Raw genomic sequence first — 144,179 nt, forward strand, 5'->3', positions numbered from 1 at the left:
CTATTGTCATCTGGTTTCCATATAACAACAGTGAAATAAGAATTGTAAAACTCAATGTCATCCTGAATATTATTTTTGAAAAGTTACTTAAAATCACTTCTACCTTTTACAGGACTGCACCAGATGAGATTTGGTTGAGATTTTCAAATCTCATTTGGTGCAGCCCCAACAATCAGTCTTTCCTTCTCTTCCTGTCCAGCAAGTATCCCCTGACCCAGGGTTATGGGTGAATTTTCTGAACTCTGAAAGAAGTAACCTGCACAAACTTTCTAGGAACTATAATAGACAAACATTTAGCATGGGAGAGCACATAGATGCACTGTAAAAAGATGAACAAACAGATCTTCATCATGCATAAAACAGCTAAGACTGTGAATGATAGAGTCCTCAGATTAATGTATTATGGACCTGTCTTCCCACATTTGTCTTATTCAGTTCATATATGGGGAAGTGCACAAGCTGGCTACTTAAAAAGAATATTCACAATTCAGAAAAGGGCAGTGAGATGCACTGCAAAAATACCAACACAGACCTGTAGGCAAGCTTTTGTACATTCTAATATTATGACAGTTTATTCACTGTACATATACCAAAGTATAATGGCACTAAGGTCAAGCGATAAACACCTCCTAAATAAAGATGTGCACAAACACGGTACAAGAGGAAATGAAAATTACTACATGATAAACAGAAATCTAAAACTGTCTATGACTGTCCCTGAAGAAGCAGGCAAAAGGTTTTTTAATAAACTCCCCAAAATCATTAAAAAAGAAACAGACCTAAAATGTTTTAAAAATCGTTTGAAACTATATCTCACAGAGAAATGTAGATACAGTTTGAGTGAATACTAAGATGGTGTTTAAATATGTTATGTCATTATTGAAATGTACCTTTAAAAATATCGTTTCTGTATGTTGTTTGGATTTGTGTGTATATATAATGTGAAACATGTAATACCTTTGTATGCTTATAGACTATTTCTGTTTAATTGTTTGTTTCATTTATATGTAATGAAATCAATGTTAATAGCTTATTGTACTACACACCCAATACTCTCAGCTGGATTTTCAGCTGGAGTCCATGGGCAAAGAATAAATAAATAAATGATTTGTTTAGTCACCCAGCAAGTAGGCAGTGATATGTCAATCCCAACCCACCTTAAGTGCACTCAATTTGCAAGTAAGCTATCCCAGGCACCCCTTGATATATTTTTAAAAACAAAATTTTCCATACACTTTATGGTTTTAAAAATATGTTTTTGCTCTAGAAACATTAGAAACATTTGAAAACAAAGATTCATATACATAAAAAATCACAATGGATGTGCTTGAAATATCTTATTTGTGAGATTTTGTTGAAATTTCAATGTGAAACTTCTCAGATCAACCAGCTGAGGTTTTCAATTTAATTTTTATTGATAGGAACAGGTGTTGAGTGACATGACCATGACCACTTTGATGTTGGCTGCATGGGTGGGAGTATTCCATAAAATTATTCCCAAATGTCAAAAGAGAAAAAAGTGACTGTAGACCAAAGAATCTATTACGATGATGATTTACAAATGCTTTCTGAAATTAATTTTTAATAAATCCTTAAAACTTTTGGGAGTATTTGCTCAAGTCATACTTTTGGACAGTAACCAAAATTTACACTGTTGCAGCCGGCCACGGTGGCCGAGTTGTTCTAGGCGCTTCAGTCCAGAACCGTGCGACTGCTACGGTCACAGATTCGAATCCTGCCTCGGGCTTGGATGTGTGTGATGTCCTTAGGTTAGTTAGGTTTAAGTAGTTCTACGTTCTAGAGGACTGATGACCTCAGATCAAGTCCCATAGTGCTCAGAGCCATTTTTCACACTGTTGCACCTATAAAGTATGTTGATTCGGATTAAGGACAGTCCAGTGGCCCTTTGATATAGTTTTTCCTCTATAGGTGTTTTACACTTATTAGTAAGCGTATTTCTGGAGAAAAAGGAAAAAAACAGAAAAGATATCAATGACAAATAAATATGAAATTGAACTTATCTGCTTCACAAATAAACATGAATATGTACTTAGTCTGTTTTAATTGCTATCTTGTGGTCTAACATTCCAACAACATAAAGTGTGAAAGTAGACATACAAATTCACACTTCTTTATGAGATGACTTACTTGGGGTTTGAAGCCACTCTTCTTTACTGGATAGCCGGCTGCTGGAAACTCTGTTGACTTCTTCTCCATAGAATAATGTTAGGTACAGGAACTTCCAAGCCTCTTCCTACTCATGAAATAAGTAGCCATACAAATTTTACATCTTGTCAATCAATGATGTATTTGACTTTCAAGCACATTAACAAATTCTCACTTTCAACAAATTATGTAAGTTCCAGCAAGTCTCTCATACAGTCATATGTGAGAAGCAACTTGTTTTACATTCAAAAGAAAGTCTGCTTAGACACCATGACTTTCAGGAAAAGAGTCTTAAAATACGTCTTGCCTCTAATAAGGCTGAGTCAAAAGTCCACACTAGTACTTTTTTTTCAACTGTTCTTCTTACAATTAACAATAGTCAATAACACAATAAGCACAGAGTGGCATGTAAACTCCATGGTTCTTCATTTCACACTCACTAACACATCTATGGATTGCCCAACAGGTACTTGTCGGTGCCGTTCAACCGCCGCATCTACTTTCTTCCCATGACTGATTTTAAACCTGCAAACACAAACATGTGATGTGCAGTAGGTAGGATTTTACCATCCCACACTCATACCTAGAATATCATGTGTTTGAGATTGTAGAAGGCTGAGGGGTTCTAGAATTTACACAGAAATTCTTGAATCCCTACATAACTCCCCCACCCCCACCCCCCTCACATCGAACATGCAATATTTTACACATAATCATTATGCAAGTAATATCACTCATAATAGTATTTCACATCTTCATAGCACACATCTCGTACATAAATTTATATACATATCTCTTCTTTCAGTAACAATTCTTTGTTCTTTCTTGAACAATTTTTCATTTATGGTTTCTTTATTCTTTCCTTATTTTACATTATTATTAAGACATGAGCATTTACTTGTGGTTTTAGTCAGCTTTACTAATATTTAGGAATTATGGAGACACTTTTTCTTTTCTTTTCACATCATATTACATTTTCCACAAATACAGTACTCTATTTAGTTTATTTCGTATAGATATCACTTTTTTCTGTGACCCTCTTAAGAGGGTGTAGGACGTCAAATGGGCTGACTTGGAGCAGGAGAGGCACCACAGGACTTTTTAATTTCCACTGTCCATACTTTTACAAGTAAATTCATAAAACTTTGTCAGCATGACCAGGAAGGATTCAGGATTCACACTCATAGGAGCGGAAGTTCAAAAACATAACAAAATAATTTTTTTTACATGTGGAATTTCATCATTTTTTCACTTACTATTGGCTGCATTTGTTGCTATAGGTACACTTTCCTTCATAAGTAAGAGAGACTGTTCAGTGAATTTTGCTCAGCATACAAACCATACTTACAGGTGTCTGAAACTCTAGAATCTATTTAATTTATGAAAAAATGAATTAGCTGTTACGTTTTAAACTTTATGTATAGGAAAAAGTCAAATTTTGTAGTTAATTATCTCAATTTTTACCACAGTTTTTAATAGATTTGGAAAATTCTAGAGTTTCATACACCTATAAGTATGGTTTGTATGCTGTGCAAAATTCATCAAAGAATCTCTCTTACTCGTGAAAAAAAAAAATGTAGCTATAGCAACAAATGCAGCCAACAGTAAGTGAAAAAATGATGAAATTTCATATCTAAAAAAAATTTATTTTGTTGTTTTTGCACTTCCACTGCTATGAGTGTGAATCCTGAATTCTTCCTGGTCATGCTGACAATGTTTTATGAATTTATTTGTAAAAGTATAGACAGTAGAAAATAAAATGTCCTGTGGTGCCTCTCCTGCTCCAAGTCGGCCTGTTTGACGTCCTACTCCCCATAAGTTGTTCTCTATTTTACAGTCATATCCAGTTTTTTAAGCAATAAGATTATAGGATAGTTTTGGATTTTAAAGGAATTCGGTGCAAGAAAACTATTTTGGGAAACACCGAAAACAACTCAGGATCCAACAGTCATCACTCCGCCCGTTAACTCAGAATGTTAACATCCCTGGGAGATAGATGACTCCGCCCGGGTCCTAGGGAACTGATATTAGCTTTTCTTGACCACTGGCAGACCTGTATTTCTCTTTAAATTTCTTTTGAAAGTCTCCCCACTGCAAATCAGTCACCACTTCACTAGTTAACACCACAGTAGGTGAAGCTACCGTTTTTTCTGATTTGTCTTTGATAAGCTTAAATTCTCTCCACAGGTCCTCAATACCCTTCCTGGTATCATTAAGTTTGGAAGAAGGAATAGGTGACACGTTCCTGAATGTTATCCTCTTGGTAACCTTTCGATCTATAATTTCCCCAAATGTTTCCACCAAACTAATCACATTTATAATATCAGAGTTGGCTATTCTCTCTTTAAAATTCCATTCTACATTATATTCTGATTCTACATTATTACATTTGTTAGGATTTTACCATCCCACACTCATACCTAGAATATCATGTGCTTGAGATGGTAGAAGGCTGAATGGTTCTAGAATTTACACAGAAATTCTTGAATCACTACGGTAGTTTGTTGGAAAATGTCTTCTTCTTTATCCCAGAAACAAATGAAGAAAATAAAATTCAAGGAAGTGGGTTGTCATAATGAAAATAAAACTTCAGATCATTTGTCACAATTCTCACTAAGCTGTCCATCATATACATAAAATTGATTATAACATTTGGTGTTTTAAGACTTACATATTTTAAGTTCAAAAAATTCTCAGCCAAACAACAGTTGCTCACCATCAGTTTGCACTGTGGGTTCACAACCTTTACAAGTATATGCCTGGGCAGTTGGCACCAAAACAAAGAAAACAGATTCATGTGAGAGACTCAATGTTTCTGAATATGTAAATAGCATTCTCAGCTGAGTAACTGCTCTGATTTGCAAACTACGATTTGCTGAAAATATATTATTGAAAATCTACAAAAAAATAATTGAAGAGAAGAAAAAGTATACATAGAAAGAGAGGCAAAAACAGAAGTGGATGAAGCAGTGAAAGACCTGTACATAGCAGTAAGACCAAGAAGACAGACTCATACACCAAACACAGATGCGAAGGAATGGGAAGAGCACTTCAGTAAGATACTGAACAAACAAGAAATCCAGACACCCCCAAAGAAAGAGAAACAACATCAAACAAAGGAAGAAGACAATGTATGGGAACCTCTAAATGAAAAGATGTAAAAGAAGTAATAAAAACACTGAAGAACAAGAAAGCAGGACCCAGTAATATATATAATGACCATATACAAGATGTGAAAGAGGCTCTCCAACACATATGGATTGAACTATTCAACAAATGCCTGGAACTTGGAAGAATTCCGACCCAATGGAGACACTCGATAATAAAAGTTTTCTGCAAATGTAGAGGAGACCCAATGGACACAAATAAGTACAGAAGCATAGCCCTAGAAAAAACTCAGTTTAAGATGTTTTCAAAGATAATTACACAAAAAATCAATAAAAGCCTGAGGGGACAGTCACCTCCCATAAACACAAATGGGCTTAAGGTCTGAAATATCAACACTAACAGCAGTCAGGCTTCTTCTAAACAACATCGACCAAGTGCTACAAAAGAAATATATGTTCTACAGTGTCCATAGGCTTTACCAAAGCCTTTGACCTACTGGAAAGAGATCTCATAGTCCGAAAACTGGAAAACACGATGGCAGAAGATAGTGTATGAGTAAGAATAATCAAGTCAACTTAATCACAATATCAGACAACCTCTCTTTTCCAAACCTCATTTTGCAATCGAATGGAGTCTTACAGGGTTACCCAATGAGCCCTTTGCTGTCCATTCTTGCCACTGAAGAAGTACTGTGAAGTGGAGAAAATGAAGAAGATGTATAATATATGCATACTCTGACAACATAGCTGTAGGATCAACAAATGACATATACAAAAATGAAAGCCAACTAGCAACAAGGGCAACTCTAAAAAAGCTGTCAGATCTAAATTTAAAGGTTCTCATTGAATGTGTGCCTCATAGACATGATCTAATCGACGAATCATGTGTAAACAAAGAAATAAAGTCAACAAATAATAAATTTAGGAAGATCTGCTGTGCTTTTAGTTGTGCAACTTTTGTGGATGCAAACAGCTCAGTGAGAAGTCATTTCACAAGGCATGGACAGCGCAGGAACTATTATGGAAAAAAGATTATGGGTGAAAAGATACTAGAAGAAATAAGCTGTATATCAGTAGAAAAGTTCCCTAAAATCCCACTCTAAATGAGAGCAGAAGCAGAAGAAATGAAAACCTTAACAAGAGCAACATTTGCTGAAGCACTAAAAACATCAACATCTGCTATAGTGAATATTAAAATGTCATCAGCTGCCACAGCTAGTATAAACAATCAATCAGCATCATCCACTTCAAGTAGGAAAAGCAGCAGAAACAAGAAACCTGTGGTACAACAGAATTTTTGGTATCCGGCCATAATGAAAACTCCAAGTTAACAGTGTTAAACGAAAGGAGAAATACCATTGGTGCTCACTGCCCTGTTCTAAACATTATAACCCTAAATGTGCAGTGCCTAAAGAACAAATATTGTGAACTTGAAATAGCAGTAACACCCAACCTGATGTCTTGTGTATTACTGAACATTGGTGTAAGGACCATGAAATTAGTAGTATTCATATTAATCCATTTAAAATGGCAAATCATTATAGTAGGAAAATTGCAAAAGGTGGTGGAGTTGGTATTTAGAATTTAAACAGAGATGTGAAGCAGAGAACTTAAGTATTGAAAAGGTGCTGTCTAGCTATATGGCCTGAGGGAAAAAGTCATAGTTATAACAGTGTATAGGTCACCATATGGAAACATAGAAGTCTTTTTTGATAAATTAGAATTGTTGCTAAATACTTTTTACAAAAAAGAAACTGTGATTATTCTTTGTGGTGATTTCAGTATTAATCTTCTAGTTGAAAGTCAACAAAAAAGGCAATTGTTGGACATATTAAATAGTTTCAACATGTCATCACACATAAACAATTCAACTAGAATAACAAACACCTCCAATAGCCTCATAGATAACATTTTCTCATATATGTCAGCAACTGACATAGTGGTAACAAGCATAGATTTAGGATTGTCTGACCACAATGCTCTCACCATTGAAATTCCTTTAAGGTCAAATGAAGATAAAGGTGTAAATAATATTTACAAATAAACTTCTCTGTGGACAGCTTTCATCAGTTCATAAGTATCTTAGAAAATGAAAATTGGTTAGATGTTATGAAACAAACAAGTACAGATGAGGCATATAGTGTATTTGCATCGATTTATATGATGAACTTTGAGATGTGTTTTCCAAAGAAACTGACCAGAATCAAGTCTACTGGACACATAAAGCAAGTTCTTGGATGACTCTTGGCATTAAGAAATCATGTGAAAACATGAAACAACTGAATTCAGAGATGAGGGAGTGTACAGATACTGATTTTATAGAATATGTAAAAAGGTATAGGAAAATATACCGCAGAGTAATTGCAAATGCAAAGTTACTAAGTAATGATATGGAAATAAAACAGTCAAGAAATAAAACTGAAATAGCATGGGAAATTGTGAGAAAATAAACTGGGGTACCTATCAAAGACAAGGAAATTATTCTAAAAGATGAGGAGAATAAAATGATAGATAAATATGCCATGCCTAATTATATAAATTATTACTTTTTAAATGTACCCCAGACAGGAGTTTTGGGGAGCAGATTAAGATGGAAGCAACAAAGGCAGCCAGCAGTATGATGGCAGTTCCAACAAACAAAAAGAAAGTTTTAAAAGTGATTAAAAGTCTCAAGTCCAAGATGTCAGTTGGAGAAGATGAAGTGCCAATAATACTAGTAAAGAAAACAGCTAATCAAATAGTGAAACCATTGGTGCACATAGCAAACTTGTCAATGGCTGAGGGCGTGTTTCCATAGAAACTGAAAATTTCTAAAGTCGTTCCCCTGTGAAAAAGGGTGATAAGCTTAAAATAGAAAACTACATACCTGTCTCACTTCTCCCAACTTTCTTTAAGGTTTTAGAGATACTAATGAAATGTAGAGTCACACATTATCTTAATATTCACAATCTGATAAACAGTAATCAGCATGGATTTCAAGCTGGGAGAAGTACCAAAACAGCTGTACTGGAATACACAAAAGAAATAATCACTAAATTTGAAGAGGGAAAAAGTGTAGTTGAGACAAATGTAGATTTGTCAAAAGCCTTAGACACTGTTGACCACAGCATACTTTTGGGAAAGCTTGAAGCTATAGGTATCAGAGGACTGGTAAAAAAGTGGTTTGAGTCTTATCTGGAAAAGAGGATGCAGGTGGTTCAAATTACAGCACCAAATATTAATCAAAAAATTAAACTAAGATCAGATCCAAGGGAGGTCACAGTAGGAGTACCCCAAGGAAGTGTATTAGGCCTCTTGCTGTTCCTCATTTACATTAATGATATTCAGGTGTCAAAGAGAAAAGCTAGAATTTGCTGATGATACTAGTTTAATAGTTAGTGATATGAAGCAGCCATTGCACAGTACTGTGAACCATGTTCTACAAGATATACAAAAATGGTTTTAGCGCTAACAAGCTAACACTGGGGGGGGGGGGGGGATCACCTAATTATTTGCAATATGGAAAAATAAGTGAATGTGACAACCTAAATGCCACCATGGAGGGCAAACAACTTGAAAGAGTACAGTGTACAAAATTCTTGGGTATGCACATTGATGAGAAGATTAACTGGAAGGACCATGTGGTGAGCTAAGCACTAAAACTAAATTCAGCATGTTTTGTACTTAGAATAATTTCAAGAGTTTGTAGTAATGACTGTACCAGATTAGTATATTTTGGATATTTTCAGTCCATTGCATCCTATGGGATAGTATTCTGGGGAAAAACAAATTGTTGTCTAAATGAGATTTTCAAATTACAAAAACGCACTATTCAGATAATGACCCAGAGCCCACCTCAAACACACTGTAGGCCAGTTTTTAAAGCATTGAAAATTTTAACAATTCCATCATCATACATTCTGCAATGTCTGTTGGTGATCAAAAGAAATCAGGACAAAATGAAAACCAATACAGACTACCATAATTACGATACACGGCAATGTAAAGATCTCCACATACAAGCTGTAACAAGACCCAAAGTCAGAAACATGTATGTAATCAAGGCATCAAACTTTTTAATGCACTACCAAAACATATCAAAGAGCTGGAAAATGAAGATAAATTAAAAACTTTTATAAAGAATCACATGCTTGACAAATGTTATTACAGTGTAAGTGAATTTCTCTGTTCAACTGTCTTAGAATATAAAGAACCACATGCTTGACAAATGTTATTACAGCATAAGTGAATATCTGTGTGCAACTGTATAAGATTATATGTTTAAGTTAATGTGGCAAATGAAATTACATCAGTGAATATGTCTGTCAAGCACATAAGAAATTATATTATAAAAACACTTATTAGTTGTATATTGTATTAAACATAAGATAGATTCATATGAATTCAACACATATAAAAAATTTGTAAAGATACTGTATAGTTGTTAAAATGTACCCTGATAAATCCTATATCACAAATTTGATCATCGGGATGATAATAAATAAATAAATAAATAAATAAATATACAGAAGCTGCCCCATTGAGTAAATAGATAAATGGTGCAGTGAACACAAACTTCACATAGACATAACAAAGACCGAAATGGTGATTTTCAGAAAAGGAGGCAAAACAGCCAATAATGCAGAAATCAACATCAGAGGACAAAAAATAAAAATCTCATCAGACGTTAAACACCTAGCGGTGACATTGCAACCAACAGCCAAATGCTTCACAAAACATACAACAGAACGTGCAGCCCAAGCAATAATAGCAATACAGGACATCAAAAACATCCCCCTACTCAGTCTAGAGCCATGAAATTATTAAAGGTAAAAATCTTTCCAATCCTAGGATATGGGATGGACATTATTGGGACCACCTGACAGAAAAAAAATCTAGAAACACTAGAAAAGGTAAAATTGACTTACCTAAAAAGAGCACTAGGTCTCTCAAAGACAACAAGATCTATGCTAGTGTACCTGCTAGTGAGAGAGACGTTCCTTATTGAATACATCAAAGTTCGATATATGATGCCACACACCAAGGCTTCCAGAAATCAACTGAAGATGATGGAGGATAAATAAGTGAAAGTATGGCAGGAGTTCTATGGCACTGAAGCAATGATGAACCGCTCACGGAAAGCGACAAACTTCGAATTGTGACATGTCGTAACTAGATTATCTATTCATGGCTTTCATCATTTAATTTGCAAAAACAAAAATTATCATGACCCAAACACAACGTGTGTGTGAACTGTGTAACGAAGCCTGTGAACGACATCACATAGAACTGTGCAGTAAAAGAGTATAATATATAAATGAATATGCAAAAATGTAACATGTAAAATGTCAAGCAAAGTAAGTGTTTGTGGCTATTTGGCAGCAGTTTTATTAAATAAATAAATTATGTTTGATCAGTTGAGATCTATCCCAGAACACTTGGATTATATGGAAAATGATGTCAGCAGTGAAACAGGTTGACAGTTATTGACATCTCTCATATCACCTTTCTTAAGAAGAGGTTTGACAAAGGCATATTCAGTCTCTCTGGGAAAATGTTCTAGGTTAGTGATGCATTACATATTTTAGGCTTATTGTATGGGAACAAATCTTTAGGACTCTATTGGAAACAGCATCAAAACCAGAAGAGCCCTTATTTTTGAGAGAATGTACAATTTTCTTAATTTCAGAAGGAGAAGTTAGTGATACATTTTTTAAAGTAGGATTTTATGACAGCTGATTTTTCATTCTACCGCTGTGATTTTTCTTTTCAACTGTTCATCCCTATACTTAACTACTACATTTAAGAAATGATCATTAAATATCTTTTTGAAATACAAATACAAATGTTTTATTCCACCAGTGAGCTGATGACTGATGACCATAGATGTTAAGTCCCATAGTGCTCAGAGCCATTTGAACCATTTGAACCATTAAGCCTGTTTACATGCAATTGCTGTCATCAGTGTTGTAGTTGTTGTTGTGGTCTTCATTCCTGTGACTGGTTTGATGCAGCACTCCATGCTACCCTATCCTGATGACCTCAGATGTTAAGCCCCATAGTGCTTAGAGCCATTTGAACCATTTACAATGATTTAGATCAAGACAAATGTAGCATTAAGTAACAGATCAGAAATACAACAACTAATCTGTACTACTGAGAAATATTTTATTAAAATATGACAAGTTTCTCAAATGAAAAAGTTAAGGTGGGCTTTCTCTTTAAGAAATAGCAGACACTGATGCAACTGTGAGACCTTAGTTTCTCCTGAAAATTTGGACAAGTGAAACTATTGCTTATGTTCTCTATTTTACTGAACATCACCTAGAAGCTACAGAAATTAATCAGATACTTTTAAACACTTACAGATTTGGTTCTCATTAGTGAGGGACAATCATAAGACAAAGTGGGGTGGAAATCTAGGTGCTCTATACTTTCAGGCCATAAGTCATAGATATAATTCAGTACTGTATTGAACAACATTTCAAGTGCTCTGTTGTCAAATGAGCACTGGAAACATGCTCCCTCAGAATAATAACAGCTTACAGAGCACCAGTGGGAAATATTCAGAAGTTCCTTGGGCAACGGCCTTGCTGTAGTGGATACACCGGTTCCAGTGAGATCACCGAAGTTAAGTGCTGTCGGGCGTGGTCAGCACTTGGATGGGTGACCAACCAGGCCGCCATGCACTGTTGCCATTTTTCGGGGTGCACTCAGGCTCGTGATGCCAATTGAGGAGCCACTCGACCGAATAGTAGTGGCTTCGGTCAAGAATACCATCATTACGACCGGGAGAGCGGTGTGCTGACCCCACGCCCCTCCTATCCACATCCTCCACTGAGGATGACACGGCGGTTGGATGGTCCCAGTAGGCCACTCACTCATGGCATGAAGACAGAGTGCCTTTCTCAGTTAGTATCAGACTCTATAGAAATAATAGTAAGATTGTAGAATGTGGTGATTTAATATTAATTTTCTTTCAAATAATAACAACCAAAAACAGAAAACAGCTCAAATCATTATTGTGCACTTTCAACCCACTTCCTAGAATCCCATACCCAACTAGAGTACATGGTCACAGCAAGACTATGACTGACAATCTGTTTCTGGACCCCACAGATTACAGTGACATGAAAACACAGGCTGTAATGATTGGTTTGTCTGATCACAATGGTCAAATGAGATCCAAAAAACTTGTCAGGGGGAAAATAGTAGATGGTTAAACATTTTAGATCAATAAAAGCTGAATCTTTTGGTCTGAAATATTGTACATCAGGAACTATGGGATAAAGTATACCATGCAGACACAGTGAATGATAAATTCAACCCATGTTTGTACTTATTTCTTAATGAGACTGAAACTTTCTCTCCTCAAAGACAGGCATTAGAACAACATGTGCCAAAATGCTGTGTTCTATATATATCTCAAAGGACAATACTATGAAAAGGGTAGATTGCAACTCACAACATACCATTGTACTCATGTGTAAGGGGGAATTTAAAGTAGACTGGGACAGAATTTGGATTGAGAAGGGAAGGATGCTCTCTCTCTCTCTCTCTCTCTCTCTCTCTCTCTCTCTCTCTCTCTCTCTCTCTCTCTCACTCTCTCACACACACACACACACACACACACACAGAATCAGTAAAGCACAGTTCATACACACATGACCATTGTCTCTGGATGCCAGGCCCAGACTGCGACCAACCAGTAAACCAAAAAGTGGCTTAATGGTGGCAAATGTGATAATAAACTCATACTTCAAACTTTCCATTATTAAGCTGCCAGTCGATAATTTCATAATTATTAACATATATAGAGCACCAAGTAGAAATATGTCAGTCTTCTTGAACAAACTAGAGGTTCTGCTGAACAGAATCTGTGCATTAAATATGAAGATAGTTCTTTGTGGTGATTTCAATATTGATTTTTCAAATGACAGTAGTACCAGAGATGTTTTGGCAAATATGGACCAACACATTCTATATGATGTCACAATACACTGCCCAACAACATTAACAGAATGCACCAACTCCACCATTGACACAAGTAACAAATTCACAAGTAGAGTACTGAACATGAGTTAAAGTGCTAATGAGTCATGAGTCATGAGGCACAGTTGCTTTGTATAGAAATACCAACAGCTAGTAGTAGCCGCAAAAAGGTAGTCAAGGGAGGGGGGGGGGGGGACATTTAGGAAGATAATATTAGAATTTATAATTTCTTGCTGTCTACAGAAAATTGGGAAAGAATGTGCATTGAGAACAGTGCCAATAGTGTGTACATGAGTTTTCAGGATATCTTTCATCATTATTTTAATGTAGCACTTCGAAAAGAAGTAAAAGCAGTAAAACCTAACAACAATAAGCAATGAATAACTAAAGGCATATGATTTTCCAGTTAGAGAAACAGATTTCTCTAGTATTGTTGCAATAAATGTAGAGTTACCCAAGAATTTGCAGATTATTCTAAAGCTTATAAAACAATCTATGGTAGAATAGTCAGAGATGCAAAAATTATGTGGAATGACAATTTGATCAGAAACTCATCTAAAAAAATGGGATCCTTGTGGATAATTATAAAGGAAGAAACTTGTAGCTCAGTACAAAGAATGTATCATTAACACAACTGGGCTCAAAACTCACTGATCCAAAGTCAGTTATGAGAAAACTGAATGAATACTTCACTTCACTAGCTGAAGACCCCTGTCAAGTAAACTGAAAAATACCAGTCCCAAGTTCCTCCAGAAAACTGGTGGCCTTGGATGTCTCAATTTGTATTTAAGAAACAAAGACTGATGAAATTATAAGTAAAATTAAATCATTAAGCAATAAAATGAGAAATGGCTTTGTTGAAGTACCTGATTTCATATTAATAGCATGTGCTCACCACATAGCAAAATGTTTGGCAAAAATTTTCAGTCTCTCTCTAGAAACTGTTGTCTTCCCAGATGTTCTCAAAATAGCAAAAGTTTCACCTCTGCTAAAAGAAGGTTCTTGTGATGAAATATTGAACTACCAATCTGTGTCACAGTTAAGTTCCTTCTTAAAAATTCTATAAAAGCTTGTGGCGAATATCAATTGCCAATGGCACTAGAAAACCCTTAAACTCTATTAAGTTAGGCTTTTAAGTTTCACAAGTAAATATTTTCCTGTCACTGTATGACAACATGGATTTGTAAAGTCTAAATCTGCACAGACAGCAATTTTTGAATTCTTAGACTGTGCGTTAAAACACCTTAATTAACATAAATTAGCTGCAGGTATCACAAAAGTTTTGCATCAGTGTGTTCAGCAAAACTTAAAGTGGGATACATATATAAATAACTTGTGTAAGAAACTCTCATTGTGTGTTTTAGGCTAAGAATATTAATGTCTACAAAGAGCAGACAACAGTACTGCAGGCATACCATATGTAGTTTCACACACTGCTTCGATATAGGATCGTATTCTGGGGACACTCAACACACACCATAAAAGTTTTTAGAATGCAAAAAAGAGCTCTGTGAATAATTTGTGGCCTTAAAAAGATGGAGTCTGAATATCTCATTTTACTGAGAGTAATGTTTTGAATTTTCCAAGCGTATTCATTTATGAAACTACCTTATTCACTAGAGACTACCTGTTGAAAACAGGCAAACTACTGCAGAACAAAAATGTATTTAACTATTGTACTGGAGCAAATCCAGTATACACCAAATATATCATGGAACAACAGCCTATCAGAGGAGTATAATTAACATCAGTGTAATACTACATAATAAGATACTACAGTATATAAAAACTGCTACATCCAATATTTAACATTAAAATAAAGGCATTTCAAATAAATCACCATTCCTATTCTGTGACAGAATAAATTACATTTATGCATAAAGAAGGTGTTCTGAAACTAAATTCTATCACTAACCGAAGTGTGGCCTCCCAATTGAATGAACAGTTAGATAGTGATATGAAGAAAGGCCGTTTACCTCTTGAGACAATTTTTACTAACGTGCAATTTCTATGCCAACAAGGACTAGCAATCAGAGGGCATGAAGATGTAAACTGAAATGGGACAGGATATATGGGGCAGGTCTTGCATCTAAGTCTATTACAGGGGTATTAGCCATGAGGTAAGGAATTGGGAGCAGAGGTTGTGTAAGGATGGACGAGTATGTTGTGTAGGTTTTGTGGATGGCAGATACCACTGTGGGAGGGGTGGGATGGAGAATGGGTAGGACATTTCTCATTTCAGGGAATGACGAAAGGTAATCAAAACCCTGTCAGAGAATGTAATTCAGTTGCTCCAGTCCTGGGTGGTACTGAGTTACGAGGGGAATGCTCCTCTGTGGCTGGACGGTGGGGCTTTGGGAGGTGGTGGGAGACTGGATAGATAAGGCACTGGAGATTTGTCTTTGCACAATGTTGGGAGGATAATTACAGTCAGTGAAGGCTTCAGTGAGACCCTCAGTATATTTTGAGAGGGACTGGTTGTGATGTGTCGACCATGGGTGGTTAGGCTGTATGGAAGGGACTTCATGATATGGAACAGATGGCAGCTGTCAAAGTGGATGTATTGCTGGTGGCTAGTAGGTTTTATATGGATGGAGATACTGATGTAGCCATCTTCGAGGTGGCGGTCAACTTCTAGGAAGGTGGCTTGTTGAGTTGAGTACAAGCAGGTGAAGTAGATGGGGGAGAAGCTATTGAGGTTCTGGAGGCATGTGGATAGGGTGTCCTCACCTTTGATTCAGATAGCAAAGATGTCATCAATGAATCTGAACCAGGTGAGGGGTTTAGGATTCTGGGTGTTTAGGAAGGATTCCTCTAGAATCCTTATTTATTCTCCTTATTTATCCTCTAGAATCCTTTATTTATTTCTCTCATTTACTTCTCTCTGTTTCTCTCCTTTTCTACTATTTCACCCTCCCCCCCCCACCCCTCCCCTTCCCACCATTCCCCTGCCCGCTGCCCAACCTGCAGCACTTCACTGTCCGCCATCCTCACCATACTATCCCTCCCCCTCCCTGCCCCAGCCTCCTCCTTTCCCCCACCCAGTTGCCACTCCCATCATGCAGTGGTGCTGCTGCTGGCAGTGTGGTGTCAGTTATCTGAAACTTCAGTTGTGTGTGTGAGTTGCATTTTCATGAGTGTGTGTGTGTGTGTGTGCATGTATGTGTGTCTATTGTTGACAAAGGCCATTGGCCAAAAGCTTTAAGTGTGAAAATAATTTTGTTGTGCCTATCGGTGACTCAAGCATCTCTGCTATATGGTCAGTAACAACTTCCTTCTCAGAATATTGTTACATTCCATCCTGGATTTTCCACTGTTTGAACTATAAATTAATTGCAAACTGTACATATGCCACACTATGCGACTATTTTATTACTGTTTCATATACTTATTGTTAATTATCTGTTTGATTATTTATTTGTCATTCACAGAACTATGTAGTTAATTTATCTTGTAATTGATCTGTTAGGACACTTCTTGTTGTTATTGACATTTGCAATAAATATGTATTGTATTCATCTTGGATTATTATATTGTAGTTAATAACATTTGTCATGCCGAAGTTAATATTATTATTATTATTGTGTCAACACTGACGACTGCAGATGATGAAGAAATTGAAGAAATGTATGATGAGATAAAAGAAATTATTCAGGTACTGAAGGGAGACGAAAATTTAATAGTCATGGGTGACTGGAATTCGAGAGTAGGAAAAGGGAGAGAAGGAAACATAGTAGGTGAATATGGATTGGGGCTAAGAAATGAAAGAGGAAGTCGCCTGGTAGAGTTTTGCACAGAGCATAACTTAATCATAGCTAACACTTGGTTCAAGAATCATGAAAGAAGGTTGTATACATGGAAAAACCCTGGAGATACTAGAAGGTATCAGATAGATTATATAATGATAAGACAGAGATTTAGGAACCAGGTTTTAAATTGTAAGACATTTCCAGGGGCAGATGTGGACTCTGACCACAATCTATTAGTTATGAACTGTAGATTAAAACTGAAGAAACTGCAAAAAGGTGGGAATTTAAGGAGATGGGACCTGGATAAACTGAAAGAACCAGAGGTTGTACAGAGTTTCAGGGACAGCATAATGGAACAATTGACAGGAATGGGGGACAGAAATACAGTAGAAGACGAATGGGTAGCTCTGAGGGATGAAGTAGTGAAGGCAGCAGAGGATCAAGTAGGTAAAAAGACGAGAGCTAGTAGAAAACCTTGGGTAACAGAAGAAATATTGAATTTAATTGATGAAAGGAGGAAATATAAAAATGCAGTAAATGAAGCAGTCAAAAAGGAATACAAACGTCTCAAAAATGAGATCGACAGGAAGTACAAAATGGCTAAGCAGGCATGGCTAGAGGACAAATGTAAGGATGTAGAGGCTTATCTCACTATGGGTAAGATAAATACTGCCTACAGGAAAATTAAAGAGACCTTTGGAGAAAAGAGAAACACTTGTATAAATATCAAGAGCTCAGATGGAAACCCAGTTCTAAGCAAAGAAGGGAAAGCAGAAAGGTGGAAGGAGTATATAGAGGGTCTATACAAGGGTGATGTACTTGAGGACAATATTATGGAAAATCTCCAGTGCCTTATCTATCCAGTCTCCCACCACCTCCCAAAGCCCCACCGTCCAGCCACAGAGGAGCATTCCCCTCGTAACTCAGTACCACCCAGGACTGGAGCAACTGAATTACATTCTCTGACAGGGTTTTGATTACCTTTCGTCATTCCCTGAAATGAGAAATGTCCTACCCATTCTCCATCCCACCCCTCCCACAGTGGTATCTGCCATCCACAAAACCTACACAACATACTCGTCCATCCTTACACAACCTCTGCTCCCAATTCCTTACCTCATGGCTAATACCCCTGTAATAGACTTAGATGTAAGACCTGCCCCATATATCCTGTCCCATTTCAGTTTACATCTTCATGCCCTCTGATTGCTAGTCCTTGTTGGCATAGAAATTGCACGTTAGTAAAAATTGTCTCAAGAGGTAAACGGCCTTTCTTCATATCACTATCTAACTGTTCATTCAATTGGGAGGCCACACTTCGGTTAGTGATAGAATTTAGTTTCAGAACACCTTCTTTATGCATAAATGTAATTTCAAGGAGATGGAATTTTTCCAAAGCCTTTTTCCAGTTACAAAACCCAATGGAAGTAAATGCATCTTTTTTTTTTTTTTTTTTTTTTTTTTTTTTTTTTTTTTTTTTTTTTTTGAAGAAAATTGTAATAGACTTTTAGCATCTGCCTCTTTGCAGGTTTTGGAAAAAACTTTTCTGGTAGATGTTTCATATTCTAGCCATGTATATTTGATCAAACAAGACTTCTGAAATGTTCTTCACTTACCTGATTGTCCAGGTTTCAGCTGTGAATGGTTCTCACATAAAGACGACGAAGCAATTGATGACACAGTAGTTCATGGAGGTTGACTTGCAGTATCATCAACTTCCAAGTGCAACTTTTGGTAACAAATTTATCCATTGCAAACTTTATTCACAATACACTAAGACACTAGAGAAACAAATAAAATATAGTCATATAAAATTGTCCACTAAACACTGAAGTCAGAACACTAAACACATCTGCAGCATGCACTGAACGAAACTATCCACACTGAATGTCTGCAACTGCTGTGGGCTTTATATAGCTGTGGCATTGTAATGTCTCAAAGTGTCAAGGTGACACAAAGCGGAGGGTTCCAGGTGGTTCTGCTACAGTCCTTTTGATGTCACCGCGGCCGCAGCACTGACCCACCAGCGCCAGACTTCACACGAACGTTCGCATAGCACGACACATTCTAAGTGTGCCCACAGCACTGTAACACCATCATCATTCACACTGCTCATTTTCACGTAACCTGCTTACTACCATAATAATTATTTGTTTTAACTCATTACTGAATGTATTTTAAAAGGTTATTATCGTCAAAAAAGGAAAATAAAAAATTCCAACCTAATTTTGTGATTTTATAAAGCATAATATAACTAAACCAGTTCTAAGCAAAAAGGGGAAAGCAGAAAGGTGGAAGGAGTATATAGAGGGTCTATACAAGGATGGAAATGGAAGAGGATGTAGATGAAGATGAAATGGGAGATATGATACTGCGTGAAGAGTTTGACAGAGCACTGAAAGACCTGAGTCGAAACAAGGCCTCAGGAGTAGACAACATTCCATTAGAACTACTGACGGCCTTTGGAGAGCCAGTCATGACAAAACTCTACCACCTGGTGAACAAGATGTATGAGACAGCCAAAATACCCTCAGACTTCAAGAAGACTATAATAATTCCAATCCCAAAGTATGCAGGTGTTGACAGATGTGAAAATTACTGAACTATCAGTTTAATAAGTCACAGCTGCAAAATACTAACGCGAATTCTTTATAGACAAATGGAAAAACTGGTAGAAGCCGACCTCGGGGAAGATCAGTTTGGATTCCGCAGAAATGTTGGAACACGTGAGGCAATACTGACCTTACGACTTATCTTAAAAGGAAGATTAAGGAAAGGCAAACCTATGTTTCTAGCATTTGTAGACTTAGAGAAAGCTTTTGTCAATGTTGACTGGAATACTCTCTTTCAAATTCTAAAGGTGGCAGGGATAAAATACAGGGAGCGAAAGGCTATTTAGAATTTGTACAGAAACCAGATGGCAGTTAGAAGAGTCGAGGGGCATGAAAGGGAAGCAGTGGTTGGGAAGGGAGTGAGACAGGGTTGTAGCCTCTCCCCGATGTTATTCAATCTGTATATTGAGCAAGCAGTAAAGGAAACAAAAGAAAAATTCGGAGTAGGTATTAAAATCCATGGAGAAGAAATAAAAATGTTGAGGTTCGCTGATGACATTGTAATTCTGTCAGGGACAGCAAAGAACTTGGAAGAGCAGCTGAACAGAATGGACAGTGTCTTGAAAGGAGGATATAAGATGAACATCAACAAAAGCAAAACGAGGATAATGGAATGTAGTAGAATTAAGTCGGGTGATGCTGAGGGAATTAGATTAGGAAATGAGACACTTAAAGTAGTAAAGGAGTTTTGCTATTTGGGGAGCAAAATAACTGATGATGGTCGAAGTAAAGAAGATATAAAATGTAGACTGGCAATGGCAAGGAAAGCGTTTCTGAAGAAGAGAAATTTGTTAACATCGAATATAGATTTAAGTGTCAGGAAGTCGTTTCTGAAAGTATTTGTACGGAGTGTAGCCATGTATGGAAGTGAAACATGGACGATAAATAGTTTGGACAAGAAGAGAATAGAAGCTTTTTAAATGTGGTGCTACAGAAGAATGCTGAAGATTAGATGGGTAGATCACATAACTAATGGTGAAGTATTGAATAGAAGAGTAGTATGTGGCACAACTTGACAAAAAGAAGGGACCAGTTAGTAGGACATGTTCTGAGGCATCAAGTGATCCCAAATTTGGCATCGGAGGGCAGCGTGGAGGGTAAAAATCGTAGAGGGAGACCAAGAGATCAATACACTAAGCAGATTCAGAAGGAAGTAGGTTGCAGTAGGTACTGGGAGATGAAGGAGCTTGCACGGGATAGGTTGGCATGGAGAGCTTCATCAAACCAGTCTCAGGACTGAAAACCACAACAACAACAATATAACGAATAATTTTCTTAAATTATTGGTGGGGTCCCAAACCCCAGGCCCCATGGAGTCAGCGCCTGTGAGATCAAAAGTTGCTAAATCAAACAACTTAAGATTTATGCTATTTTCCAGAAGTGTAAACTTAGTAATGTGTGGATGAACTCTACCTGAATCGCTGTAAAGAAAAACGAAACTATTAAATGGGATTCTCCAAGTTAATTGCGCCAAAAGTATCCAAAAATATAACTGCAACACAGCCATACAGTTTTTCCATGTTTTCTGGAATAATATATAGATGAAAGTGATGCTTTTAATAGTAAGCTTAAAAACACAGTAATAAATGTGTTTAATTAATAATTTGCACTAAAATAACTGCAATTAGAATCGTGGTGGTAAGTAATTTTTTTTTACTAAGTATTTATGGCGAGCAAAAACTTTATTTAAAGACAACCACTGAATGCCGAGTGCAAAAGTTAATAGCAGTTTATTGACTATGTTACTCTCGCAAATGATTTCAGAATTGGAGAGGAAAAGTTCTGGCTGTTTGAGTATGAAGAGGGCTGTGAACAGGAACTTTAATGATTTGAACACATGTGGGCTGATGATCATGCTTAATAGCAATAATAAAATCCTAATGCAAGTTTAAAAGGACCCTTGAAATTAGAAATTTGAACAGCAACCCATTTCTGATTTATTCTTTAGAGTTCACAAGACTATTTTCAGCTTTTTGTACTTATAACAGCCTCCGACGTGTAGTTATGAAATCTCAGTTTCTTCAACATTGCTTTTCTGAGATCTCTTAAGTAGCTCCAGTCAGGAGTTACATGTACAGATCTGCAGCAGTATCAAGGTAGGTGGACAATTTATGTTGCAGCACCGCCGTCGCAATCTGGCTAGTTGAAACGCTTGTTTTTTCTGTCTTCTTTTATGGTTGTGAAGCATGGACACTCAAGGCCAGAGACAAACAGCACATTGATGCATTTGTGCTTTGGTTCTAGAGTAGGATGTTATGCATAAAATGGACTGAAAGAAGAACAAATGTGTCCATTATTGAACAACTCAGTATCCCCAGATACCTTTCTTTTCGAGTCACCGAAAAAATTCTCCTGTTCTTTGGCCATATTGTGAGAAAAGGTGGAGAATATCTAGAGAAAATAATCTTGCAAGGTGCTTCATGGAGTCCCAACACTCATCAATGAGCACAATGACTTACGAGAGAGAGATTCTTAGAGTTTAATTTTTAAATAACTTTTTTTGTTACATATTCAGAAATTCTGTCACAGAATAGGAATGGTGATTTATTTGAAATGCCTTTATTTTAATGTTAAATATTAGATGTAGCAGCTTTTATATCCTGTAGTATCTTATTGTGTAGTATTACACTGATGTTAATTATACTCCTCCGATAGGCTGTTGTTCCATGATATATTTGGTGTATACTGGATTTGCACCAGTACAATAGTTAAATACATTTTTGTTCTGCAGTAGTTTGCCTGTTTTCAACAGGTAGTCTCTAGTGAATAAGATAATTTCATAAATGAATACGCTTGGAAAATTCAAAACATTACTCTCAGTAAAATGAGATATTCAGACTCCATCTTTTTAAGGCCACAAATTATTCATAGAGCTCTTTTTTGCATTCTAAAAACCTTTATGGTGTGTGTTGAGTGTCCCCAGAATACGATCCTATATCGAAGCAGTGTGTGAAACTACATATGGTATGCCTGCAGTACTGTTGTCTGCTCTTTGTAGACATTAATATTCTTAGCCTAAAACACACAATGAGAGTTTCTTACACAAGTTATTTATATATGTATCCCACTTTAAGTTTTGCTGAACACACTGATGCAAAACTTTTGTGATACCTGCAGCTAATTTATGTTAATTAAGGTGTTTTAACGCACAGTCTAAGAATTCAAAAATTGCTGTCTGTGCAGATTTAGACTTTACAAATCCATGTTGTCATACAGTGACAGGAAAATATTTACTTGTGAAACTTAAAAGCCTAACTTAATAGAGTTTAAGGGTTTTCTAGTGCCATTGGCAATTGATATTCGCCACAAGCTTTTATAGAATTTTTAAGAAGGAACTTAACTGTGACACAGATTGGTAGTTCAATATTTCATCACAAGAACCTTCTTTTAGCAGAGGTGAAACTTTTGCTATTTTGAGAACATCTGGGAAGACAACAGTTTCTAGAGAGAGACTGAAAATTTTTGCCAAACATTTTGCTATTTGGTGAGCACATGCTATTAATATGAAATCAGGTACTTCAACAAAGCCATTTCTCATTTTATTGCTTAATGATTTAATTTTACTTATAATTTCATCAGTCTTTGTTTCTTAAACATAAATTGAGACATCCAAGGCCACCAGTTTTCTGGAGGAACTTGGGACTGGTATTTTTCAGTTTACTTGACAGGGGTCTTCAGCTAGTGAAGTGAAGTATTCATTCAGTTTTCTCATAACTGACTTTGGATCAGTGAGTTTTGAGCCCAGTTGTGTTAATGATACATTCTTTGTACTGAGCTACAAGTTTCTTCCTTTATAATTATCCACAAGGATCCCATTTTTTTAGATGAGTTTCTGATCAAATTGTCATTCCACATAATTTTTGCATCTCTGACTATTCTACCATAGATTGTTTTATAAGCTTTAGAATAATCTGCAAATTCTTGGGTAACTCTACATTTATTGCAACAATACTAGAGAAATCTGTTTCTCTAACTGGAAAATCATATGCCTTTAGTTATTCATTGCTTATTGTTGTTAGGTTTTACTGCTTTTACTTCTTTTCGAAGTGCTACATTAAAATAATGATGAAAGATATCCTGAAAACTCATGTACACACTATTGGCACTGTTCTCAATGCACATTCTTTCCCAATTTTCTGTAGACAGCAAGAAATTATAAATTCTAATATTATCTTCCTAAATGTCCCCCCCCCCTCCCTTGACTACCTTTTTGCGGCTACTACTAGCTGTTGGTATTTCTATACAAAGCAACTGTGCCTCATGACTCATGACTCATTAGCACTTTAACTCATGTTCAGTACTCTACTTGTGAATTTGTTACTTGTGTCAATGGTGGAGTTGGTGCATTCTGTTAATGTTGTTGGGCAGTGTATTGTGACATCATATAGAATGTGTTGGTCCATATTTGCCAAAACATCTCTGGTACTACTGTCATTTGAAAAATCAATATTGAAATCACCACAAAGAACTATCTTCATATTTAATGCACAGATTCTGTTCAGCAGAACCTCTAGTTTGTTCAAGAAGACTGACATATTTCTACTTGGTGCTCTATATATGTTAATAATTATGAAATTATCGACTGGCAGCTTAATAATGGAAAGTTTGAAGTATGAGTTTATTATCACATTTGCCACCATTAAGCCACTTTTTGGTTTACTGGTTGGTCGCAGTCTGGGCCTGGCATCCAGAGACAATGGTCATGTGTGTATGAACTGTGCTTTACTGATTCTGTGTGTGTGTGTGTGTGTGTGTGTGTGTGAGAGAGAGAGAGAGAGAGAGAGAGAGAGAGAGAGAGAGAGAGCATCCTTCCCTTCTCAATCCAAATTCTGTCCCAGTCTACTTTAAATTCCCCCTTACACATGAGTACAATGGTATGTTGTGAGTTGCAATCTACCCTTTTCATAGTATTGTCCTTTGAGATATATATAGAACACAGCATTTTGGCACATGTTGTTCTAATGCCTGTCTTTGAGGAGAGAAAGTTTCAGTCTCATTAAGAAATAAGTACAAACATGGGTTGAATTTATCATTCACTGTGTCTGCATGGTATACTTTATCCCATAGTTCCTGATGTACAATATTTCAGACCAAAAGATTCAGCTTTTATTGATCTAAAATGTTTAACCATCTACTATTTTCCCCCTGACAAGTTTTTTGGATCTCATTTGACCATTGTGATCAGACAAACCAATCATTACAGCCTGTGTTTTCATGTCACTGTAATCTGTGGGGTCCAGAAACAGATTGTCAGTCATAGTCTTGCTGTGACCATGTACTCTAGTTGGGTATGGGATTCTAGGAAGTGGGTTGAAAGTGCACAATAATGATTTGAGCTGTTTTCTGTTTTTGGTTGTTATTATTTGAAAGAAAATTAATATTAAATCACCACATTCTACAATCTTACTATTATTTCTATAGAGTCTGATACTAACTGAGAAAGGCACTCTGTCTTCATGCCATGAGTGAGTGGCCTACTGGGACCATCCAACCGCCGTGTCATCCTCAGTGGAGGATGTGGATAGGAGGGGCGTGGGGTCAGCACACCGCTCTCCCGGTCGTAATGATGGTATTCTTGACCGAAGCCACTACTATTCGGTCGAGTGGCTCCTCAATTGGCATCACGAGCCTGAGTGCACCCCGAAAAATGGCAACAGTGCATGGCGGCCTGGTTGGTCACCCATCCAAGTGCTGACCACGCCCGACAGCACTTAACTTCGGTGATCTCACTGGAACCGGTGTATCCACTACAGCAAGGCCGTTGCCCAAGGAACTTCTGAATATTTCCCACTGGTGCTCTGTAAGCTGTTATTATTCTGAGGGAGCATGTTTCCAGTGCTCATTTGACAACAGAGCACTTGAAATGTTGTTCAATACAGTACTGAATTATATCTATGACTTATGGCCTGAAAGTATAGAGCACCTAGATTTCCACCCCACTTTGTCTTATGATTGTCCCTCACTAATGAGAACCAAATCTGTAAGTGTTTAAAAGTATCTGATTAATTTCTGTAGCTTCTAGGTGATGTTCAGTAAAATAGAGAACATAAGCAATAGTTTCACTTGTCCAAATTTTCAGGAGAAACTAAGGTCTCACAGTTGCATCAGTGTCTGCTATTTCTTAAAGAGAAAGCCCACCTTAACTTTTTCATTTGAGAAACTTGTCATATTTTAATAAAATATTTCTCAGTAGTACAGATTAGTTGTTGTATTTCTGATCTGTTACTTAATGCTACATTTGTCTTGATCTAAATCATTGTAAATGGTTCAAATGGCTCTAAGCACTATGGGGCTTAACATCTGAGGTCATCAGTACCCTAGACTTAGAACTACTTAAACCTAACTAACCTAAAGGCATCACACACATCCATGCCCGAGACAGGATTCGAACCTGCGACCGTAGCAGCGGCGCTGTTCCGAACTGAAGTGCCTAGAACCGCTCAGTCACAGCAGCCAGCTAAATCATTGTGAAAAGGTATACCATTTCTTTGTTCTTTACCTGATGTGCCTCTTTCCATAACTTTCTTTGTTCTCTAGGCTAAAGAAGATCTTCAAATGTTAAGTATTTCAAAGATTGGACAGGTGCTGTCCTGCCTGCATGTAGTGTTTTTGGGAATGAGCTTCTCAAGCAATCTATTACCTGTTGAATTTCTATGCAAGCCACAACAAGTGGAATGTTGCCAATTTAGTGGCAGTTCATCAGCAAGTTAAATGTGAAAATCATCTGCTTGCTGCAGTGATCTTTGAAGCTCAGTATTCACATGCTGCACTTAGCAGTTCAGCTGGGGCTGATAAAAGCATTGCAAGAGCAACACAATGTTTATATTGGAGCGTGATGCCGTTTTGGCAGTATTTACAGTGTAATTGATTAATTGACTTTTATTTGGTCCCAGTTGGCTACAGTGGATACAGAGTAAATACTTATAATATAGACAGGCCAACTTAGCCTAAATCTTACAATAATTAGCCTACATATTTACAATATAAAACAACATCCTACATACATCAGACTACAGTATCTTCAACTGTTTACAGTAATGCTTACAAGTAATAACAGCATTACTCATTCTTTACATACATACTCCTCTACACCATAGAACTCTGCTTTATTAAGTAATCCTTTAGAAGTTTCTTGAATGTCCTTAGACTCTTAGGAAGAAGCCTAACCAATTAATACCTGAATATCAAGAACCTGTGGTTATTAATACAGTTACAGTAATGTACATCACTAATAATGCACATTTTGATGGAAATACATTTATTTAATACTGAATAACTAGACACAATAGAGCTGAGAACAAAACACATTTTTCACTTATCAATAGTTGCCACAGAGCCCCCTCTTCCTCATCCCCCACTCCCCACCCCACCCCTCACCACAGAGTGCAGAGCACAGTGGAGAGGTTGTCCAGAGGCTCTGTGGCAATCTGTAGGAGACCGACTGCAGCAAGACATAGTAGTCTTTCTGCCAGCAGGATGGCTGAACACAGCATCTCGCTCTAGAGACAAGAGGCACATCAGCTTGCATGGATTCAACAGGAGCATTGTCATCATCTTTATCCACTGAGGGGAGACCCAGAGGGACATCATCTTGGGGCAAAGGGGGAGCCAGTGTCTTGAGGGAGTGTTCCAGAGTCCAAGTGGATTTTAAGCACTGCACCAATACTGTTTGAGTTTTGCCGTTGAGCATGATGTGCATAGTATTGGTGTCACACATGAGCACTTGATGTGACTCCAAGTACGGGGTTGAAGAATCATCCTATATAATGATGAAGTGGCATATTTCCAAGTTCTTACAGAGAGAGAACACGTCTGGAGGGGTGTGAGGGTTAGGTGGGGGTGTCCGAAGGATACAGATGTGTGCGCAGACATGCTCAACCAGGGCAGGTAGTGAGTCTTGATATGGAGGTGGCAGTCCATAGGAGAGTGACTGCAGCAAGACATAGTAGTCCACTAACTCAGGAGGCAGGATTAGTGGCTCACCATACTGGATTTATGCACCCAGATCCTCCTTGTGTGCTGCACATATGCCTAGAATTATCCAGGTATGTGCCTCAGACCAGAGCCCTCCCTGGCACATGAGGGCAGCCTTGAGTGTCCTGTCCCAGCATTCAACTAAGGTATTGCTCTGCAGCTGGTAGGGCATGGTGTGGAACTTCGACACACCACACAGAGCACACAGCCAGTCAAATAGGTTAGACTCAAACTGGTGGCCCTGGTCCATTGTCAGGGATGAAGGGCGGCCAAATTTGGAGATCCACATGTTGATGAACATAAAGGAAATGATATCAAATTAACTTCTCATGATTGGGATTCACAGTCATATAATATTTCTTAAAAGACATCACAGTCACCCTTGACTGTATAAAATATTTATTGTTACTATTGCAATTTCGGCCTTATGGCCATTTTCAAGTAATACTGCAAAGTTACCTAAACACAAAAATACATAAGTGAAGCACAGGGTGTATATACATAATTAAGCAAACATTTCATTAAGAAAGTAGCTCAATTATAAAAATTAGAGATAAATGTACATTACTTACATTCTGTCAGAATATAAAACTATCTGACATGAGTACATGTCGTCGTCAAAATGCAGCCTTTTGACTGTGAGAGTCCCACAAGATCCAATGAGTACAAGACTTATTACATCGTAATATGTTGTTAAATATATACTGAACTGTTGATGTTACCATCGTTCTAATAATTTTGAAAAAAGAAAATATACATATATATACGTAGATGCTTCAAAATTATATTAGTAACCGTGTAATGTCATATCTGCTACCACTCACAATGTATCTATCCTCTTATTTCACGTATTTTAAGATCACCAGTTTTTATGTGATGTATCTGACCAGTTTTGTCTTAAATCATAAGTAACAAATTTTATCAGTAATCTGGTGTATTTTACTGTAAAGAAAAGTTTATGGACTATAACGAGGGAAGAAAAGCATACTCCAATGTATTTTATTTTTGTATGTTTTATAAATGAAATGTAGCCTCGACATTTCACTGTATTCGAAGCTTGTGATTTATTGTATCAGTCTACTTCAACAGTAATTCAGAGAATTGTACAGTTATTTTAGACACTTACGGAAAACATTTTAAACAGTTTTGATGGAATAGTATATATATTTACTTAGTCCTGTTTGCTATAATAGAGCCTTGTTGAAGGATGCATCAAGTATTTGTGCAGAGGCATTGTGATGTTTTGTCAGAATTTGTGGTGCTGCACAGTGAATTGAATTGCTGGTGAGCATTTTAAGCCATTTATATTCATAAAATTGATACGCATACAAAGTATTATACATCAGAGCTCTGTCTTCATCTCATTTACGAGCACTTAAGTCAATGTGAGAGCTTATTAACAGATAACACATGTATTGTCCCCTATTATGTTATAAATAAATATCCCCATCCTATCCTATAGCCCATTACAATCATAGCACTATTTAGTAAGCTGTATGATGTCAACAGATGAAAAGACTTAAAGCTTATAAGTTGTATCCTTGGTGTGTACTATCTTTGCTACGTGCACAGGCAGTATCTTTAGTAAATGTATTTTCACACCAACTGACTTAGCTCCACATGTTGTCAGTGCACCTGAACTTGTATATATTATTAGAATGATGGTAACATCAACAGTTCAGTATATATTTAACAACATATTACAATGTAATAAGTGTCATACTCATCGGATCTTGTGGGACTCTCACAGTCGAAAGGCTGCATTTTGACAACGACATGTACTCATGTTAGATAGTTTTATATTCTGACAGAATGTAATTAATGTACATTTATCTCTAATTTTTTATAATTCAGCTACTTTCTTAATGGAATGTTTGCTTAATTATGTATATACGCCCTGTGCTTCACTTTTGTATTTTTGTGTTTAGGTAACTTTGCAGTGTTACTTGAAAATGGCCATAAGGCTGAAATTGCAAAAGTAACAATAAATATTTTATACATTCAACAGCGACTATCATGTCTTTTAAGAAAGAAATGATATCAGCCATGATATCCTTCAGGGGAACTGCCTCCTGATGCCCCGGTCAGTCACAGACAGTATGTATTTGAAACATTGGACAGAGGGATCAGACGCAACTGCCTCAGCCTGCCAGGGAGGGGGGTATGGTGAAGGTGCCAATGGGGGCAAGGTGTGCCTGCCAACCTTGCTATATCAGCAGGGGGTGTGAATGCCCTCCCCCACATGCAGCAATCATGCTTGACTCCCAGCCATATATAACGTTTGATTACCAGTGTGGTGGTTGCTCTTACACCCGGTGGGCCAAGTTGTGTAAGGCATTGAAGATATCATGTCACAGTTCAGTCAGGATGACTGGTTGGACCACCCCTGTTGATGTGTTGCAGAGCACTGGTGTCATCACTCCAGGAACGTGGTGCTTTTCAAGTGTGAGTGAACTTGATCAGTCAGTGTGTAGCTATTGGTTTGATGTGTTGGCAGCCTGCCGGCTTTGGGGGTCAATAGGCAGGGCAATGATATCGACCCAAGAGAGGTAGTCTGCCACCATATTCTCTCCCCTGTATGTGTCTCACGTCTTTGGAATATTGGCAGAAGAGGTCGAGGTGAAAAACCTGTGGGGAGGGAGATTCTGAGACAGGTTGCAAATGGCATCAGAAAGAGGTTTATGGTCCATGTATATAATGAAAGGATGCCCTTTTATATCTTATGGGAGTATCTGATCACCTCATAAACCACTAAAAGTTCTCAGTCGAAAGCCAACTAATCAAGACTGAGACACTGTCAGCTTCATTGAGAAGAAGCGGAGTGGTTTTGTAGTTCATCCATGTGCTGTTGTAGCATGAAGCTGATGGCCGTGTTGCTAGCATCTGCTTTGAGGGACACATGTACTTCCAGGATAGGGTGTACAAGAGTAACAGCCTTGGAAAGCATGGTCCTCAGATTGTTAAATGCATCAATCACATCATTTGTCCAAGGGAGACCCCATTTGTCTGATGTGTTCTTCCCGGCCAATTCATCAGTCAAGGATATTTGTATAGAAGCTCTGTGGGGTTAGTGTTGGTGATAAAAATTGACCATGCCTACATGTGTCTTAGCTCAGAATAATCTTCCGGACAGGCAGACTGAAACTGAGTTTGACCCAGACCAAAATGGTCGAACGTCGTCAGACAAAGTGGTATGACCCAGAAAAGTGATAGTGGTGCCACTAAGCTGTGACTTTTCATGATTCATTTAGACACTGTTTGATTCTATGGCCACATGAACTTGTTTAAGGTGCTGCTGATGCTCAATGACAGATGATGAGAACAAGAGAATATAGTCGAGGTACACATAGCAGAGGGAAAGTTAGGCAACACAGAGTCGAAAAAGATTGCCATGTTTGGGCGGCATTTTTAAGGCTGTAAGGCATGAATCACTACTCAAAGGGTCCAAACGACGTAATGATAGGAGTATTTGGTATGTCGGTTGGGTGCATCGGAATTTGATGGTACGTCTTATGACAGTTGAGTACTGTAAACACTTGGGCACAACGTAACAGCTGTGTGACGTCCTGGATGTGGGGAATAGGTTGGTACCAATGATCATGCAAGAATTTAGGGAGCTGTAATCACCACACCTACAGAATATACATCTTTCTTTAGCACAAGATGTACTGGTGAGGACCAGTTGCTGTCTGAGGGCCATAGGATACCCGGATTGAATGAGTCTTTGACAATGTCTTTAGCACAGCATAGCTTGAATGCTTTAAGGCATCGAGCCTTGTGTCAAACCGGAGCCCCTCCATGGTATTTATTTCATGACAGGTACCACTAGTGATGGCACCTAAGCAGCAGGTGAGGTGGGAGGGTGGTGGTGGGGTCAGGTGGGGTGAGCTGTGTGTCACTGGTAGCTGATGAAACATAACATTGACAGGAGACAGATTGTTGGTGTGTGGGAAGTGTAGTTGGTTCCACCTGCAGTATGAGTGATGCAACAGTTGACATCAGGAGGTCCCAGGCGAGGCGCACTGCAATGGCAGGCTGGGTAGTGTAGCAAGCGAGCTAACAGCAAGGACAATGTTGCAATCACTATGCACATCACACAGAAGTGGGTGAGGTTGCTAGGCATTGTGTAGTGGTGTCCATGTAGTAGCAGTGGATGGAAGGAGTGACTTTGCAGCCCAGGTCATAACCGTTAGGTCGAGATCACCCTCAGAAGCCCAGACATTGGTAGAGAGGCAACGGAAATGAGCCAGTACACATGACAGTTTGTGAGACATCACCCTGATGCATGATAGCAGATCTGAATTTTGTGCATGAGGAGCTGCTGTCTGAGAGCCCTTGAGCAAGAACTCAGACATTGTGATCACAGTCTGAGGGGCCAGTGATGCGCATTCCATGAGGATTACCAATTGCAGGGCATAGAGTGTGGCACATGGCTGTCATTACAGGAGATCAAAGCGCCTGAAGAGTGACGAAGTGTTGCAGCATGAATGTCAGGTGAGAGGTCATAGTGGTTGAGGAAGTCCAACCCTATAACAGTTTCATGGATTTCTGCCACATAAAAAGTCCTTAGAAAAAGCATATTGTGTGAAAGATGGAGTGATAACCTGATAGAGCCCTGAACAGCAATATGTGACCTGTTTGCAGTGAAGAGAGCTAATGAAGATGGAGAGGGTTGTACAGGCATCACAGCAGCATGGATGACATTGACATCTGTTCCTGTGTCCATGAGGAAGTGGAGACAGGATACAATGTCATGCTTGTAGGGGCAGTGGGACTGTGCTGGAAGCAGATGCTGCATGACCTGGGCTGGTAAGCACCATGTAGAATCGAGGCAGGATGTGGCACCTAAACGTGCCCGCCACTGGCATTTGGGTGACTGCACAAAGGCCTGCAGTTCCGAGTAGTGGTGCCAAATATTGTGTAATACCAACAGTGTGGATAGGTAGGGATGGGGGGAGGGGGGGGGGGGGGGGAGGCAGTGTCGGCAGATGGGCCAGTTCATTGCTGAGTGCTCGAGGGCAGGTCGGGCATGGCTTCAGCTGAAGTTGGTGTGCATCAGGCTATTGATACAGGCAGTGTAGGCTGGTGGCCACCAGGCGGTAACAATGTAGCAATGGCAGACTGTCCCGGGCAGATGTGGCTGTGGTCACACATGGGAGTGAGTAGCAGGAAGGGTGCTGCCCCCACCACCATGGTCAGTGACGGTGCTCGAGGCATTCACTGGTGGTGGTAAACAATAGTAAATGCTTGACCAGCAAAATGGAGGCATGACTCCAGAGGGGCCATGACATGTGAAACCAATTGCAGCTATAGCTCATAAGGAAGTCTGACAAGGGAAAGGGTCCAGAGAGCAATTTCAGGCATGACTTCACTGTCAGTTTGGGGGGTGAAGGTGCCACCAGAGCTGGGATACCATGCACTCTCCTAACAGTTCATCATGAAGAATTTGGTGTATGGCCTTAGCAGGAGTGAGGTGGCAAAGGCAGTAGTTCACTGAGGGGGTCGATGTGGTCATGCAGATGACTGATTAAGCTAATAAACCTCACGCTATTGTCTAAGATACTATTGAAATCAAGGATATTGTCCACTAGGGCAAACCAAGTCTTAGGACTGTCTTTTTGCAGGGCTTGTGGCTTGAGAAGTCTTGGAGGAGTAATATTATGAGTGGGCAAGGAAGCAGGTGAAGTGCACTGAGGCTGGAAGCCATACCAGCCTGTGGTGTGGAGACATGATTGAGTGATGCATGGGTCATTACCAGAAGCCTGGCCTGGCTTGTAGTGAGTTGCTTGTTAAAGTCTGCTATTGTCCAGAATTGGCATGGATCTAAACAGATGTGCCAGCAACAGGAGCAACGGAGGATGGCAGAGCAGGAGTAGGTGCAGGCAGAGGAGTGAAGGGGGGGGCGGGGTAGAATAGTCAATAACAGCATGAATGACACAGGTGAGAATAAGGAAGGGATGCTGCGGCCCATAGCAGCAGGAGTGGGCATGAGTGAGATGGGCATGAAGCATGCTGCGGTGCCATGGGCCAGTGCTTTTGAAGTGGGTGCAAGTAGAGTATGTGCATTGTAGGTCTCTGCAACAGGAACTGGCGGGGAAAGTGCAAAAATGAAGGCTCCGTCATGACAGAAGCAACTGGCTTCACCAAAGATCTGTGCAGTTGGGAGGGGAGATGCACTAAGGTGTGGGAGCGAAGGTGTCTGGTGTGGCAGAAGGAACCATCGTCACTGAAAATCTGTGTAGATGGAAGGTAAGATGTACAGAGGTGTGCCCATTTGATGTGGTGGAGGCGAATGATGTCACTTCTGAAGCAGGCAGTGGAGCTGACTCAGAAGAGGTGAAATGGGATACCTGGTGGGTATGAAGGCAAACCAATGCAGCAGAGGTGACTGGCATCGCAGAGTAAGTGTGCAAAAACAAAACCATGCGAGTGGGGTCTGTTATGGCAGAGGGTGTTGGTGTTGCTGATGCAAATTATGAGAACACTGCAGAAAGAGGTAGCATGCTGCAGACTCATTGAATGAGCCACATAGCTCCGAGCTTGTCTATAGGCCAGTGATGTGGTGTTGAATGTTGTGGTGACATTCTTTACAGGGATGAGGTCAGCAAACATGCCGCTCAGCATGTTGCGCTTGGCATGCAGAGCAACAGGCAAGGTCAGCCATATTGTGCCTGGTGAGGCTGGCTCAGTGGCATCAGAAACCCGTGAAACAGTCACATAGTTCCATCTTAGCCATGAATGCTGAGGTAGATACAACAGCAAATTCACAGTCAAACTTCACTATAGGCCTGGAGAAGTCTGAATGCAAAGTCCATGTAGGTGGTGAACAATAGGAACTGAAACACATGAAACAAAGGTGATAACCACTCACAGTTTTTTAATGTTACTAACAGTTATTGGGGTCACCAATGTGGTTATTAACCCTGTGGCAGGTGCTTGGCAGCATACAGTACCACCAATTCAGTTTTCTTTCCATAGATAAGTTACTGCACCAAGCACTCAGCAGTGGTGCTAGACATGCTTCGATGACATTGTCAGGTGAGAAGTTTCACTATTGTCACACAATGACATTGTCAGGCAACAAGTTTCAATGTTGTCACACTATAAGATCCTTCATAATAACTGTGACTGCCCTGTGAGGTAGACAATGACACTTGGTGGTACTGTATACTTCACGTGCCCAGTGATGTAAGTAAATGTAGCATAATCGCTGCTGAATGATTTGAAGATCAGAAGCTATATTCTACAGAAACACTTCAAGTAAATGATTATTTAGCTACTGAAGATAAGTATTATACTTCTCCTACTATCTTGAAGGTTCACCCAAAGAAAAGGATTGACATTAGATGAAATTGAATGGCTTCGTTTGGAATCATCTGACAAAGAGGCTTATGCTGTTATCTTTGACAGTGATGATTAAGCAGAAATAATCAAGGCTGCAGGCTATTCCAGAGAATCTGAACAATCATACAATGGCAGCAATGAAGGGAATGAATTATCAAATATGAATGCCTTTTCTATATTGGTAAGGACCAGGAAACTTTATGGATAAATAATCCATTAGTGGTGCCATATAAAACAAAACATAAAAATATAATAAAGTCTTACCTGGCCTAAAACACAATGCAACAGGGGCCAAAACTGAAATTGAAAGACTTTTCAAATCTTTTGATCCTGAGATAATTGATTGTGTTTTTATGAATACCAATAGCAATATATAAATAACAAGAGATCATCTGTGTATTATGTGAGGGATAGAGACTGCAGAAATGCTTCTGCTTCTGAAATAATAGCTCTGGTTCTCAGTGGTGTATAAAAATGAGGATGCACAAAGATGTTACAGCTGTGGACATTAAGTGGCACAGGAATGATTATTCTGAGGTCAGCATTTAGCTACAAGTGCTTTCTGTTCTTACTCCGATCACTGTGGTATGATGATACTTCAACAAGAAAAGAGCAACTTGCAATTGACAAAATTGCCATATGTGATCTCCATGCTCTCCATTTTGCATTTTTGAACAACTGCAGAAATAACTGCAGCCCAGGGGAGTTCACAACAATAGACAAAATGCTTGTTCATTTTCATGGACATTTCGGTTTTGTACAGTACGTGCCCAATAAGACTGACAAGTATGGTTTGAAGTTGTATGCAGTGTGCGATAGCAAGACGTTTTACACTTGTAACTCTGGAGAATACTGCAGCAGAAAGAATCCTGGACCATATCTTGCATCTAACCAGCCTATGGATATTGTGAAGAGATTAGTTGAACCAATTAAGGGCACTTACAGAAATGTAGCTACAGACAACTATTATAGAAGTTATTCTTTATGACAGTATATCCTAGAAAATGGGATAACCTTCATAGGGGCACTGAAAAAGAACAAGAAGGAAATTCCTCTGGAATTCTTACCAAACAGGTTTCAAGAAACTGGAAACTGTCTTTTCTGATCACATGATGACTTCTGTCTTGTTTCGTGCCTACTGAAAAGAAACAAGGCTGTGCTTTCTCTGACATGCATGAAACTGATGAAACAGACACTTCTATAGTAAAGTCTGTTGTAAATCTGGACTACAGTGCAACCAAAGGTGGCGTAGATACTGTTGATTACACGTGTACATCATACTCCACCCAGAGGACAACAAGAATATGGCCCTTGGTCTTGTTCTTCTGATATCTGGGTATTACTGGAATTAACTCCCAAGTGCTGTTCTTTGCAAATAATCCAGATAAAAGGTTCATAAGAAGAACATACCTCACAAATCTGGCCTTGGCTGTAATGGAGAGCCAGTTGAAAGAAAGGACTCAACTCTTTACTTTACCAAGGGACATCAAAGGATTTCTGTCACCCTACTGATCAATCCCCATAAATAACAAACAGGTTTTTAGAAGGTGTCAAAGGTGCTATCTTTGTGGTGGTAAAAAAATAACAAAACTACTGTGACTTGCAACAGTTACAAAAGATTTGTTTGCAAGCAACACAGCCACAACACTGTTATGACCACAGAGTTTCTCCAGAGGAACAAGTGTGTGATTCTTGATATATTTTCACAATTTTTTTTCTTAATGGGATGTCTCTTTCTTTATTATGAATATACAGTATTTCTGTTGCTTCCACTATACATTTTTGTAAGACTTGCTTTAACAAAGGCCTGTAATAGCACTGAAATCTGTGGTTATAACAATCTTACATGAGCTCAAAACCCCTTCTATAAATTCAACCAGAAAATTAAATAAAGTTAAATGGTATTTGATGTTAGGCAGCACTGAGTGCCACGTTAGCCCACTAGCATAATCATCTTCAGTGTGCCTGCCATAGAGTTAATGCAGTTAAGGTAATGTACATCACTAGTAGTGCATGTTCCAATGGAAATACCTTTATTAAACAATGAATAACTAGACACCATACAGCAGAAAACATGAGTATTACAGCATGTGAGAAAGATGGCACTGAACTCCTCCAAAGAAAGTAGCAAGTAAAGAAAGAATAAAGGAGAATAATATTAGGCCTAATGAAGAGTTAGAGTTTGAGAGTGGCAATGAGGAAAAGAATCATGCTATCTGCCATTTGTCAATGTCTGATAATTTTTTTGGTAAGCAGGATGATAGTTTTTCCAGCAAAACGATTAATGAGGATTTGTTGTATGAAGAAGATCACATGGTAAGTTAAAATTGAAGTGTGGTACCCTGTAATAACAGCAAGTGTACAAGGTACACATGTTAAGTGCTTACTGGACAGTGGTAGTGATTTGAATGGCACTTCACAGGCATTTTTTGAATCTATTAAGAACACAGAGGGTATAGCAGTGATGCATGTTTTCATAATAAAAATTATTGGTGCTACTGGTAAGCTATCAAAGAGTGTGAAACAAGAGGCACTATTTACTGTGGAATTGGCAGGTGATTCAAAACCTCAGCATTGATGTAATATTTGGGACTAATTTCTTGTGCAAATAGCAAGTAGGGGATTCAACTTTCTGTGCTGGATTCATTATGTGGCGATAATGCTTACCCCAGCTGTCTGTCTCATTTTTCATGTTTCCTGAGACAGTCAGACTCTTCTCCTATCCTATCTGTAGTTGTAAGTGAATCAGAAACAGTCTATCTTTGACTTTCATGTGATTTTGTACAGCAGGATACTGTGGTATAATGATATTTTAGAAAAGGTTTCTCCAGTACTATTTATATATATTATTTTATGTTAGTGATAAGTAATGGAATCATAAAAGGATGGAAGAATGAAATGAAGAAAGTATTTTGGTGTCATAGTTAAAGAATTTCTATCAAACAAAGAGATAAGATAAATAGAAAATGAAAGGTGTCAGTGTTATGTGGAGAATAAGGTGCAGATTATTTGTAAACTATAATTAACATCTGAAGTAATCAGATCATTGGTGCAGTAGCAGAGGCAATGTACAGTAAAAACCATCTTGAATACTAGGACTTAATATTAACTGTGGTATAACAGAAGTGTTTGTGTTCAGTGCAGTCAGTATACGGAGATAACTATCTACCCGTGGAAGTGTCATGATACAGTCTCTTCTAACATTGAGGACATAAAACTTTAACCATAGTTGCCTGGAGTAATGTGTGTGGAAAGAATAAGCAAGATTTGTATGTATCTCACCCTTCTGGCTAGAATCTCAAGCAATTTGGTGGAATACAGTGAAATAATAGTTTTTCTAAGTGATAATTTTGTCTTATTGGTAATGAGAGTTAAGTTTGCTGTAGCAGATGGATCTGTTACTGTGGAGTGTTTTTCAGTAGAATCAGTTTTGCATTGGACAAGCAGAGCAGGTGTTTATTTATTAGATAATGAAACAATAATGAAATAATAAAATAATGAATAATGTTAGGGTCTTAATTGTTAGGGAGCCTGTCTCTGCAGTAGGGATGTTTTTTGAGAATGCACTCCACTAGTTAACGAGGTAAGAAAGGTAAGTAAAATAATGGAGCTGAGAGACATGATTGAGTAATGAAAAAGATAACTGTGTACAAGCAAATGTGGTGTAACTGTATTGAGGATCTAAATTTTGAACTAGGCAACATTGGATACTGTGTATATTGTGAAATTCATGACACTGCAGCTGGAAATGACAGCTTACCTCAGTTTACTGAGGTACAAGTCACATAATGCTGCATTATCAGATCTGTAGGTTATCTGTAAACTTCTGTTTGTGTTCTGAGGAATTATGAGCTTAAAGTGGTAAAACTGGAACCATGAAAAGTAATTTTGCTGATTAACCGGTAACTGTGGTGGTAGAATGATGTGAGTATTTCTGACAGGTAAACAAATTGGTAACTTTTTTTTTAATTTTGTGAGGATTTAATTTTCTGATTGAATGAGAGTAGTGCTCAGAGTTGAGTGGGAGAAGTGGGGCAATGATTTGGTACAACTTCCATCCCCTTAAGTTTGAGCTGAATAGTAATTAAGTTATGTGGTGGTGACTATCCTCTTTTCATAATGTAATGATTAGTAAAGCTATCTTACTGAACATCTTGAGTTTTTGCTATTTTGCAACTGGAAAAGAGACCCAAATCTTTCAAGTTTAATCAGTTTCAGACAGTTATTACTTAGAGTAATGTTTTGTAGTGTAATAAGCACTTGATTTTAAAATTTTTACTAATCCCCACCTTTCATACTGTAGTCAATTTTAGTGTTAATTATTGTGATGTTATGAGAACTGTGTAATGTATCTATTTATGAAGTAATGACTTCCATTTTTGGTGTGAAACACTTTTCTTTATACTTAAGTTAGAAGTAAAAGTAAATGTGCTAAAGTAGAGTATTTTGTCTAATTTTTTCATGTACCATGCTAGAGGAGAACCACCTCCTAGGGAACTAACAGCAGTGCATTTCCTTGCTAACTGCCACTTGGACCTGCTGAAGGTGTGGCCAACTTAATGAGAAAGTGTGTAAAAGCTCATTAAAAGTGTGAAAGGGCTTGTGAAAAATACTAAACATTGAGCAAGTGAAATTTTCTCTTTAAAAAGTGAACTGCAATGTGCACTGTAATTTTAAAGACAGGACTTGCATAAAGTAATATGTATCTTTGAATGTAATCCTTGTTTACCCAAAAAAGGGCATCACTTACAATGAAGATGCCTAATGTATGGTGATTTTCATTTGGCCAGTTCATATAAGTATAAATTTGAAAAAGCAAACATACTTTAGTTTTGACAAGCTTTCGTATGTAATAGTTTTTTGTGTGTAGATTGTTGAACCCAATTTCTGGTATCACTTATGGTCACTGAATTGCCCAGTTAGCTATTTCAATATCTATCTGGTCAATCCAATGAGGGGGTAATGTGATGAAGAGAGCTGGGATCTTTTCATTTCCTATCTTGTTTTGCCATCTGCCTTCTTAAATTTGTTTGTTTCATTTTTGACTCATTATCATTAACATGTGTGAGTATAATCTGCATTTTCATAAAAGAGAAAGGTTGATCCACAGTTTTAAATAATGTAGCATGAGATCTAATTTTTGTTTAGTTTTGTGTATGTCATCAACTTCCTAATTTATTTTGACTATTCCAAGTTAATATCTTTCATTACAGGGTGAAATCAGTAACTGTTCCATGACTTAAATTCTATTGTTGACTTACAAACAAATATAAATTCTGTTATAATGATAAACATTTGGAAAAAGAATCACTAGGATTCTTAAAGTATTTATTTGGCTCTATTCGAAAACATGTTAGCAAAGCCAGCTCTTAATTAATTCCAAAGTAATTACCAGTTTACTTCAAAGTATTGATTTCATAACTATATCTGTAAATTTTATCATTTAAATAAATAAATCAGCTTAATCCTCATGGTAGAAGAAACTGTTAAAAAGAACCAAGTTTTGATGTATTCACTTAATTTAATAAGTTATGTTTTAATTGTAAATTCTGTAAATTAAACATCAAACCATATATAGTTTCAGTACCTATTATTGTGATGATATGTAAAGGTCTGAGTTTTGGTCCCAAGACAGTCAGTCCACAGCTGATTTTCAGACGAGAAACCCACATTGGTTAGGTCAACAACAATGCATCAACTTACCTGTGAAATAAGTGTAAGAGAAATAGGCCATGTGTTAAAACAATGACAGTGCCTGTTCAGTACATACCATATTATTCTGCAAGAACTGTGAAATGTATGGTTAGGTTTTTATTGGTCATAGACATTCCACAGTAACCTATTGTAGCAGTATGCTGATATTTGCCTGCAACCTATTAATGAGGCTTGTCATTGTTAACCAGTAGTGGACTGGCCATATTAACTGAGTATATTGGGGAGTTGTGAACAGTGAAAGTAAAGAACTGTGAAACACAACTGTGCATCTGTTGGCTACATCATTTTCAGTAATCAATATTGAACTTCCACACTCTCCATTTTTCAGCCAGTATCATAACACAGTACATCGACATTGAGGGCCATTAACGAAGAAATAAAGCAGATGAACGTCACGTGCTCTCGCCCATGCCATCACTCTGCCACACCCAGTACCTGAAGCCCTAATCTCCATCACGGTCAATGCAAGCAATACATCAATAGGTGCAGTTTTGTAACAGCACATTGGTGATACTACTGAAACTCTCCAATCTTTCTCCAAAAACTCTTTTTTGCACAGTGCAAGTGGTCTACATTTGACTATGAACTCCTTATTTTCTACAAGGTGATCAGACATTTTCACAATGACATTGATGGGCATGAGTTTACTATCTTTACCAACCATTGCCACTTGCAGATACCATACACAATTTGGGCAAAGCTGTCCCTGCCCGACATGTGCAAGATATGGATCTAATCAGCCAATATTCGACACACGTACACTATATGCATTGTTCTAACATCATTGTCACCTATAACCTTTCCTGGCTGAACTTGTATCATATCCACCAGTGACATGAGCAAGTTGACCTGCCTGCAAACTAATGACATTGAGTTAGCAGACATGCTATAGGACACAAAATGTTCTCTGACTTTTGAGTCACGTCAACTGCTTGGCTCAGCCACCCCCATTGTGTACAGCACTTCAATGGGTACTCTCTGACCAGTGGTACCTTCCCCACACTGACAAGTGGTTTTCAACCCCCTACACTCACCCAGGCATCAAGGCCACAACTAATCTGGTTACTGAATGATTAATCTTGCTGGGCTTAAGAATAATTGTGATTGAGTGGGAACCTGTGTACCTTTCCAGAGAAGTAAAGATGCACAACATGCACAGCCTCCTCTAGGACAGTTCAGCATCCCCAAATGGTGCCTCCATCATGTACATATCAATACTGTTGGCTCCCTCCCTCCCTCCCTCCCAGTGTTTCAGGTATATACTCACTCAACAACCAGGTCATAGGGTGGGTTGAAGCCGTTCATCTATCTGATAGTACAGCAGATTCAGGTGCTCATGCCTTTGTCAACTCCTGGATGTATCATTTTGGTTGCCTTTCATCTGTAACCACCAACCATTGCCAGCAATTTGAATCCTCATTGTTCTACAAATTGTCAGCTGTGCAGTTCCACATCATCTCCTATACCCACAGAGCAACAGTCTCATGGTGTGTTGGCACCACACCCTAAGGCAGCACTCGTGTGTCACAGCAGTTGCTGGTCAAACACACTACCATGGATGCTCTTGGCAATATGCACCACTGACAAACAGTACTTACGAGTTTCATTTGCTGACAACCTCTACAGTGAACCACTAATGGTCCCAGCCAAGTTCATCACACACACCCACTTCCCTTCCCACTCTAGTCAATAAAGTACGTGAACATATTACACATGACCATACTCCTCCATCAAAACTGGATTTAATATCATGAGTCCTCATTCATAAAGCTCTCACATCCTACAGTTATCAATTATGTTATCCTTTGATACCTTTGTCCGTGCATCCCCCCCCCCCTTTCCCCCATTTTCCATACCCAGGTCCTAGGTCCTCACAAAGTCCTTGACTGTGAACAGAACACATTGGACATCATACTAAATTGCAAACACCAAGCAGTCTCAATAAATTGAGTAAAGCCAGCTTGACCAGGGATAGATGATCTACAGCTCTCTGTTCCCATAGCTTTGCTGGCTACAGTAGATGCTGCTCCTCCATAAGACACACTTGGAGTGCACAATGGCACCACCTCCCAGTGTAATACCCCTCACCCCTCTCCAGACTAGTTTGCCCCCTCTTGATATGGTGTTTAGGGTAGAAGTCACAGATTTCAATCTGGATAACCTCTCCACGTAGGTTTGACGCAGAAATGTCTTCGTTTTCACTGGCCTTCTGCCAACGCAATACAGTGCCTCAACAACACACATACACCTGTTGAAATCCTTTGAGTTCCCACCAGATGCCATGCAGGACCTCACAGTGGCCAGAATCTCAGACCATTGCATCCTCTACATTGCTGTGCCTCTCCATCCACAAATCATGGACCTATCCCACTTAGCAAACCTCACTGCTCCCTGCTTGGGATGACAACTCTGCCCAACTAGCGTATTTACTCGAATCTAAGCCGCACTTTTTTTCTGGTTTTTGTAATCCAAAAACCCGCCTGCAGCTTAGAATTGAGTGCAAAGTAAGCGGAAGTTCTGAAAAATGTTGGTAGGTGCCGCCACAACTAACTTCTGCCATCAAATATATGTAGCACTACACAGGCATGCTTTGCAGGCACAAAGATAAACATTGGCGCCAAAACCTCAGAGTCAGTAAATAAATTTAAAAAAAGGTGGAAGACGAGCTTTTTTCTTCGCCCCGAGTTTCAACCACTGCATTTTCATACATTATCCAACGAAGTAAATACAAATTCCGTATTGTTCATTTTCGAATGTAGCAGCATTTTGATGTACTATGAAAATCCGACTGGCAAGACTGTTTGGGATGTTTGTCAATATGGCCAACTCTATGTTCTGAATTTTTTCCTACCTGTGAGAAGAGATGGTTGCTAATAGGTACTTTTATGAATTGTGAATCACATGCAGTATTCTCTTCACCATAAGGATAATTCGAATATAAACATTTAGCCATGTATTCTTTCGTGTTTGCTGCTATCTCATTTAAATCCTGTGTGCCTAATAAACTATGAAACTAGTGTGAGACAACAGCAAATGCGGAAGAATATACATATCATGTCATGAAACTTCCTGGTAGATTAAAACTGTGTGCCGGACCGAGACTCGAACTCGGGGCCTAGTCCCAAGTTCGAGTCTCGGTCCAGCACACAGTTTTAATCTGCCAGGAAGTTTCATATCAGCGCACACTCCACTGTAGAGTGAAAATTTCATTCTAGAAACATCCCTCAGGCTGTGGCTAAGCCATGTCTCCGCAATATCCTTTCTTTCAGGAGTGGTAGTTCTGCAAGGTTCGCAGGAGAGCTTCTGTAAAGTTTGGAAGGTAGGAGACGAGGTACTGACAGAAGTAAAGCTGTGAGGATGGGGCATGGGTCGTGCTTGGGTGGCTCAGTCGGTGGAGCACATGCCCGTGAAAGGCAAAGGTCCCGAGTTCGAGTCTCGGTCTGGCACACAGTTTTAATTTGCCAGGAAGTTTCATATCAGCGCACACTCCGCTGTAGAGTGAAAATTTCATTCTAATACCATGTCATGTTTATATTCGTATTATTCTTACGCCTAATAGCGATAGAGTCAGAAATGAAGCACGGCAATTGACTAGATTTTTAAATCTAAGATGACTGTAATTTCTGTGCAGAATGTAATGAACAAAAGAGGCGTCTGCAAAGATTTTCAAACGGCGAAAAATTTTAGCTAAACTCTCGTTCCGAACATCTTCTATCATACGCAGTCTATTATTTGGTTCTTGTTGATCATTATCAAAGAAAGCAGCAGTGTAAGTAACAACAAATAGCAGTCTCTTGCCATTGTTTCGCTAATGAGACAATTCCTCTCTTTTTTTATCGTAAGCGGCGGTAGCGCGTGCAAAAGCAAACCGTGGCGCGAGCGGCAACAGGTCGTAAACACACATTATCAGAATGCGACAAACAATGCATGACACAGTATAATAATGCATTTTCAACTTAGAGTGACGTAAACACCTATAACAAAGAGAATGGCACTTATCAGATCAAAGAAAAATAAGCAATTGATTCAAACCAGACGAAGCATGTGAAAAAGGAAGAGTTCCCGTATAAATACGGATGGAGCGACTGACGCCTAGCAATGTCTACCTGGTAAAGCTTAACTGCTAAGCTTACGACTCGAACCAAACTACTGTAGCTGTATCGTCATTCATTCGACCTAAATTATGTCTCATATTACAATGGACCAACTTTGTTTCGATTTGGAGGTGCGGCCTAAAACTTTTCTCTCCCTGGAATTTTGAGTCTCAAATTTCAGATGCGGCTTAGATTCGGGAAAATTTTTTTTCCTTAATTTCGAGTCTCATTTTTCAGGTGCGGCTTAGATTCGAGTGCGGCTTAGATTCGAGTGCGGCTTAGATTCGAGTAAATACGGTATATGGTTTCAAGATTTCACTGTAGACAGCATCTCTGTTCCTTCTCCATGCTCTTCACTATTTGGAGAGGGCTCTGTGGTGACTATTGACCAAAAGACACATCATGTTTGAGTTTGACTTGAAGACTCTTTGGCTGAGGATCTTTGATATGTTTGTCTTTGTGTGGTTGTGCTTTTCAGTGTCATGCTTTGTGTGACGTGTTACAGTTATTTAATAAAAGTGTTCTTCAATGTATGTTGTGTTGGTGATTGTTATTCCTTTACCATAAAACTCAAGGTAGAGAACTGCCACATCTCCATTACAAATCTTCATAAAATGTAAGTCATCTGGGGTTTTAGTATGATAAGACTGAAGTATAATGCAGTGTTTTTTATTATTAACACTTTTTATTTTATTGTTCACTCATCACAAACTTCACATATTTCGAAGGATCTATTAGTCAAATTAATTGATGATATGATTTTCACTTTTAATAATAGAGACAAATTTAAATGAAATTATATTCTTTATGAATGAAAAATTTCTCAAAATTTAATAGGAACAAAAGACATTTATATAGCTATGAAATAAATTAAATAATTATCAAAATATTTCATGTTGCAAGCTTTACAGAAATTAAGTTTTTAAACTAATCATATATAAGTGGCAATATCATGGAAGAAGAGTTGCTACTCACCATATAGCAGAGAAGCTGAATCGCAGATAGGCACAACAAAAAGACTTTCAATCAATGCTTTCAGCCAAACAGGATTCATCAGAACAGACAACATGCATACACAAACACACACACTCAAGTAAACGCAACTCACACACACATTATCACAGCCTGTAGGTACCAAGGCTAGACTTTGAGCAGCCATGCATGATGAGAGAAGCAAACTGGGTGGTGGGTGTAAAGAGGAGGCTGTGGTGGGGAAGGTAGGAATAACAGGGCAGGGGTGTGAGGCAGTAAAGTGCTGTTTGTGGAAGCATACAGGGACAAGGTGGGGATAGGATAGGGCAGCTTGGTACAATCAGGAGTCTAGATGAGGGTAGGGGTCAGGGAATGGGGGCAGGGTCAGGGGGGGGGGGGGTGTATAGCAGGAAAGAAGAGAAGCAAAAAGACTGAGAGTATGTTAGTGGAACGGAGGGCTGCATAGTGCTGGAATGGGTACAGAGAAGGTGATAGGTTTCCCTGTTCCCATTCCAGTGCTACACAGCCCTCTATTCCACTAATGCTCCAACAGTCCTTTTACTTCTCCCCACCCCCTCCCCCCTTACTGTCCGTCTAACCTCCCGACTGCACCTGGCTGCCCTATCCTCACCCCACATCATCCCTGTATGCTTCTTCAAAGAAGCACTTTACCATCCACCACCCTCACCCTGCTACTCTTCTATCCTTTCCTCTCCACTCACGAGTCTCCTCATTACCCCCAACACCCTGATTGCTTCTCCCATCAAGCGCTGCTGCTTGCAGTTTGGCCTTGGCAGCCTGACACTGTGCTCATGTGTGTGTGAGTTGTGTTTGCTTGTGTGTGTGTGTGTGTGTGTGTGTGTGTGTGTGTGTGTGTGTGTGTGTGTGTGTGTGTGTTTTTTTTGTCTTTTCTGATGATAGTCTTTTTGTTGTTGCTATCTGCAACTCAGGGTGAGTAGTAGTTTTCCTTTACATAATATTGTCATTATTCCATCCTGTATTTTCCATATATTAGTGGAATTTGTTATAATTACAGCACATCAATCTCAAGAAGAGAAAACAAAATCAAGATTGTGTTTTGCACTTTATTCTGAACGTCATAAGATAACTAATTTTCATAACACAACAATTATCACAAAGAATGAAAATATTATTATGTAATGGGCAAACTTTGAAACACACAGAACTCGACAACGTACCAATAGATTGTGGTGTTGTTGTTGTTGTTGTTGTCTTCAGTCCTGACACTGGTTTGATGCAGCTCTCCATGCTACCCTATCCTGTGCAAGCTTCTTCATCTCCCAGTACGTACTGCAACCTACATCCTTCTGAATCTGCTTAGGATATTCGTCTCTTGGTCTCCCTCTACGATTTTTACCCTCCACGCTGCCCACCAATGCTAAAGTTGTGATCCTGTCATGCCTCAGAACATGTCCTACCAACCAGTCCCTTCTTCTTGTCAAGTTGTGCCACAAACACCCCTTCTCCCCAATTCTATTCAATACCTCCTCATTAGTTATGTGATCTACCCATCTAATCTTCAGCATTCTTCTGTAGCACCACATTTCGAAAGCTTCTATTCTCTTCTTGTCCAAACTAGTTATCGTCCATGTTTCCCTTCCATACATGGCTACACTCCGTACAAATACTTTCAGAAACGACTTCCTTACACTTAAATCTATACTCGATGTTAACAAATTTCTCTTCTTCAGAAACGCTTTCCTTGCCATTGCCAGTTTACATTTTATATCCTCTCTACTTCAACCATCATCAGTTATTTTGCTCCCCAAATAACAAAACTCCTTTACTACTTTAAGTGTCTCATTTCGTAATCTAATTCCCTCAGCATCACCCGACTTAATTCGACTATATTTCATTATCCTCGTTTTGCTTTTGTTGATGTTCATCTTATATCCTCCTTTCAAGACACTGTCCATTCTGTTCAGCTGCTCTTCCAAGTTCTTTTCTGTCCCTGACAGAATTACAATGTCATCAGCGAACCTCAACATTTTTATTTCTTCTCCATGGATTTTAATACCTACTCCGAATTTTTCTTTTGTTTCCTTTACTGCTTGCTCAATATACAGATTGAAAAACTTCGGGGACAGGCTACAACCCTGTCTCACTCCCTTCCCAACCGCTGCGTCCCTTTCATGCCCCTCGACTCTTATAACTGCCATCTGGTTTCTGTACAAATTGTAAATAGCCTTTCGCTCACTGTATTTTACCCCTGCCATCGTTAGAATTTGAAAGAGAGTATTCCAGTCAACATTGTCGAAAGCTTTCTCTAAGTCTACGAATGCTAGAAATGTAGGTTTGCCTTTCCTTAACCTATTTTCTAAGTCATAGGGTCAGTAATGTCTCACGTGTTCCAACATTTGTACGGAATCCCAACTGATCTTCCCCAAGGTTGGCTTCTACCAGTTTTTTCATTCCTCTGTAAAGAATTCGCATTAGTACTTTTGCAGCTGTGACTTATTAAACTGATAGTTCGGCAATTTTCACATGTGTCAACACCTGCTTTCTTTGGGATTGGAATTATTATATTCTTCTTGAAGTCTGAGGGTATTTCACCTGTCTCATACATCTTGCTCAACAGATGGTAGAGTTTTGTCAGGACTGGCTCTCCCAAGGCCATCAGTAGTTCCAATGGAATGTTGTCTACTCCCGGGGCCTTGTTTCGACTCAGGTCTTTCAGTGCTCTGTCAAACTCTTCACGCAGTATCATGTCTCCCATTTCATCTTCATCTACATCCTCTTCAATTTCCATAATATTCCATAATATTGTTTAACTAAAGAAAAACATGAATCTCATATTTTATGGCCAAAAATCAAGATAAACATTACTAAAAATATAGAAGCTACCATAATACTTGGTTTGTTATAACTGTTTAATTTGAGGTTTTTCTCCAATACCCATTTCCTTGATATTCTTTATACATGCATGTTTTAATTATTATTCTTTCTGCCAATTTATGCTGTATTGGTCATTTTGAAGATGGTTTCAGCTATTGTGTCACTGTTTTATATTGTTTTAATTTTGCAGTAATTGATAGGCTTTTGTGTTGTATATGATTCGGTAAGCCTAATTTAATTTGCTTTGTTCAGATTCTTAGTTGTATTTTCCTATTTCACAGTTTTATAAATACAGACAATTTTTTATTTTCATTTGAAATCATAAAAAAATTCTGCTAAATGGTGATTTACTTGTTGCATTCACATTGTGCTTAAACATTCTTCTTTACTCTTCAATCTTTCTTTTTCTTCTTGATCTTACCATTTTTCTGTTCTTCGTTTTATCTTTTTCCTCTTGTCTTCCGTCCAGCACTTTTTTCATTTCTTAGCAACAATTTTTAATTGATACTGTTTTTAATGTGACTGCAGCCACTTCAGTGTGGGTTTTTTACTACATGAGAGTGTATTTATCTGTAAATGTGTGCTTGCGTATCTACTGTCTGTCAGGTGTATCCTCTGTCTGTCAGTTTAGATAGGTGTGTGTGTGTGTGTGTGTGTGTGTGTGTGTGTGTGTGTGTGTGTGTGTGTGTGTGTGTGTGTGTGTGTGCAAGGGGGGGGGGGGGTTGGGGGAGGCGGAGAATGGTGAAAGAGAGAGATTATTTTCTACTAGGAAATGAAGAGAAATTCAAAATCACATTATGATGTGCCACACTTGATACATCTGCATAAGAGTAGTTGCCTGTCCTCAGTTTTGTCCATTTCTTAGTTACTGTATTTTGTTATGTGAATTTGCTTTATGTATTCCTCGTTATGTTAATGTGCTATTTTATTCACTTATTGTAATTTAATTTGTACCTAAAATGCATTGATGTAATTGTTTAAATGAAATGTATTCTAATATTGCAAATGTTTTAAAGGTGACTTTCATCAATGAAGACACTGAAGAATATGAATTTCATGAGCTACTTATTCGTGCTGTTAGATGTGGACCTTTGCAATGTATAAATATGACAACTTGTGTTCGTCAATCTACAACTAACCACATCATGCTACAAAATCCAACCACAAACAACATAACATATACAGCTTCTTGCACCGCATCTGATGTGTTCTTCACTTCACCATGTATTGTACCAAGCAACTCTGAGGTATAACTTCTAGTTCCTTCAAACTTATGTATACATTTCTCATTATTGCTTCACATAGTATGAGATAGTAGTAGTAGTAGTAGTACTAGTAGCTATATTCATCCATAGATCTCTTTTTACAAGGATATAGGACATGTCGAAGTATTTACAAGTTTATGAATATAATAGAGGGAAACATTCCACGTGGGAAAAATATATCTAAAAACAAAGATGATGTGACTTACCGAACAAAAGTGCTGGCAGGTCGATAGACACACAAACAAACACAAACATACACACAAAATTCAAGCTTTCGCAACAAATGGTTGCTTCATCAGGAAAGAGGGAAGGAGAGGGAAAGACGAAAGGTTGTGGGTTTTAAGGGAGAGGGTAAGGAGTCATTCCAATCCCGGGAGCAGAAAGACGTACCTTAGGGGGAAAAAAAGGACAGGTATACACTCACACACACACACATATCCATCTGCACATACACAGACACAAGCAGACATTTGTAAAGGCAAAGAGTTTGGGCAGAGATGTCAGTGGAGGCGGAAGTACAGAGGCAAAGATGTTGTTGAAAGACAGGTGAGGTATGAGCGGCGGCAAATTGAAATTAGGGGAGATTGAGGCCTGGCAGGTAACGAGAAGAGGGATATACTGAAGGGCAAGTTTCCATCTCCAGAGTTCTGACAGGTTGGTGTTAGTGGGAAGTATCCAGATAACCCAGACGGTGTAACACTGTGCCAAGATGTGCTGGCCGTGCACCAAGGCATGTTTAGCTACAGGGTGATCCTCATTACCAACAAACACTGTCTGCCTGTGTCCATTCATGCGAATGGACAGTTTGTTGCTGGTCATTCCCACATAGAAAGCTTCACAGTGTAGGCAAGTCAGTTGGTAAATCACGTGGGTGCTTTCACACGTGGCTCTGCCTTTGATCGTGTACACCTTCCGGGTTACAGGACTGGAGTAGGTGGTGGTGGGAGGGTGCATGGGACAGGTTTTACACCGGGGGCAGTTACAAACCTGTCCCATGCACCCTCCCACCACCACCTACTCCAGTCCTGTAACCCGGAAGGTGTACACGATCAAGTCTTTCAGCTCCCGGGATTGGAATGACTCCTTATCCTCTCCCTTAAAACCCACATCCTTTCGTCTTTCCCTCTCCTTCCCTCTTTCCTGATGAAGCAACCGTTTGTTGTGAAAGCTTGAATTTTGTGTGTATGTTTGTGTTTGTGTGTCTATCAACCTGCACAGCACTTTCATTCGGTAAGTCACATCATCTTTGTTTTTAGATATATTTACAAGTTTAGATCAATTTAAAATAAGCTAATTCATACACACACATATTTACGGACTTCTAGTTAGAGACAATTATTAATTTACTCCTGGTATACAATACTTTTTTTACAAATAACTTATTAAATAATGTAATTCCACACTGTTCACTCATATCTCACTATCAGAAAACACACACACACACACACACACACACACACACACACACACACACACACACACACACACTGGTGACTGGTGATCTCTTTGACATTTTCTGTACCGCAGCTTCCCATTTTCTATCCTGAAAAACTGAGTCAGTATCCCTCCATAATGAGTGAGTTGTTGAGCTCAGAAAGGGGAATAGGTGTTAGTATTGTGCTATGCATAGATTGGGGGTAAGTATTTCTAGAAAGGAAAAAAGTACCAAAAAAATATAAAGTGAATGTGTTATGTGGAATGTTGGATGTTTTATAATCATTATTATTATTATTTATTTGTATAACATTTTTTTACCAAACCCCTACTCTGTTTTATCTAAGTAATCCTTCAATGTATAAAATATATTGCATAACAGGTACTTTTTAGCTGCATTTTTAAATAAGTGTATTTTTTGCAATTTCTTTAATCTCTTTTGCTAATTTATTGTACAGGTTTATTCCTTAGTAGAAAATACTGTTTTGAATTTTATGTTTATTTTTTTCTTGGTGAATGTAAGTTGAGTCTATCTCTTGTTGCATGCTCATGGACAGAGCTGTTTGTGCAGTAATTACCAATGTTATTTTTGATGTGTACAACTGACTGGTAAATGTATTCACATGGAGCAGTTAAAATCCCCAGTGTTTTGAACAGATCTTTACAATGAGCACAACTAGTATTTTTGGTTATTATTCTTATTGCACTTTTCTGTTGTTTGAAAATTGTGTTCATAGTTTGTGTGTTTGTTCTCCAAAAAAGAATTTCATAGCCAAGAATTGAGTGTACATATGAATAATATGTAACTAAAAGACACTGCATGTTACACACTAATGTTAGGATTCTAAGGGCATAACATGCTAATAACATTCTGTTTGCAAGTACCTTTGTGTGTTCACACCACTTCAACTGAGAATCAATATTCATTCCTAGAAATTTTGCATTTGTTGCACAGTCTATGGAGGTGCCATCTTCATTTAATTTAACATTGTCATTTTTCTTCTTCAGACTGAAATTCATGGCATTAGTTTTCTTTATGTTCAGTGTCACTTTATTGCTTATTGTGCAATCATTAACTTCCCTGAGAGTTTCATTTGCTTTCTTGTCAAGGAGTTCTGTTGTTTTCTCAGTTACTATAATATTGCTATCATCAGCGAAGAGAATTTTTTCACCATGAGTAACACTAATGGGAAAGTCATTGATGTATATCAGGAACAGTATTGTTCCTAATATGGTACCTTGCATTACCCCTATATTAATGTATTTTGATTCTCATAAGTGTTTAACTAAATATTTAGATCTATTTCAAGTATGTGTTATCTCTTCTCTTTGTACCCTATCTGTTAAATATGATCGAAACCAGTCATTAGCTACCCGTCTTATTCCTAATGCTTCTAATTTATTTCATAGAATCTTGTTGTCGACTGTATCAAACGCCTTAGAAAGATCCAAAAATATGCCTGTGACACACTCATCTTTATCAAGAGCAGCAAGTACAATGTTTGTAAATTCTACTGTGGCTGACTCCGTATTTTTGACACTTCGGAAACCAAACTGTGATTCACTTAAAAGATTGTATTTATTCAGATAATTCATTAATCTGTCTTTCATAATTGCTTCTATTATTTTTGAGAATGCTGACAGCAGGGAAATGGGCCAGTAATTTTCTATGTCATCTGCATTACCTTTCTTAAGCAAAGGTACAACTCTTGCCTGTTTTAACTGTTCTGGAAATGACCCTGATGTGAATGATTCATATATTGTATCTGTTAAGAGGCCTTTATGTTTTTTTTCAGTACACACATTGGTACTTCATCTAAGCCTACTGACAGTTTTATTGACTTCATTCTCTGTGGTTGGAAGCAACATCGTTGTATTTAGTGCAACATTATTTAAAGGTGTTACATTTTTTGGGGGGAATTTTTGCTGTAACTTCTCTGCAATACTTGAAAAATGCTCATTTACGTAGTTTGCTAAGTGTTGTGGATCATTTATTACCATATCCCCATCCCTCAGCAGTATGTTATTCTGCGTTTGTTTGCCTCTCCCCGTTTCCTTTTTTATAACATCCCAGACTGCTTTGCTTTTATTCTATGCATTATATATTATTTTGTCATTAAATTACTTTTTTGCAACAATCAGCACCCTCCTATAGATCTTTTTGTATCTGTGATAGAAATTTAAGAATTATGGATCACTGCAAATCTTTTTCATGGAACTGAGGTGTTTAAGTGTTTGGGAGGACTTCTTAATACCTGCTGTTATCCATCTATTTTTGTGAGATGTTGATACAGACATGCATACTTTTGGAAATACCTTTTCAAGGTTCAATTTAAACAATGTGGAGAATTTAGAGAATTTCATATTCACATTGGTTTCCTCGTACACTTCATCCCAGCTTTGTTTTTCTAGTTCCTTTGAAAAATCTTATATTTTGATTTCTGATAGATGTCATTTGTAGGCTTTTAGTTTAGGGAATAATTCAATGCCTGATTTTACCATTGTTATTTGGCAGAGATGGTTGAATAGTCCAAGATCTTTTACAGGTACATCACATTTTTCCCTGTCCATATTTGTGGCCACATGGTCAATTACTGATGCAGTCATTGTAGTAACCCTTGTTGCACTATTGATCAATAGGGACATGCCAAAACTTTGAATGATGTTTATGAAGGTTCTCCTGGATTCATTTATGATATTAGTGGTGATATTAATGTACACACACAGAATTATGTTAACCTTTGTACTTGAGACTTTATGTAGAACTTCTGTTAATTTATTGAAAAAAGTGTCCACACGGCCACTGGAAGATCTATACACACACAAAATGATTGATTTCTTGGTGATATCAAGCCCTGTTAATTCAATAGCTGATATTTCAAAGTGTTTGTCTTCACTTACTGTACTGAGGTCATGTCTTGATTTGAACTGTGTTCCTTTTATGATATAAATGCATGATCCTCCACCCCTTGAAGAAGCCTACAGTAAGAGTTTGCCTTTTCATACAATGATGATGATACTACATGTTGGATTTCTTGTCTCTACACCAGTGCTCAGTAATACAAACTACTGTGCAGTTCAAAGATTAGAGCTCAACTTCTAATAGTTGTATTTTATTTTTTATTTATTTCATGTTTTGATGGAGGATTGTTAAGTCTGTGAAATGCTTCATGTTACTCTTTCCAATGATTTGTTTTTCTTTGTAACATCTTGTATATGTGATATTTGAAGTGTTAAAATCTGTTTTGTGAGTGATTGTTTCAGTATTTTTTAAACTGCTGGAGATACTCTTTAGGCAGGGGAACCTGTTGTCTCGATTTGTCCTAAAAAAGATCTACTTTTCCTACCTATGACAACAGGTATTTGACCATGTGTGGCCCGAGATCCACCCCCTATACTTTCAAGAATCAGTCCCAGTCCTGTTTTGGTATAGGCCATGCCTAGTCAAACCCCATCTGTTGATAGTCCCGACGGGCACCAGAGACACATGAGCAAAGTTGGCTGTCCTCAGGGCCATCCCTAACCCCACGTTGATTCGCCTCACAGCTCCATCAAGGTGTGGTCGATCATGACACCAGAACAGCTCAACAAAGTGTACGCTGGCATCCTCTTCGTTTCATGAATTATCTTGCCTAATAGATATGAAGCATAAACCATGATTTTTCTCAATGGCAATTCATGTTTTCCTCATTATTGGTTCCTTTAATATGAAATGGTGTAATATTTTTTAGTTAAAATTATTCCTGCAATGTATTATGCCTATGTAAACGATGCAACACTTACATTTTGAGCTTCAAATAAATAAATAAGTAAATAAAGTCTGAACTTTTGTTCTGCAATTAGTTTAATAGCACTACTTCAGATATGAATATTCAGTATCTTCAATAGACCTGTAGCTAAAGAGATACTGAATAAAAAGTATATGTCAATTTTTCATTTAGAACTCATAAACAGAAATGAAAATTATTAAATACAGTTCATTATACATCAATCCAATTTTAAAGGGAGAAATATGATTAAGCCAGATTTTAAATTAGACATTATATATGATATTCATCATTCTGTGTGTATTTTAAAGTAACTAATTTCCAATCTAGTGTTTACAGTACTGTATTTGTATTCATCTCATAACATACATTTTACAGATCTTGTGATCATATTGTACAGCAAGAGATTCATCAATTCTTGGCCTATAATATACATAGTTACATAATTAGTAACATAATTTTTAATGCTCATTTTATCAGAAAGGTTTATGTTGAACACATTATTAACTGTTTTTCTCATGATGTACAGTATCTAATGCTTGAATTTTCAGTCATTATTTTATACAAACATAAAAGTGTGATATTAAGGCTCTTTTCAAATGATCATCTCATTGTTTATAAATTTGGCAGTTGAATGGCAGCATTTTTCACTCTAGTGAACCTATCTCCATGCTCAGTACATCTCTGCTCTTGAGTTTATAGTAGACTTTCATTCTCATATTCTTGGGACAGTGTTATAATCTACCACTTTAAAAAATTTTAAGGAGAGACATTACTTCTCTGTGTGCTTTATGTTATTCATCAAGAAATGTCATAAAACTTAACAATGAAATGATCAGGTACTGCTGGAAAATAAACATCTGTTTTTCTTTCAATATTGTGAGAAGGAAAGTTGCTACTCACCATACAGCAGAAATGCTGAGTTGCAGATAGGCACAATACAAAGATTTTCACACTTAAAGCTTTTGGCCAGTGGCCTTTGTCCACAATAGACATACGTATGCACACACACATCCAAATGCAACTCACAAGCATGACTGCAGTCTCGGGCAACTGAAACCACACTCTGTGTGGTGAGTAGCAACTTTCCTTCTCATCATACTATTACATTCGATCCTGGATTTTCCATTGTCTCTTTTTCTTTCAATTCATTTATTTTATAAACCTATTCTCTACTCATCACTAGTTTTGTTCCATCCCAAACTTTCAATCATCATATACATGATTCATAGATACACAGACACTATTATTTTTCATTAGCACTCATATACAGATATTATTATTTATCATTAGTACTGCTTTGTCATAGGTAGAACGATTAATGATTAATTCACATTTTCAGATTGAATTCAGCATTACTTATATGCCACTGTTTCCTGGTGAATTCATGGAAAAGCTTGAAGTAAACTGTACAGAACTTGGTTTATTTCCCTATGAATTATTGCTAACAGCTATTCCAGCTCTGCCTGAGAGACCAATGAACCTGAACTGCACACTTGGCTGCAATGTTACTGCACTTGCTTCTATTGAAAACAAAGCAAGTCTTAAGGCATCATTTAACTGTGAAGTGAGTAAACACAGTAACTAGATATTTACACATGCTTTACCTGAAATAAAAAAAAGGGGAGGTAACCTATAAAATATTACATAATTAGGCAAAGTTTTGACATATTTTTTTCAAATATTTAATCATGAGGTAATATTAGTAATGCTGCTGTACATGATGAGCACAACATAAATACATCTAAAAACTGTGTAACAAAATTCCAGTAGTTGATTTAATTTCTGCTGGGTGCTAATTCAGACCAAAATGCATATCTAAATACTGTCTCAGTGGGGGAGGATGAAATGCAAGTGCTTTCAAAATGTAGCTTCTTCATGGGTGCAAACTTTTATTAGCAAGATGCAAATGACAGCAAAATAAAAACATACCGATGGAACTATATTGAACATTCATGTTGATTTAGAACAATAATAACAACACATTGCTTGAAATTAATGATAACACACAGGCAACAGAAGCTGACTGTCAGAAACTCAGGGCATCTTCACTGCTTGTGTAGGCATGATTGTGGGATAATGGGGGCCTTGAAGTACAAGAATTCTAATTTAAAACGTGTGTCCCATGGGGATGGGGAAAGGGGGGGAGGGTGCAATCCATTTGAATGGCATACCACTGAATTGAATTCCAAATATTCATAATGTGTTGGGAACCTATCACCTCCAAGTGCTGCTAGGCTTGTCCAAGAAAGATAGACCTTTGTGTGGATGAAATTTATTTTGCTAGCTTCTCACAAGATGAAGAATGAGTCTTCAAACTCTTCACTTCAACTCCCAGCGTACTAAGAGAGCGTGAGACGGCAGTCTTCCTGAGCAGCCATTTAATTAGTAAAAGCACACACATTGCAACAGGACACTCAAGTGTCAAATTCACTTCATCATCATTGCAAGGAAGTGTGAGGTTACCTACCTGTAAACCCTTATGCTGGTTACAGGAAATATTCCAATAATGTACACTACACAAATCTTAATTAATATGGCTTTTCCTACATTTTTTGTCACTATAGGCACCATGAGGACAAGTTCAGCTCACATGCAACTGCCTCACACAGGCAAGCATCTTCACATTACTGCTCAACAGTATGGCAGTAACAGAATAATAACAATACACAATCACAATTGAATTCCAATACAACAAACACTTTGCTATAGTGGCTTCAGTTTAAGTGGGTGATGCACTGTGTCTTTTAATCAGTGAGACAAATAGATGAGTGTCCATAGAGACACAATACATAGTCAGGGTCCAAATTATTAAAAGGAAGATTTTGTAAAAATTAATACCAATCAGTAGTTGGATTTGATATATTAAGTAGGTGACACAGACACACTGATAAGTGATGGTGCAAATGCTGGTGAGACACATGTACTTTATACAGTTTGCTTATATAAAATTGTTATGTAGACATTAACGTGACATTGACTACAGGCAGAGTTTACTATGCAAACATGCTACATGATGTTGTTGCTGTGATTTCTGAGTTCAGACTGAAGATTTTTGAGTAGGGTTACCATTATAAAGACTTGCATATGAACATTTATGTATTTCCGAAACTACATAATGATTTGAAAAACTGGTTGATGAAATTTTTCTAATTTACATGACCTATATGTTACAACAGTAATTTGGTAGGGGTTAGTAAACTGCAAAAGATTTGGGACCACTTTGTATATCTATGTTGGGAATAACTCATTTACAGCTGTATAGAAAATTGTATTTAAATGTATTGAAAATTATGATAAATTATGCAAATTCTTAATTAATAGCTTAATTAACTAGTGTAGATTGTAACTCAATCTTAAAAAATTAGAGCAATGAAAGTATAGCAGTAGAAACTGAAATTTAACAACAACAGCTAAATCTGCAATAGAAATTTTGAGTATGGATGAACTTTAATATGAATTGTCTTTTAAGTTAATGAGTTTCAGAAAAATCACAGCATGGTACTGTAAACTCGTTACGTTGGTCTTTATAGTGAGTAATGTGAATATTTCTAGGACTACCCATTAGCTTTGTTCAAATTAGCATTCACTACAGTAACAATTTCAAGTCTCAATTATTTTTAATTAATTTGGATTCCAGCAAAACTAAATGCACCATTGGGAGCTGCATATTGAAAACTATAGTCTGACTAATAAATTTACATGAACACAACCCATTTCTTGTTTTGAAAGGTTCAACAACATATTATACATATATGCACTAGAAGACTGCTAGATGAAAGGAACAATGACATGAAAAAAAATTAATTATTAACAGGTTGTAATTACAGAATGAATATTGGTTCCAGCTTGCTGTGTTATGGAAGGAGATTAGTTTCCACAAAGCTTCATCTTTTTATGTTAAGAAGAGATCATCTACAACTACATCTGTATGGCAGGGGTACCTTGATGTGGGAGGTGTCCTAAAATGACATACCATAAGGGAAAAATTGTTATTTGGTTGCATTCTTTGAATTACCAGGTTCATTTCTTGTAAGTTAACATTGAAAACTGTTAACTACACAGTGATACCAGAAAAAAACTATGTTGTACACAATATGATTATTACAATGTCCTATTAGAGAACTTGCACAATGTCATGTCATGAGAGTGTTTGAGTAAAATGGTGTACTTACATGTCTTCTATACATGCTGACTGGATATTCATTTTTATTTACAAACATAATATGTAAACATCACAAAAGTGTCAGTTATGAAATTATAGGGAGGCTAATGAACACGTATTATTTATTCCATGTCTGCTAGCTGAATTTATTGCCTGTTTCATTCCTCTTAGGTAACTCAAATACTAGTTACTTACATGATTCAATGTAAGTCCAAATAGTTCAGATTCAAGGTCTTTAATGAGTTGTAACAGCTCAATTTCTAGATACATTGAAATCATTCGATGAAACTGACCTAAACTTTTATCAGCTGCTACAACTTGCTTATTCTTGCCTTGTACTCTCCTTCTTAAAGTAGCTTGAAACATGACAAACATTTTTGAGGCATGCTGCCAGCCCATTTGCTTGTTAGTAACACCATCAACAGGGTTCTGCATACTCACTGAATAATAATAATAATAATAATAACAATAACAATAATAATACTGACCTATATGTTATGGTCCATAAACAGAAATGAATGACAAGACATAAACTGTGATTGTGGATAAAATGACATATCTATAGCAAAGTGTTTTCTCACCCTGTTTGTAAAAAATATTATAAATCAATGATCCACATGTAGTCTGTCACAGAAGAAAAATTGTCACAACTTCTACAACCCAGTGTGCACAGATTCTTCACATAACACTTAAGCATCTATGGAAACGGGGCTTGTCATTTCTTGTGTAATAGTGTTGCCAACATGAGAACATGATCTTATGCCAAAAAGTTATACCTCTTGTGGAAGTAACAAGAAACATGAGGTACGTCATTTTAGCAGACTACCATTGCTAGTCCTTACATTTCCTGTTCCACTTCCAAAATGGAATGAGAGAAAAAGTACTGTTTTCTACATGCCTCCATACAAGATCCAATGTCCCTTATATTGTCTTCATGTTGCATACACATGTAGTCAGTTGCAAACGCCCATTCTCTGAAACTTTTTAACAGCATTTTGTGACAAGAATGTTGTCTTCTCTCCAAGGATTTTCATTGCATTCACTAACCAACTTTGTAATGCTCACATGTTGATCAAACCTACCAGTAACAAATTCTAGCAGCACACCTCTGAATTTCTTCATTGTCTTTTTTTAATCTTACCTGGGGGTGATCCCAAACTGTTGAGCAGTACTCAAAACTTGGTCACACAAGTGTTCTGTACAAGGCCTCCTTCATTGTGAGCTAAATTTTCCTAAAATTCCCCCAGTAAACCTTACCTACTACCATTCTTATACACGCATTACACTTCATACTGCTTTGCAAAGTGATCCCTTCTAATGGTTTTGGTGACAAGAGAAGTTGTGCAAAACTGGAATGCTAACTTCACACTTCTCTTACCACAGTTGACTTACCTGAAACGTTTAGCCGACCCTCTTCTCTGGATATGCGGCTGCGTCAATCTCCGCAACTTCTTCTCCGAAGAAATAATGCTGGTTAGAGGAACTAAAAATGCTCTCTCTCTCACTAGAAATAACTCGGTACCCTCATATTTTCAGTTCAGGTATATTTTCATCTCCACAAGTTTCACATAAACATACAAATTCTTGCAAGTCAACCACGATGATAACTTTTAGATACCACTAAATATAATTACAATGTGGTAGGTTTAATAACCCCCAGATATTCAAAAACAGATCTTGCTTCTAGCAAGTCTAACACCAAGATTAAGCAAGATTCTCAGACAAATCATGTTTCAATAGTATACAACAATTACAATTATTCGACCACCAAGGAGTAATATGTAATTATTTTTTTCACCCTCCATACGGGTTCTATGGTGTGAGTGGCAAACACTTGTCAGCAGTGCTCATCTGAAGCAGCTCCTGTCCTCCAAGGACCAATGTCCATCCTGCAAACACAGAGATGTGTTGCACAGTAAATAGGCTCTCTCACTTATTTTTAAAACATCGGGTGTTCGAGGCAGCAGAAGATCGAGTGGTTCCAGAATTTACATGGAAATTCTCAAATCACTACACCCTATATATTTAATTGATGTGAGTGTGTCAAGCAGCACATCAATAATACTATAATCAAATACTACAAGATTGTTTTACCTAACCATTCGCAGTACCTTACATTTTTCTACATTTAGAGGAATCTACCATTCATCACCCAAACAGCACTGTTACCAATGAGTTTGCTACATCACAACACACAACAAAAGTTCTAATGTCAGATATGTTGGATGAATTGTGCAACAGTCCCAATTTTTGTACATATAAGGTCTGTTCAAAAAATTCCAGACCTCTGTCCACAAAATTTTTCAATGCTTACCTTTTGCATACTGTGCATGGTCTCCTTCAAATACTATCCTCCACATTTGATGTACCACTCTCAATGCTGTTTCCACTTCTGGAAGCAGTCTTGGTATGCCTTGTGTGAAGCACCATCTGAAAATTTTCTTTTATCTCATCTGTCATTGCAAATATAGGAATGACTCAGTTCACATCCAACCACGATCCACCCCCACTGCCCCTAAATTACCCCCTGTTAACGTTCCAGAATTTCTTAACATCAAACCTTGCCTCACTCTCATTCCCCAAATCCCTCAAACTGCAAACTAACCATACATCCACAAAAAAAAACACAGTCCACCACCTAAAAACTGATCCTGACCTTCTAATTCTACCTGCTGACAAAGGCTTCACCACTGTAGCTTTGAACAGCATGGATTACCTGGCAGAATGACTCCGCCAGCTGTCAGATAGACTCCACCAGCTGTCAGATATATCCACCGACAAACGCTGTCACAGTGACCCCATTTCAGAAAGCCAACAGGATCTCCAGCCTCTCGTCAAATCCTTAGGCCTACCCTGGAACCTCTCCCCAGGTGGATCTCTCTCCTCACCCCTACCACACCCTACCCTCCTTCCTTCTACATGTTCCTAAAACCCATAAACCCAAACTCACAGGTAGCCCCATTGTGACAGTTTAATGAGCCTCCACTGAGAGAATTTCTGCTGTTGTAGACCAACACCTGCAGCCTATTAACCGCAACCTACCCTCGTATATAAAAGATACTGACCATTTCCTCTAGAGATTCTCGACAATTCCTTTTCCTTTACCACAGGGTATCCTGCTCATCACTATTGATGCCATCTCCCTTTACACTAACATCCCTAATGTCCATGACCTTACCGCTATTGAACACTGTCTTTCATAATACCTGATGGATTCCAAACCAACAACCTCCTTCCTAGTCACCATGACCATCTATATCCTCACCCACAATTACTTCTCCTTTGAAAGTATTACCTACAAACAAATCTGGGGTATGGCTATGAGCTCACGCATGGTACCATCCTATCTCACCCTATTCATGGGCCATCTAGAGGAATCCTTCCTAAAAACCCAGAATCCTAAACCCCTCACTTGGTTGAGATTCATTGATTGGTGGGTCATGCACATTCGCAGTTCTTGTAAAGATAAGTGTTTAATTGCATAGCAACAATTAATTAAGGCAATATTACATCATAATTAGCAAATTAATACCTATTGTAAGCTATCAATTGATTGATTCACATTTTTGTGTAATTTTCTGAAAAAAGAAAACATTTCCTGGGCACGAGTTTTGGACTAGGATTTGTTTACGTTGTTATATACTGTAAGTTACGTCATTATTTCAACACAGTAAAGTTGTGTTTTTAATGTATTCTTATATGCTATCCATTTGATTCTCTAGTAGGTAGTCAAAGTGAAAAGGACCAAAATAAGTGGAAACTTTATACAGTGTAGGCTCAATTCTTTGTTTACTTTTTGTTTCATTACATAAATAATACACGTTACATCATTTTTGTTTCTCCAGAAGTTTTGAATTAGTATCTGAACTTAAGGCCTAAACTTTCTAAGAAATTTAATATATTAATTGAGTAGTCTACAAAGTTATTCTTGTTTTAACTCAGACTAAAGATAATATTCGTTTGCCATGAGTGAGAAGTATATGACTTGCCGTAGGATTGTTAGTGCTGGGGTGTGAGGGTTGTTGCAGTTTCTTTCGTGTGGGTGACTATAGCAAAAAATTTAATATATTAATTGAGTATTCTACAAAGTTATTCTTGTTTTAACTCAGACTAAAGATAATATTTGTTTGCCATGAGTGAGAAGTGCTTGGGCTTGTGTCTTTCCATAGGATGTTAGTGCTGGGGTGTCAGGTTGTTGCAGTTTCTTTCATGTGGGTGACTACAGCAGAGCGGGAATTGGGGAAATAAACAAGGCTCATTGGTTGTGCAGGATTTGCTGTAGAGATAGGAAGATAGTAGAACAGGAGCAGAAGATTGCTGCCCTTCAGGTGGAACTAGACAAAGTGACACTAGATCTGGAAAGGTTAAGGGGGAAGAAGGGGAAAGAGAGGTGGGAAGTGACAACAGGTTATAGAAAAAATAGGAAGAGGATGTTTTCAGACAGTGTGCTTGTGAATATGGAAAACAGGTTTGATCTGTTGTCACAGTTGGAAACTGATGAGCCACAAATAGATGTAGGAGTAGACAGGACACAACAAACTTTCAAAAAGTGTATGAAAAGTAAGAAGTCAGAAAAAGCTGCGAAGAAGAAGAAAGTTTTGTTGTTAGGTAATTCACATGGTAGAGATGTTGGCAACTGTTGCAGGATGAACTACGGTCAGATTTCCAGGTCACAAGCTTTTTTAAACCTAGTGCAAGTCTGGGACAGGTGATAGAGGATGTAGGTTCACTTTGTAAAGACTTCATAAAGGAAGACACCGTGGTAATAGTGGGTTGGGCGGGCAACAGCATAGATAGGAACCAAAATTATTCAATTGAGAGTGACCTGATAAAGATAGCTTCAGCAATGAGACATACTGGTGTTGGGCTTGTGTCTGTTCTGAGTCGCCATGACCGGCCTCATTTAAACTCTTCTGTTAGGAGAATTAATTTAGAGGCGGAATGGCTGCTTGGATCAGGCATGGGGTCTCATATCGGTGTGGTTCCTGTTGACTCTATCAGTGGGTGGGACTATACTAGGCATAGCCTTCACCTCAACAGGAGGGGGAAGGGAAAACTGTCTGGGCTAATAGCAAATAACTTAAGGATGGGGCATTGTCACAAGTGGTAAAGTACCAGTGGTTACAAGTGACAGATCAGCAGTTTTTTTAGGGTAGGAAGGGCAGAAACAAAAGTTGTTCAGAGACAGGCTGAAAATGGCATTCACATTAATAAAACAGGCAGCCAGAAAGCAAATTTTAATGTACACCATTCATGCAGACAGCCTCCAATTGAAACTAAAGATACTCAAAAATTGACAGGAAAATTAGGTTCATCCAGTTGTAATTCTGCCAGTGCACAAAATCAGCTATCACTATTGCATCAGAATACCCAAGGACTAAGGGGTAAGTTTAATGAGTTGCTTATTTGTGTTGAAGAATTAGAGTTGAGCAAACCAGTTGATATAAACTGTCTCTCTGAACATCATGTGACCACTGGTAGAGGGAAACATTCCACGTGGGAAAAATATATCTAAAAACAAAGATGATGTGACTTACCAAACGAAAGCGCTGGCAGGTCGATAGACACACAAACAAACACAAACATACACACAAAATTCAAGCTTTCGCAACCAACGGTTGCTTCATCAGGAAAGAGGGAAGGAGAGGGAAAGACGAAAGGATGTGGGTTTTAAGGGAGAGGGTAAGGAGTCATTCCAATCCCGGGAGCAGAAAGACTTACCTTAGGGGTATATACTCGCACACACACCCATATCCATCCGCACATACACAGACATAAGCAGACATTTGTAAGGGCAAATTTGCCATCCTGGATATATGTGTGCGTGCGAGTGTATACCTGTCCTTTTTTCCCCCAAGGTAAGTCTTTCCGCTTCGGGGATTGGAATGACTCCTTACCCTCTCCCTTAAAACCCACATCCTTTCATCTTTCCCTCTCCTTCCCTCTTTCCTGACGAAGGATTCAAGTTAACTTCTTATTTCTGTAGAGGAAATATGGAGAAAGGAGGAGTTGCCATATTTGTCAGAAACTGTTTTTATTTCAAGAATATTGATATTAATAAATTTTGCTCAGAGCAGCACTTAGAAGGTTGTGCAACAGAAGCAGTATTTCATATTAAGTCCTTTATAATAGTAGGTACATACAGATCACCTTCAGGAAATTTTAACCTCTTCATAAAAAATCTGAAAGCTCTGCTGTCCCACCTCATAGCAAAAAACAAGGAAATAGTGGATGCTGGAGATTTTAATGTGGATTAATTGGAAAGCTCTGTCAGTGAACAATTATTGCAGTCAGTAACACTATCATTCAATTTAGTTCTACTGTGAACTTGGCTACTAGGATATGTAAATGCTCTGAGACTGCTATTGATAATATCTTTGTAGATAAATCTACGGAAAAAAGTCATATCACAAAACCAATAGTAAATGGGCTATCTGATCATGACATGCAACATCTTGTGTTAAATGTTGAAACTTATCAGGATAAAAAATCTATTAAATCTGGGTACAGGAGGGTAATAAATAAGTCAAAAATTAAGAAATTCAGGAAATTGCTCAAAGACATGGACAGAATAGTTGTTTACAACACATCTGACTCAAATGGAAAATACAAAGCATTCGTTAATAAAGTTGCCTCCACTTTTGAGGATTGTTTTCCCCTAAACATAATTCAACTCACACAGAAGTCAAAAAATAAACTGTGGTTTACATAAAGAATAGAGATATCATGTGGGGCATCAAGGAGACTCTATCTACTATCTAGGAACAGCTCTGAGGTTAGAATTGTAATGCATTACAAAGAATACTGCAAAATATTGAAGCAAGTAATCCAGAAATCGAAGCAGCTTTATTATGAGAAAAAGATAATTACATAAGGTAACAAAATAAAAACTGTACGGGATATTGTGAAGACAGAGACAGGTGGGGCCAACAGATAGCTCTAAAAATAAATGAAACTTTGGTAACAAGTACAGGTAGTGCTGAAAACCTCTTAAACAACTACTTCATTTCTGTTACTGACAGCTTGGGGTTATCTGGTTATGTGAACAGTGCAATGGAATATCTGATACCAGTCTTTAAAAATAACTTCAGTAAAATGGAAATGACACATCTCCCAAAGAAGTAGCATTCATCATAAAATCCTTAAAATCTAAGTATTCCAGTGGGTATGATAACATATCAACAAAGTTAATCAAAGAGTGCTCATGCGAGTTAAGTTCTATCTTAAGTTATTTGTGTAATCAATCTCTTATCAGCAGAACATTTCCAGACTGGCTAATATATGTTGAAGCTAAGCCTCTTTACAAGAAGGGGGATAAAGAGATACCATCAAACTATCGACCAATTTTCACTTTTGCCAGCTTTTTCAAAAATATTTGAAAAGGTTGTGTTCAAGCTCTCATTAAGCATCTGACAGCAAATGATATATTGTCCAAGTCACAGTTTGGATTTCTGAAGGATTCTGATATAGGGAAAGGTATTTACACTTACAGTGAAAATGTACTTAATTCATTAGATAATAAATTACAGGATACTGGCATTTTCTGTGACCTGTCAAAAGCCTTTGACTGTGTGGACCACAGCATTCTCCTAAGTAAATTAGAGTATTATGGTGTCACCGGCAATGCTGCAAAATGGTTTGAGGCTTATCTATCTAGCAGGAAACAAAAGGGTGTCCTTGTGAAACATCTGTGCAGTAAGTAGTCAGTCTTCATATGACTCGGAATTAAATACATGTGGTGTTCCTCAAGGTTCCATTTTAGGTCCATTGCTTTTTATGACCTCTCATCTGTTACATTGCCAAGTGCTAAGTTTGTTTTGTTTTCAGATGATACAAACATTGCAATAAGTTGCAAGTCAAATACAGATTTAGAAATAGCTGCTAATCAAATTTTCACTGACATTAAAAAGTGGTTTAAAGCTAATTTTTTGTCATTAAACTTTGAGAAGAACCACCATATGCAGTTCAGAACCTGTACGAGATTTCCTTACAGCATGAGTATAACATATGAAGACATGCAGATCAAAGAGGTTAACAGTGTTAAATTTCTGGGATTACAACTCGATAATAAATTCAGTTGCGAAGGGCATACCACAGAATTGCTTAAGCACCTAAACAAATCTGTATTTGCCGTGAGAATGATGTCAGATGTAGGATATATAAATATAACAAACCTTGCATACTTTGCTTACTTTCATTTTATTATGTCATATGGGATCATATTCTGGAGTAACTCGTCAAACTGAGCAAAAGTTTTTAGGCTGCAAAAGCATGTGATAAGAATCATTTGTGGTGTAAATTCAAGAACATCTTGTAGAAACCTGTTCAAGGAACTTTGTATTCTAACCACTGCTTATCAGTATATTTATTCCTTAATGAAATTTGTTGCAAGTAATACATCTCTATTTCCAACCAATAACTCAGTACACAGTATCAATACTAGGAACAAGAAGAATCTACATAAAGGCCTAAAATCACTTACCTTGGTCCAAAAAGGGCTCCAATATTCAGGAACACATATTTTTAATAAATTACCAGCAACCATTAAAAACTTGGTTTCAGATGAAGCACGGTTTAAACAGAGTTTGAAAGACTTTTTGATAGGCAACTCCTTCTGCTCCATAGATGAATATTTTAACAGACTGTTAAGTCAGCTTAAGTAAAAATATCTGTTAGATTTCAGTTTTGACAACACTTCACCACAACAGTCAAGATTAGGTATTTTGCATATGATAAATTTGTTAATAGTGGATAACAGTGTTTCATTCTGACAGTGTGTTAATTCTGTAAACATTAGCTATCCCAGTTTAGGCATTGTATTAGCTTATTTTCGACTATCTACTGACAAATAATCAGGGTAGTAAGTATTATATTCAAATTTTTCATGTTTTTATGTCATACTTTCTGAAGTGTTCCACACCCACGAAAGTCATCTCATTTTTTGGGTCTATGGAACGAAAACTGAATCTAATCTAATCTAACCTAATCATCTTTGTGATGTGGGTCAATGGTGAGAATACCCTATCCTCATTCCTCCAGAACCTCAACACCTTCTCCCCGTTCTCTTTGCCTTGTCCTATTAAACCCAACAAACCATCTTCCTAGATGTTGATCTCCTCCTGAAAGATGGCTACATCAGCATCTCTGACCATATCAAACTTGCTAACCACCAGCAATACCTCCACTCTGACAGCTGGCGCCCATTCCATACAAAGAAGCCCCTCCCATACAGCCTAGCCACCCATGTTCATTGCACCTGCAGTGATGAGCGGTCCGTCTCAAAATATGCCAAGGGACTCACTGAGGCTTTTACGGACCATAATTATCCTTCCAGCCTTGTACAAAAACATATCTCCCATGCCTTATCTATCCAGTCACCCACCAACTCCCAAAGTTTCACTGTCCAGCCACAGAGAAGTATTCCCTTCATAACTCAGTATCACCCAGGGCTGGAGCAACTGAATTATGTTCTCTGCCAGGGTTCTGACTACCTCTTGTCATGCCCTGAAATGAGCAATGTCCTCCACTATCCTTCCCAGACCCCCCCCCCCCCTCCCCCACCGCCCACCACAGTAGTATTCCACCATCCACCGAGCCTACACAATATCCTTGTCCATACCTAAACAACTCCAGCTCTTAGTGACTTGCCTCGTGGATCATATCCCTGTCATAGATCTAGATGCAAGACCTGTCCCATACATCCTCCCACCACCACCTACTCCGGTCCAGTCACAAACATCACCTATCCCATCAAAGGCAGGGTTGCCTGTGAAACCGGTCATGTAAACTACATGCTACGTTGCAACCAGCAAGCTGGCTGTCCACATGAATGGCCACCAACAAACTGTGGCCAAGAAACAAAGGGACCAATCTATCACTGAGCACACTACCCAACATGACATTCTTCATTTCAGTGACTGCTTCACAGCCTGCGCCATTTGGATTCTTCCCACTAACACACACTTGTCTGAACTGTGCAGGTAGGAACTATCCCGTAATATATCCTACCTTCCCATAATCCTTTTAACCTCAACCCTTGTTAGTCATTGTCATCACCCATCTAGCCCCTTCCCTGTTCCCATTTCAGCACTACACAGCCCTCTACTCCATCAACGCACCCAGTTTTTTAATTCTCTCCTTTTCTGCTAACCCCCTCCCTCGCCCCCCCCTCCCACCTCCACCCCCCATTGCCCTGCCCTCCATCTAACGTCCCAACTGCACCTAGCTGCCCTAATCTCTCTCCACCCATACCCTGCTATCCCTCTCCCTCATTACCCCAGCTTCCTCCTTACCCTCTCCGCATCTGACCAGTCGTTGTTGCCTAGGGTGCAGGAGATTGGTCCAGCCACCGCAAGTTTGATTATTCCATTTTCTGGCAAGGCATCTGAGGATGTGCGTTCGTTTGTGGAGGACTCGGAGACTGCAGTGGTGATGAATGGCTGGTCTGATAAGCAGTTGCTACATATAGCCAAGATTAGAGTAAAGGGTGAAGTGAAAACATATGTAAGGTGTTCTGAGGCCTTAAGGAAGGCAAGACAGTTTAAGCAGTTAAAGGAAGGGCTTTTACAAAGGTACAAAAAAAACAGAAAGTGCTCGGTACTTTAGAGAGACGTTGAGTACAATGACAAAGAGACAGGGGGAGATGGTGGAGAAATTTGCGGACAGGGAAAGGGAAATTAATGACTATACTTGTGAGTTGTGTCAGAGTGATGAAGTGAATAGTGTTCTGTGCAGGAGCCTGAGCAAAGGGCACTTGATGTGCATTTTTGAGAGGGTCACCAACACATATGTCATGGAAAGTGCGTGAAGGGACACTGAAAGATTTGTATTTGGCCATTCAGCTAGCAATTCAATGTGAGGAAATAGATGTGGCAACACGGGTATGCGAGAGGTAAACAGTGTTTATGGCAGATGTGAAATATTTTTTGTGTGGTCATATGGGACATGTGCAGAGGCAATGTACCCAGTCACCTAGAAATAGAGGAAGGGGTGGAAATCTGCAGCATGGAGGATGGAGAAGTGGAGATAGGAGAGGTGGACAATCGTTAAACAACAGAGGGGGCCCTAGACCCACCTAAGGGAGTTCCTGTTTAATTTCAGCGCTACGAATATGTATGCAGAGGTGGAATGTTCAGTGGTACGATCTGTAGGAACTAAAAAGTTTAAGATTTTGTTGGACACAGGGGCACAAGTGTCAGTAGCTACTAAGACGTTAATGGGACGAAGGAAGCTAGACCCACCAAGTTATAGGTTGTGTGGAGTGGAGGATAAGGAGGTCATGCCTTTGGGGTTGGTGACAGTTGACTTTCACATAGGGAAAGTCCAATTTAATGTATGCATGGAGGTAGTACCATGGGTAAGTGAGGGCTACGACATGATCCTAGGAGTAGATTCCTTGCATCAACATCGTGCCAAATTTGACCTTGGACAACGAACTGTGGAACTTCGTGGAATGTTATTTCCGCTAGGGGAAACTGTTGTCAATGCAGAGCTGTCACGAAGGGAGTTCAACGTAATGAACAAACCAATTGAACCATGTAAATTAACATTAAGGCTTAATTCGCATGAGTGTGTGTCTACTGGCACCGGGAAGTCGCTTTGTGTAAGTGTGGAGTCAAATCAACAGTATGTGTTATTGAAACACTGGAGGATAATGAAGATTTGGGTTCAATGGGTTGTTTTGTGTAATGTAGTGTTGTACACGTACAGGAGGGGAACGATGGGCGAGTAGTTCCCATGAACGTGGGTAATTTTAGTGTTGTAGACGCGAATTTGAGGAAAGAAGTTTTAGTAGCATATTTAAATGTACCAGATGACGAAGACTGGTGTTCAAGAGGTAGGCGAAGTGATCAACCACTAACTGCTGACAGAACTGCATTGCGGACAAAATTAAGCATTTGAAAGGAGAATAAAGAGAGCATATGGAAGAATTATTGTGGGAATTTAAGGATTTGTTTTTTCCACAAGAGGCGTTACCAGCAACTGCATAGTTCAACATAGGATACCAACAGGGAATGAAGCACCTGTTTACCATAAACCATACAAAATACCAAGGTATTTTCAGCCAATTGTGGAGGATTTCATTGACCAGCAGCTAGCAAACAGTATTATAGAGCATAGTAATAGTTGCTGAGGAGAGAGCCTTGTCATTGTGCCTAAAAAATCTACGGATGGAACTAAGAAATACAGGTTCTGTTGTGACTACCAATACCTCAGTAATAAGACAGTAACAGATGCATATCCCATTCTAAACATATCGGAGACTTTAGATCATTTAGGACAGTGCCAGTACTTTTCTATAATGGATTTTATAAGTGGTTATCATCAGTTAGAGGTGACTCCAGAGGATCATCCAAAAACTGCTTTCTCTACACCTGGAGGCCATTGCCAGTACATTAGAATGCCATTCAGCTGAAAAATGATCCGGCAATGTTTCAGAGGTTGCTAGACAGTGTCTTGAGGGGTTTGAAACCACGGCAGTATCTTGTCTATTTGGATGACATAGTGTTTTCAAGTAGTGTGGAGCAACATAGCGGTTAATGGAAGTCTTTATGAGTTTAAGAGCAGCTCATTTGATGTTGAGCCTGGAGAAGTGTCATTTCGCATTAGAAGAAGTAAAATATTTGGGTCACATTATCTGTAAGGATGGAGTGCGAATAGATCCGAGGTTGGTACAGGCTGTAACAAATTTTCAGGAACCAAAAACAGTTAAGGAAGTGCAGTCATTTATCAGACTTTGCAACTTCTATCAAAAGTTCATGAAGGGTTTTGCAGATTTAGCACAGCCGTTGATGCGATTGTTATGGAGGGTGTGAAATTTGAGTAGACAGAAGAGTGTCAGGAAGTGTTGGACAAATTGAAAGAAGTGTTAACATCAAGTCTGGTTCTTGTGTTTCCAGATTTTAAAAAGTTGTTTATACTAGCATGCAATGCATTGAATCAAGCATTAGGGTGTGTTCTTAGTCAGGAAATTGATGGGAAAGAATATCCTGTAGCCTATGTGTCTAGGCAGTTGAATGCAGCAGAAAGGAATTACTCAACAACTGAGAGGCAGATGCTTAGTGTAATCTATGGAATCACATATTTGAATTGTTATTTATATGGGAGAAGATTTCGGGTAGTGACAGGTCATGCTGTGTTTAAGTGGTTGTTGGGGTTGAAGGATCCGTCCACTAGACTCGTTAGATGGGCTGTGAGGCTTAGTGAATTCGACTACGAGCTGGTGCACAAGCCTGGGAAGAAGCAAGGTAATGTGGATGCACTAATTAGGAAGGTGGCAAAAGTAGAAGTCATAGGGTATGACATAGCAGTATGGCAAGAATTACAGGATGCGGACAATGATTGTAAACTGTATCAGACACAGCCACAATTTAATATGTACGATGGTCTTCTGTGGAGGGAATCGAAGTTAGGACCAAGGGTAGTAGTGCCAGTCAAGCTGAGGGATGAGGTTTTAAAGGAAGCACATGATCACATGTTATCTGCTCATGGAGGGTGGAGAGCGACAAACAGGAGAGTGGTGAAGAGGTATTGGTGGAGAGGTAGGAAAGTAGATGTGGACCAGTATGTCAAGAATTGTATACTGTGTGCGCAGAGAGCAGATGTGAGTCGGAAACAGATACAGCTACAATGATTACTGGAAGCAACATGTCCATTCTCTTTGCTTGGGATTGACATCTTGGAACCTTTCAGGCGAACACCATCAGGGAACAGATTTGTTCTGACAATAATAGACCATTTTTCAAGGTATGTGGAGGTGGTGGCTATCCCAAATCAAAAGGCAGCAATGGTTGTGCAAGCATTAGTAAACAACTGGATTTTGAAGTTTGGTGTACCAGAGACAATAATTACTGATCAAGGATCCAACCTTATGTCAGATTTAATGAAGGAACTATGTAAACTGTTGAACGTAATGAAGTTGAGGATGAGCGCACTGCATGCACAGGCCAACAGAAGGACAGAACGAGTACACAGAACAGTCGGGAAGATGCTGAGTTTTTATGTGGATTCTCATCACCATCAGTGGGACGAGTACTTGAACCATATTGTATGCGCATACAATGCAAAAGTCCACACAAATACTGGTTTGTCTCCACATGAGGAAGTGTATGGGTGAAAATTCCATCACCATTTGATTTAGTGAAGCTGCAGAAAGGAAGGACCGCTGAATCTGTACGTCAATTCGCAAGGATAATTCAGGATGTTTGGAAATGGGTACAAAAGGCGAATGCGAAGGCTTTGGAAAAGCAGGAAAATGCAGTAAAGTGGAAAGGAAGTTTACTGAAGTATAGAGTGGGGCAATGGGTAATGCTGTCCAGCCCCTGTACGCAAAAAGGGAAAACAAAGAAGTTCCTCTCAAGGTGTCAAGGGCCATACCAAGTTGTTGAAACCACATCTCCCGTTAATGTTAAGCTTCAGCTGCCAACTAGAATGACGATAGTACACATTCGGTGGTTACGGCCATTTAAGGGTTGCCCAGATGTGATTCCAGGCGTGTCACAGGAAGGAAAGAAGAAGAAAGATAGAGTGAAGAGAGCTGCTAAGCACAGAGAAAACCAGTAAGATAGAGTACAGCATGAAGTACTGTATGCTTTGTGATCTAGAAAGTAGTAGAGTATTACTAGATTTTTTGTTTTGTTTTTGTTTTCTTGTTATGTATCATTGGGTTTGCGTAGATTAACTAGGCATTGTATTTTCGTATATGTGTTTTCAACTATTGTGAGCCTGCTGGGGCAGCAGTCTTTTGAAGAGGGATGAAGTGTGATGGTGATCCCTGTCCTCAGGTCACTGAAAAGGGAAGTGTAGCATCTGACGTATGTGGAGTGTTGCTGGAGGAGAAATCAATTGCAGTTCTGGAGAAATAAATGAGTCGGAGGTAATTTTGTGGCAAATCCATAATAAAAAATGTGTGGTCAATGTCAGAAGCATATGATTTCCTTTTTAAATTTTTAGTTATTGACAGTGCTCAGTCAGTGAAGTTGTGCGTATTGCACCAGTTCATATAAGGTAAATTTAAGAATGAAAGTAGTCACACAATCGGTGTTGAGTGTGAATCAAAAACAGTGAATGTTGGAGTAAAATCTGTGAAGCTACAAATATAAGACACGTGCATGGTGCAGTTATTTTTAGCCAGGGGTAAAGGAATAGACTGTGCAAGGGACATTGTGGAGACAAAATTGAGTTTTCAATGGGTTGGGATGCATTGGATCTTCTCCACCCCCGAGAATATGGTAGTAGTAGCAAGTTGTTTTGAGTGGGGGGGTATTTGCAGAAGAGAAACGTATAGAGCTCGATGGAAGCAGAATTTTAATCAATGGAACTAAGTGTAACATAATAGGACCAACCTTCCAACTGCCAGTGCCAATTTCAGGAGTCTCGCAATTGGATGTTACACAGCCATAGCTGTACTGGCCAGAAGCCACTTTAGAGTTTTTGCCAAGGCAGAATCTGACCTTGTTAAATCAAACTCTGGAACCAGGTCTGTTGAGATCGATAAACCAGTTAATTTTAGAGCAAGAGGGATGCATATCTACTGAACAGCTTGTTCAACATGTCACTCTGTATAGGGAAAGGCAATGGCAAATAACGATTATTTTGAGCACCTCTGTGCCAAGTGTCATTGCAGACTTAACTTTATGTGTTGTCTTCTTTCTGATCAGGCAGAGAGCTAATTCCAAAAGGGAACAGGCTCTTGGCCTTATTTTGTCAAACAGTGATGGTATGTGCTTTGATACAGTGACAGTCCTGTAGTGGTATGGACTTATGAATTATATGCACTTACAATGAAAGATAAATACAGGGTGATTCACAAAGATACTCCAATATTTTAATATGTTATTCTACAAGTAAAACTAAAGAAAAAAGTTCATATAAACATAGGTCCACAAATGTTTGGTTATGGAGTTATAGCTAATAAGAGATTCTGCCGAAATTTAGCAACTTTGCTAATATGAAGCCACTGCAAAACTCTTTGAGGTTACAGTAAAGCACAATTTCTATTTATTTTGTTGTTACTGATCTGGTCCCAGACATGTGTCTGCATAGTTTTCCATAACATCCCGAGAAGCAAAGAAATAATTTCAACAGATTTTTAATTTATTAACTAATGACTCAATTTGTTTTTTAAATTCCAGACAATTGTGCAAAGTTTTCAACAGAAGTTGTAGAGGATTTAATTTTAGAAAAATGATGGTAATAACATCAACTGAAACTGTATGAATGTGTCAGATAATCTTCTTTTATTAATACCATAGCACAAGTGAATTCATGTTAAACTGAAAAAAAAGAAAAAAAAACAGAGTTCAATGTTAAGGAAGTTGTACAGTGTACATACAGCTTCACAGTACACTCACAATAAATGTTCAAAAATGTCTCCACTGAGTTCAATGCATTTAGCTGCAAGTGTATGAACAGATTTTGTTGCTCTTTCAGTTTCACAGGGTTGTTCTTAATTTTGCCTAATGCATTCATAATGTGAGCAAGTAATGCCTCGTGTGTATTGACTTTGTCCTTGTAAACTATGTCTTTCATCCATCCCCATAAACAAAAAAACCTCTGGTGTTGAATCAGGCCATTGGAATGGCCACAGATGTATAGCACCATGAGCAATTCATTTCTGGGAAAAATGTTCATTTAAATGTGTAGTAACAGCATTGGTGAATTGTGGAGGGATGCTGTCATGTTGAAAATACATTTGCAATCACGTAGTATGTGGAACAGGTGCATTCAGAATCCTCTGAGATGGATAATTTACATGGTATTTGTTAATTGCAGCTGTAGCATTACAATCACATTTGCCGTAAATAAACACCATATCGGCATATTCTTCTGTTGTAAATTTGCAAGGCATCCCTATTTCATAAATAATCTACAAACTACTACAGTTACTATGTGGTTTTACTTAAACACACTGTTGTTATTATTTTCTTTCACTGAACAGTACAGAAATCTACCTCATTTCAAGGTTAGGAAATGACTGAAACAACTCACTACAATGACATAAATGCATCAACATTCTTAATTGAAAGTAAATAAATTTACTTGTATAATAATCTTTTCTTCTCTGGATGTTCTCGAAAACTACTGGAGATACATGCCTGGGACATGTTTCATTAGATTCACCAGACCAATAACAACAAAATAAATTAAAATCATGCTTTACTGTAACCTCATACTGTGTTGCAATTGCTTCATATTAGCAAAGTTGCTGAATTTCAGGCAAAATCTTTTATTGGCCATAACTCCATAACTAAACTATTGTGGACCTATGTTTATATTAACATTTTTCTTCAGTTTTACTTGTAGAATAACATATTAAAATATTTGCATAGCTTGATGAATCACCCTGTGTGTGTTCAATTGTTATGACGTGAGGTGAGTTCACATAAGGATTCAACATTCTTTTGAATGTGTGATGCTTACCATTAGCCTCAGGGTGCAGTGGATTTGTCCTTAACTCCCTAACCTTTAGCAAATTACAAGGGTGCTTTAACAAATCTACATAAAGTTTGTTCCTTGATCTGTAATCATGATTTCTAGCACTCAGAATTTGAGCAACTGGCTGTTGACCAATGCTTGCACTACTGTTGCTGCCTGTCAGTTAGGCATTGCAACCATTTCCAAATACCTATAAAAATGCTAATAATAATCAGCACAAATTGATTCCCAGCTGCAGTCCTTTTGAATGGTCTGAGGACATCCAACCCACTCAGTTTAAATGGTTGCATCACTTCTTGTAACCTCTGCAAGTGCATTAACTTATGGCTCATACTTGCCCACTGCATGCATTGTACACATCCCCTCACATACCAGGCTACATGTTCTTTCCTTGACTTCCACAAGTAGCATTTGACTACTCACTAAATCGTTGTTCTACAACCACCAGTCCTGACATATCTGGTCATGCGCTTCTTTCGACACTTCCTCTGTTAGCTCTGCTGGCACTACTAACTGTGCCCCCAACCTCATTGTCTTACACAACAACCCATCACACACAGTGAATTGTGACTGCAACATGTACTGTCTAGATTCTATGTAAACCTGCTGTGCAAGGTCATGACACAGTGTTTGTGTCACTGACACTTTTCAGCTTAAACTATCCACATCCACATGTTCCTTACCAGGCTTTGTATCAATTCATACTTGAACTCACTTAATCTCAATGCCCATCTACTCAGGCTATTAGAAGGGTCTTTAAAGCCCCAATAATGGTTTCAGAGCAGCATAGTCTGCTCTTTTTTCCATACAAATAACATCAAAATACCTGAGTCGACCTACCACAGTAAGTGTCTCTTTTTTACTGCTTAGAAGTGTACACTGCCAGATGTTCCTCTCCATTTAATACTTGACTGAGAACACACCTTGTGTAGCTTAATTGGAAGTGCCAGTTGACAAGATAATCTCTGTCTTGTAGTCCAGAAAAATTATTACTAGAATTGATATTGATGCAATCCTCAACATGTCTTGGCATTCCTTCAAGTGACTGAACTTTAAGCCCTTTTTTAACTGTCGTGTATACGGTCCTGCTACATCTGCAATTCTTTTTATGAATTTTTACAGTTTTTCCCTAATCCTAGGAAAGACTGTAATTCCTTGGCATTGATAGAAATCAGAAATTCCTGTGCTGCTTGCATCAACCTCAGATCTGTATCAACCTCTTCACTGCTAATGACATGCCCTAAATATGTATCTTCTTCCAATAGAAAGTGACATTTTTCTGTACTTAATGTTAAATTCACTGCCTACATCCATTCAAATGTTTATTGGAGTAACACGTAAAAATTTGAAGTAAATCGGTCAGGAATTTTTCAAGATTTTTGCTAACAACATTTGTTCCTTATAAAGTATACACATATATTTATATGCCATATACATTTGGTTACATGATAAATCACAGAAATCTAAAGGCCATAAATTCAAATAAATACTTAGGGATTGCAGCTATGAACAACTTCAATTGGAACAATCACAGAGATAATGTTGTATGCAAAGAAAACCAAAGACTGCATCGAAAGTGCAACAAGTCTACTAATGAGAGTGGTTACACCCACTTGTCCACTCTCTTCTGAGTATCATTGTGCTGTGGGTGATCTGCAACAGGTGAGCTGCCTGAGGCCATCAAAAAAATTAAAAGAAAGGCAGCTCATTTTGTATTATCTTGAAGTAGGGGAGATAGAGCTATGGACATGATATGTGAATTGGGGTGGCAGTGATTAAAATAAAGACATTTTTTGTTATGGCAGGATTTTCTCATGGAATTTCAGTCACCCAACTTTCTCCTCCTATTGTAAAAATATTCTGTTGGCATCCATCACCTCATACACAAAAATGATCAGCATAATAAAATAACAGAAACCAGAGGTCAGACAGAAAGATTTAAGTGCTCATTTTTCTCATGTGAGAATGGAACAGTAGAGAAATAGCTTGAAAATGGGTCAATGAACACTCTGCCAAGCACTTTACTGTGAGTTGCAGGGTAAACATGTAGATGTAAAAATTTGAAGTAATTTGGTCATTAACTTTTGTAGATATTTGATAACAATGTTAAAGAATGACTTGTCTTTATGTAGTAGTATAGCTTTTATCTAGATCTTAATTTATCATAAATATTAAAAAATTATGTAGCATATGTCTTTTCAAACATTTATTAGAGTATCATGAAAAAATTGGAAACTTTTCAAGCTTTTTGGCAACTACTTTCAACAACTTGTCTTTACATAGAAATATTGATGTAGCTTACAATATGAATACAAACTTACATATGATTCATATGATTCACTTTGATATAAAGTAAGCAGAATTTTTTCTATAGCTCTCTATTATTATTTACACTCTATTTCCATGTAATGTGTCATTTGTGTGTGTGTGGGCTTTTTTCTCTCTCTCTCTCTCTCTCTCTCTTTTTTTTTTTTTTTTTTTTTTTTTTTTTTTTTTTTTTTTTAAATAACTATATGACTTGACAAAAGAGTTTCATTACCTTTCATTTGACTATCAATTTCAGATTGATAACAGTGATTTCAAAGTAGAGAAGGTTATCACACTTGAGTCTGGTGACAGAAGAGATGTTCCCATTGTTTTTGAGCCAACCAATATAGGAACAGTAAGTGCTACACTTGCCATAACATCTCCTGTTGCTGGTAATTTCAGGTAAGAGGATGTTATGTTAATAAAGCACTCATAAAATATCAACACCAATCTGCTTACTACATCACAAACCATAGATATGGATGTTTTCCACAATGAGATTGTGGTGCCTTGTGTTGTACAGATAAATTCATTAATGCTATTAATAAATTAAATTGGTAACAAACAGCACAGTTCACAGCATTCTCCCTACTCTGGAGAAACAGTGACCCGCTCTTTCGGAAGTTCTCAGTGGAGCTGATTGCAGCACCCTGGACCCAGATCTTGTCAGTTATCCTCTGTTATCTCCTAGAAGCAGTACATTCATCAAGCAGGTCTTAATCAGACACTCAGGACTGTAGCAGGGCTTCATATGGAGGATATGCACAATGTCTCTGCACTTTGGTCTTTTTGAGGAAGGTTCATTCATAATCCTGAACTTTGTATGTGATGTCCAACAAGTGACAAAGGATACTAAATGACCCAAAGAGGCAGTTTAGTAACTTATCCAACAGTCCCACTTTCTGCAGGCATAAAAAGCCATATCAAGTCTCGTGGGTTGTATGTCACTTGTCAGTGCATGGAGTTATAGCACTCTTGGTCCTTCTCCTAGGCATCCAGGATTCATATGTGAGCATGGTATCTTGCTTCTTTGGCCCTGGTTATGAGGTGTTCCATGTAGTAATCTTGAGTATCATCTGGTTGAAACTGGAATAGTGTATCATTGTCATTTTGGCCTTGTGACCATGAAACAAAAGGAATATTGTGAATCTTGTAGTGTCTAGCTTTGCTGTGATTTATGTGACTGTCATGATGGCAGTATTTATGTTGTTCCAGGTGGTTGTAGATGGCTAGTTTGCTCATGTGCTGTAATTTCAAGATATGAATTCCCTCACTGTGTTACTTCTTCATGACTTTCAAACTTAGAAATTTCTGACTTTGTTTTCCAGATTCTTCAGTTGTAACAAAAGGATGTGTCTTCAATAAGACACAAGAACACCACCCAAATAAATCCAAAGAAGTAGAAGCAGTAGGAACCTTAAAGACCCTCCTATAGAATATAGAAGGTCTCAAAAGTGCAATGAACATGGTTGCAAGATACTTAATACAGGGATAGGATATAGCAAATACAGAGGTATAGCACTAGAAAACTCATCTTTCAAGATATTCACAAAAATAACAATAGAAAGAACAAAGGAAACTATCAATGAATACCTCCCCCTGAGAGCCAAATAAGATCCAGGGAAAAAGCATCAACTCTGAGCACAAAGGAACTCCTGTTAAAGAATGTATGGGAAGCTCTAGCAGAGAGAGAGAAAAGTTTTATGTAGTATTTATAGATTTCATAAAAGCCTTTTACGTTACAAACAGAAAGCTAGTGACAAAAAAAACTAGAGGGAACTCTAAATGGAAACAATATATTGACATGAATCATAAGTGCAATACTGCAATGGAATGAAATAAGGATTTTGGACAACATTACTACCAGAGCTGATATTCCAGTCAAACCACCAAGTCCTCATTTGTTTATCCTTGCAATGGAAGAAATTGTAAGTATACCCCAATGGGAAGGTGTAATCTCACACACATATGCAGACTCAAAGGGCATTGCAAAACTACAAGAAACAATAAATGCCATAGAAGATGGTGCACTGAATATGGCTTCTAAATAAATTAAATAAATGTGGCTAAAACAGAAATAAGGGTGCTCAGAAATGGAGGAACGGCACCTGCATCATCTGAGATCCTTGTAGGGGAGATAAAACAGAAAATCATTTCAGACTTCAAGTAACTAGGGGTCACAATAAAAAACAAGCGCAAAATGTTTCACAAAACATGTAATAGAGAAAGCATTGCAAGCAATAATGGCTATCCGTAAATTACAACACATTACATCCCTTAACTTACAGACAACAATGGCAGTGTTCAAAACCAAATTACTGCAATACTCATGAATGCCATAGAAATCATTGGACCACATCTCACAGTGAAGAGCCTAACAACACTACAAAGACTAAAGGTAACATATATAAAGAAAGCAGTCAAAGTGTCCTAAACAACATGATCTAGACTTTTATACCTGCTTTTGAGGAATCTTTTATTATTGAAGATCTACAGCAAACCCGATGCTATCCAGTACCAGTACTGTATTGCAAAGTGGCTGGCTCCTCACTTTTTTCCTTGCGGTCAGCTGGCCACTTCCATCTGCTATATTGTTTTAGCTCCCTCTACCACATTTTTCTTGTGTTGTCCATGTTTTACTGCTGACGGCATGCTTTGTCCCATGTTTCAGTGTGGGTAGGTACGTATTTTTCCAACCTTGTTACCTGTGTTTTACGTTCTGTTTTATCTTACTGTTCTGAATATTTTCTTGACACCCGTTACTGAATGGGTGCTGAAGACCTAGCTGTTGTGCGCCAATACAACCCTCTCCATGATCATCATCATCAGATAGTCTATTTAAAACACTGAAGGAAAAAAGGAAAGACATACCTCCAGAATTTTACAGCACGGGTGACATGATTGACTGAACATGGACAAAGGAAAATTTTGAGATGAGAAACATGTTCACCAGAATGGCAGTCTGTTTCCACCAACCTCTTTGCAACACATCATATCATGAACCAAACACAAGATGTGAGTGTAAACTGTGTCTTCGAATAAGCAAACATTACCATATAGAACTCTGCACCAAAAGAGTATGATCAATAAGTGACTATGCAAACCACAATATGTAAAATTTCTAATTTCATGTACTATTATAATTGTACTTTGCTATTTGGCTGAGATAAACATATTGTTATAATTTCCCTCATCTCACAAATACTTTTTTAATTGTGTGTAGTCAGTATTTCCATTGTCTAACAAATACGATCAAAGGGGTGCAGGTTTATTATTATAGGCTCTACAGTTATCTAAATGGTGTAGATGTGAGCTGTACACCCAGAGGAGTCTTTCATTTGGTTGGTCTATCTACCCTGTCTGACAAATTATAACCACACAGAATATCATTTATTTTTTCATAATCTTTAGTGTACTTTAAGGATACTATATTAAAATCACCAGCTACAACACTACCTACATCCTTATATTTCCCGCATACAGTGTCAGTCTTTCTTCCATGTTTTGTAAGAAAATGCTGACTATACCATTAGGAGATCTGTACAGCCCTATAACAATGAGGGGTACATTTTTTACAAATAGCTTCATTGCTGAAACTTCAAATGTTGTTTCTACGCTAACCTCTGAGATGAAACCCAGTTTTGTGAAATATAGATGGTTTTTACATTATATGGCAATACCTCCAAATGTTATGTTCTGATCAACTGAATTTAGTGGACAGAGTATAGCAGTCTAATTTAGTCATAGTAAATAAATTATTGGACAAATCATGTTTTGTAAGAATGATCACATCTGCATTCTCCACACTCATTGATTGCTGTATTTGTATTGTTGCTTAGGTACTGAATATTTTGATATAGCACTTTGAGATCTATTTTGTTTTTTGTTTCTTTAGGTCATTCCTCCCAAATTCTACCTTTTCACAGATTTCCTGTGATGTCTTAGTTTCAGATGCTGAGAAACTGTGGACATTTTTCTATTTATTATGTAGTTTACTACCCCCAACAATATATGTTATATATTTTTCTATATACTATATACTTTACTACCCCCAACAATATATGTTTCCCTTTTTATGATTTTGCAGACATTTCACTTAAATTTGCAAAGTCTACCATTCAAATGAAAACCAAATATCATTTTTGCATCACCATGAGGCAGTAGTAGTAACAATAAATATCAAAATGCAGAGGATAGCTGAAACAAGTATCAAAAGCTATATGTTTAGTAAACTATACAAAGAAGCAGTAATGTCATATCTCAGTGATGGATTTCAAACTTTTAGCTAAGGACAGGAACAAATAAAGGAAGTATGGCTCAAGTTTAAGAGTATAGTTGACTGTGCATTTGATAGTTACATACCCAGTAGTTCATGATGGGAGGGATTCTCCACAGTATACATTTATTGTAAAGTGCCTTCTAAAGAAACAATTACTGCATTTAAATTTAAAAAAGACCAAAGGGCTGTAGATAGACAGCTGTTAAATGAAACAGAGCCAAGAAGGCAATGTGAGAATCCTTCAACCACTACCAAAGCAGAATATTATTGAAAGATCTCCCACTAAACCGAAAGATATTCTGGCCATTTATAAAAGCTGTCAGTGGCACCAGAGTTAGTGCCCAGACTCTCATGAATGACACAGGAACTGAAATTAAGAATAGGAAACAAAATTTTAATCTCTAATTTTTATATATTCCTTTACAAAGCAAAATCTAGGAAAATGGCCCCACTTCAATTCTCACACCAATGCAAAGACAAATGACATCAATGTTAGTGTCATTGGCATTGAAAAAACAGCTTAAGTTGCAAAATTGAGCAATGCTACAGTGCCTAATGAAACCCTATGAGATGCTACACAGAATTAGCAGCTGAAGGCATCATTCTTTTAACCAGAATATACTGTAGATGCCTTGAATAACTAGTTGGAAGAAAGCACAGGTCACTTGCATCTACAAGAATGGTAGTGAAAGTGAGCCACAAAACTACTGCAAAATATACTTGAAATTCTTCTGTTGTAGAATATTAGAACATGTTCCGAGCTCAAATGTAATGAGATATCTCAAACAGGATTACCACCTCCTTGACACCCATGGATTTTGAAACATTGGCCATATAGTCTCAGCTCACTCTTTTCTCGTGACACCTTCAAAGCCATATATCAAGACAGACAGGTAGATGAAGTATTTCTTGACTTCTAAAAAGCATCTGATTCAGTGCCAAACATAGGCTTATTATTAAAAGTACAATTGTTCAGGGTATTAAGTGAAATTTGTGACTGGATGAAGATTTCTTGCTGTGTAAAACATAACATGTTCTCAGTTGGAAAGTCATCGACAGATGTAGAAGTAACTTCAGGTGAGCCCCAGGCAAATGTGTTGGCACCCTCACTCTTCATGTTATACATTAAATGATCTTGTAGATCATATTAATAGTAAATTCAAACCTTGTTCTTTGTTTACTTTTTTTTCATCACTTAAGCAATACAGGTTTTAATTGTTTCTGTTTCTCTGAAGTTTTTGAATTAGTATCTGAACTTTCAACCTAAACTTCCTAAGAAAATTAATATATTAATTGAGTAGTCTAGGAAGTTATTCTTGTTTAACTTAGACTAAAGGTTAGGTTTCTTTGCAATGAGTGAGAAGTGTATGACTTGCCATAGGATTGTTAGTTCTGAGGTGTGGTGTTAGTGTTGACACAGTTTCTTTCATGTGGGTGACTGCAGTGGCATGGGAATTGAGGAAATAAACAAGGCTCATTGTTTGTGTAGTATTTGCTGTAGAGATAGGAAGATAGTGGAACAAGAGAAGAAAATTGCTGCCCTTCAGGTGGAATTACATAAAGAAAAACTAAGACCTGGAAAGGTTAAGGGGGAAGAAAGGAAAAGAGAGGTGGGAAGTGACAACGGGTTATAGAAGAAATAGGAATAGGACTTTCTCAGTGTTGTTGTGAATGTGGGAAACATGTTTCATCTGTCATCACAGATGGAAACTGATGAGCCACAAGTAGACATAGCAGCAGACAGGACACAACAAACTTTCAAAAAGTGTTTGAAAAGTAAGAAGTCAGAAAAAGTTGTGAAGAAGAAGAAAGTTTTCTTGTTATGTGGTTCACATCATAGAGGTGTCACCCAACTGTTGCAGGATGAACTAGGGTTAGGTTACGAGGCCACAAGTTTTTCTTAACCCTAGTGCAAGTTTTTTTAAACCTGGTGTAAGTCTGGGTCAAGTAATAGAGGATGTAGGTTTACTTTGTAAAGACTTCACAAAGGAAGACACCATGGTAATAGTGGGTGGGACAGGCAACAGCATAGACAGGAACCCAATGGAGAGTGACTTGATAAAGACAGCTTCAGCAACGAGACATATTGGTGTTGGGCTTTTATTGGTTCTGAGGCACCATGACCAGCCTCATTTAAACTCTTCTGTTAGAAGAGTTAATTCAGATGTGGAACAGCTGCTTGGTTCAGATATGGGGTTTCATATCAGTGTGGTTCCTGTTGACTCCATCACAGGGTGGGACTATACTAGTCACGGCCTTCACCTCAACAGGAAATGGAAAGGAAAACTGTTGGGGCTAATAGCAAACAACTTAAGGTGGGCACTACCATAAGTGGTAAAGTACCAATGGTTACAAGTGACAAAACAGCAGTTTCTTTATGGTAGGGAGGGCAGAATCAAAAGACGATCAGAGACATGCTGGAAATTACATTCACACTGGTGAGACAGGCAGCCAGAAACAAAATTTTAATGCACACAATTCATGCAGACAGCCTCTGTTTTAAACTAGAGATACTCAAAAATTGACAGCAAAACTAGGATCATCAAGGTGTAATTCAGCCAGTGCAAAAAATCATTTATCCTTAATGTATCAGAATATCTAAGAACTAAGGAGTAAGCTTAATGAGTTGCTTATTTTTTGTTGAAGAATTAGAGGTGAGCAAACCATTTAATATTATCTGTCTCTCTGAACATCATGTGACCACTGGTATAGATATTTTAAATGTTACAGGACCCAAGTTAGCTTCTTCCTTCTGTAGAGAAAATATGGAGGAAGGAAGAGCTGCTACATTTGTCAGAACTGTTTTGATTTCAAGAAAATTGATATTAATAAATTTTTCTCATAGCAGCACTTAGAAGCTTGTGCAACGGAAGTAGTATTTCACAAGAAGTCCTTTATGACAGTAAGGTTATACAGAATGCCTTCAGGAAACTTTAACTTCTCCATAAAAAATCTGGAAGCTCTTTTGTCCCATCTCGCAGTTAAAAAGAAAAGGAACTAAATAATGGTTGCAGGTGATCTTAATGTGCATTTACTGATAAGCTAAGTCAGTGAACAATTATTTCAATCAGTAACACTATCATTCAATTTAGTTCCTACTGTCAACTTTGCAACTAAGATATGTAAATATTCTGAGATGGCTATTGACATCTTTAGAGACAAATCTAGGGAAAAAAGTCATATCGCAAAACCAATTGTAAATAGGCTATCTGATCATGACATGCAACATCTTGTGTTAAATGTTGAAACTTGTCAGGATAAAAAAATCTATTAAGTTTGAGTACAGGAGAGTAATAAATCAGTTAAAAATTGAGAATTTTAGGAGATTGTTCAAAGACATGAACTGGATAGATGTTTACAATACATCTAACTCAAAAGGAAAATACAAAACATTCATTAATTAAGTTACTTTTGCTTTTGAAAATTCTTTTCCCCTGTGGTGACTATCAACCAAGTAGCATGTAACATCTTTGTTTGGCAAGCTCTTTGTGAGCAGTCTGTGGTCATGCATGAAATGATAAACACGTGTTCTGAGAATCAAGAGATGTGTATATCTGTATATGTGTGCTTTGGAACAATAAAATAGTGCTTATTGAATGTAGTATAGTGTACATCATTGGATCCAGAAATCCTACAACATTAAACCCATACTGATCACCCCGAATTTATTCAAAAGTGCTACAACAAACTCTCGTTCCATCGAGCAGTACACAATGGATCACTTGCCACCCACTACACTGCACCTGTTCCAACCAGATTTTCCAATGGACACTTTGGCATCGTTTTCCAATTATCCACCTTGTGTTTCCAATAGTTCAACACAGTTTCCAAACACATCAGCTAGCTGTACTCAGCAGGACAGTGCTTCTACATTCCTACAGCCACGTGTGCCGGCATCAGGTATGAACAATAACTTTTCATTAGTGTACATGAATCAGCAGTCATGTGGCAGTTTTTCATACCAACAGAACACTTTTTTGAGCACAAAACTTTGCATGCAAACATTTTACATCGGATGTGAACTTTCAATGTGTTCCGAGGGCTCAACATTGGCCGACACAATGTGCTCAAACTTCAGTGACTATATTTACAAGTTTCCCAAGTGTCAGTGTGAACTTTCCTCCCAAGTCAGTGGCAGTACAAATCAAACCAGATGCTCAAGACAGAAAATTTCATGTTTATCCCGGAACTCCAGATTTTGCACCAGCCCCCCCCCCCCCCCCTCCTTCACACACTACCAGCATCTGCTTTATGAGTATTTCTAATGGCACACGCTGTTCCTGCTGCATCTGCCACGTGTGTTCAACAAGCATTAGGTGATTTTAACAATTTTAATGGACTCAAGAGGATGTCGTTATCAGGAGAAAGAAAACTGGCGTTCTACGGATCGGAGCGTGGAATGTCAGGTCCCTTAATCGGGCAGGTAGGTTAGAAAATTTGAAAAGGGAAATGGATAGGTTAAAGTTAGATATAGTGGGAATTAGTGAAGTTCGGTGGCAGGAGGAACAAGACTTCTGGTCAGGTGACTACAGGGTTATAAACACAAAGTCAAATAGGGGTAATGCAGGAGTAGGTTTAATAATGAATAGGAAAATAGGAACGCGGGTAAGCTACTACAAACAGCTTAGTGAACGCATTATTGTGGCCAAGATAGATACGAAGCCCACACCTACTACAGTAGTACAAGTTTATATGCCAACTACCTCTGCAGATGACGAAGAAATTGAAGAAATGTATGATGAAATAAAAGAAATTATTCAGATTGTGAAGGGAGATGAAAATTTAATAGTTATGGGTGACTGGAATTCCAGTGTAGGAAAAGGGAGAGAAGGAAACATAGTAGGTGAATATGGATTGGGGCTAAGAAATGAAAGAGGAAGCCGCCTGGTAGAATTTTGCACAGAGCACAATTTAATCATAGCTAACACTTGGTTTAAGAATCATGATAGAAGGTTGTATACATGGAAGAACCCTGGAGATACTAAAAGGTATCAGATTGATTATATAATGGTAAGACAGAGATTTAGGAACCAGGTTTTAAATTGTAAGACATTTCCAGGGGCAGATGTGGACTCTGACCACAATCTATTGGTTATGACCTGTAGATTAAAACTGAAGAAACTGCAAAAAGGTGGGAATTTAAGGAGATGGGACCTGGATAAACTGAAAGAACCAGAGGTTGTACAGAGTTTCAGGGAGAGCATAAGGGAACAATTGACAGGAATGGGGGAAAGAAATACAGTAGAAGAAGAATGGGTAGCTTTGAGGGATGAAGTAGTGAAGGCAGCAGAGTATCAAGTAGGTAAAAAGACGAGGGCTAGTAGAAATCCTTGGGTAACAGAAGAAATATTGAATTTAATTGATGAAAGGAGAAAATATAAAAATGCAGTAAATGAAGCAGGCAAAAAGGAATACAAACGTCTCAAAAATGAGATCGACAGGAAGTGCAAAATGGCTAAGCAGGGATGGCTAGAGGACAAATGTAAGGATGTAGAGGCTTATCTTACTAGGGGTAAGATAGATACTGCCTACAGGAAAATTAAAGAGACCTTTGGAGATAAGAGAACCACTTGTATGAACATCAAGAGCTCAGATGGAAACCCAGTTCTAAGCAAAGAAGGGAAAGCAGAAAGGTGGAAGGAGTATATAGAGGGTCTATACAAGGGCGATGTACTTGAGGACAATATTATGGAAATGGAAGAGGATGTAGATGAAGATGAAATGGGAGATACGATACTGCGTGAAGAGTTTGACAGAGCACTGAAAGACCTGAGTCGAAACAAGGCCCCCGGAGTAGACAACATTCCATTGGAACTACTGACGGCCTTGGGAGAGCCAGTCCTGACAAAACTCTACCATCTGGTGAGCAAGATGTATGAAACAGGCGAAATACCCTCAGACTTCAAGAAGAATATAATAATTCCAATCCCAAAGAAAGCAGGTGTTGACAGATGTGAAAATTACCGAACAATCAGTTTAATAAGCCACAGCTGCAAAATACTAACACGAATTCTTTACAGACGAATGGAAAAACTAGTAGAAGCCGACCTCGGGGAAGATCAGTTTGGATTCCGTAGAAATACTGGGACACGTGAGGCAATACTGACCTTACGACTTATCTTAGAAGAAAGATTAAGGAAAGGCAAACCTACGTTTCTAGCATTTGTAGACTTAGAGAAAGCTTTTGACAATGTTGACTGGAATACTCTCTTTCAAATTCTAAAGGTGGCAGGGGTAAAATACAGGGAGCGAAAGGCTATTTACAATTTGTACAGAAACCAGATGGCAGTTATAAGAGTCGAGGGACATGAAAGGGAAGCAGTGGTTGGGAAGGGAGTAAGACAGGGTTGTAGCCTCTCCCCGATGTTATTCAATCTGTATATTGAGCAAGCAGTAAAGGAAACAAAAGAAAAATTCGGAGTAGGTATTAATATCCATGGAGAAGAAATAAAAACTTTGAGGTTCGCCGATGACATTGTAATTCTGTCAGAGACAGCAAAGGACTTGGAAGAGCAGTTGAATGGAATGGATGGTGTCTTGAAAGGAGGATATAAGATGAACATCAACAAAAGCAAAACGAGGATAATGGAATGTAGTCGAATTAAGTCGGGTGATGTTGAGGGTATTAGATTAGGAAATGAGACACTTAAAGTAGTAAAGGAGTTTTGCTATTTGGGGAGCAAAATAACTGATGATGGTCGAAGTAGAGAGGATATAAAATGTAGACTGGCAATGGCAAGGAAAGCGTTTCTGAAGAAGAGAAATTTGTTAACATCGAGTATAGATTTAAGTGTCAGGAAGTCGTTTCTGAAAATATTTGTATGGAGTGTAGCCATGTATGGAAGTGAAACATGGACGATAAATAGTTTGGACAAGAAGAGAATAGAAGCTTTCGAAATGTGGTGCTACAGAAGAATGCTGAAGATTAGGTGGGTAGATCACATAACTAATGAGGAGGTACTGAATAGGATTGGGGAGAAGGGGAGTTTGTGGCACAACTTGACCAGAAGAAGGGATCGGTTGGTAGGACATGTTCTGAGGCATCAAGGGATCACCAATTTAGTATTGGAGGGCAGCGTGGAGGGTAAAAATCGTAGGGGGAGACCAAGAGATGCATACACTAAGCAGATTCAGAAGGATGTAGGTTGCAGTAGGTACTGGGAGATGAAGAAGCTTGCACAGGATAGAGTAGCATGGAGAGCTGCATCAAACCAGTCTCAGGACTGAAGACCACAACAACAACATAGGGGAGGGGCCTGGAAACTGTACTCTGTCATTTTCCACACATCAGTCAACTACGGTCGACACTCCGTCAAACACCCAACTCATTCATTTCTCGACTGTGCCTACTGTGCTGCATGCCACTCACAGTGTCTGGAACTGATACACCGCTACGGCACCCAAGCCAGTTATGCTGCAGAGCTATGGACAAGGTGTGACAGTTTCCGACAAACAGTTATGCCAAGTCTCCCCCATCCACTGGCCTAAGCTACCACCCCTTCGCAAGGACCACCCACACACATGGTTTGCCTCGGTCAACCACATCCTGCAGCTACATGGTGTCACTGACGACAACTCAAACTTCCTTTGCTTACTATGTCACACCCATGATGAACCAGACCTGATCTGTGATATTGTGGTTTTGCCTCCTGCTACGGACAAATATGCATTCACCTGACACACCATCCCCAAGCGCCTATCCAGATCTACAGAGGAAGCTATGTGCCTCATAATCAGTCATCAGTTGCCGAGTTCCAGATCTCCGTCACAGCTCTGGCGTCATCTCTGCACTATGATTGACACACATCATATGCTGGATGCTACACTTTGGACCATCTGGTTGCTCAGACTTCCTCCGGAAGTTCAAATTCACCTTCTCCATTTAACTTCGGCCCCACTGGATGCTAAACTGAAGAACACAGGCCAGGTTTACAACATTCTGCCACCTTCACATATCCCCTGGGGGCCCCCAGACCTCAGGGGTTGGCACACCTGTACGGCAGTTTCCATCGTTCGGTACAGAGTGCACATGACTCGCTCCGCACATGCACACGGCCCTAATGCCGTCTGGCAGGTACCACCATATCTTCTTTCCTACCAGCTTTACTGCGGTGCTGCTATTGGAGGAATCTACAAACATGACCCCCTCCACTGCCACTTCAGCCTCAGTCAACTCGACGGATGATGCTACGCACTGTTCTGCTTGATGTTATTTCCATTCCCGCTTCAGCGACATGGCTAAGAAATGTCGTTTCCCATGCATGTTCCCAAACTATCAGCGCTACCGCACTCAGGCACTACAGGCCGCATTGCATCACACAGATGCCTGTCCCTTAATACTTCTTCACCTCATGTGCCAGGACACTTGTATGTGAAAGACGCAGTATCTTGTGTTTCGTTTCTAGTCGACACGGGGGCCGAGGTTAGTGTCATACCTTTGTCCGCAGGTATTAAATTCGAGCGTCAGCCTTGCCCCACCCCCCACCCCCACCCCCACTTCGAGCCACCAATAATTCCTTGATCCAATCTCATGGCATAACTAATTTAAACCTTAAACTGCAGAACATTAACACCCCCTTACATTGGACTTTCGTTGTCGCAGATGTGGATGAACCCGTGCTTGGGGTAGATTTTCTCTTAGCCCATGCTCTGTTACCTAACTTACAACAAGGTACACTAATCTTTAACTCGGTAGACTGTACCACCAATTTTCAATATTTCTTCCCTCTCATTCGAGAGTGCCATTCTACTGTGCGAGCTAGCTCAAGCTGCCGTTGTAGTGCTCTCTCTTAAATCACACAATGACAAGCTTCAGAACAACAATGAAGCCCTCCACTTATGCAACACCTCCATACAAGCCAAGCTCATGGACGCTTGTGAGCAGGTCACCCAGCTGTCACAAATGGCCATGCCCCTGGCCCCCGCACCACCTCCTCGCACCTGCCGCCGATGCCGCATGACTTTTCTACCGCTGGACAGAAGCTGTGTTTGCAACACCACCGAGTACCCCACTGAGCTCCACGACAAGGACTATCACTGGATCACTGCCACTGCTGCTGATCTGCCGGCCAGGGCACACAAGTGTGTGCATTATAGGTTAGTCATACTTCATCAGGTGCAGGTCCATCTTCCCCATCAGTGTTTGCAATCAACAATGGTACTGTTCACAGAATCGATACCATGAAAGGTCCACCAGTGCTTGCAAAGGCTAGGCATTTAAACCTGGAAAAACTTAAACACGCCAAAGAGATTATTTAGGAACTTTCAGACAGTAAGACTATTTGCCTTCTTCTAGTAGTCAGTTGTCACCCATTCATTTAGTGCCTAAGAAAGATGACACTTTCTGTCTCTGTGGTGACTATCAGGTGCTTAACACCAGAACAATTTTAGATAATTATCCTGTCCCAAATATTCAAGATTTTGCTTCCTAACTGCACGGGGCACAAATTTTCAGTGTCATCGACTGTCACAAAGTGTACCACCAACTGCCAATGGCACCTGGGGATGTTGAAAAATCTGCCATCATCACCCCATTCAGACTGTTTGAGTTTCTTTTTACACCATTCGGCCTTAAAAATGCTGCACATATGTTGCAACAATTCATTGACTCATTGGTTGGAAAACTGGACTTTGCATATGCGTACCTGAACAACTTGTTAATTTTCTCTTCCTCACTTGAGGAACATGAACCCAACTTAAATTCAGTGTTACAACTATTACAAGCAAACAGTGTCACAGTGAACAATGCTAAGTCCCAACTCCACCACACTAGCATTACTATTCTGGGTCATGTGGTTTCTGCCAGTGGCATCTGCCACCTACCCGAATGGTTTGAGGCTATTAGTACAGTGCCTTTGCCCAAACACTCTCAAGGCCTCCGTCACTTCCTAGGAACTGTATATTACTACCGTAAACACATTCCCCATGCCGCCGACATAGAAGTCCCACTGATGGATACTCTCGCAGGAAAAACACTTCAGGGTCTTGGGCGGTCATGCGAACTCCAGATATGCGATGTGCATTTGATAACCTCAAGTCAGCCTTAAAGATGGCCGTTATGCTCGCACATCCCATCCCTGATGCTCCCATCCCGCTTATTACAGACGCGAGTGATACAGCAGGGGGGGGGGGGGGGGGGGGCTTTACTTCAGCAATCCGTGGGTTCTGTTGTACAGCTGCTCAGATTTTTCTCCCACAAACTGCCTGCCTCCCAACATAAATGGTCAACCTTCAACTGGGAACTATTTGCTATTTATGCTGCTATCAAATATTTCCAAGATGATATCAAAGGTCGCCACCTCATGATATTTATTGACTACAAACCACTGGTATATGTTTTCTGCAACCCAGGCAAGGACTCATCCCCAAGGATTTTTCGTCATATGGACCTCATATGACAGTTTACAAATGACATACATTACATCGCTGATTTTTTATCTCGCGTGTCAGTATTATCTTCACAATTGGACCTCAGTGAATTCCCTAAATTGCAAACAGATGATAATGAACTTGCTGCATTGCGCTCTGATGCGAAAACAGGACTCAAACTAGAGTTACGGACACTTCCTGGGTTCTTGTCACCCATCTGATGTGACATTTCGACAGTGCACATGTGTCCAGTGATTCCTGAACCTCTCTGCTGGGACATTTTTAATAGTATTCATGACTTGGCACACCCTGGCATGCACGCCACCACATGTCTGGTATCTGAACATTTTGTTTGGCCCAGGGTGATAAAACGATGTCACAGTTGGGCAGAAGCGTGTGTGGCTTGTCAGCCCATAAAAGTAGGATGTCATGCACAGCTCCCCATGCATATGTTCGATGTGGCAAAACAAAGATTTCAATATATACACATTGATATCGTCGAGCCCTTACCCCCCCCCCCCCCCCCCACCTCAGGCCCCTTTTGTTGCATACTGTCTGCCATTGACAGGTTTACCTGCTGGGTTGAGGTAATTCTCCTCACTACTATCACAGCCGACACGGTTGCCTGAGCCCTTTTATTAATGTGGATCTTGCACTTGGCTGCCCAGCTTCTATCACCACCGATCAGGGCCGCCAGTTCAAGTCCACCCTCTTCATTCAGCTCTGTGAACTGTGTGGGGTGAAACGATTTAGGACAACAGCATACCACCCCCAGAGCAATGGGGTTGTTGAACACTGGCACCAAACGCTTAAAGCTTCACTGATGTGTCACAGAGGCAAGTGGGCCGACGCCTTACCACGGGTTATGTTAGGCATTCGGACCACATACAAAGAGGATCTTGGCACATCTCTGGCAGAAGTATTATACGGAGAACCCATCACACTCCCAGCAGAGCTAGTTGAGCCTTCACTCCCTCAAAATCAAATCTGCGACTCGACATTCATCAGACATGTTAAGGAGCTAATCACTAACATTCTTGTGTCCCCCCCTCAGCCACATTCACTTCTTCCCATATTCCTGCATAATGACATGGCATCGTGCACTCATGTCATGTCGTGCAATGACACCATCCAACCGGCACTCAGCCCTCCATTCTCGGGCCCACACAGAGTCATATCGCAGTGTAACAACATGTTTGAAGTGCTCATTAACAGCACAACTCAAATTGTATCTGTCTGCCACCTCAAACTGGTGTGGTCTCTGGGAGAACTGCCCGATACCCCACCCAGTTGGCCCCTACCCCCTGCTACACCCACCGCACACAAAGCATCTACCAACAGTCCGTGGGTGAGTGACGACCTTTCCCGCACGTATGAAATTACCTATTCCCAATTGTGTGACATTGCTACAGGTGCGTGCAACATCCCCATGCAGAGTAACAGTGTGATGACTGCCCCTCCTACAGGCAGCCCCCACCTCCCCCCTTTTAGGATTTAGTGACGTACCAGGTGCCTGCCTCAGAACAGTGGCGTCAACAACAATGACTCGTTTGGAGATTCTGTCAACCCCTATATGGAATTGGTAGTTAATGTTGACACTGATTTCATTTGCAGTTCAAAAGTGTTTTTTGTTGTGCATCATGATAATGTGTTTGTATTCTATGAACAAGCCAGCTTCCCCAATGACAACTTGACCCACATTCACTTTCTCCAGTCTACAGGCATTCAGGTTTGCTACCCTGGCTCCTCACAAACCACTGCTCCTCCCCAGACCCCTCCACTGCTGAACGAGGATTCACCCAGTCGTGAAAGACCATTTGCCCCCCTCGGCGGCTTGAAGACTTCATTTAATAATGTAATGTATTGTTTCTGTTTAAACACCCTCTCCCTCCCCCCTGGTTGCTTCCTTTACATGTATGTCCTCATATTTGTGTTTGTGCTCCACACTCTTGGCGGGGGGGGGGGGGGGGGGGGTGCCTAATGTGGCAACTATTGACCAAGTCATGAGACAGTAACTGCCCTCTTATTACTAAGAGATGTAAGAGTAGCAATATGCATAAACCACAACACAAAAAAGTGGTACACCCTGCACCTCAATAAAATTAGAAACCTTCTAATCATGCTGAAGGACAAAATTGAAGGCAATCAAGAAAACAAGAAGAGATATATAAACTTAAAATAAATATAAAAACAAAGATGCTGTAACTTACCAAATGAAAGCATTAGTATGTTGATAGAGACACTAAAAAACACACAAACACACCCACAAATTTCAAGCTTTCACAACCCAAGGTTGCTTCATCAGGAAAGAAGGAAGGAGAGGGAAAGATGAAAGGATGTGGGTTTTAAGGGAGAGGGTAAGGAGTCATTCCAATCCCGGGAGCGGAAAGACTTACCTTATGGGGAAAAAAGGACAGGTATACACTCACACACACACACACACATCCATCCACACATATACAGACACAGCCGGACATATGTAAACGCAAAGAGGTTGGGCAGAGGTGTCAGTCAAGGCGTAAGTACAGAGGCAGAGATATTGTTGAATGACAGGTGAGGTACAAGTGGCGGCAACTTGAAATTAGTGGAGGTTGAGGCCTGGTGGGTAACGGGAAGAGCGAATATATTGAAGGGCAAGTTCCCATCTCCGGAGTTCTGATAGGTTGGTGTCAGTGGGAAGTATCCAGATAACCCGGACAGTGTAACACTGTGCCAAGATGTGCTGGCCGTGCACATCTTTAGCCATAAGGTGATCCTCATCACCAACAAACACTGTCTGCCTGTGTCCATTCATGCGAATGGACAGTTTGTTGCTGGTCATTCCCACATAGAAGGCTTCACAGTGTAGGCATGTCAGTTGGTAAATCACGTAGGTGCTTTCACACGTGGCTCTGCCTTTGATCGTGTACACCTTCTGGGTTACAGGACTGGAGTAGGTGGTGGTGGGAGGGTGCATGGGACAGGTCTTGCACCGGGGGCAGTTACAAGGGTAAGAGCCAGAGGGTAGGGAAGGTGGTTTGGGGATTTCATAGTGATGAATCAAAAGGTTACAAAAGTTAGGTGGATGACGGAAACACACTCTGGGTGGAGTGGGGAGGATTTCATGAAGGATGGATCTCATTTCAGGACAGGATTTGAGGAAGTCATATCCCTGCTGGAGTGCCACATTCAGAGTCTGATCCAGTCCTGGAAAGTATCCTGTCACAAGTGGGGCACTTTTGGGGTTCTTCTGTGGGAGGTTCTCGGTTTGAGAGGATGAGGAAGTGGCTCAAGCTATTTGCTTCTGCACCAGGTTGGGAGGGTAGTTGCGGGATGTGAAAGCTGTTTTCAGGTTATTGGTGTAATGGTTCAGGGATTCAGGACTGGAGCAGATTCGTTTGCCACAAATACCTAAGCTGTAGGGAAGCGACCATTTGATATGGAATTGGTGGCAGCTGTCAAAATGGAGGTACTGTTGCTTGTTGGTGGGTTTGATGTGGACGAATGTGTGAAGCTGGCCATTGGACAGATGGAGGTCAACGTCGAGGAAAGTGGCTTGGGATTTGGAATAGGACCAGGTGAATCTGATGGAACCAAAGGAGTTGAGGTTGGAGAGGAAATTCTGGAGTTCTTCACTGTGAGTCCAGATCATGAAGATGACTTCAATAAATCTTCTATGGCTACTTATTTAGTCAGCTGCAGCACATAGAGTAAAAATGGCTAAAAATTGGTTTCTACTATTTTCTGTCTAAGTACAGTACATCTGAAGCTCTGGATCTTAGTAAAAGATAAAGATATAGAAAAAAAATTCAAAATGCCACATTAATATCATCTGCACAACATATGGTTTAAATTTCAACAATCTGTCATGAATAGAAATTAGAGTCGTGGTCACCTGTACAATTGGTACTTTTCATATCCAAGAATCATGGTTTTTCAGGGTTTTCTCAGGAACGGCCCATGAACAAATGATGGTGTTATAAATTACCCTACGCCACACCTAATGCAAAAGAACCAACCAATCTGCTCTATTTGCCTGGTCTGCAGGAAGTGTATAAATATTGAAATTTGACCCTGTACTGTAGGATAGCTACAGTATGTCCATTCTTCCAATACATATACAAATTGTCACTACACCAGTGGCAATCTAAAACATTTGCCTCCTTATCTCTATGATCAATAGAACAGGAGATATGACGCCCTGGAAAATGGCATTTTCACACATGGCTTTTTGGAACATTTTGGTACTGTGCACTGTTGGGCATGAACCGATGTGTACAGTAGCAATAATGTAGCATAAATAGGGAAATAAGCAAGGGCATAAGCTTAAAGTCTGAAGTAATGATCACATACTTGTGGTTGCGAGGGCAAAAAAAATACTGTTTCTGCTTGGAATCTCATTGAAATCTGTGGTGCAGTTTTTTCACTTGCACACATTGTAACTGAATTACTTTCATACTTTCAAGCTCTTGAGGTGCTTTGGGTGATACTTCATCATATGGCACTGATGTTTGCATGGATGGAATTTGTGACGAAATTATATCACTATTGTCACCTTTTGAAAAAGACTTTACCATGCATCCAGATGGCAATCTATTTTCTCTTGTTTTGGCTTTGTTAAGCTGAGACATAGATATATTTGTATCTCTTACATTCATATTTGTTCATTTGATAACTCGGTATGGATGATGAAAGGAAAATGCCTATACCAGTGCCCAATCATATCCCTCATTACTTGAAAGTCTTTTATAATGAATTTCTGTCTCCTATCAACAGAAATTTCTTCACTGCTCATTGAGAATGGAGAAAGGAGGAGTTGCCACATTCATCAGGAACTGTCATAAATTTAAGAACATAGCCATTCATAAATTTTGCCTAGAACAGCATATGGAAGCATGTGCAATAGAATTAGAATTTCATAAAAAATCCTTCATAATGTTAAGTGTATATCGAGCACTTGCAGGTAACTTTAATCTGTTTGTCAACCACCTTGAAGCTGTACTGGCCCATTTAACAACCAAAAACAAAGAAATAGTGGTTGCTGGTGATTTCAATGTAGATTTTCTTAAAGACTCTCCCAATAAGAACTTATTTGAGTTAGTAACACTATCATTCAACTTAATTCCCACTGTAAAGTTCCCCACTAGGATAGCCACTTGCTCACAAACAGCCATTGATAATATCTTTATAGAAAAGTCCAATGAACAAAATTATATTACAAAACCAATAGTCAATGGCCTCTCAGACCATGACATGCAGTTCCTTCTGTTAAATGTTAATACTGAACAGGATATAAAATCTGTTAAATCTGAGCTCAAGAGGGTAATCAGTAAGCCAAAAATTGATTATTTTAGGACACTCCTCAGAGACATTCACTGGACTGATGTTTACAGTGCTCATGGCATGAATGAAAAATATAACATTTTTGCTAATAAAGTGCTTACCTTATTCAAACACTGCTTTCCCCCAAAACTTACCAAGGTTAGAGCAAAGTCTACAAAGAAGCCATGGATTACTCAAGGAATAGGGGTATCTTGTAAAACAAAAAGAAAACTGTATCTGTCAATCCGAATCATTTCCAATGTTGATGCTATAGCACATTATAAGAAATACTGCAAAATATTAAAGGCTGTAATACGGATGTCAAAGCAAATATATTACAAGGAAAAGATAGTCATATCAGGTAACAAAATAAAGACAATATGGGATATAGTGAAGGAGGAGACCGGTAGAACCAGACATGAAGAGGAACAAATAGCATTAAGAGTAAATGATACATTGGTGACAGATGTGTATAGTGTTGCAGAACTTTTTAACAAACATTTTATAACTGTTACTGAAAAGATGGGGTTGTCAGGTTCGGTAGATGCTGCTATGGATTACCTTAGACCAGACATTTCAAGTAACTTCCATAATATGAATTTGACCCTCACTAGCCCAACAGAAATAATGTCCATCATAAAATCTTTAAAATCAAAAACATCTAGTGGGTATGATGAAATATCAACAAAGTTAATTAAAGAATGTGATTCTGAGCTAAGTAACATATTAAGCTATCTGTGTAACCAGTCGTTTATTAGTGGAATATTTCCGGAATGGCTGAAATATGCTGAAGTTAAGCCACTGTTTAAGAAGGGAGATAAGAAATAGCATCAAATTTCCGTCCAATTTCACTGTTGCCAGCATTCTCAAAAATTTTCGAAAAAGTAATGTACAGTTGTCTTTATAACCATCTTATCTCAAATAACATACTGTCAAAGTCACAGTTTGGATTTCTAAAAGGTTCTGATATTGAGAAGGCTATCTACACTTACAGTGAAAATGTGCTTAATTCATTAGACAAAAAATTGCAGGCAGCTGGTATATTTTGTGATCTGTCAAAGGCATTTGACTGTGTAAATCACAATATCCTTTTAAGTAAATTAGAATATTATAGTATAACAGGAAATGCTGCAAAATGGTTCAAAGCTTATATCTCTGGCAGGAAACAAAGGGTGTTATTAGGAAACAGACATGTATCAAGCATCATCCAACTGGGAACTAATTACATGTGGGGTCCCACAAGTTTCAATTTTGGGGCCCTTACTTTTTCTTGTGTAGTGGTGGTGGTTAGTGTTTAACATCCCGTCGACAACGAGGTTATTAGAGACGGAGCGCAAGCTCGGGTTAGGGAAGGATTGGGAAGGAAATCAGCCGTGCCCTTTCAAAGGAACCATCCCGGCATTTGCCTGAAACGATTTAGGGAAATCACGGAAAACTTAAATCAGGCTGGCCGGAGACGGGATTGAACCGTCGTCCTCCCGACTGCGAGTCCAGTGTGCTAACCACTGCGCCACCTCGCTCGGTTTTTCTTGTGTATATCAATGACCTTTCATCAGTAACATTACCAGATGCCAAGTTTGTTTTGTTTGCCGATGATACAAACATTGCAATAAATAGCAAATCAAGTGTAGTCTTAGAAAGATTTGTGGACATTAATCACTGGTTCCTAGCCAATTCTTTGTCACTAAACTTTGAAAAAACACACTACATGCAGTTCAGAACTTGTAAGGGGTGTCCCAAGAGTATATGTCTAACATACGATGACAAGAAGATAGAAGAAGTGGACAGTGTTAAATTCTTGGGACTACAGCTTGATAATAAATTCAACTGGGAGGAGCACACCACAGAACTGCTGAAGCTCTTAACAAATCTCTGTTTGCAATGCGAATTTTGTCAGACATAGGGGATATAAAAATGAAAAAGCTGGCATACTATGCTTACTTTCATTCCATAATGTCATATGGGATTATTTTTTGGGGTAATTCATCAAGCCAAGCTAAAGTTTTCCGGGCACAAAAACGTGCAGTGAGAGTTATATGTGGTGTGAACTCAAGAACATCCTGCAGAAGCCTGTTTAGGGAACTAGGGATACTAACTATTGCTTCCCAATATATTTATTCCTTAATGAAATTTGTCGTTAAAAATATATCACTTTTTCAAACCAACAGCTCAATTCATGGAATCAATACTAGAAATAAGAATAATCTTCACAAGGATTTAAAGTCACTTAGTCTTGTACAAAAAGGTGTGCATTATTCAGGAACACACATTTTCAATAACTTGCCAGCAGCCATAAAAAGCTTGACAACCAATGAAATTCAATTTAAGAGAAGCCTAAAGGATTTATTGGTGGCCAACTGCTTTTACTCCATTGATGAATTTCTTAGTAAAACCAACTGATTTGTATATAAGTACAACATAACTTCTGCACAATTTCAGTGCAGTAATGTGTTCATTGAAAATTTGTGTGTGTGTGTGTGTGTGTGTGTGTGTGTGTGTGTGCGCGCGCGCGCTAGTATATTCTTACTTCTGCACCATTTCAGTGCAGTAATGTGTTCATTGTAAATAAGTATTACAGTAGTTGTATTACCTTATAAATAAATAAAAAACTTTTTTATTTTAAATTCAGTGCATTAGTATTTGTAAAATGACTCTTAGTGTTCATTAAAAAATGATGATCATTCCACTTGGGACTTGTGGAATGGTACATTAGCTTATTTGTTTTAGTTGTAAATATTTGTCATGTATTGTGGTTTTTCTGATATGTTCCACATCCTGGAGGACCTCCTCACTACGGATCAATTGGAATGAAAGTAAATCTAATCTAATCTAATCTGTCTGTACAGGAGTTCTTTAAGACTCTCCTGCATTGTTATGTCTCTAACATTAGCAGCCTCTCCTACTGTGCATTTTTCAGAGTCATGGGGTGCAAATTTACAAGAGTTTTTGTTTTGTCGGCTGGTTATTTATTGATTTGGTTTCATCTTGTTACACACCATGATTTGATGGTTATTTATTTTATTTATATGTTCCAACAAATACCACATTCATACCTTCTATAGCCTGTTACAGACTGTATTCAAATTCATGAAAAAATCTAAGCAAAATTTATGTTTTCCTCATCCGTAGCTATTTCCTCACACAAGAAAATTAAAATAATCTCTTACTTTCTAAGTCGAAAATTGTAGTTTACATAGCACTACTTTAGATATGCACATTAAATATCTTCAGTAGATCCATAACTAACAAGATAATGAATAAAAAGTATATGCTAATTTTTCATTTAGAGCTCATAAGCAGAAATCCAAGTTATTAAATACAGTTCATTATACACTACTTACCTTCAGAAGCAAAATTCAAGTACATCCTCAGGGAGTAAATCTGTCACAGTATTCTCACTTTTAAATGTGTTAATCAGCAGTGGTGGAATTTTGCCTCCCGAAGGTAATTCATAGGCAACATTTCTTTCTGCTGAAATTTTATAGTTTTCAGTACTTAATTTCCTTTTGAAATAAGAATATTTTTTCTTCACATTCTAAATTGTTATTTTTATTTCTTTGTGCACCATGGCAAGATCCCCCTACAAATAACCACCTGCTCCTTCATGGCACTTCCCTCACACTAGCATTTAGTTCCCCATAATCGTTATAATAGATAGAGTAGCATGGAGAGCTGCATCAAACCAGTCTCAGGACTGAAGACCACAACAACAACAACAATCCTTATAATATTGCTTAGTTATAAAAGTTCTGAGAGAATACAAATACTGTACAATAGGTGTAAAGGAGACCATTCCTAAGTAAAGCTAAGTATCAAATCATCAAGAAGCACACTCAAAAAAAGAATGAAAACTTACTATCTTTTGCTGTAAATCCTCTCTCAAGCTAGTCCACACACACACACACACACACACACACACACACACAGAGAGAGAGAGAGAGAGAGGGAGAGAGAGAGGGAGAGAGAGAGAGAGAGAGAGAGAGTCACTCTTAAGCCCCTAAATGGCAACATCTAGACAAACAATGCCAGTGCTCCAATTCGGCAGGAGTATTAGATTAGGGTGGGGTGGGGGAGGGGGTTGGAAGGGGTGGGTGGAGGGGGAGAGAGATGGTAGGCAGGAAGAGGGGTTGAGTATGGCTGGTTAATGGAGGGAAGCAGCTGGTTTGCTGCCTAGGAATGCTGGTAGGAGGAGTCACTGGTGCACAGATTAGGCCTGTCATGAACAGTTGGAGGGTTTGGTGGCAAAGAAGTGTTCCCACTGCAGGGGTCAGGAGAAGGAGAGCAGGTCTTTGACAAGTCTAACACTATTAAATTTGGGTGTGAGGCCTTTGGATAGGAATGAAAGTTCTGTGGCATTGAGATTTTTCATAGAAAGGTTAACAACTGTGTTTCGGGTTTCTTTGGGTTCTGGTTTTTGTGAAGTGTTGGGAGCAAGTTTTGGAGGATGCAGTCAATTGAGAAGGTCAGATAAGCACGGTCTGGCTTCTGTGAGGGGTTGAGAAGAGTGTCATTGTGGGCTGGATAAATGTGGATGGGTAGTGGTGTCTCAAGGCATGAGCAGGACATCAACAGGTTGGACAGATTATGGATTTGGTGCCTGCAATGCTCTTCCACGTGCTGGAAGAGCAATGGTTTCAATTTCATAAATGTGGTGTATACAGTAAAGATTGCACATGGATGATATCCCTGTGGAAGATGCTGGTGCAAGAACTGTCCAAACCACTCATCCTGCACCTCCTGCTCCTGTCCTGTCATAGGCTTATCTTAGCCCATCAGAGGCTGGGCCACCTTTGAAAGCAGCCATTTCACATACCAACTCTGCTGCAAACACTGTACAGCTTTTTATGTTGGTATGACTACCAACCACCTGTACAGCAGGATGAATTTCCACCATCAAACAGTTGCCAAGAAGAAAGTTGACAACCTGGTGTTGCAATATGCAGCTAAGCACAACATACTCAATTTCAATAGCTCTTTCACATCCCGGACCATCTAGATCCTCCTCTCCACTGCCAACTTCTCTAAACTGTGCAGATAGGAATTATCTTTGCAACACAATCTTTGCCACTGTAGTCATCCTGACCTCACACCTTCCACTCAACAGTTCCTCCTTCCTGTCCAATCACCACCTCCCCATTCAAGTCCACATCAGCATGCACCATTCCCCACCGATTTCAACACTCTTGCATCATATGCCCAACCCATGTGTCTGCCACCCTCTCTCCTGCATTCCTGGCTGACAAACCAGCTACCTCCCTCTGACCCCTCTTCCTCCCTCCCATCTCTCTTTCACTTTACCCACCCCACCTGATACACCACCACCCCAGCCTACTCCACCTGCTGAACTGCAACACCTGGCACTGTGTGTCCAGTGGTGCCATGTAGAGGCACCATGTATATGTATCCATGTGAATGTGTGTGTTTTCTGTTTGTATTTGTACTCTAGCTGAGAAATAATTTATTGAAATAGCTACCAAGTTTTCTTTTTATGTGTGCTTGTTGACGAATCTGTGCTTCTGGTTTTTGGTGAGTGATCTCCTTCACTCCAAAAGTAATCTTGCTGACATTAATAACCATTTTGCTGGGTATTTAAGGTCCCATTCTGTTTATATGTAAGCCTTACTGTGTTAAACAACCTGTGCTTATAAATATATTGGGCTCTATCGATATTACTCTTTACTCTGTTTCTCTGTTCTGTGACACTACAGTTTATTCTTTCAATATATATTTATCATTTTCTATTTTCTAGACTTTTGTGTGTGATGGCACTTATTACAAGTTTTGATGCTGTTATTACAAGTTTTGATGCTGGTAACCTGTTTCTAGCTGTTCAGATGACAGTCGATGTTTCACTGATGACATCCTCTTTGATGTAGCTTTAATTTTTTTCCCCCACATCAACAAAAATAGTTTTGTAGTTTGTATTATAATTTATACCTTCCACTGAGCTATACTTTGTCAAGACTGAAGGATCAATCAATATTTCTTTGTCATATCACTTCAATTGCAAAAAGAAAATGTTATTTCATCTACAGCCACTCAAAACTAAAGCCAATAAACTGCACATCAAAGCACCTTAGGAACAAGCATATTCAACAGAAATTTACTAAGGAATAGTTGTATTATGACAAATGGTGCACATCAGCATACAGTAAATAAGAAAGAAAGAAATTGGAAGGAATAATATAAAGCCAAAACATGGACCCCTATTATGCAAACACAATAAGAGTACTTTCCTTTAACTATTCCTCAAACATACAAAACATTGTTACAGTATAAATATCCTATCAGAAGTAATCTATTTTCAGTACAAGTTTTAAGTAAAATGACCCATTATCACATGGTAGTAATTAATTTATCCTTTGTCTTTTACAGTTTTCCAATTATTGGAAAGTGTGGTTTTCCAAAACCCCAAGGACCCTTCATACTGACGCCAGGAGGCAGTGTTAACATCAACTTCAAAAATATATTCCGTGTAACAAAAAAGTTTAGTGTTACAGTGAATCTGCCAGTATTTAATGTAAAGAAAACTGCTGATACTGTTCAACCCAAAAAGGTATAGTTTTCTGGTGAGCTTAAAGCTGTATGGCACGAATGGCTGGGAGACCGCAAAGGGTAGGTTTTCCCTGTCCTTCGTGCCCGGAGGTATCCTTCCTTCATGAAGTATGAGAACTGTGTGTGTATGTGTATCTGTTAAGTGTAGGTGACTTAAGGGGTCTGTGTGTAGTGTCATGTCATGTTCATTATGAAGATGATGAGAGAAGGGATAGTGTGAAACCCAGTGCCAGCGCACAGCCTGCTCCTCTCGAAGAGCACCAAAGGCCCACCGTGCTTAATGTCACCATCATCAAATATATGTTCCATGACTGATATCAGCACAGCAAATTGCTGCACAAAGCATAGTGAAGGGTGTGATGTACCACTATTAATCATTCACCCTCTTGTTCCATTCATATGTAAAATGAGGAACACATGAATGTATTTTATTTTTCCTTTTTTGTGGAGCTGTCTTAGTCAAAGCTATTCAATAATGGAAGAAGCAATTACAGTTGCAAAACTGTTAAGGCTTTCATGCCCACTTGTTGACAGATTGCCTGTTGGCTTCTGCCTTGGGTTCTTCGGCCAACACGTGTTTGATGACTTTTCTATCATTTTGTCAGCACAAGTGGTGCATTGTCAAAGGTCCATCCTCCATTGATGGTGGTGTCATCAGGAATGGAGGGTGAAGCTTTGACAATGGCAGTAACTCATGCACATGAAACATCACAAAATTCATCAAACGAATGTTGGCTGAAGAATCTGAGGCAGAAGCTGATAGGCAATTTACCCCCTACAGTTACTTAAATATTTTGATAAATTGGGACTTGTTTCCATGTTCCTTGGATCTTGTTCCTGACACCTTACTACGAAGTGAAAAGTGTCAATTAGTTTACAGTGGCACAGTTTTTGAGTGATAAGCCCTAATCCTTTCTCACTTTCCCAAAACGTATCCCCCTTTCCTCCAAAGGAAGGGAAATATTTCAAAAATTTGGGACAGCTTGCACTTTTATACGTGTCTGTCATCAATACCAAAAATTTTCACCTGCTGGAGGTGACTGCTGAGCAGCCAGTCTGTCTCATGATTTTATAGTTATTAATCTGTGTTTCAAGTAATTACTCAACAATGTAATAGGAGCTGTCACACAAGAAATATTTTACTGTAAATTTGTTCTTGTTATATATCAATATCTTCAATTTATTAATACAACTGAATACATCTATCACTGTATAATTTGTTTCTTTCTATATCAGATACAGGTCAAGTTATAAATACTGGATGTCATATTTACTTCTACCGATGTATGCCTATACACATGAATACTTCTTCTTCTTCTTCTTCTTGTTCACTTTTTCTCATTTCTCTACAAGACCAGCATTGTTACATGGCTTTCACAATGTTCGTCATAGCTGGTGGCCAGATGCCCTTCCTGACACTAGTGATGGGAACAACCAAATGAAAACAATTAATTCATCTGGTTGTTGGAAAACAATCAACTCATTCAGTTGTAGTTGTTTTGTTGTTGTGGTCTTCAGTCCTGAGACTGGTTTGATGCAGCTCTCCATGCTACTCTATCCTGTGCAAGCTTCTACATCTCCCAGTACCTACTGCAACCTACATCCTTCTGAATCTGCTTAGTGTATGCATCTCTTGGTCTCCCTCTACGATTTTTACCCTCCACGCTGCCCTCCAATACTAAATTGGTGATCCCTTGATGCCTCAGAACATGTCCTACCAACCGATCCCTTCTTCTGGTCAAGTTGTGCCACAAACTCCTCTTCTCCCCAATCCTATTCAGTACCTCCTCATTAGTTATGTGGTCTACCCATCTAATCTTTAGCACTCTTCTGTAGCACCACATTTCGAAAGCTTCTATTCTCTTCTTGTCCAAACTATTTATCGTCCATGTTTCACTTCCATACATGGCTACACTCCATACAAATACTTTCAGAAAAGACTTCCTGACACTTAAATCTATACTCGATGTTAACAAATTTCTCTTCTTCAGAAACACTTTCCTTGCCATTGCCAGTCTACATTTTATATCCTCTCTACTTCGACCATCATCATTTATTTTGCTCCCCAAATAGCAAAACTCCTTTACTACTTTAAGTGTCTCATTTCCTAATCTAATACCCTCAACATCACCCGACTTAATTCGACTACATTCCATTATCCTCGTTTTGCTTTTGTTGATGTTCATCTTATATCCTCCCTTCAAGACACCATCCATTCCGTTCAACTGCTCTTCCAAGTCCTTGTAGTTATTCATATTGATTGAATTATTCATTTATTCTTTTGAATGAAACCAGGTTGTGGGAGTAACTGAGTGTCAGTCGTAGTTTTACTTGTCGGTTGGATGATTATACATTTATTTTTTTCAAATGAAAGCAGTCAGTGGGAACAATCAAATGAAAAAATTTGAACCATTGTAGCTTTGCATATAGACTGAATTATTCATTCATTCTTTTCAAGTGAAAACAATCAGTAGTTTTTCTCTTGGTTGAACCATGTGTTCACTCTTTCAACTGCTCTTTAGTGTTTTAGCTGACCAAGCTATCCATTCATTCTTCTGAATGAAACCAGCATGCAGTACTTTATTTAAGTGAACTAAAGCAGTGCTACATTATACTGACAGATGGTGGTCCTAAGTGGAAATGTATCTTTGGGGTATGCCAAAGATAACATAAGCAGGACATATTTAATTTAATTATGAACTGAATGGAGTAATTTTTCTTTTCAGCATTTAAAACTGATTCATGTACTATTGTGGATTATATTGTTACAGGTGCCATTAACATGTATCTAATTAACCTGACATATCACTGGTATCAGTCAGCCATCACTCAAATTGCCAAACACAGACAAAACCTTTGAAAACACTACACGTGGGAAACACACAGTCTGTAGACGATAAGTTGGCCGATGGCCACGATGTTCAGTGGGGAGTAGGGACATGAGAGGGGGAATGTTTCCTCACTTGCAGTTTCTGTACTAACAATGCCAGTGGGCACATGCCTCCTACCAGTCAGCAGATATAAATTACACATGAGAGTAACAAGCACATTATACAGACTGAGCCGCAGGCGGCTCGCGTTCTTGCCATTCATAACTTGACGTCGTGTAATAGCGGTAGTTGTGTCTCGATTCCTTCTTGTGTTAATGGTGCCACTGAGTTGCTAGTATTGATTGTCCACGAAAGGCAGCAGCAGCGGTTATCAACAGCCAATACTGTGGTATTATCTTTGGTGCAATGGCTAGTATTTATAGATCGTCGTGTGTGTCAGGCAGTTGGGGACTTCGGACAGAGTGGCGAGGACATCTGCAGCAAGGGAGCAGGCTAGGACCTCTGGCGGCGTGCAGGCACTGTCGGAATGAGGGGCTGTAACCGACAACTGAACCCACGACGTTTGAAGTTGATTGAACCGTATCCAGTACTGAAACCTCCACCGTTTGAGATCTCGCTGTTGTTTGCATGTTGCTCTTCCCATGGTCGGTGAGACCAACTGCTACAAGTGGAGACTGACAGGTTGGCGGAAGCTATTAGCTGCCTTCTACTCCTTGATGTTTGGATCTTGTATTACTCTTATTAGTGAAGTGCAACCGGTGGTATTTCCTGCCTTGTGACCGCTAACACCCCAGTTACTTGCCCTGGAGGTTACCATACTTTTCCGACAGTGTACCTTTCCTTGTCGTGTTGATGCTGTCCGACACGGCGTGCAGTTCGACAGCCTCTTTAATTGTACTGTGCATATGTTTTTGGGAGGTTTACCTTGGTCTAGTGTTTCTTTTGACCTTGGGTGTTTTTCTGAAGACATAGTGCTGTCCATCACTTTGCCCTTGCCTAAAAATATTCCATCGTTGTACCAGTGATCGGACGTTAGGCGGATTGGTTAGTCGGTCAGTGGGCGTTTAAGCTACCCCTAGTGTGAGTTGCCATCCTGTTACATGAATACAACTCTTGGCTGCCTGTCTCACCAATTACACAGCTGTGGTCACCGTCCTCATGTTGATCCAGGGAGCACTGTCTGTGGATCACTCCATCTTATTTGGACAAGTTGTCATAATTGTTTAAAATTTACCCTAATGTTTCAACATGTTATTCCCTTCCCCACTTATAATTCCAGCCTTCTGCCATTAATTGTTTGTAACACTGATTGTGGCCTTCATCTGAAAAATTATTTTCAATTTGCTCTTAATAAGGCCTGCAGCCATCACTATAGCCTGTTACAGTTCGTTAAGATTGTTTTAAAAAGGTTTTAGTATTTTAACATGCAACTGCCTTCCTTACTTGTAATTCAGGCCTTCAGCTGTTGGGTATTCTGAAAATTGCCTTCAGCCCCCAATAATTTTGAATCCTTTCTTAAACAGGCCTTCTGCCATTAATTGTTTGTAACATTGCTTGTGGCCTTCAGCCAACAAATAGTTTTCAATCCTATTTTAGTGAGGCCTTTAGCCGTCACTAACTTGTTACAAGTTATTAAGATTGTTAGAAAGGGTTTTAGTATTTTTAAGGTGTAATTGTCCACCTTATTTGTAATTCAGGCCTTCAGCCCTTGTGTATTCAGAAATTGCTTGTGGCCTTCAGCCCACGAATAATTTTCAACCTTCTTAACCAGGACTTCAGCCGTTACTATAGCTTGTTACCATTTTGATTGTTAAGAAGAAAATATCTTAGTATTTGTTAATGTGTAACTGCCTTTCTCATTTGTGATTCAGGCCTTCAGTTGTTGTGTATTCTGAAGTTGCTGCTGGCCTTCAGCCATTAATTGTTTGTAACATTGCTTGTGCCTTTCAGCCGACACACAGTTTCAATTCTGTCTTGATAAGTCCTTCAGTCGTCACTATAACTTGTTACAGTTATTAAGATTGTTAAAAGGGTTTTTGGTATTTTTAACCTGTAGTTGTCCACCTTATTGGTAATTCAAATAATGGAAAATTCAGTTTGAAATGTAACAATATGAGAGAAGGAAAGTTGCTACTCACCATGTGCCGGAGATGCTGAGTTGCGATAGGCACGATAAAAAGATTCACACGATCATAGCTTTCGGCTATTAGGGCCTTTGTCAGCAGTAGACACACACACACACACACACACACACACACACACACACACACACACACACACACACACACACTCACGCAAGCAAAACTTGCACACACGTCTGTAGTCTCAGAGAGCTGAAACTACACTGTGAGCACCAGTGCATGATGGGAGTGGCAACTGGGTGGGGGTAAGGAGGAGGCTGGGGTGGGGAGGGGAAGGGATAGTATGATGGGAGTGACGGACAGTGAAGTGTTGCAGTTTGGACAGAGGGTAGGAGAGAAGGTGCGGAGGGGGGAGTTGGTAAGTAGGGGAAAGGAGAGAAATAAAAATAAAAGAAATTAAAAGACTGGGTGTGGCGGCAAAATGATGGCTGTGTGGTGCTGGAATGGGAACAGGGAGGGGGCTGGATGGGTGAGGACAGTAACTAACAAATGTTGAGGCCAGGAGGATTATGGGAACATAGGATGTATTGCAGGGAAAGTTCCCACCTGCGCAATTCAGAAAAGCTGGTGTTGGTGGGAAGAATCCATATGGCACAGGCTTTGAAGCAGTCATTGAGATGAGGGGTATCATGTTTGGCAGCGTGTTCAGCAACAGAGTGGTCCACTTGTTTTTTGGCCACAGTTTGTCGGTGGCCATTCATACGGACAGACAGCTTGCTGGTTGTCATGCCTACATAGAATGCAGCACAGTGGTTGCAGCTTAGCTTGTAGATCACATGACTGGTTTCACAGGTAGCCCTGTCTTTGATGTGATAGGTAATGTTAGTGACAAGACTGGAGTAGGTGGTGGTAGGAGAATGTATGGGACTGGTCTTGCATCTAGGTCTATTACAGGGGTATGAGCCATGAGGTGAGGGATTGGGAGCAGGGGTTGTGTAAGGATGGACCAAGTATATTGTGTAGGTTCAGTGGATGGTGGAATACCATGGTAGGAGGGATGGGAAGAATAGTGGGTAGGACATTTCTCATTTCAGGGCACGGCGAGGGGTAATCGAAACCCTGGCGGAGAATGTAATTCAGTTGCTCCAGTCCAGGATGGTACTGAGTTACAAGGGGAATGCTCCTCTGTGACCAGACTGCGGGACTTTTGGAGGTGGTGGGAGACTGGAAAGATAAGGTACAGGAGATTTGTTTTTGTACAAGGATGGGAGGATAATTACGATCAGTGATGGCTTCAGTGAGACCCTCGGTATATTTAGAGAGGGACTGCTCGTCACTGCAGATGTGATGACCATGGGTGGCTAGGCTGTATGGAAGGGACTTCTTGGTATGAAACGGGTGGCAGCTGTCGGAGTGGAGGTATTGCTGGTAGTTAGTAGGTTTGATATGGAGGGAGGTACTGATATAACCATCTCTGAGGTGGAGGTCAACATCTAAGAAGGTGGCTTGTTGGGTTGAGTAGGACCAGGTGAAGCAAATGGGGGAGACATTGTTGAGGTTCTGGAGCAATCATGCAGCCAGCAGAAGGGAGGCGGGACACAGGGAGGAGTCAGGGTGTTATAAAAATCCCTGCACCCAACAAGTTTGAGCTGTTACCATGCACTGAAGCCAAAACTGAAACAGTGTGATTCACTTCACCTGTTGTGAAACCTTCAGAGTTTGCATCAAAGATAGTGAGACACAAAAGGATAGGGATCTATCAATCATCATCAGGTCAAATGTGTAGTAAGTGTACCCTCCTTTAGGGAAATGGCAGCAAGGGTTGGGAAGTAGCATCAGGTACACACAATGTGTATGCCTGAGAGCCTCATTCAACATCTTGAAGAGGCTGTTTTGGCAGCCATTGAAGCATCAGAGTGCAATCACCTGCAGACAGTGGCACACAATGGAACAAATGATGCTGTCATCTGAGCTGCAAGGTCATACTTGGATCATCCCTGTGACTGGAAGAGAAGAACAGCCTTGTTTCAATGAAGCACACAATATGCAGCATTGCCCCACAACTGACTGTGACCCCCATTTCTATGTAGAGTGGAAGGCTGAACCAGAAACTCCGAAAGTTCTATATCAAGGTAAGCTGTGACGACCTATACTTTCGCCGTAGGATAGACACATGTAGCATCCCGTACATGGGCCAGGTGTGTACTACATATTAGAGACTGTTGCCCAAGTGGCTTAATAGTACTATGTGTGGAGCACACAAGGAGTGTTTCAATTAGGTGACTCTCCATCCAGTTCAGATAAAGGTTTTTGTAGAAGGGCTGGAAGTGTATCCAAAGAAGTGCTCTCCAATTGGTGAGAATATCAAAATTCTACTGATTAACTACCAAAGCACTCACAAAAAAGGTCAAATTTGAAGCATTCCTAAAAATTTGTGGAACTCAAATAATGCTAGGTACAAAATGTTGGTCAGAACCAAAAATTGATAGCAGTGAAATTTATGGGGAAAATTTATGATTATTTCAAAATAGTAGGTTAGTGGGAAGTGAAGGTGGTATATGTGTCACAGTAAATGAGAAACATAAATCCATTATGATATTAATTGAAGCAACATGCACAATTTGGGCAAGACTCAGTATCAAGGGTAGGTATAAACTTTACATCTGTATCCTTCTACTACTCAACAGACTCATCTCCAGATGTAAACAACAACTTTAGACAAAGCCTCAGATTGCTAGTATGGCAAGTTCCCCAGTCATACTGCCATTTTAATCATCCCACAATCAAATGGGAAAATTACAGTTCTGTAAATGGTGGACATGACAAGATGTCTTATGACACATTAATAAATGCCTTGACTATCCATCGCAGTGGATGAGGGGGTGCAGCCTTATTAGGTAAGTAACTATAAATGAAATAGCCTCTGACTGCAAGGATGATTGTATAACTTTTAAGTATGCATCTAATTATATGTCAGGTAACATTTTATTTTCTAGATCACAGCTTGTTCTGGAAAGGATGGAGGGGGGGGGGGGGGGGGGGGGGGCAGCAAACAGAGAATTCCAGTATGCTTTGTAGACAACAAAGGCAAAATATTCTGGGTAGTGGGCACTGATATGTTCCCCAAACACATCCGGTGTGAGAAAGCAAACATGAAATTAAGTGTGACAGCCATTGTCAGGGGGTTGGTATTCAGACACAGGGACATTATTGATAAGCTTCAGACACAGAGGTGAGCATTCAGCCACAAAATATCTTTCTGTTGTTCTATGATTCCAAAACATTGGTACAAACATGGTGTGAATTGGCATCTGGCATAATAATATAAAGCATGGCTTATGGCAGCTGCATAGCTGTTCACATCAAGTTTTTACACCTTTATGTAGAACAGCTATGGTGGTGGAGATGGATACCTCTACCCTGAAATTACTTGCAGAGAATGACTTGACTGACAATTTCAATTTCACCTGAAATATATTTTTTGCACTGAATTATCTCTGAGGGTCACAAAGAGTAATTGATTATCGAGTTAAATTTGGACTATGATGTGATATTTCGTCATGTTTCAATGTTCAAAACAGTTCATCTTAACATTTTGGAGAATGAATATTCAGTTACAACCACTACGACATCTACTTAAAGTCAGACACAACTGTAAAACTCCCTGTTTCTGTTATATAAATAACACATGTTTATAGTATTGGTGGTCCATCCCATGGGTCTTTCATACCACAGCATAAATAAGAAATCTTAAGAGAAGTTGCTACTCAGCATATAGTAGAGATGCTGAGTCACAGAAAGGAACAACAAAAAGACTGTCAGAAAGTTAGCTTTTGGCCAACAAGGCCTTTGTCAAAAAAAGACAAAAACACTCACACACACACACACATGCACGCGCACATGCACACACGCCCACAAATGGAACACATACACACATGACCACAGCCTCTGGCAGCTGGAATCTGGCTCCAGCTAACAGAGACTGTGGTCATGTGTTTGTGTGAGATTCGTTTGCATGAGTGTGAAAGTGTGTGTGTGTGTGTGTGTGTGTGTATTTTTGATGAAGGCCTTGTTGGTCCAAAGCTAACTTTCTGATGGTCTTTTTGTTGTGCCTTTCTGTGAGTCAGCACCTCTGTTGTATGGTGAGTAGCAACTGTCCTTTTCATTTAATCATTACATTCCATCCTGGAGTCTCCATTGTTTGCAATCTTAAGAGAAATTTGCCAAGTATTTCCACTACATAGTTTCGAAGTAAAGCAGCAATATCCTGGATTTTATAGTAACATATAGGCCAATAATATAATAGCATTAGAATATAGAATCTGATATAGCACAGGGTGGGGCAAATAAAAGTGGCCCATACAAGTGAATATAATTAGTCATAAATTTGTGGTAGCATTAAACAGAGGTGGAAAAGACCTACAGTCACTTCCAACAAGATGGAACAATGCCCATACAGCCAGTTGAATCTTGGAGCACATTTACAAAATCTTCATTCCTAACAGACTTGCTAGCAGATAACAGTCTGGTTGTGGGCCCAACTGGCCACCCAGGTCAGCAGATCTGTCTGTGTGTGATTACTCTGTGTGCGGAGCCCTCAAGTCTGACCCTCAAGTCTAACCCTCATAGCCTTCAAGAACAGCAGCAGGTCATTTCAGATGAGACTGCACCACTTCCAGCTGTCCACCTACAGCAACTTGCTAACCAGAGATACATGGTGAATTCTTTCAACATCCACTATAGTGTGGTCAGAGCTTTATTTTCTTTTCCCTACTGTATTTTTTTGTACCCTGTAACTTGTTCTCCTGTCCACTTTTATTTTCCCCATTCAGTACATTGTTTATTTGCTCAAAAAACCAGTTTAACACATATTAACAACCTGTACATTAAAAATCTATACTGCATACACTTTTAGAAATTAAACGAGGTTGAAGGGTCACGAGTCATTACTACATATGATTTAAAATACTTGATAACACAATCCAGTAACACTGTCTAGTTGAAAATGTCTCTTTCAGTGTTGTCACTTGTTGACTCACATTTCTATCCAAACTCTCCCTTGATGTTAGGATTATATTAATTAACATTACTCTGTAAATTGCTCTTTCAGGTTGTTTCTCTAATCTGCTGTCAAAAGTCAATCATATATTGAAATCTAATTAGTATTTAAGGTATCTTAAATAATTATTCAATGTTGATTAAGTGCTATAGTTATAATCATGACTATCAGTTCATGTGTGAGTCTTTCAGGAAGTAACTTATCTTTTTACAGGAGCTAGCTATAAAGGTAACACTGGCAGCAGCTGGCAAGAAGACCATGACGTTTCCTATTTATGGAAAGCTTGTAGTTTCTTGTGATGACATGGAAATGAAAAATATTCAGTGGACATATTTTCTTAAAGGTGTCATTGAATCTTGAACAACTTGATTTAAAAATATCACACATTTTTCTCTATTGCTGATGTAAATATCTGATTAATGTATGTAAATAAAAGTTAATGAACATCAGTGTAGTTTACCCTACATGAATTCGGCCACTTGTCACTTTGGCTAATCAAGTTTTTGTTTAGCTGCGTGCTGCTTGTAAAATGGTTCCTTTATTTTCTCATCGTTTATCTACTCAACTACTGGTGCACTCTATCACATTACAGTGAAACAGTTCATATTTATTCGAGCCAATGCTTAGTCTGCTGTAAGATAGTGGTATTTAAACAACAACTACGAGCATGTGTTCGAGGCATTCCCTTCACAACACAATCACCAACCACTACCAAACCACTTCAACAAAATGGCTAACAACCCAATTACCTCTGGGTGAGCCGCAACCACTAATTGTACTACATGGACAGGATATCAGTTCCACCGAGTCCCAAAAACTCAGCATCTACAATCTACTTCTCTCTCTCTAACCAGGCTCACGCTGGATTTTCCTACAGCAAACTTTACGACTGAAACTGTCCACAAGACGACAATCAATCAATAGCTTGTGCACCTAAATTGACCAAAACCAGGGTATCAACAGCGACTATTCAGAAAATCCCACAGAATCTCTGTATATTCCATTGCTCAGGGTTGGAGGAAACTACCATCACAGCCACTTATATGAGCATGGGCCTAACAGACTAAATAGCCATACTGCCTCCACAAACTGCAACAAATTAAAATACCGGTCCTACCAATCAAAACTCCTTTCCCTCTCCCAAGCCTTAACTGCCAGCTGCGGTGCCTCACTACACTCAGTGGGTCACTCTACTATCAGACCTAGATGCACACCAATATATCCACTTAGTCGGTGAGAGGTCTACATGGGAACTAACTAACTCTTTATGTCATACCACAGGAACCATTTAAAATGAACAAACATGCAGTGCCACGCCAACTCTTGACAATTAATTAATTACTTATTGCTGCTGTCGGTTCTCTATGACAGCGGCCGGCTGCTGCGCATCACTCAAGCAGCATCTCTGGACCCAGCTATGGCGAGTTGCTGCATCGCTGAAGTCACGCGCACTCACCACCTGTTTTTTCGGTGACATTTGCGATTTATCTACAACTTTTTTTTTTTCCTTAATACATCGCACATGTATATTTACAGTAACCACCAGGAGTGATTATTAAGTTATCATATAGGATGCTCAGCACTAGTAAGGGCAAACATAACCCATGCATTTTGACACAGCACAGAGCCTCCTCCTTGCCTTTACTAGTTGCTTTTACTTCTAAATGTGCTAAATGGGACTTAATCAACTAATTTAGGTAACATTCAATATATATTTAATTTCAATTATTGGACTGAGGCATGAGACATTGAAGCAAATTACCTACTTAAGCATTTCTTGCTACTTGTCCTATTCTGTCTTGTTCTAAAGACATCTTACATACTAGGTATACTTTAAAGGAACAGGACAGTTGCAACTTCCTCTCAGCCTCCTCCTATTTTTGACCTTTTTATTCTTATACTTTTTAGTGCAACACACCGATAACTCATCGCCTTTTTTATCCTTGATGATTGCACTTCTTCCATCAGCATATTCGGTAACGAACTGTATTGCTTATTTTCTAGTTTTATTTCCTGCCCATTTTCATACTTCTCTAAACTTACATCCAGTTTATCACTTTTGAAAATTGGTTTCATATCTAAGTTATCCATATCGTTTAAGAACTTTCCTCCTTTTGGTCAACCATCTTAGCACATTGCACCACATACCTTTTCACATAACTCAAATGATATTTGCCAACCTTCTTATTGGATTCTACCTCCTTCAATAACACAGTTGTAGGATGTGTGATTGCCTTAATCACAAATGGTCCATCATAAAGATAAAAGAATTTCTTTATACATTTATTATTCCTTTTGCTCTTCCAATGAGTACGTATCAGCACCAAGTCACCTACTTGAAAGTTACTGGCCGGTTGTGGTGGTCGAGCGGTTTAAGGCGCTTGAGTCCGGAACCGCGCGACTGCTGCGGTCGCAGGTTCGAATCCTGCCCCGGGCATGGATGTGTGTGATGTCCTTAGGTTAGTTAGGTTTAAGTAGTTCTAAGTTCTAGGGGACTGATGACCTCAGATGTTAAGTCCCATAGTGCTCAGAGCCATTTTTGAAAGTTACTACTAACTACCCAAGCATTCAGGTGATTAGATCTCCTTTCCGTATTCCTTTTCAAATTACTATTTACAAATTCCTCCATTTTACTAACTCATGTGCCGCAAACTGTGTACCGTTATCTGACAAAAGTCTTTTCAGTTTACCCACTTTGGAGAATTAATCCTCCCGCAACACCCTTATTACCACTTTACTCGTAGCTGACTTAAGCGAATAAAGCTTCACTAATTTCAACCATACTTCCAAAATAATCAGTACATACTCCACACCTCCAATGCCACGAGGTATCAGACCAAATAAGTCGACAGCACATAAATCCCATAAATGTGATGGTACAATAGGGAAGCTCAACACCTTGACCTTTTCATTATGTCTTTTAGTCTGTTGACACCCTTTACACTTTGTTAGTTCTTTCCTAATTTCTTGGCTAATACCCTTGCAGAAGTAATAGCTCTGGATATGTGACAGGCACTTCTTAATCCCAAAATGCCCATATTTTCTGTGAATATACCACACCAACTTACTAGAATACTTTCGTGGAATACATGCTCACCACCTTAGCAAACCATGGCTACTTGAGTTGAAGAGTATATCCTTACGATACTTCCAAAATTTTTTCCACAACACCGAATCCTTTTTGTTCAATAGCCTCTGTCTCACATGACTTAAGCAACTGTCGTTTAACTGTTCCCTTTGAAAATTCTTAACTACTTGCTTCAATTCCTTCTCGAATTCCAGCAGTTTTACTCTGAGTACCATAAATTTCCTATGTACTTCAACACAATCCAGATGACCTGCCATCCCAATGGGTAAACATGACAAGGCATCAGACACTTTGTTGTCAGTTCCCTTCACATACTTAATATCAACGTCATACTCCTGAAGGAATAATGCCCACCATACCAATCTGTCATGCAACAATTTACTTGTCATCAGAAATTTTAATGCCTTGTGGATCCAAATAGGTTATCACTTTATGCCCATAAACAAGATATTTAAATTTCTTCACAGCCCATACTATGGCTAAAGTTTCCTTCTCCATCATAGAATAGTTCTTCTCACAAGCAGTTAACATTCTCCTCATGAATGCTAAGGTCACTGGTTGCACAATTCCATCAACTTCCTGCTCTTGAAATACCTGACAACTGATACCATAACCAGATGCATCTACTGCTAAACAAAACTCCTTGCTTAGGACCAGATGCCCGAGCATGGGCGCTTCACATAAAGACTTCTTAATAGCTAGCCACTCGGATTGACAGTCTTCACTCCATGACCACGGGGCCTTGAGTTTTAACAGGGCATTTAGATTAAAGCAATTGATGACATCACTTGGGATATAATGACGGTAATACCCAGTTATCCCAAGGAACTATTTTAATTGTTTCTTGTTCCTAGGTGTGGGACATTCATGAATAGCTTTCAATTTCTTAGGGTCAGGTCTAACACCCTTATGGCTAATTAGATGCCCTAAAAACTTCATCTCACTGCACCCAAAATGTGCCTTCGCAAACTTAACAGTGACCCCTCTTTGTGTCAACCTTTGTAGTACTTAGTCATTAAGTTTGACATGATCTGCCCAAGTCTTTGAAATCATTAGGATATCGTTGACATATACAAAGACCATGTCAAGTAATTTCTCCCTCAGTGCCACTCTAATAAACTCTGCCACTGATACATTAAGGCCAAAACGTAATACTCTAAAATGATATGACCTTCCGTTGAACAAAAGTGCAGTGTACTTACATGACTCCTGTGCACAGGGGACCTGCCAATATCCCACAGATAAATCAATCGAACTTAAATATTTCACGTTGTTGAACCTAACTGAGATTTCCTCTACAGGAACTGGTCGATCTCGTTTAATTTCTATGATTCAATTCACTGTACTGTCACCTAAGACCAGTCTGATGTCTCCATTAGGCTTCTTTACAGCTACTATTGGATTGTTATACAGGCTGTCAGAATGCTCAATAATATTCCAATTTACCATCCTGTTAATTTCCTTAGTTACAGCATCTCGTATACTTAAAGCTATAGGATATGGAGCTTTAAAGAACGGAATATGAACCTTAATTTTTAATTTGCATTCATACTCCTGTAATACTCCTGGCTTGTCGTTAAAAGCTATTTTATTCTGTACTAAGACCGCTTCTAACTGTCCCTTTTCATCTTCATTCAGTCCACTGGACTCCGTGGACTTCTGCTTAACCATACTTGCCCAATCACTAGTATTTCTTTCATCTAGCGACTCAAATGCTTCTTCATCTTCAGTTAACTTCACAGCACCTTCCCATCTTATATTCCATCTCTTAAAATCCCCTGTTCTCTGTAGACAAGAGCTGCTCTCATTCAATTTAACCCACAATAGACAGTTATGAACATTTATCCTCAGTCTCTCTCTTGATGAATCTAATAATACCCGATTCGCCACTAACCTGTCCATACCTAATAATACAGGTAAATTTATTCCCGACACAATTAACATGGATTGCTGTAGTGTTACTCCAGAAATGGTGAATGTGAGTAACACTAACCCTTCTACCTTCTTCCCTTTGTTTCCAGTTGGTCCCAATACATGTTCGTTAGTTAGTGGGGCACTTCCACTGGTGTTTATACCTTTACCACACTTCTTTGGATAATAAACTAAATTTGACTTCCCGTATCCAACAGAAACTCATACTCCAATCCTTCTACATGGCCCATCACTATCAGAGTTGATGCATTAATCACAGGATCCTCTTTCTCTATCAAAAGTTCCTCACTTAAAGCTTGTTCATCCCTGTACCTCAAAAAGGCATTCCTGTATCCTTGTGTTTGGTCCCGAGAACAACCAGGCATAGGAATGGGCTCACTATCCTCGGTGACTTCCTGTATTAACACTCCATTACGATTCTGACTACCCCTACGATTGCCAACTTGTTTAAAATTATTGCCATTATTATTACCATTGCTAACATTATTTATACTCCCCACTTTCTGTTCACTATTTTGATTATTTGAGAGACCAGTTCTTCACCTGTTCACATCACTTTCGTTCCACTGATTTCTCCTGTCTCTATTTCTATTTCTATAAGCAAGATTGTTCTTGTTATAATTACATGAACCACCATTATTATTATTATTATTATTATTATTATTATTATTACCACATCCATAATTCTTAAACTCATCTTTTGATTGTTCTAATCGTTGTGGACTCCCTCTTACATCTACCCAGTTAGTAACATGTGTATCATTCCTTTCCTTTGATTTATGTAAATAGTCTAATTGATCTTAGAACTCAAGTAATGGTTGTGGTTGAGTCCAACACTCACCTACCAGCCGTTTTCTAACTTTATCGGGTAAAAGTGTAATCAATACTTCGATTACGTGCATTTCATTTACCTGCTCATCTAAATATAGTGCTTGGTTCAAATAATATTCCACAAAATTACGGTATCCTCCACAACTATTGGTATACCACTGTGGTCTGAATAATTCTAACCTCAATATTTAGCTCAAAAGCTCGCGAAAATTCTTCCACAGTATTAAAACTATCTAAATTCAGCATAGCCCAATGTAAGGCGTCCTCCTCAAGATGACTTACTATAAAACGAATACTTCTTTTACCATCCCAAGAAACAGCCAATGCTACCTGAAATGACTTTAAAAATATTACTGGATGCACTGATCCCCTTGGTTTAAGTTTAGGAAAATTACCACTACCATTTTTAATACCAAAATGTAATTCTTCAACCAACTCACTACTACTAGTTGTTTTGGTTCTACAGGCATGTCCATTGTTCACCTGTGAATTTATCGACTCAGGAATTGCACTACTATCTTGTGAATGATTCGCTTCACGACTAAATGGAGTTGAAGTTACATCTACCTACTGACTACAACCAGGCTCACCCATGGTTCGCTTCATTCTATCAGTAACACTACCTTCTGGCACAGAAGCCAATATTGACTTGACTTTAACTTACTTACTACCAAAGTCTGTGTCTTACTAATTTTGTAATCAACAGGCTTAGACCATCAAGGTCCTTACTCAAACCATTAATATCCTCATTTAACTCTTTCTGCAGCCTGATGTGTCCTTCAGCAACTTGATTGGATACATCTTTTAATAATAATCCCATCTACATATGCTGAGCTTCTTTCAACTTTTCCATTTCCCCAGGAAGTGCTGACAATTCCTGATACTTTTGCTTCAAATCTAATACCTCATTCCTTAATTCTTCGTGTCCCTCATTAACATCCATTTCCAAATCCGCTAAACTTTTATTTGTACTTTCCAAGCCTCTATGCGTACTCTCTCTAAGTTCTTTCATTTCTTCCCCAAACTTACTTTGTCCAGCTAAAAGTTGCTCCAAAAAGCCTTTCAAGTTTTCACCCATTTTGCTATATTTTGTCAACAGTTATCCTTCCAAGAACCTCAACACTCCCTACACCACAGTTTTCTGTGTGTATAACAATTTGTCCTACCAGTCTTATAGTTCCTCCAAACACACAACACTGATCACTACCAGCAATGAATAAAAAGTTAATTAAAAATAAAAGGTACTTAAATTTTAGGCTTTACTACCTCCTCTGGCTTGAAGCTGCACCTGTATTAACGTCTCAGCTGAAGCAAGGGCTGGTCTGCTGTGTCATCATGGCTGTAGCTACTATACCGCTACCGCGATGCCTCGGCTGAAGCAATGTCTCCGCTGCATAGATGTCTTGGCTGCAGAGATGTCTCAGCTGCAGAGATGTCTCAGCTGAAGGGATGTGTCGGCTGAAGAGATGTCTTGGCTGAAGAGATGTCTGCACTGCAGCGTTGGTTCAGCAGCAGTGACAAATGGATTAGGTTTCCTCTCGGCTCAGCTGAATCTGATTAGCAAACGTGTACAGAACTAAATCCATCTCCTAGTAATGGAACCCTCCTCAAAATAACCTTTAACAATGCAACGACGTGTGACAAACAAACTCCCATTATCCAGCACCCTTCCACTATGTCTTGTTATTCAGGATGGCCTCAGACTAGGCACATCCCACACCAAGGTCACCACGGACTGTAATGCACTAACTGGCGGTACCCAAGATCGAACTTACAATGACAATGGATCGTACTGTACCAACATCACTATGCTGTTAATGTATGGCTCCCTGCCACGCCAAATACTTGAGCGAACCAATCGACCACTACAGCTTTAATTGGGTTCAGTTTTTAATTTCACAGTTGATGTTATGACTGCAGATCGCTACCTGATTTTAGAAGATTCCAGTCATACTGGAGTGCCTGGCAACTACATGAAGTCTAGCTTGTACCGTAATCACACTCTCAAGGAACAAATTGAAGACAGCTCAAACTTAGTATAATTACTCTGGCAAACTCAACCACAGACTATGCAGTCGGCTCAAATACTGAATAATGAAAGACAGCACCCTTATGAAATTTCCTGGCAGATTAAAACTGTGTGCCAGACCCAGACTCAAACTCGGGACCTTTGTCTCTTGGGGGCAAGTGCTCTAACAACTGAGCTACCCAAGCACGACTCACGCCCCGTCCTCATAGCTCGGACAGCACCCTTACTTTACACAATGTCGAGATTGAACAATGACATGATTACACTACGAATAGAGCCATCCAAACATTCTAATGACAATGATCACCAATATCAAGCAGTAATTACGAGATAGGCCAGTTTAGATAACAACTCTTGTTATCTAAGCCATTGGTCAAATCCAAGCATCAAATATTTTTAAATACGGTACCTGTTCATATTATGTCAAGACAAATGCCCCATCTAGCTTGAAATTGTTCTCCCACACAACGGAATTCTCACAATGCAGTACATTATCTCTGGAAAAGACTCATAACTTTTTAATTACTTACAAAATTCCTATTCCATATACCGTCGTGTTATGACCAGTTTGTATTAAGACGCTTCCACCAATATGGATAAGAAATGAAATAGTTTATGCTACCACTAAATCTCTTTCCACTTAGCCCAGCATTGCTATGTAAATAATACGACGTCACGTACTTCACAGATTTACTAATCTTTGTCCTTGGTGTAATCGCTGACCTTTCCGTAATAAATTACAACAACTTCAATTCTACTTGCATTTACTTAGACACTCTTTCCATCAATGAAATCATTTTAACTTTTTAGAATATCTACCCTCTGTATGTTCATCATGGTTCCACTCAATCAATGAACTTTTGATTAGGCAAACTTACAAATACCAGCATATAATTGTGTCCTGCAACATGGTATTAAGATCTCTGGAATTCACCCTTTTCTTTTCTCATAAAATATATTTACACACACCAGATACTAATGAAATACATGTAAGGTTTATGTTAACCCAAGAAAACTTGAATTTATTTTGTCTAGGTATTTCAATACAATTTCATTCACGTAAGTGAGCGAGTGCTATCAAAGACTACACCCCACAACACGGAAATTCAGTAATAAAAAAAAATATATAGCAAAAACCCTAGGCGCCACTGCCAGTGGAAATCTAAACTTAAGTGACAATTCAAAACAATTCTAAGCCTCTTCAGGCATTGACAATACGCGACCCGCTAAGTTCCCTACTTGAATTTGGCCACTTGTCACTTTGGCTAATCAAGCTTTTGTTTAGATGTGTGCTGCCTGTAAAATAGTTCCTTATTTTTCTCGGTGCTTATCCACTCAACTACTGGTGCACTCTTATCACAATATAGTGAAACAGTTTGTATTTATTCGAGCCAATTCTCGGTCTGCTGTAAGATAGTGGTATTTAAACAACAACTACGGACATGTGTCTGAGGCTTTCCCTTCTCGACGCACACACCAACCACTACCAAACCACTTCAACAAAACAGCTAACAACCCAATTACCTCTGGGTGAGCTGTGACCACTAATCGTGCAACGCGGACGAGATACCGGTTCACCGACTCCCAAAAACTCAGCACGTACAATCTACTTCTCTCTCTAACCAGGCTCACGTTGGATTTACCACAGCAAACTTTACAACCGAAACTGTCCACAAGATGACAATCAATTGATAGCTCGTGCACCTAAATTCGCCAAAACCAGGGTATCACCAGCGACTGTTCAGAAAATCATACAGAATTTCTGTATATTCCATTGCTCAGCGTTGGTAGGAAACAACCATCACAGCCACGTATATGAGCATGGGCCTAACAGACTAAATAGCCATGCTACCTCCACAAACTGCAACAAATTAAAATACTGGTCCTACCAATCAAAACTCCTTTCCCTCTCCCAAGCCTTAACTGCCAGCTGCGGTGCCTCACTACACTCAGTGGGTCACTCTACTATCAGACCTAGATGCACACCAATATATCCACTTAGTCAGTGAGAGGTCTACATGGGAACTAACTAACTCTTTATGTCATACCACAGGAACCATTTAAAATGAGCAAACATGCAGTACCATGCCAACTTTTGACAATTAATTAGTTATTTGTTGCTGCTGTCAGTTCTCTACAACAGCGGCCGGCTGCTGCGCATCACTCAGGCAGCATCTCTGGACCCAGCGATGGCAAGTTGCTGCATCGCTGAAGTCACGCGCACTCACCACCTGTTTTTTCGTCAACGTTTGCGACTCATCTACAACATTTTTTTTTTCTTAATACATCGTACATGTATATTTACAGTAACCACCAGGTGATATTATTAAGTTATCATATAGGATGCTCAGCACTAGTAAGGGCAAACGTAACCCATGCGTTTTGACACAGCACAAACACTGTTACAATTTGAAACAGTTTTCAGTTTCAGATAAGATGGATAGTCTTTATGACACACTCAGTGATGTAGTTGTTAGAGTAAAGGACAAGGACAGTGTTCTGCTCATGGGTAGTTTTAATGCCAGGATTGGAAATTGAACAGCAGGGTATGAAAAGGTTATGGGTAAATTTGGAGAGGATATGGAGGCCAACAGGAATGGGAAACAACTCTTGGATTTCTGTGCCAATATGGGCTTTGTAATCACACACTCATTTTTTAAACATAAGAACATTCACCGGTATACTTGGGAAGGAGGGGAACCAGATCTGTCATTGACTATATAAAAACAGATCAGGAATTCAGGAAGGCTGTGAGGGACACATGTGTATTCAGGGGATTCTCTGATGACACTGATCACTATTTAGTCTGCAGTGAAATTGGTATTGTGAGGCCGAAAGTGCAGGAGGTCAGGTCCATATGTAGGAGGATAAGAGTGGAGAAACTTCAGGATAAGGAAATCAGGCACAAGTACATAACAGTGATCTCAGAAAGGTACCAGTTAGTTGAATGTAGTCAATTACAGTCATTGGAAAAGGAATGGACAAGGTGCAGGAAGACAGTACTAGAAGTGGCTAAAGAATGTCTTGGAACAGTAGTGTGTAAAAGTAGGATGAAGCAAACAGCTTGGTGGAATGACACAGTCAAGGCAGCCTGTAAAAGGAAAAAGAAGGTGTATAAAAAATGGCTACATACTAGAACTCAGGTAGACAGAGAAAGTTATGTTGAAGAAAGAAACAAAGCCAAACAGATAATTGCAGCATCCAAAAAGAAATCTTGGGAAGACTTTGGAAACAGGTTGGAGACCCTGGGTCAAGCTGCTGGAAAACCATTCTGGAGTGTTATTAGCAGTCTTCGAAAGGGAGGTAAGAAGGAAATGACAAGTATTTTGGACAGGCCAGGAAAACTGCTGGTGAATCCTGTTAATGCCTTGGCCAGATGGAGGGAATATTTTGAAGAGTTGCTCAATGTAGGTGAAAATACGATCAGTAATGTTTCAGATTTTGATGTACAATGGGATAAGAATGATGATGGAAATAGGATCATTGAGGAAGTGGAGAAAATGGTCAATAGAATGCAGTGCAATAAAGTGGCTGGGGTGGATGACATTAAGTCGGAACTTATCAAATACAGTGGAACGTCAGGTCTTAAATGGCTACACAGGATAACTGGAATGGCATGGGAGTCGGGGCAGGTTCCATCAGACTGGACGAAAGCAGTAATCACACCAATCTTTAAAGATGGAAACAGAAAAGATTGTAACAACTACAGAGGTATATCTTTAATCAGCATTGCGGGTAAAACCTTCTCAGGTATTGTTGAAAGGAAAGTGCGAGTATTAGTTGAGGACCAATTGGATGAAAATCAGTGTGGGTTTAGGCCTCTTAGAGGTTCTCAGGACCAGATCTTTAGATTACGGCAAATAATGGAGAAGTGTTACGAGTGGAACAGGGAATTGTATCTATGCTTTATATAACTTTTGCAAGCAATTAAACGTCTTTAGATAGATAGTCAGGCAGCAGTTAGAGTTGACGGTAAATTGAGTTCATGGTTCAGAGTAGTTTCAGGGGTAAGACAAGGCTGCAACCTGTCTCCACTGTTGTTCATATTATTTATGGATCATATGTTGAAAACAATAGACTGGCTGGGTGAGATTAAGATATGTGAACACAAAATAAGCAGTCTCGCATAGGCTGGGTGAGATTAAGATATGTGAACACAAAATAAGCAGTCTCGCATAGTTGTGATGGCAGATTTGATTGAAAGTTTGCAAAGTAATATTTCAGAGCTAGGTCAGAAATGTAGGGACTATGGTATGAAGATTAGCATCTCCAAAACGAAAGTAATGTCAGTGGGAAAGAGATATAAACGGATTGAGTGCCAAATAGGAGGAACAAAGTTAGAACAGGTGGGCGGTTTCAAGTACTTAGGATGCATATTCTCACAGGATGGCAACATAGTGAAAGAACTGGAAGCGAGGTGTAGCAAAGATAATGCAGTGAGCGCTCAGCTATGATCTACTCTCTTCTGCAAGAAGAAAGTCAGTACCAAGACTAAGTTATCTGTGCACCATTCAATCTTTCGACCAACTTTATTGTATGGGAGCGAAAGCTGGGTGGATTCAGGTTACCTCATCAATAATGTTGAGGTTAAAGATATGAAAGTAGCTAGGGTGATTGCAGGTACTAGTAGATGGGAACAATGGCAGAAGGGTGTCCACAATGAAGAAATCAAAAAAAACTGGGAATGAACTCTATAGATGTAGCAGACAGGGCGAACAGGCTTAGATGGTAGGGTCATGTTACATGCATGGGAGAAGCAAGGTTACCATATTTACTCAAATCTAAGCCGCACTTTTTTTCCGGTTTTTGTAATCCAAAATACCGCCTGCGGCTAAGAATCGAGTGCAAAGCAAGCGGGAGTTCTGAAAAATGATGGTGGGTGCCGCCACAACTAACTTCTGCCGTCCAATATATGTAGCACCACAAAGGCATGATTTGTAGGCACAAAGATAAATACTGGCACCAAAACCTCTGCGTCAGTAAATAAATTAAAAAAAAAAAGGTTGAAGACGAGCCTTTTTCCTCCGCCCCAAGTTTCGACCACTGCATTTTGGTACATTATCCAACGAAGTAAATACAAATTCCGTATTGTTCATCTTCGAATGTAGCTGCATTTCAATGTACTACAAAAATGCGACTGGCAAGACTGTTTGGGATGTTTGTCAATATAGCCAACTCTGCATTCTGAATTTTTTCCTACCTGTGAGAAGAGATGGTTGCTAATAGGAACTTTTACGAATTGTGAATCACATGCAGTATTCTCTTCACCATAAGAATAATACGAATATAAACATTTTGCCATGTATTGTTTAGTGTTTGCTACTATCTCATTAAAATCCTGTCTGCCTAATAAACTACGAAACTAGAGTGAGACAACAGCAAACGCGGAAGAATATACATATCATGTAATGTTTATATTCGTATTATTCTTATGCCTAATAGTGATACAGTCAGAAATGAAGCACTGCAATTGACTAGATTTTTAAATCTAAGATGACTCTAATTTCTGTGCAGAATGTAATGAACTAAAAAGCCGCCTGCAAAGATTTTCAAACGGAGAAAAATTTTCGTTAAAATTTCGTTCAGAACATCATCTATCTAACGCAGTCTATTATTTGGTTCTTGTTGATCATTATCAAAGAAAGCAGTAGTGTAAGTAACAACAAATGTTTCGCTAATGAGACGATCCTCTCTATTTTTTATTTGTAAGCGGCGGTAGCGCGCACAAAAGCAGGCCATGCTGCGAGCGGCGACAGGCCGTAAACACGCACAATCAGAATGCGACAAACAATGCGTGACACAGTACAGTAATGCATTTTCAGCTTAGAGTGACGTAAACACCTATAACAAAGAAAACGGCGCTTATCAGATCAAAGAAAAATAAGCAATCAATTCAAACCAGACGAAGCACGTGAAAAGGAAGGGTACCCGTATAAATACGAACGGAGCGCCTGACGCATAGCAATGGCTACCTGGTAAACCTTAACTGCTAAGCTTACGACTCGAACCAAACTACTGCAGCTGTATCGTCATTCATTCGACCTAAATTGTGTCTCATATTACAATTAGAAGAACTTTGTTTCAATTTGGAGGTGGGACCTAAAACTTTTCTCTCCCCTTGAATTTCGAGTCTCAAATTTCAGGTGCGGCTTAGATTCGGGAATTTTTTTTTTTCCTTGATTTCGAGTCTCATTTTTCAGGTGCGGCTTAGATTTGAGTGCGTCTTAGATTTGAGTAAATACGGTACCCAAGAGACTCATGGGTTCAGCAGTAGAGGGTAGGAGGAATCGGGGTAGACCAAGGATTCAATTAAGAATGATTTTGAAGTAATAGGCTCAACATCAGAAGAGGCACCAATGTTAGCACTGAATAGGGGATCGTGGAGGAATTTTATAAGGGGGAATATGCTCCAGACTGAACGCTGAAAGGCATAATCAGCCTTAAATGATGATGATGATTCAGTTTCTTGGAATAATGCAGGGGCTGCATGGTTTCCAAGGGAATCTTATACCATTCCTCCTAGAAAATAATGGCAAGTAGAGATAGCAATGATTAGATTAGTTTTCGTTCCATAGATCCGTGCTGAGGAGATCCTCGTGGATGTGGAACATGCCATTTTTTTTTTTTTTTTTTTTTTTTTTTTTTTTTTTTTTTAAATCTGAAATAACAATACTAATAGTATGAATATATACATCATTTGTTTCTATTAAAAAATTCATCAATGGAGTAGAAGGAGTTGGCCACTAGTAAGTCTTTCAGGCTCCTTTTAAACTGATCTTTATTTGTAACTACATTTTTTATGTTTACTGGCAAATTATTGAAGATGAGTGTTCCTGAGTAGTGGACCCCTTTTTGAACTAAAGTAAGTGCTTTTAAGTCCTTGTGCAGATCATTTTTGTTCTTGGTATTGTATGTATGAACTGAGCTGTTTGTTGGAAAAAGAGATATATTATTTAGAACAAATTTCATTAATGAGTAAATATACTGAGAGGCAGTAGTTAGTATACCCAGTTCTTTGAAGAGGTTTCTACAGGACGTCTGTGAATTTACTCCACAAATAATACGTATTACACGCTTTTGGACCCTGAAAACTTTTGTTTGACTTGAAGAGTTACCCCAAAATATTATACCATATGACATTATGGAATGAAAGTAGGCAAAGTATGCAAGCTTTTTCATGTTTATGTCACCTATGTCTGCTAACACTCGAATTGCAAATACAGATTTGTTAAGGCGTTTCTGCAGTTCTGTGGTGTGCTCTTCCCAACTGAATTTATTATCAAGTTGTAATCCCAGGAATTTAAGACTGTCAACCTCTTCTATCTGCTCTTCTTTGTATTTTATGCATATGCTGGGTGGAAACCTCTTACAGGTTCTGAATTGCATATAGTCAGTCTTTTCGAAGTTTAATGTCAGTGAGTTGGCTTGCTTGGATAGCAATTACGCACCTTTCTCTCCAACGTAGACCACAAAGGCTCATTAATATTGAAAGCTGGTGAATGTGTTGACCATTGTAGATGCAACAATTCATCCTCACGCTCACAAAACCAGTCTTGGACGATGTGAGCTGTATGAACAGGAGACCTGTCATCTTGGAACACAGCATCACCATTGAGGAACAATCAACAATCATTGTACCATGAGATGGACTTGCCCAGCCAAAATGGTCACATAATCCTTGGCATTATTGTGACCTCACAGAGTACAAAAAAGGACCAAGGAATACCAAGATATGCCTGCCCAAATCTTCACCACACCTCACCATGTATCACTCTTGAGATATAAACTCAGCAGAAGTTGGCAACAGTGTGCAACAAGAGTCATCTGACAAAATGTCTTCCTTTCATTGCTCCGTAGTTCAGATTTTATGGCTTCAATGTCACTTTCTTCTGCTATGGGTATTCACATCACTGACATGTAGTTTTGCTGTTTCAGCTATCCCTGCAATTCTCAGCTCATGGAGTTCCCTTCGTACTGTTCTGGTACTGACAGGGTTTGTGAGTGTGACGTTCAGTTCTGCAGTGACTTTTGCAGCTGCTGTCCTCTTATTTTTCATTACAATCCTCTGCAATGACCATCTGCTATGATCACTCAAAATGCACTTTCATCCACAGAATGACTTTGCAGATGACATTTTTCTGGTTTTCCAGTTTGCAGTATAAATCTTTGATATGGTGCCTCTTGAAACACCAAACTCTTCAGCTACCTTGATATGGAAGAACTCACCATATGGGCACCAACAATCTGCTCACATTTGAATTCACTTAGATTCAACATAATGCACACACAACTAAACAGAACACTGTTCTGACCAGACTGATACTTGCAACTTATTGAGGACATCACACATGTGCCGTTCATAGTCAATAACAACTGAGCAACTTGCAGGGTTGGCTAGCATCTGCATTTATGTTAATTCATGCATTTCTCACAGTGTTTCCATATTTTTTCCAAATCCTTGTAGTTTAATGGTCTCAAATAACACCAAGGGAACCACTGTGCACAATGTGCCTGTAAGACATAGAAGGAAGAACTGGAATTTGACCCATGAGCTTGGTGGTAAATGACCCTCACACAATGACTGACAATACCTCCTTCTTGTGAAATATATCAGGGAAATCTACTACACTTTTAAATGTTGCCAACTGCTCATCTGTGACAATAATGATGTTAGATAACCTATTTTTCCTAATGTGATGTCATTCAACTTCAACAAAAAGCAGATATCCAATACAACAGTGCATCACATATTACATAAGACAATAACATGTAATATATGCATTTATGTAAATAAAGTGTAATGAACATAATGACAAACATACATTTTCATCACAAAATGTGACTTATTTTCAATGCAGAGAACTTTTAAGTGTGGAGTCATGGTATTTAACACATATTGAAATAGTTCCCTGTTTTTATATACCAAGATAGCAGTTCAAAAGTTATCCCAGGTGTCTTGCTGTGTTATGCGATCTGGATGCTTCCTTCAGATATTTTCCAGTCCTACAGAAAATGTCTGTCTTACAGGCAATAATTTAGTTGTTATTTGGTATGTACATACACATTTGTTTTCATTATATGTTTTATCACACATAAGTATACTGGCTGAGAACAGTAACTGCATCATGAAACTGGCAGCAATGTAGGATTATTTTTAAACCAACCAGGCAAAGCCCCATCTCAATGTAGTACTATAAAATGGGATGGACTTTGTGCTGTCAACTGTTGTTACGTGTGCTTAGTGATGAAAGAGAAATAGAAACAGAAACAAAATAACAACAACATGCAGAAACAACAGCCAGTGTTGAGAATTAACACCACAGTGTTATGACTCAGCATCAATGGTGCTCTCTTGTAGTACTGATACAGCTACTTTCACTCTGGGCACTCATTATCACTTGTATATGGTGCACACAAATCATGTTGATACTTGGGTTCCATAAAACCACCATCATTTGAATGGGAATTTATCTTTACTGCACGCAAAATGTCTGGTCCGCATGAATCTATTACAATATTCTTTGGATAAAATTTACCTTTTCTGCTACTGAACAATCTATTGAAGCTAACTGATAAGCTGTAGATTCAATATAAATCACCTAAAGTGATACAATATTTCATAAAATAAGGTAAGTATACTTAATGATCAATTACCTAAAGTGATACCATATTTCATAAATAAGATAAGAATACTTAATGAACAATTCCATTATTTTGAATCAAAGCCAAAAGGATTATCCAACAGTACAGAACAGCTGGTAGATATTCCTTCTAACTTTCTAATATACATTTCCTGAATGTGTCCTGTAGACAATCTCTAAAACAGAAAGCACTTCATTACCAGGAGGGCATTTACAACAGTCACAGTATTTAGTAGCTTAATTCATTAAGCCCTTTCATGTGGAAGGGAATAGCAACAGTTGATTGCATATTATGCTTCTATTTCCCATTAGAATATTATGAAAAGGATAGTTGCTACTCACTGTATAGCAGAGATGCCGAGTCACAGATAGTTACAACAAAAAGACAATCAGAAAGTGAGCCTTCAGCCAACTAGGTGTCTGGTGAAAATAGAACAACACACATAAACACACTCTCGCAAATGCAATTCACATTCCTATGACCATAGTCTCTGGCAGGCGAAGAAAGACTGCAAGCAGCAGGGTGCGATGGGAGAGGCAACCGAATAGGAGCAAGGAGGGGGCTGGGGTGGGGATAAGGAGGGATAGCAGGGTAGGGGTGTAGGATGGTAAAGTTCTGCTAGTGGGAGAGTGGAGAGGTGAAGTAGAGAGAGGGATAGGGCAGCTAGGTGCAGTCAGGAGGTTAGAAGGAGGGAGAAGGAGAGAGGGGGGTAGCAGAAAAGGAGAGTAGTAAAAATGACTGGGTGTGTCGGTGGAATAGAGAGCTGCATAGTGCTGGATGGGAAAAGGGAAGGGGCTTCATGATTAAGGACAATGACAAATGAAGGTTGAGGCCAGGAGACTAACAGAAACATAGAATATATTGCAGGGAGAGTTCTCATCTGCGGAATTAAGAAAATCTGGTGTTGCTGGGAAGGATCCAGATGGCACAGGCTGTGACACGATCATTGAAATGAAGAATGTCGTGTTGAGTGGCATACACAGCAATAGGGTGGTCCAATTGTTTCTTGGCCACAGTTTTGTCAGTGGCCATTCATGTAGTCAGACAGGTTTTTTGTTGTCATACCCACACAGAACGCAGCACAGTGGTTGCAGTTTACTTGTAGATCATATGACTGGTTTCACAGCTAGCCTTGACTTTGACGGGACAGGTGATGTTTGTGAATGGACTGGAGTAGGTGGTGGTGGGAGAATGGATGGGGCAGGTCTTGCATCTAGGTCTATTACAGGGATATGACCCATGAGGCATGGGCTTGGAAGCAGGGGTTGTGTAGGAGTAGACGAGGATAGCATGGAGGTTCAGTGAGCGGTGGAATACCACTGTGGAAGGAGTGGGAAGGGAAGTGGGTAGCACATTTCTTATTTCAGGGCATGATGAGAGGTAGTCAAAACTCTGGTGGAGAATGTAATTCAGTTGTTCCAGTCCTGGGTGATACTGAGTCACAAGAGGAATGCTCCTCTGGAGCCAGATGGTGGGACTTTGGGAAGTGGTGGGTGACTGGAAAGATAAGGCATGGGAAGATCTGTTGTATAAGATTGGGAGGGTAATCACAATCTCTAAAGGCCTCAGTGAGAACCCTCACTATATTCTGAGAGGGACTGTTTGTCATTAGAGATGTGACTGTCATGGGTGGCCAGACTGTGTGGAAGGAACATCTTGGTATGGAATGGGAGGCAGCTGTCAAAGTGAAGGTATTGGTGATGGTTCGTAGGTCTGATATGGACAGAGCTACTGATGTAGCCATTTTTGAGGTGGTGGTCAACATTGAGGAAGTTGGTGTGTTGGTTTGAGTAGGACCAGGTGAAGCGAATGGAGGAGAAGGTGTTGAGGTTCTGGAGGAATGTGGATGGGGTGTACTCACCCTCTATCCAGATCAAGAAAATGTGGTCAATGAATCTGAACCAGGTCAAGGGTTTGAGATCCTGGGTGTTTAGGAAGGATTCCTCAAGATGTACCACAAATAGATTGGCATATGATGGTGCTATATAGGTGTCCATAGCCGTACCCCAGATTTGTTAATAGGTAATGCCTTTGGAATCCATTAAGTATTGGGAAAGATGGTGTTGAATGGCAGTTAGGCCATGGGCATTATGGACATTAGTGTAAAGGGAGGTGGCATCAATACTGATGAGCAGGACACCATGTGGTAAAGGAACAGGATCTGTGGAAAGCCTCAGGAGGAAATGGTTGGTACATTTCATATAGGAAGGTAGACAGCAATTACTTTATTTTTTATTTATTTATTCGTCAAGTTCCGTGGGACCAAATTGAGGAGCAGATCTCCAAGGACATGGAACATGTCAGTACAAGAAATTACAACATAAACGTAATAACAGATAAAAATTAATGTTCATGAACCTTAACAAAGTAACTCCATAAGTTTAAGTAAACACTATCAGCAATACAATAAAAATCAGCTTAATTTTTCAAGGAATTCTTCGACAGAATAGAAGGAGTGACCCATGAGGAAACCCTTCAGTTTTGATTTGAAAGCACGTGGATTACTGCTAAGATTTTTGAATTCGAGTGGCAGCTTATTGAAAATGGATGCAGCAGTATACTGCACACCTTTTTGTACAAGAGTTAAGGAAGTCTGAGCCAAATGCAGGTTTGATTTCTGCAGAGTATTAACAGAGTGAAAGCTGCTTATTCTTGGAAATAAACTAATATTGATAACAAGAAACGACAATAAGGAATATACGTATTGAGAGGCCAATGTCAAAATACCCAGACTCGTGAACAGAGGTCGACAAGACGTTCGCGAACTAACACCACTTATTGCCCGAACCGCCCATTTCTGAGCCAAAAATATCCTTTTAGAATGGGAAGAGTTAAGTGTCATCAGCAAATTGAAATATTTTAGAGTTAGCCATAATACTAGAGAGCACATCATTTATATAAATAAGGAACAGGAGTGGCCCCAACACTGATTCCTGGGGCACCCCCTCTCTTGACAGTACCCCACTCAGATCCCACATCACAGCCGTTATCAACATTGTGAATAATGACCCTTTGCTGCCTGTTGCTAAAGTAAGAGGTGAACCAATTGTGAGCTACTCCCTGTATTCTGTAATGGTCCAACTTCTGGAGCAATATTTTGTGATCGACACAATCAAATGCCTTAGTTAAATCAAAAAAATATGCCAAGCGTTCGAAACCTTTTGTTTAACCCATCCTGTACCTCACAGAGAAAAGAGGATATATCATTTTCAATTGTTAAATGACTTCTAAAGCCGAACTGTTCATTTGATAGCAAAAGATGTGATACAAAATGATCAATTATCCTTACATACATAGCCTTTTCAATAACTTTTGCAAACACTGATGGCATAGAAACATGACTAAAATTATCTACATTATCCCTTTCTCCCTTTTTATAAAGCGGCTTTACTACTGAAGTATTTTAATCGCTCAGGAAACTGACCATTCCTAAAGGAAATATTACAAGTACGGCTAAACACAGGGATAACATGTGCAGCACAGTACTTTAATATTATGCTAGACACTCCATCATAACCATGAGAGTCCTTAGTCTTCAGTGATTTAATTATTGACTCAATCTCCCTCTTGTCTGTATCACGGGGGAGTATTTCAGACAACAATTTCGGAAAGGCATTTGCCAAGAAAGTTATATGATTCCCTGTAGAATCTAAATTTTTATTTAACTCAACAGCAATGCTCAGAAAATGATTGTTAAATACTGTACATATTTCTGATGTATCAGTAACAGAAATATTTTTACTGCGAACTGACTTTATATCGTTGGCCTTGTGCTGCTGGCCAGACACTTCCTTCACAACTGACCATGTGGTTTCAATTTTATACTGTGAATTAGCTATTCTATTTGCATACCAAATACTCTTTGCCTTCCTGATAACATTATTAAGCACCTTACAATACTGTTTGTAATGGGCTACTGTAGCTTGATTGTGACTACTTTTAACATTTTTATATAACTCCCACTTTGTTCTACATGATATCCTTATCCCTCTAGTCAGCCACCCAGGCTGCCCATTACTGCTAGTACCCCATTCTAATAGAAAGCACATCTCAAAGAGAAAGAGAAATGTGTTAAGGAAAGCATTGTATTTATCATATATGTTATCGGCACTATAAACATCCTGCCACTCTTGTTCCTTGACAAGGTTTAAAAAACTCTCTATTGCTGTTGGATTAACTGTCCTACATAGTTTGTTATTAAATATGACATTGGTTTGAGTACAAAAGCCTTTTAGTGTTAAAATTTGTGCATCATGGTCTGAAAGGCCATTCACAATTTTACTAACAGAATGCCCGTCTAGTAATGAAGAATGAATAAAAATATTGTCTATGGCTGTGCTACTGTTCCCCTGCACCCTAGTTGGAAAAACACAGTTTGTATCAGATCATATTAATTTAAGAGATCTACCAACATCCTTTTTCTTGCACCATCATATACAAACTTTATATTGGAGTCACCACATATAACTAGTTTCTGGTACTTCCTACAAAATGAATCAAGAACCCTCTCTAGCTTGACCAGAAATGCTCTGAAGTTGGAGTTAGGTAACCTATAAACATCAACAATTAGAAGTTTAGTTTCACTAAATTCAACTACCGCTGTGCAACATTCAAATATCTGCTCAGTGCAGTGTTGTGATATGTCTAGGGACTCAAATGGAATACTGTTTTTTACGTACAGAGCCACTCCCCCACCCCACAAGGAACTTCTTGAGAAACAGCCAGCTAATCTGTAGCCTGGTAAAGGAAGCCTCTGAATTGTCAAATTATTTAAGTGGTGCTCTGATATACCAATAATTTCATAGTCAACATCTATAATCAGTTCACTAACTTTTTCTCTAATACTTCTTAATTTTGATGAAATATGCTAATTCCTTCTCTATCTGGAAACATTACATCCTCGGAAGGTGAGCCCTTAGTTAGAGTGACTTCCTTTAAGCATGTATACCTATCAGCTGACTTCAATCCAAAACAGGTGTACCTCTAACATCAACTACTACTGGAATTTTTCCATGAGTGACACCACTACCACCACCCACTACACTGTCACCTATATGCTTAGCCAGCATCCCCTTCCCATACCTATTGAGGCGCAGGCCATGCCTAGTGAAACCCGATCTACTGATAGACCCAACTGGCACCACTGAGATGTGACCCATGCCCTCTGCCATCAGTGCTCTCCCCAGCCCCACATTAACGCACCTGACAGCCACATTAAGGTGAGGTCAATCATGACGCTGAAACAGTTGCACAAAATACACATCTGTGCCACCATTTTGAGTAGCTATCTTAACCAGGTCACCACCTACATCATATTCCCCGTCCCTATCAAGACTGTTCCCTGCTCCACCCACTATCACTAGCTGATCCTCCTTCATAAAATTCTTACATAACTCCCCTACGCTGTCAGTCACCTGAGCCAAACCTGCACTAGGCTTCACAATGTTGGTGACCTGGTACTCACTCCCCAACACTTCCTGCAACTGCTGGACCACACCTCTACCATGATAACTACCTAGCAGCAGAGCCTTCTCCTTTCTGCTAGACTGCGACTAACCTAGGCCTCCTAATTGCTGAGGACTGCTCCATGTTCCCTACATCTACAGCTATATGAGGCACCTCTCCACTCAACTCTGACAGTTGGTCATATCTATTGCATGTACACAAAGTAAAACTGTCTGAATACCTCCTCTTCCTAACTGCCTTCTTGCCAACTGCCAGTTCCCATTCCCCACCACCCTTCACCCTCCTCAACCTATCTAGTACCTCCTTTGTGCATTGTAACTACACCTGAAGGGCACAGATCTTACACTCCGGCTCCTCTATCAACTTATTTCTTCTACTGATTCTGCTTTCCCAGGAGAGGATCTCACTAAAATGACCACTGGCTTCCCCACTACATTCCCCCACTGAAAATACTTTGAACAAATCCCACACCGTAACCCACTACTCACGAACCTACAACAGAGCCCACACTTCTCACTCATGCTAAAATTTTACAGTTACTGAAAAAACTATATGTCTACGTCACCAAAGTTCAGTTACACCAGTAGAAATATTTAAGAACTAACACTAATGGTCTCGAAATTCTCTGCCTATTAAGAAAGCAACTAATCATAATAATACTACTACACCACTGCTAATACCAATACCTACAAAATTTCACAAAATTGTTAGCTAAAACCACAAAATTGAAACGGTCACTGGAACACTAAGCGAAGTTAAAACACTGAATGAAAATTTTACTGAAATATTTCCCTAAAAACAATAAGAAATGTTGGTTGAAAACTAAAGCACGAAATTTACTAAACGGCTTCAACGCACAGAAAACTCTAAAAAAACACAGCAAGCGAACGATTACAAAACTTTATTAAGTCGTTACTTCGCCACAAACAGCATGCAACACCACTGAAAACTATTAAATTTAATAACTGTATTACAGAGCACAAATAAGTTTGTCAGTACTTAGCTTTATAACCACTACAGCTGCAGTGCACGCTGCAAAATGTAAACACACTATCGAGGCGCGAGGCTTAGATGAACAACGCAAGCACACTCACGAATAATAGACCACTCGAGTCAATAACAAAGGAATAAAGACTGAGATTAATGAAAATCCACTAATATGTTACTCTTATGGCAAATATTAACACAAATCAACTTTAAAATAAGTAAATGAAGTCTAAAATTTTATAAAATATTATTGAGCAATTTCAACAGCAGTGCAGCACACGTGCACACCAAAGATTCCCAAGTTATGAACTGCAGATTTGATAGGCTGCAGGTGCTGGTCTACGACAGTAGAGATTCTCTCAGTGGGAGCACAATAAATGGCCACAATGGGGTGTTCTGGGTGGTTGGGTTTATGGGCTTTAGGAAGCATGTAGAAGGTAGGAGTGTGGGGAATGGTAGGGGTGAGGAGAGAGAGGAATTCCAGGGAGGGGTTCTGGGATGGACCTAAGGATCTGAGGACAGCCAGGAGATCCTGTTGGACTTCTGGAATGGGGTCAATGTGGCAGGGTTTGTAGGTGAGAATGTGAGGTTAGTTTACTTGTTGAGGAATTTGGGGAATGATGGTGAGACATGGTTCAAGGTTAAGAAATTCTGGAAAATTAACCAGGAGTGATCTGAGGCAGTGGAGGTGGATCACAGTTGGATGGAGGAGTGAAATGAGTCAGGCAGGTTTCAACATTGGTCATGGTTGAGTGTGATTGGTAGGGTTGGTGGTGAAAAAATGTTCCCACTGTAAGGATGGGAGAAGGAGAGAAGGTCTGTAACAAATCCCACTTGATTTAATTTGGGAGTGGGGCGAAAAGTGAGGCCTATGGAAAGGACTGATACTTCTGTGGTTCTAAGGCATTTGGAGGACAGGTTCAGGAGAGCATTTGGAGTCTGTTTAGGTTCTGGATTGTGTGTGTTGGTGGGAGGGAGTTTTGGAGGGTGGGATAAATGTAGTAGGTCTGCAAGATAGGGTTTGTCAGCTATAAGGGGATGTGGGGCCGGTTTGGAGTTTGTTGCAGGGGTGGTGGAGACTGGTAGTTGAAGACGGGAGTAGGAAGTTAGCAGGGTGAAGAGTTCTTTCGGGTGGTGTTGTGCATGTTGCTCTAGTTCCTGGAGGACAAGAGTCTCAATGTCTGTTATGGGATCCAGGAATTTGGGATTGCATAGCAGGAGAATTTTATGGATGGAGAGAAGGTATTTCAAGAAGATTTGGCTTTGATTGATATGGGTTTCCAGGACTATGTTGGTGAAGGCTAAGGATTGGCAGAATCTGAACACAAGATGAAATCTGAGGGAGCAGCCAGTAGTGAAAGATGAAACCAACTGAAATTGGCATGAAATGACAATTTGATCAAAGAAAAAACAAATAAAAATATCTTTTTATGTGGACTGGAGGTCTGTGGGTGGATAAGTGTGCTTGGCTCATGGAAACCCCCCATATGGCCTTACTATCAAATTCATCATCGCCAGCTGCCACCCTTTCTTCCACAATTACCTCCATTTGTTCAGGTTCCACAAATCTTTAGCCCTCACCAACATAGTCCTGCAAAACCATATCATTCAAGCGCAAACCCCCTTCCAATACCTTCTCTCCATTCATAAAATTCTCCAGCCATGCAATCCAAAATTCCTGCAGCCTACAACTCACATTGAAACTCTTGGCTTCCAGGAACTAGAGCAACATGTACAACACCCCCTCAAAAAACTCTCCACCCTGTTCACATCCTATGACTACTACTGTCTGCCACCCCTGCAACAAACTCCAAACCTGTCTCATGTCCCCTCATAGCTGACAAACTCTGTCTCGCTGACCTACTACATTTACCCTACTCTCCAACACTCCCATCCACAAACAAACACAATCTAGAACCTAAGCAGACCCAAAAGCAGTCATGGACCTTTCCTCCAAATGCCTTAGTCTCTCAGAAGTATTAGTCCTTTCCATATGCCTCACCTTTTGCCCCACTTCCAAATTAAATCATGTGGGATATGTTAAAGACCTTCCCTCCTTCTTCCTGTCCCTACAGTGGAAAGACTTTTTCACCACCAACGTTACCAATCAGACTCAACCAAAGACCAATGTTGAAACCTGCCTGACTCGGTTCACTCCTCCATCCAACAGTGATCCACCTTCACTCCCTCCAAACCGCCCTGTTACCTTTCTAGGATTACTTAACCTTGAACCATGGCTCACCATCATTCCCAAAATCGCTCAACATGCAAACTAACCCCACATCCACAGAAAGAACCACAATCCACCACCTCAAAACTGTTTCCAACCTTATAATCCTACCTGCTGACAGTGGCTCCACCACTGTCGTTTTGAACTGCAAGGATTACCTGGCAGAAGGATTCCATCAACTGTCAGATTCATCCATCTACAAACCCTGCCACAGTGACCCCATTCCAGAAATCCAGCTGGATCTCCTGTCTCTCCTCAAATCCTTAGGCCCATCCCAGAACCCCTCCCTGGAACCCATCTCTCTCCTAACCCCTACCACTCCCCGCACTCCTAACCTTCTACATGCTTCCTAAAGCTCATAAACCCAACCACCCAGGACAGCCCATTTTGGCTGGTTATTGTGCTCCCGCTGAGAAAATCTCTACTGTCGTAGACCAACACCTGCAGCATATTAACTGCTGCCTACCCTCCTATATGAAAGATAGCAACCATATCCTACTGAGAGTCTCCACAGATCCTGTTCCTTTACCACATGGTGACCTGCTCATCAGTCTTGATGCCACCTCCCTTTACACTAACGTCCCTAATGCCCATGGCCTAACTGCCATTCAACACCATCTTTCCCAATACCTGATGGATTCCAAAGGCATTACCTATTAACAAATCTGGGGTATGGCTATCGGCACCCACATAGCACCATTCTATGACAATCTATTCATGGTCCATCTAGAGAAATCCTTCCTGAGCACCCAGGGTCCCTAACCCCTGACCTGGTTCAGATTCATTGATCACATTTTCTTGATCTGGATAGGGGGTGAGTACACCCCATCCACATTCCTCCAGAACCTCAACACCTTCTCCTCCATTCACTTCACCTGATCCTAGTCAAATCAACACGCCAGCGTCCTCAATGTTGGCCTCCACCTCAAAGATGGCTATATCAGTAGCTCTGTCCATATCAAACCTACCAACCATCAGCAATAACTCCAGTGTGACAGCTACCACCCATTTCATACCAAGAAATCCCTTCCATACAGCCTGCCCACCCACCACCATCACATCTGTAGTGACAAATGGTCCCTCTCAAAATATACTGAGGATCTCACTGAGGGCTTTACAGGCTGTAATTACTCTCTTAATCTTGTACAACAACAGATCTCCCATGCTTTATCTTTCCAGTCACCCACCACCTCCCAAAGTGCCATCGTCCAGCTACAGAGTAGCATTCCCCTTGTGACTCATTACCACCCATAAGCATCTGAATTACATTCTCCACCAGGGTTTCAACTACTACTCATCATTCTCTGAAATGAGAAATGTCCCCACTCCTCCGACAGAGGTATTCCACCACCCACTGAACCTACACACTATCCTCATCCATCCCTAAACAACACCTGCTTCCAACCCTGTGCCTCTTGGGTCATATCCCTGTGACAGACCTAGATGCAAGACCTGTCCCATTCATCATCCCACCACCACCTACTTCAGTCCGTTCACAAACATTACCTATTCCAGGCAGGACTACCTGTCAAACCATTCGTGATCTACAAGCTAAGCTGCAACCACTGTGCTGCATTCTGTGTGGGCTTGATAACCAACACATTGTCTGTCCACATGAATGGCCATCAACAAACTGTGGCCAAGAAACAATTAATCCTCCCACTACCACCTACTCCAGTCCATTCACAAACATTCCCTATTCCAGGCAGGACTACCTGTCAAACCAGTCACGTGATCTACAAACTAAGCTGCAACCACTATGCTGCATTCTATGTGGACTTGACAGCCAACAAGTTGTCTGTCCACATGAGTGGCTGTCAACAAACTGTGGCCAAGCAACAACTCGACCATCCTATTCTGAGCACGCCTCCCAACACTACATTCTTCATTTCAATGAATGTGTCACAGCTTATGCCATCTGGATCCTTCCCACCAACACCAGCTTTTCTAAATTGCGCAGGTGGGACTCTCCCTGCAATATATCCCATGGTGCTGTAATCCTTCTGGTCTCAACCTTTGTTAATTGTTGTTCTTACCCATCTAGCCCCTTCCCTTGTCCCATCCAGTACTACACAGTCCTCTATTCCATCAACATCCAGTCTTTTCACTTCTCTCCTTTTCTGCTAACCCCCACCCCCCTCTCCCACCTTCTGTCTAACCTAACAATTGTACCTAACTACCCTAACCTCTCTCCACTTTTCCCCTGAGTGCTCCCCACTAGCAGCACTTTACTGTCCCCCACCCTACCCTGCTATCCTTGCCGCCCCGGCCTCCTCCTTACCCCCACTTGGTTGCCTCTCCCATCATGCGCTGCTGCTCACAATCTGTCTTCAGCTGCCACAGACCGTGGTCATGTGTGCATGAGTTGCATTTGAGTGAGTGTGTCTGTATATGTTGTCAATTTTTGACAAAGACCTTGTTGGTCATATGCTCACTTGTCAACAGACTTTTTGTTGTGCCTAACTGCAACTCAGAATCTCTCCTATATGGTGAGTAACAACTATCCTTTTTGTAATATTGCTACATTCCATTCTGTATTTTCCATTATTTGATTTCTGTAAGGTTT

Source organism: Schistocerca nitens, chromosome 5 (assembly GCF_023898315.1).
Source record: "Schistocerca nitens isolate TAMUIC-IGC-003100 chromosome 5, iqSchNite1.1, whole genome shotgun sequence".
Taxonomy (NCBI): Eukaryota; Metazoa; Arthropoda; class Insecta; order Orthoptera; family Acrididae; genus Schistocerca; species Schistocerca nitens.